At 47.8% G+C, this 117,901-nt stretch overlaps 30 protein-coding genes across 30 annotated transcripts; 15 read left to right on the forward strand and 15 right to left on the reverse strand.

Moving 5' to 3' along the window:
* Positions 1-2,556: 2,556 nt before the first annotated feature.
* Positions 2,557-4,339, forward strand: PEX2_101550 (Carboxylesterase, type B; the record flags this gene model as incomplete). The annotated part of the gene is made up of 3 exons (XM_016747425.1): positions 2,557-2,685; positions 2,853-3,093; positions 3,141-4,339. The coding sequence occupies 3 exons, from the start codon at positions 2,557-2,559 to the stop codon at positions 4,337-4,339; spliced, it is 1,569 nt and encodes a 522-aa protein (XP_016601973.1).
* Positions 4,340-5,247: 908 nt separating this feature from the next.
* PEX2_101560 (NADH:flavin oxidoreductase/NADH oxidase family protein) lies at positions 5,248-6,651 on the forward strand (the record flags this gene model as incomplete). The annotated part of the gene is made up of 2 exons (XM_016747426.1): positions 5,248-6,153; positions 6,223-6,651. 2 exons carry the CDS (start codon positions 5,248-5,250, stop codon positions 6,649-6,651), a joined length of 1,335 nt encoding a protein of 444 aa, XP_016601974.1.
* A 6,368-nt stretch (positions 6,652-13,019) lies between these two features.
* Positions 13,020-14,093, forward strand: PEX2_101570 (Mpv17/PMP22 family protein; the record flags this gene model as incomplete). Its single annotated transcript, XM_016747427.1, has 6 exons — positions 13,020-13,085; positions 13,174-13,264; positions 13,324-13,349; positions 13,408-13,744; positions 13,801-13,967; positions 14,022-14,093. 6 exons carry the CDS (start codon positions 13,020-13,022, stop codon positions 14,091-14,093), a joined length of 759 nt encoding a protein of 252 aa, XP_016601975.1.
* A 764-nt stretch (positions 14,094-14,857) lies between these two features.
* pgkA (phosphoglycerate kinase pgkA) lies at positions 14,858-16,233 on the forward strand (the record flags this gene model as incomplete). Its single annotated transcript, XM_016747428.1, has 3 exons — positions 14,858-14,923; positions 14,983-15,403; positions 15,467-16,233. 3 exons carry the CDS (start codon positions 14,858-14,860, stop codon positions 16,231-16,233), a joined length of 1,254 nt encoding a protein of 417 aa, XP_016601976.1.
* A 906-nt stretch (positions 16,234-17,139) lies between these two features.
* Positions 17,140-17,433, reverse strand: PEX2_101590 (proteasome regulatory particle lid subunit SEM1; the record flags this gene model as incomplete). Its single annotated transcript, XM_016747429.1, has 1 exon — positions 17,140-17,433. One exon carries the CDS (start codon positions 17,431-17,433, stop codon positions 17,140-17,142), a length of 294 nt encoding a protein of 97 aa, XP_016601977.1.
* A 637-nt stretch (positions 17,434-18,070) lies between these two features.
* PEX2_101600 (TTC39/IML2 family protein) lies at positions 18,071-20,500 on the forward strand (the record flags this gene model as incomplete). The annotated part of the gene is made up of 6 exons (XM_016747430.1): positions 18,071-18,146; positions 18,225-18,242; positions 18,302-18,378; positions 18,455-18,521; positions 18,572-19,626; positions 19,676-20,500. The coding sequence occupies 6 exons, from the start codon at positions 18,071-18,073 to the stop codon at positions 20,498-20,500; spliced, it is 2,118 nt and encodes a 705-aa protein (XP_016601978.1).
* A 980-nt stretch (positions 20,501-21,480) lies between these two features.
* Positions 21,481-23,146, forward strand: PEX2_101610 (MFS transporter; the record flags this gene model as incomplete). The annotated part of the gene is made up of 4 exons (XM_016747431.1): positions 21,481-21,667; positions 21,740-21,761; positions 21,821-22,244; positions 22,301-23,146. 4 exons carry the CDS (start codon positions 21,481-21,483, stop codon positions 23,144-23,146), a joined length of 1,479 nt encoding a protein of 492 aa, XP_016601979.1.
* Positions 23,147-23,723: 577 nt separating this feature from the next.
* Positions 23,724-42,282, reverse strand: nrps1 (uncharacterized protein; the record flags this gene model as incomplete). Its single annotated transcript, XM_016747432.1, has 8 exons — positions 23,724-26,405; positions 26,456-28,780; positions 28,832-29,211; positions 29,263-40,870; positions 40,936-41,238; positions 41,302-41,346; positions 41,428-41,718; positions 41,794-42,282. 8 exons carry the CDS (start codon positions 42,280-42,282, stop codon positions 23,724-23,726), a joined length of 18,123 nt encoding a protein of 6,040 aa, XP_016601980.1.
* A 4,331-nt stretch (positions 42,283-46,613) lies between these two features.
* Positions 46,614-51,208, forward strand: abcB (uncharacterized protein; the record flags this gene model as incomplete). Its single annotated transcript, XM_016747433.1, has 5 exons — positions 46,614-46,649; positions 46,701-47,238; positions 47,296-50,338; positions 50,398-50,772; positions 50,974-51,208. 5 exons carry the CDS (start codon positions 46,614-46,616, stop codon positions 51,206-51,208), a joined length of 4,227 nt encoding a protein of 1,408 aa, XP_016601981.1.
* A 1,859-nt stretch (positions 51,209-53,067) lies between these two features.
* Positions 53,068-57,171, reverse strand: PEX2_101640 (nucleoporin Nup120/160; the record flags this gene model as incomplete). The annotated part of the gene is made up of 3 exons (XM_016747434.1): positions 53,068-54,269; positions 54,327-56,468; positions 56,535-57,171. The coding sequence occupies 3 exons, from the start codon at positions 57,169-57,171 to the stop codon at positions 53,068-53,070; spliced, it is 3,981 nt and encodes a 1,326-aa protein (XP_016601982.1).
* A 387-nt stretch (positions 57,172-57,558) lies between these two features.
* Positions 57,559-60,690, reverse strand: PEX2_101650 (recombinase RAD51; the record flags this gene model as incomplete). The annotated part of the gene is made up of 8 exons (XM_016747435.1): positions 57,559-58,370; positions 58,439-58,506; positions 58,619-58,698; positions 58,770-58,845; positions 59,646-59,775; positions 59,837-60,521; positions 60,574-60,591; positions 60,646-60,690. 8 exons carry the CDS (start codon positions 60,688-60,690, stop codon positions 57,559-57,561), a joined length of 1,914 nt encoding a protein of 637 aa, XP_016601983.1.
* A 915-nt stretch (positions 60,691-61,605) lies between these two features.
* PEX2_101660 (LysM peptidoglycan-binding domain-containing protein) lies at positions 61,606-62,820 on the reverse strand (the record flags this gene model as incomplete). Its single annotated transcript, XM_016747436.1, has 2 exons — positions 61,606-62,295; positions 62,356-62,820. 2 exons carry the CDS (start codon positions 62,818-62,820, stop codon positions 61,606-61,608), a joined length of 1,155 nt encoding a protein of 384 aa, XP_016601984.1.
* A 2,168-nt stretch (positions 62,821-64,988) lies between these two features.
* PEX2_101670 (A4/G1 family peptidase) lies at positions 64,989-65,801 on the forward strand (the record flags this gene model as incomplete). The annotated part of the gene is made up of 1 exon (XM_016747437.1): positions 64,989-65,801. One exon carries the CDS (start codon positions 64,989-64,991, stop codon positions 65,799-65,801), a length of 813 nt encoding a protein of 270 aa, XP_016601985.1.
* An 844-nt stretch (positions 65,802-66,645) lies between these two features.
* On the reverse strand, positions 66,646-67,809 carry PEX2_101680 (putative mitochondrial carrier protein (Rim2); the record flags this gene model as incomplete). Its single annotated transcript, XM_016747438.1, has 3 exons — positions 66,646-66,852; positions 66,901-67,630; positions 67,682-67,809. The coding sequence occupies 3 exons, from the start codon at positions 67,807-67,809 to the stop codon at positions 66,646-66,648; spliced, it is 1,065 nt and encodes a 354-aa protein (XP_016601986.1).
* A 732-nt stretch (positions 67,810-68,541) lies between these two features.
* Positions 68,542-70,450, reverse strand: PEX2_101690 (sugar porter family MFS transporter; the record flags this gene model as incomplete). Its single annotated transcript, XM_016747439.1, has 7 exons — positions 68,542-68,658; positions 68,740-68,978; positions 69,047-69,652; positions 69,718-69,862; positions 69,936-70,075; positions 70,146-70,340; positions 70,402-70,450. The coding sequence occupies 7 exons, from the start codon at positions 70,448-70,450 to the stop codon at positions 68,542-68,544; spliced, it is 1,491 nt and encodes a 496-aa protein (XP_016601987.1).
* Positions 70,451-71,795: 1,345 nt separating this feature from the next.
* Positions 71,796-72,322, reverse strand: PEX2_101700 (RidA family protein; the record flags this gene model as incomplete). Its single annotated transcript, XM_016747440.1, has 2 exons — positions 71,796-72,115; positions 72,211-72,322. The coding sequence occupies 2 exons, from the start codon at positions 72,320-72,322 to the stop codon at positions 71,796-71,798; spliced, it is 432 nt and encodes a 143-aa protein (XP_016601988.1).
* Positions 72,323-72,742: 420 nt separating this feature from the next.
* PEX2_101710 (uncharacterized protein) lies at positions 72,743-74,322 on the forward strand (the record flags this gene model as incomplete). The annotated part of the gene is made up of 7 exons (XM_016747441.1): positions 72,743-72,764; positions 72,965-73,273; positions 73,354-73,763; positions 73,827-73,882; positions 74,017-74,036; positions 74,093-74,247; positions 74,311-74,322. 7 exons carry the CDS (start codon positions 72,743-72,745, stop codon positions 74,320-74,322), a joined length of 984 nt encoding a protein of 327 aa, XP_016601989.1.
* Positions 74,323-75,683: 1,361 nt separating this feature from the next.
* PEX2_101720 (Alcohol dehydrogenase superfamily, zinc-type) lies at positions 75,684-76,887 on the reverse strand (the record flags this gene model as incomplete). Its single annotated transcript, XM_016747442.1, has 2 exons — positions 75,684-76,421; positions 76,522-76,887. 2 exons carry the CDS (start codon positions 76,885-76,887, stop codon positions 75,684-75,686), a joined length of 1,104 nt encoding a protein of 367 aa, XP_016601990.1.
* A 1,915-nt stretch (positions 76,888-78,802) lies between these two features.
* PEX2_101730 (protein deglycase HchA) lies at positions 78,803-79,684 on the forward strand (the record flags this gene model as incomplete). Its single annotated transcript, XM_016747443.1, has 1 exon — positions 78,803-79,684. The coding sequence occupies one exon, from the start codon at positions 78,803-78,805 to the stop codon at positions 79,682-79,684; it is 882 nt and encodes a 293-aa protein (XP_016601991.1).
* Positions 79,685-80,036: 352 nt separating this feature from the next.
* PEX2_101740 (uncharacterized protein) lies at positions 80,037-84,119 on the reverse strand (the record flags this gene model as incomplete). The annotated part of the gene is made up of 2 exons (XM_016747444.1): positions 80,037-80,467; positions 81,272-84,119. The coding sequence occupies 2 exons, from the start codon at positions 84,117-84,119 to the stop codon at positions 80,037-80,039; spliced, it is 3,279 nt and encodes a 1,092-aa protein (XP_016601992.1).
* Positions 84,120-84,518: 399 nt separating this feature from the next.
* PEX2_101750 (GMC family oxidoreductase) lies at positions 84,519-86,403 on the reverse strand (the record flags this gene model as incomplete). Its single annotated transcript, XM_016747445.1, has 3 exons — positions 84,519-84,599; positions 84,650-84,813; positions 84,867-86,403. 3 exons carry the CDS (start codon positions 86,401-86,403, stop codon positions 84,519-84,521), a joined length of 1,782 nt encoding a protein of 593 aa, XP_016601993.1.
* A 723-nt stretch (positions 86,404-87,126) lies between these two features.
* On the forward strand, positions 87,127-88,922 carry PEX2_101760 (catalase; the record flags this gene model as incomplete). The annotated part of the gene is made up of 7 exons (XM_016747446.1): positions 87,127-87,157; positions 87,208-87,337; positions 87,390-87,624; positions 87,675-87,767; positions 87,825-88,244; positions 88,296-88,380; positions 88,444-88,922. 7 exons carry the CDS (start codon positions 87,127-87,129, stop codon positions 88,920-88,922), a joined length of 1,473 nt encoding a protein of 490 aa, XP_016601994.1.
* An 807-nt stretch (positions 88,923-89,729) lies between these two features.
* Positions 89,730-91,358, reverse strand: PEX2_101770 (ATP-grasp fold, subdomain 1; the record flags this gene model as incomplete). Its single annotated transcript, XM_016747447.1, has 1 exon — positions 89,730-91,358. One exon carries the CDS (start codon positions 91,356-91,358, stop codon positions 89,730-89,732), a length of 1,629 nt encoding a protein of 542 aa, XP_016601995.1.
* A 406-nt stretch (positions 91,359-91,764) lies between these two features.
* Positions 91,765-92,988, reverse strand: PEX2_101780 (4-diphosphocytidyl-2C-methyl-D-erythritol synthase; the record flags this gene model as incomplete). The annotated part of the gene is made up of 1 exon (XM_016747448.1): positions 91,765-92,988. One exon carries the CDS (start codon positions 92,986-92,988, stop codon positions 91,765-91,767), a length of 1,224 nt encoding a protein of 407 aa, XP_016601996.1.
* A 245-nt stretch (positions 92,989-93,233) lies between these two features.
* Positions 93,234-94,172, forward strand: PEX2_101790 (Ribosomal protein S5 domain 2-type fold, subgroup; the record flags this gene model as incomplete). Its single annotated transcript, XM_016747449.1, has 1 exon — positions 93,234-94,172. One exon carries the CDS (start codon positions 93,234-93,236, stop codon positions 94,170-94,172), a length of 939 nt encoding a protein of 312 aa, XP_016601997.1.
* A 491-nt stretch (positions 94,173-94,663) lies between these two features.
* On the forward strand, positions 94,664-95,013 carry PEX2_101800 (uncharacterized protein; the record flags this gene model as incomplete). The annotated part of the gene is made up of 2 exons (XM_016747450.1): positions 94,664-94,810; positions 94,864-95,013. 2 exons carry the CDS (start codon positions 94,664-94,666, stop codon positions 95,011-95,013), a joined length of 297 nt encoding a protein of 98 aa, XP_016601998.1.
* Positions 95,014-98,254: 3,241 nt separating this feature from the next.
* Positions 98,255-98,428, forward strand: PEX2_101810 (uncharacterized protein; the record flags this gene model as incomplete). Its single annotated transcript, XM_016747451.1, has 1 exon — positions 98,255-98,428. The coding sequence occupies one exon, from the start codon at positions 98,255-98,257 to the stop codon at positions 98,426-98,428; it is 174 nt and encodes a 57-aa protein (XP_016601999.1).
* Positions 98,429-103,040: 4,612 nt separating this feature from the next.
* Positions 103,041-107,143, reverse strand: PEX2_101820 (Glycoside hydrolase, superfamily; the record flags this gene model as incomplete). Its single annotated transcript, XM_016747452.1, has 6 exons — positions 103,041-103,487; positions 103,550-105,728; positions 105,796-105,955; positions 106,005-106,613; positions 106,974-107,025; positions 107,084-107,143. The coding sequence occupies 6 exons, from the start codon at positions 107,141-107,143 to the stop codon at positions 103,041-103,043; spliced, it is 3,507 nt and encodes a 1,168-aa protein (XP_016602000.1).
* Positions 107,144-108,584: 1,441 nt separating this feature from the next.
* On the forward strand, positions 108,585-113,651 carry PEX2_101830 (Peptidoglycan-binding Lysin subgroup; the record flags this gene model as incomplete). The annotated part of the gene is made up of 11 exons (XM_016747453.1): positions 108,585-108,636; positions 108,868-109,616; positions 109,670-109,703; positions 109,762-109,937; positions 109,993-110,084; positions 110,151-110,319; positions 110,378-110,445; positions 110,497-110,644; positions 110,696-111,461; positions 111,541-112,044; positions 112,177-113,651. The coding sequence occupies 11 exons, from the start codon at positions 108,585-108,587 to the stop codon at positions 113,649-113,651; spliced, it is 4,233 nt and encodes a 1,410-aa protein (XP_016602001.1).
* A 319-nt stretch (positions 113,652-113,970) lies between these two features.
* PEX2_101840 (uncharacterized protein) lies at positions 113,971-115,960 on the reverse strand (the record flags this gene model as incomplete). The annotated part of the gene is made up of 2 exons (XM_016747454.1): positions 113,971-115,857; positions 115,916-115,960. 2 exons carry the CDS (start codon positions 115,958-115,960, stop codon positions 113,971-113,973), a joined length of 1,932 nt encoding a protein of 643 aa, XP_016602002.1.
* Between the last annotated feature and the right edge of the window lie 1,941 nt (positions 115,961-117,901).

Raw genomic sequence — 117,901 nt, forward strand, 5'->3', positions numbered from 1 at the left:
ATTCGCCAGGTTTATGTGGAGCTCCCCAAGTTCACTATTCTTATGAACTTTCATCGGGGGCATCACGCTCGATTTCCCCTCAGTGGGCCCATATACCTGCTCAGCAAACACGCGCATCTGGAAAAGGATTCGTTGGCTTTCTCCATACGTTTCAAGGACTTGATGCACTTGAACTGGGATATTGCAGTCCTTCCAACTGCCCTCCCGAGACCAAAGTCAACACACTCCTGTTCCTTCTCGACGGACCACCAAGGTGGCAGCAAACCTTTGCGCTCAGCCTCCTAAAGAAATCGGACGATTAGCATCCTAGCCGCATGGTGTTTGGTATGATAAACAGTGTCGAGTCGGTTCTGGGCAGCTAAGCGCTGGTCATCCCACGATCTGATGTAGAGTGTGTCGATAAGAAGTTTGAACAAATCTATTCCTGTCCGGCTGTGTAACCATCTATGCACGGCAAGCCGAGTGAAGGGAGTGGTAACCCTGACTTCAAGCCCATAGTGGACATTTAATGCTCCGTAATCCGGAGATGAAGGTGAGCTCATTATTGCCAGGATGGGGTCGGGTCGCCTTTTGTTGTAGCACCGGTTGATGATACGAATTCACGGGTGCTAAGACAGCTCTTTTTGTGTTCTTTCCAGTCTGCTTTCTGACAGTCTCTCGAACAGTACGAACCTGTTCTGCAGCGACCACATCGCTGTAGAACATTCTTCGAGGACTCGGGTTTGGCACAATTTCGGCAGTTCTGATGTGTTTTGATCGTGGGGGTATGGTTTAGATCTGCCATTGTTGGCGTGGAACTTGATCGATATGTTCGACGGAGCCAAGTCTTTAGAAGGAACTGCGAGAGGATATTGGTTTTAGAAAACTCCAAGGAAAATGGGGGCTAACAGCGAGCAGCACTTACAAATCTTGATGTTATCCTATCCTGCGGTGCAAGCCTAGTGTATCTGAGGCTGTAGACTCGCCTGATTTGGGTTGTCTCAGAGAGCGTAGAGATGGCAAGATCCGGAAAAGAGACAGATTCTCACGATGCTCAGGTCATAGACGATAGAGGCAAGAAGATGGATGGAGATGAAAAGGGAAATGATGGTTGGAAGGTCAACAAAGTTGGCACGATCAAGCCTTCCGTACTATGCGCCTTCAGTAGCTAACAATCCTTGCAATCCGATAATTTTGTTGACTTCTCCAATTCCTCCATTTCCTCCACCTATTTCAACATACCCTGTCTTCTAAGCCTTCGATAGCCTCCCCAAGTTTTTCATCCTAGAAGTTTTCTGCAACGCACACGTCATCCCGAATTGCCTATACAAACTTGCAGGGACCATAAGTATACTAATCATTATGTTCCATCATAGTGACTATCGGTTTATAATCGGTCGTGTTGTATATATCATGGTGAAAAATACTCCGATTCCATGTTGGATATTGAGAATTACCTGGGATTCTTTCAACAAGCTCTTAATATAAACCCGAAGGAGGAGACATCACCCGTCTAGAAGATGAAATAAAGACAGGGGACTATATCTATAGTTCTCCAAGAAGCGAAGTGAAATAAAAGTGTGAGATATCTGAAAGAAAAGAGAGATATTGTAGAGAACCGCATAGTAGACTAACGATATAGAAGGAGCAATAATTAACTTTTAAATGATAGGGGGTGCACTGAATGATACCAGATACTAACAGAGTGTTTATCAATAGGCAGAATGAGTGTAGTACTTCATAAAATGAGCAAACGTTTAACTACCTCTTTGTCCTCTATGGGCTTATAATTATTATAAGGTGCTCTGGGAAGCAGATAAATGAAGTGGATACAAGGGACCTATTCTACACTACTATAATCCCCTGGAGTATTTCCTTAATATATCGCTTGCATTAGATTTAAGTACTGAGCTCGGCAGTTGGATGGTGTTTGCTTGTTTTTAACCGATGTATAGATACGCAGAGTGGCTTGTTTTTATACCTGTTTATAACTTGCTGTAGAAAACAAATGGAACACAAAATTCAAGAGCGGGCTTGAAGTTAGACCGTTGCCTTCATCGATGGGATGGATGTTCATATGTACTTACTTTCCTGAGATTGGTCGTGTTCCACCCACACCTATAAATCTCCTCCTCATTCCTATTCCTCCACGGAGTACGTACTCCGTGCAATTGAGACATATGTACTGTATATGTTGTACATTGTGATGCTAAAAACAAACCTTATTTAATGAACTCAAAGAACGTAATAAACAGTTCCAAGATCGACAGGGTGAGTTACCCTAAAATCTCAATCACATAGTTAACCTTGGGTGAAGTGGGTTCCGGGATTATATGCAGATCTCCTTTATACGCGTACCCGTATTCGGCTTACATTGCCAAGACTGAGATGGTCTTGATCTTTCTTAACATTGCTCCTCTTTTTATACTCCATACTGGGGAATAAATGAATTCGTCATGATTTCTATACATAGACTTTTTAGCCTACCTATATATATATCCTTGTTTGAAGCCAATACTTACTTCCTATGACTTCTGCAACCACATCGAGGAAACATTCAGACTTGCTCATTCAACAATGGTGGCCCTCAAACAGTTCTTACAACTGGGCTGCATGTTAGTTGCAGTGAACGCCGACTGCAACAAGAAGCAACAGCCTGTGGTGGATCTTGGCTATGAGATCTATCAAGCGACTGGAGCCAACAGTGTAAGATCCCACCTTCAAATTTGCATTTCTGCTGTAGAAGCTAACAACCAATAAAGAACTCCGACAGCTTTTATAGCTTTTCCAACATCTGATATGCCGCGCCCCCGGTTGGCGATCTTCGATGGAAACATCCTGTCCCACCCCTAACCAACCGCTCGGCCATTCAGTCCAACGCGGAATCAATCACCTGCGCCCAAGGAGCAGCTACCTGGCAGATCCGCACCTCGCAGTACCTAAACAACTATATGAAGACTGGAAATGTTCCGAATGTCTCTTACAGTGACCTGTCCGCGATCTCCTCCGGTGGAGTGGAGGACTGTCTGTTTTTAGATGTTCAGGTGCCTCGCAAGATACTTGATAGCCCTGGAAAGGATAGAAAACTCTCACCTGTTTTGGTTTGGATTCATGGTAAGCACCCAAAATTCTACATTGGTGCGAAATGCTAAGAAATGAAGGCGGAGGCTTTACTTCCGGGTCCAAAAACAGTTTTGGATCATCCAAGGGCTTGATTGACCGCAGCCAGGTCGATGGCTCGGATGGTGTTGTATACGTTGCCCTTAACTACCGACTGGGTGCGTTCGGCTTCCTATCTGGATCCTCATTTGAAGCTGAAGACGGTGTGCTCAACGCCGGGCTTTACGACCAGCGACTTGCCCTACAGTGGATCCAGGATAATATCTATCGGTTCGGAGGAGACAAGAACCAAGTTACCGTTTTTGGAGAGTCTGCAGGCGGTGGTTCCATCATGCACCATATCACCGCCTATGGTGGAGCGGCACCGGCCCTCTTCAATCGGGCTGTGCCGCAGTCCCCCGCCTACTTCCCCTACCGGTCGCCGCATAACCAGGAGAAGACTTTCAAGGACTTCCTCACCCAAGCAAACGTTACATCTCTGGCCGAAGCCCGTCAACTCCCTTCCGATGTTCTAGTTTTGGCGAATTCGAACTCAATCGGTGTCTCGCACCCGTACGCTTCGGCCGTCTACGGCCCTACACCTGACGGTAGCCTTGTCAAGGTAGACCCCAAGGTGCTACTCCGCCGTGGAGAGTACGACCAGTCCGTGAATATGCTGATCTCTCACAACAAGGATGAAGGTCTAGTGCTAGTGCCAACGGTGCATACCAACAAGGAATACGAGAAGCTAATGAAGAACATCCTTACTCGTGCAAAGCACTCTACCATCGATCATATCACTAAGACTCTCTACCCTCCCGTCTTCGACGGGTCCAAAGGATACACCAACAACTACCAGAGAGCGGCTCTGACAGCAGGTGATATCTTTATCAACTGCAACGCGGCTGCGTTAAATTCCGCATTCAAGAACGATTCCCATGCCTACTTCTTCAATGTTTCTCCAAGTGTTCACGCACAGGACACCGGATATACCTTCTACACTCCGAACGAGAAGCCTTCATCATACAGTCTGATTGACACTGGTGCCGTTAATCAGACTGTTGCGTTTGCTGTGCAGGACTACATTCTCTCCCTTGCCAAGCATGGCATCGTGAACAGCCCTGTCGATGGTCTGAGCTCGATTCCAGCGTTCGGCTCCCAGGCTAAGACTGTACGTCTGACCGCCGACAATATCACAATCTCCCGTGACCCGGTAATCAACCCACGATGCCAATGGTGGTCGCTTGATTTGTTTGACTGAACAGAAGAAGACAGCAATGTCGCTTTGAAATCTTTGTGTTTGTTTGATATCATGCATAGAAATCTTGCTCTTTCTACATGTACATTGTTCATTCGAGATGTATATCTTATTTTGTATTCTTTGATTGTTCTTCTGGTACTCACTATCTTCCATTCTTTTGATCAATTTCTCAATTCAATATCATATTTATTCTACTGTGCATAAACTCATTTACATAGTTCTGCTGTAGTTTTGAAGAGTCATTTCCTTCTACTAGGGAAAAAGAATACCCATTATTCAATGTCCAGCAGCTATTTAGACTGACAGATGCTGATTCAAGTGTGGAAAGACCGATAATGGATGAAGGTTCTGCGTGACTAAATCTTCCATCTTAGAACTCAATTCCAGGGAACTGATAGATGAACCATACTAAACACGAAAAGAAAGTGACGACAAAGAGATTTAGGCAAATTTTTTATCTCTAATCCGTGTTCTTGCGGTATTCTGAGATTGGGCTCATCATTAGCCCACATCTATAAGAAACTCGCCGAGTTGGACCTAGAGTTTTTAGGGCGTGAACGAGGATCTCGGGAGCCTATGGGATCAAAATCGGTGATTGGTCAGTTTGCCACCACAACCTTGGAACGTATCCACCCTTGTACTTAAACTTTTTAGGGCGTGGCCGGGGTCTCGGAATTTATGAGGTCAGCATAATTTCATAGGTCCGCATCAGGGCATACACTCCACACTTCAGATCTGCACCGGTCTTCGGGGGAACTTGCGAATATGAAGTAGAAGACGTCATTTGGGGGGAAAAATGTATCGAACTATAAAAAGAGATACAAAGATCAAGGAATTGCACATACAAAAACAAGTCTTGCATTGTTACAATAACCTCTCTTATCTCCTTTATCTTTTCAATTCACAGAATGTCTCGTGCTGGTCAAATCACGGATGTCTCTCCCTTGGGTCGCCCTCTAAAGTTTTCATTTTCGGGTCGCACTGCCCCTAATCGATTCTTGAAAGGAGCTATGAGCGAACGACTGGCATCCTGGTCACAGGATGACCTCTCCGCTCGCGGAATCCCTTCTGATGAACTCGTGCAAGCCTACACTGTTTGGGGTCAAGGTCAAATCGGAGTTATCTTAACAGGTAACGTTATGATTGACCCCGAGCAACTGGAAACAGAGGGAAATCTTATCATCCCAACAAACGCCCCGTTCTCTGGAGAGCGCTTCGAACAATATCGCCGATTGGCAGCTGGAGCTACGGCCAATGGGTCACTTATCATGGCCCAAGTCAGCCATCCGGGCCGGCAAACCCCCTACCACTTGCAACCACACCCAATCAGTGCTAGTGATGTCCAGCTTGGCGGCGAGGTTCTCGGTAATACATATGGTGTGCCGAGAGCTGCAACAGAAGAGGATATCGAGGGCGTCATTGACGGCTTCGTCCACGCGGCCGAGTACCTAGATCGAGCTGGCTATGATGGTATCCAGCTCCATGCCGCTCATGGTTATCTGCTTAGCCAATTCCTATCTGAGACGACGAACTTCCGAAAGGATAAATACGGAGGTAGCCTCACCAACCGCATGCGTATCATCCTCGAGATTCGTGAGGCAATTGCGAGGAGAGTGCGCCCGGACTTCAGCATCGGAATCAAGGTCAATAGTGTGGAATTCCAACCTAACGGGTTCCAGCCCGAAGAAGCCCGCGAGTTGTGTCAAACTCTGGAGAAACATGAATTCGACTTTGTTGAACTCTCTGGGGGTACTTATGAAAATTGGAAGATGAATGATGAAGCTAAGCGGGATTCAACAAAAAAGCGCGAGGCAGTAAGTTATCGCTCTATTCACCTCTCCCCTGATTTTTCGAAGCCCGGTTTGGTCTGACAAAGTTTATAGTTTTTCCTTGACTTCGCGCAAATGATTGTTTCATCGCTCACCAAGACCAAGTCATACTTGACTGGAGGTTTCCGTTCAGCCGAGGGAATGGTCAAAGCTCGAGAGTTACTGGATGGTGTAGGCCTTGCCCGTCCGCTATGCCAGGAGCCATTCCTCTGTAGGGATATTTTGAGCGGCAAGGTTCCTGGGGCGCTGGTACCCCTCATCAACCAGTATGACTTTGGACTTGCTGCAGTTGCTGCGTGTATTCAGATACGTCAGATGGGAAACAATTATGCTCCTATTGATCTGAGCAACCAAAATTGGGCAGACGCGGTGACCGCGGCGGTTGCCCAATGGGCGGAGCGAAAGCAGACGGATCGCTCAGAAGCTGCTGTTCAGCCTCCGGTAATTGCTGGGTATAGTGTTCCTTTAACACGGGCAGCATAGAAGGCGGAGAAAGCCCCATGATCATAGTGTCCTTACTGATCTAGCTACTATACTGTTCCTCCCTTTTGTCTAAACGAAGCAAATTTGTGTGAATACAGAAAATATATACATGATGTCCAGTCTTCTTTGCCTGGATTGGAGTCTCCCTACTCATAAATTACAACCGGCGAAATCAAATTATGTTGAATCAGAACATGAAATTCAACCTGATGAATCAAAATCAGAGTTGAGTACAGGGCAGTAAAGGGTAATTAATAGCAGATGAGTTGGTTATTTCCGAGATCTGTATCAGCTTTATCAGTTATGAAGGGGTTTCGTGTCATAGATCACTTTTTTTCCGCCATGCAGTTAGAATGGTCAGTTACCATTGATGAAGTAAAGGGGAGATAATCTTCAACTTATACATCATGCACGGTCATTCTATTTCAATACATGGGTAGGGTCACGAACTAAAAGTGCTGGCAAAGCTGCTCCACCGGTGGGAGCACCCTACATAATATCCATGGATGTCCATAAGTGTACTTCGTACATATGTCTCAGGTACTATTATGATCTATCAAAAAAAAACTCTTGGAGAAACACACTCATTTTCCTACTAGGCCACATCAAAAACCATGGTCTCTAATTATAGTCTAGAGAGGGCTATTTCTCAGGTTGACTGTAGGGCGTGACGCCCCAGGGCCGTGATCCCAGATGACTAATGCGGAGTTTCTGCAGCTCTTTGCACCGGCTGAGAGGAAAAAGCAAAAAAACCAACGTTTTATCTCAGTTACCTTTGATCTATTCTCTCTTCGCCCTAATCATAACTTTTTCGGGGTCTTCTCTGCTTCTCTCATGCGTAAAGAATGGACTATATTGACCCTTTCCCGCGACCGTTTCGGTCTATGATAGCGAAGAACATAAAACGGGCCGACAAACAAAAGTCAAGGTAGACCTCGCTGGCATTGCTTAGTACGTACAAATTGACTAGAGCTAATTTGAATGACAGTGCACTTAGCCAGAGCCCGGTGTCAGCACCTTGGCCTAATATCGAAACCCTTCCCCTTGATGTCCTAGAAACTCAATATACGCCGGGCTGGGCAACCTTGGAGCAGGGCACAACGGCACCACATTTCAATAGCAATGAATTTGCAGGTACATTACCAAATTTGGAGAACCAATCAGTTTCTCTTACGACCTTGGCAAATATGAATGGCTCGACTCTTCCATATGGCTCTACACGATCGTGTCAGGCGGCGGGATTGCCCGAGGTGTATACCAATACCGCTAGCTCTATCCATGCTCCAAACTCCATTGAAAAACACATTAACGGAAAGCAACGGATCTTTCCTTGCACCTTCTGTCGTCAAAGTTTCAAAAACAAGTATGATTGGACGCGTCATGAGAAATCGCTTCATCTCGACCTGGAGGCTTGGACGTGTGCCCCCGAGAGTGGCATTATGAACTGTCCATCTACCGGAAATAAGCATTGTGTATACTGCAATCAATTGGATCCTACGCCAGAACACCTCGATGAACACAATCACAGTGCTTGCGTTGGAATGGAGCGTACGTTCAGTCGCAAGGATCATCTGGTGCAACATCTCCGCCTAGTTCACCGTTTGAAGGAAGTTCCATCCTTGCATTACTGGCGGGGCGAAGCGCCTCCCTTTATCTGTACTTGTGGCTTCTGTGGTCATCAGTTGAGGAGTTGGGGAGAGAGGACTGATCATCTAGCGGCACACTTTCGTGAAGGTGCTACAATGCGGGACTGGCGAGGCGAACATGGGTTCAGCCCCGCTATTGCTACACAAGTCCGAAATGCTAACGTATTTCACTCCCGAGCCGGCCACACCACCGAGCCGGCCACCCTACCCAGCTTATTAATTTAAAATGTATTTATCTCAACCAAACCGCCATTAAATTAAATACAGTAAAATCATCTATCTAGCCAGGCATCTATTAATTTTATGTCCTATTTCTCTATAACCACTACACTTTAGGGGGGCCCGTATACGTGGTTGTAAAGCCGGCGAAGGGCTTCTTTATAGAGGGGGAGGAGGTACTTCAATTGCTTCCACCGGCTCAGTAATCAATTAAGAAGCTTCTTAAACTAAGAGGCCTTCTTCGGCGAGGATCTACCTCCTAGATCTAATACGCTTTTGCTTCTACTTCTCGTTAGCGGCGCGTAATTCCTTATTTTCTTTAGCGAGTAAGATAGTACCTTACATTGTAAGACGGAAGCCTTTTATAAGCTGGTTTAATATACGATCTAATAGGCTAGGCGGGCTTTAAGATCTTATACGAAGTAAAGCTTTGATTGATAAAGCTTGACAACGTAGCTCTTTCTCTATAAAGGGAGTTTTTAGGGTAAAATTCTGGCTTAATTTACTACCCCAGCTAGCTAGGGGGGTTAGGGTTCGAAGCTAAATATTAAGCTTTAAGATCACTCTTTCTAGTTTAAAAGGGATTAAACTAGCTACTCTAAAGCTATTTTTAATAGTCTCTGATTTAAAAGCTTTAATTTATATAAGAGGGTATACTTCAAGGAAGTCAAGTTTATTAATATAATTAATCCTAACCTATATCTTTAATTTAACTATCCGACTATATATATATTTTAACACTATAAAATAACTAATATCTAGAGGTTATAAAAGATAAGATAAATATACTAGTATATAGATTAGTATTACCTTATTTTTTTATAAATTATATTAAATTTAGGTATTAAATAACTTCTATAGCTATTAAGTATTAAAAGCCGGTATACCCCCTTTATATATAAAGTACTAGGAATAAAGAGCTTTTTAAGTTAATAAAGTCTAATTTTATCAGAGGTCTAGCTATTAGGACTAACTTTAAAGCGCTAATCCTCTAGAAGGCTATCGAACTATAATTTAATAAAGACTTTACCTTTAAAAATAATATATAGAGGGAGGGCCTAACCTAAAGCATTTATATATTTAATAGCAGTTACCTATTTATAATTTCTAGGTTATAAAACTAGCCTCCGACCGAAGTATTTACTCCTTATAATAACCTTTATAGTTATAGTTAATCCTATCGTAAAACCGGTCTTATTAAAGTTATAAATATTATCGGGGTTAATCCTAAATTAAAGGATTATCTTTTAAACTAGATCGAACCACTCCCTAATGATTTTAGGGTCTTTATATTTTGTACGCTTATAGTTATACCGTTTCGAGAATCAGGAGGAAAGGAGAGGACGTTATTTTATAAATTTCGTAACCTAATTTTAGCCGACTAAAAGAATTAGGGTAGTTCTACGCTTTTAAAGAAGAAGATCTACTATTTCTTATACTATAGAGGGCCGGGGGGCTAATCCACGAGAATCTATAGAGAGAATCTATTTTTTAAGAGATTCCTCTTTAATTTCAGTTAATTTAGATGAATTAGCGCGAGAATTCGCGCGTTATTAGTAGCCGTTTAGTCGATCTTAAAGTATTAAATGTGGTATATTAAAACTAGACCTGGCAGTGACCCTCCATTTGGACCCGCCAAGACGCTAAGGAGGGTCCAAAGTCCGGATTCTGGACCCGCCAAGGAAATTATGCATGCATAACCTATCCTAATTAGGAAATAATATGCTTATAAACCATGATTTATATATATTTATGTCAAAATTTAGGTCTTGGCGGGTCGCTGGACCCTCGGAGGGTCCAAGGTCATGGACCACCCGGAGGGTCACTGCCAGGTCTAATTAAAACGGCGCGCTACCTTGCGAATTAAAGAGATTTCTGGATTTTTAAAAGCCTAGATAGCTAGTAAGATTCTACCCTCTTATTCCACTAAATTTCTAGAGGATAGAGAGCGAATTAGTGGCATGGTAGGTAGTTGAAGAAGAAGGGATTAAATTAATTGACGCGTTTTGGGTGGGGTGGCCGGCTTGGTAGTGAAATACGTTATTCTACTAATAATATATTTCACTACCGAGCTGGACAAACCCCCGAGCTGGATACCCAACCCAACCTATTAAATTTAAATGTATTTATCTCAACCATAACGCCATTAAATTAAATATACTAAAATCATCTATCTAGCTAGGTATCTATTAATCTTATATCCTATTTCTCTATAACTACTATACTTTAGTAGGGCCCGTATACGTAGTTATAAAGCCGGCGAAGGGCTCCTTTGTGGAGGGGAGGGAGGTACTTAATCTGCTTCTACCGGCTTAGTAATTAACTAAGAAGCTTCTTATACTATTAAGCCTACTTTAGCTGGTATCTACCTCTAGGATCTAGTACGCTTTTGCTTCTACTTCTTATTAGTAGTATATAATTCCTTATTTTCTTTAGCGAGTAAGATAGTACCTTATATTATAAGATAGAAGCCTTTTATAAGCTAGTTTAATATATAATCTGATAGACTAGGTAGGCTTTAAGATCTAATATAAAGTAAAGCTTTAATTAATAAAGCCTATCGATATAGATCTTTCTCTATAAAAGGGGTTTTTAGGATAAAATTCCGGCTTAATTTACTACCCCGGCTAGCAGGGGGGGTTAGGGTTTAAAGCCGGATATTAAGCTTTAAAATCACTCAGTTAGGTCTAAATAGTACTAAACTAGTAGCTAAGAAGCTATTTTTAATTATCTCCGATTTAAAAGCTTTAATTTATACTAAGGGGTATACTTTGAGGAAGTTAAGTTTATTAATATAGTTAATCCCGACCTATATCTTAGTCTTAACCATCCGACCATATAATCGTTTTAACACTGTAAAATAACCTATATTAAGAGGTTATAAAAGATAAGATAAATATACTAGTATATAGATTAGTATTACCTTATTTTACTCGTAAATTTTGTTAAATTTAGGTATTAAATAACTTCTATAACTATTAAATATTAAAAGCTAATACCCCCCCTTTATACGTAAAGAAGTATTAGGAATAAAGAGCTTCTTAAGCTAATAAAGGCTAATTTTATTAGAGGTCTAGCTATTAGGACTAACCTCGAAGCACTAATCCTCTAGGAGGCCCTTAAACCATAATTTAAGAAAGACTTTGCCTTTAAAAATCATATACAGAGGAAGGGCCTAACTAGAAGTATTTGTATACTTAATAATAGTTACCTACTCTCGATTTCTAGGTTATAAAAGTGCTCGCCGGCTGTAGTATTCACTCCTCGTTATAACCTTCGCAGTTACTATTAACCCTATAGCGAAACCGGTCTCGTTAAAGTTATAGATATTATTAGGGTCGATTCTAAATTAAAGGATCGTTTTTTGAACTAGATTAAACCACTCTATAATGATTTTCGGGTCTTCACATTTCGCACGCTTATAGTTATACTATTTCGAGAATCGGGAGGAAAGGAGAGGACGTCGTTTCACAAATTTTGTAACCCAATTTTAGCCGACCGAAAGAACCGGGGTAGTTCTACGCTTTTGAAGGAGAAGATCTGCTATTTCTCGTACCATAGAGGGCCGGGGGGCTGCTCCACGTAGATCTATAGAGAGAATCCATTTTTGAAGAGATTCCTCTTTAATTTCAGTCAATTTAGATAAATTTGCGCGAGAATTCGCGCGGTTTTTAATACTATGGAGGCGTGTAGAGAGTGTTGAATTTGGTACGTTAAACCGGCGGGCTGCTTCACGAATTAAAGAGATTTCCTGATTCTTAAAAGCCTGGATAGCTAGTAAGATCCTACCCTCTTGCTCTATTGAATTTTTAGAGGATCGAGAGCGTATTAGTGGCATGGTGGGTGGTTGAAGAAGAAGGGGTTAAATTAATTGACACGTTTTGGTGGGGCTGTCCAGCTCGGGGGTTTGTCCAGCTCGGTAGTGAAATACGTTATATATTATGTAAAGAATGCTACGTAAACGATACGCACGGCCCGATACAGAGGAAAGTGCTTCTAGAGAGAAACTAATATGGTGTAGTGTCTATAACTTGATACGATGTGACTCTTCAATGTGTTAGCATGTACTTATTTCTAGGTGGGACCAATGAAGGAAAACACTATCCTAGAGATGGCTATCTTTATAAGGGGCGATTGAAATATTGCTGAAATGTAGTAGTTATCCCAACTCAATATATAAGGTAGAGTGTTACCTAGACATAGTAGCAAAATAAAGTTCAATGAATGTGATTGGCGGAAGGAGATCACGGGGTAATCGACTCGACGTCGTAGCTGACTTTAGTCACAGTGGAACTTGGAAGGCTATCTTCTTTCTTTGATATCCTCATCTTATCTAGGATTTTCTTATGAACATTGGGGACTGGGTTTAATATCCAACTTCTCAGCTTTGCTTTTCACCTGCCTCGGTGCTCCTGGGCTTTGCGTCATACTGGCGCACCTGGTTCCTTCCCAGAAATCTTGTGTATCACTCCGCCCCCAGTCCAGTCACCAGAATTCTCTAACATGATCTGCTCTGCGAAACGGAAAGTCCTGGATGGACTGAATAAGAGATACATTTACGGTCGCGTGGTATGTTTGATGCCCCTTGCTGACATCTGGCATGTTGTCACCTCCCAATCTGTTTACAGCCGCTGACCCTGTTGTTAATATGTTCTAGCCTTTATTGCACACGATCATTTTCCTCATCGAAATGGCAGTAGCAGCACGTCTTGCTGCCAAGTTTAATACCTACTATGCCGAAAGACCAGGTATGCCTCTTCCCGCCAGTTCCCGCGGGATCCCAGACTGACATCACTGCTATAAATAGTGCTCACGACGATGGTCACCAACGCTGTAAGCGCCTGTGATATGGATCAAAGTGAACCGTCAGTTGACAATATGGATGTTATAGGTGCTTGGTGGTGTTGCCGATACCGTCGCGCAGCTGATTACGGCATTCCGGACCCGCCGGCCTCAGACAGGCGGCGACGACTTCCTCTCGATAGAGATCCCGGACTTTGACAAGAACAAGCCCCTTGCTGTAGGGGAACTAGGATATATCCGAACAACCTCGCCGCAGTTCGATTTTGAGCGTCTAACGAGATTCATGGCCTATGGCTTCCTCATGGCGCCGCTGCAGTTCCAGTGGTTCGGATTCTTGTCCAGAGCATTCCCGCTCACCAAGAAGAATCCAACGGCTCCAGCTTTCAAGCGTGTCGCTTTTGACCAACTTATCTTTGCGCCATTTGGTACGCTCTGCCCGTAGCTGCCCTGGGATGTTTTTGGACTGGACTGATTTATTTAGGTCTGGCGTGCTTCTTCACCTACATGACGATTGCCGAGGGTGGTGGTAAAAGGGCTTTAACACACAAGTTCCGAGATGTCTACCTGCCGACCCTCAAGGCCAACTTCGTGCTCTGGCCGGCAGTGCAGATCCTAAACTTCCGTGTCATTCCGATCCAGTTTCAGATCGTGAGTCTCGCAGGCTCTCCTTACTGAGATGTGACCCATACTGACTTCCTACAGCCATTTGTCTCAACCGTTGGTATTGCGTGGACCGCATACCTTTCTCTGACTAACTCCTCCGATGAGTCCTAATTGAACGCTATTTAACGCGAACATCATGATAATGATACGGGCTATAAAGGCGATAAATTGCACTCTTTCTGCTGCTAAATTCTTCGGGCGTTCCGGTTGATCAATCTGGCTTTTATGTACAAGGTTATGGTATTTACCCATGGATAGGGGTTGCATTTCGAAAGATCGGATTTTGCACATTTAGGAATACGAACTCAGGGTTTTGCTGTTAACTATATTTTGTGATTTGATTTGGATGCTTCTGGAAAATCCCACTTTTCAGCTGTTTAGCTTTTTTAGCCCCCCTTGGAGCTTCACATGATTTGGACTCGGAAAACATCCAAGCATGTAGCGGCTATGGACATTTCCATCAGTACAACATAGACGCAATCTCCCCAGAATTGCCCGACTCCGAGGCTAAAGAGGACCTTTATGGCCCGGCCTTCCCCGTATCAACAGCAACTCTGACATCAGTCCCGCGTCAGCCCGATCAGCTCTCCGGGGATGGTATGGTACGGGGAACTGGGGTACCTATTTTCTAGAGATACCTGTGAAATAGTGGAGTGTTGCATATTTAATTCAAGTACATCATGAGATCGAGTACATCATCAGAAGGTACCCTGGTTGCTACGGGTTGCTACCTCTTCACCGGCCAGCTTGCCCCACCAAAACTGACCCCTCCACTCTTTACTGATCGCGACTCACCGTGGCCTGATTAGTTCTTTCTCCTACTTCTATCCCCTTTCTTGCTTCTTTTACCATTGTTCTACCATTAACCACCTACAATGTCTCTCTCCAACAAGCTCCCCGTTACTGATGTCGACCTCAAGGGCAAGCGTGTCTTGATCCGGGTAAGCTCCAAGCCCATTGAGCTCAATTAATCCCAGCCTCTAACCGTTGATTGAAATAGGTTGACTTCAATGTCCCCCTCGATGAGAACAAGAACGTTACCAACCCCCAGCGTATCGTCGGTGCCCTGCCCACCATCAAGTATGCCATCGAGAACGGTGCCAAGGCCGTTGTGCTCATGTCCCACCTGGGTCGCCCCGATGGCAAGGTCAACCCCAAGTACAGCTTGAAGCCCGTTGTTCCTGTGCTTGAGAAGCTTCTCGGCAAGAGCGTCACCTTCACTGAGGACTGCGTTGGTCCCCAGACTGAGGAGACCGTGAACAAGGCTTCCGATGGTCAGGTCATTCTGCTTGAGAACCTGCGTTTCCACGCTGAGGAGGAAGGCAGCTCCAAGGATGCTGAGGGCAAGAAGGTCAAGGCCGACAAGGCCGACGTTGAGGCCTTCCGTAAGGGTCTCACTGCCCTCGGTGACGTGTACGTCAGTATGTAACCCCACGATAATGTTCCGATCTCTTATTGTGCTTTTATTTCTAACATCAATCCAGACGATGCTTTCGGTACCGCACACCGCGCTCACAGCTCCATGGTCGGCGTGGATCTCCCCCAGAAGGCCGCCGGTTTCCTCGTGAAGAAGGAGCTGGAGTACTTCGCCAAGGCTCTTGAGAGCCCTGCGCGCCCCTTCCTCGCCATCCTCGGTGGTGCCAAGGTCTCTGACAAGATCCAGCTGATCGACAACCTCCTGCCCAAGGTTAACAGCCTCATCATCACCGGTGGAATGGCCTTCACCTTCAAGAAGACTCTTGAGAACGTCAAGATCGGCAACAGTCTCTTCGACGAGGCCGGCAGCAAGATTGTTGGCGAGATCGTCGAGAAGGCCAAGAAGTACAACGTCGAGATCGTCCTCCCCGTTGACTACGTCACCGCCGATAAGTTCTCCGCTGATGCCACCGTTGGTGCCGCTACCGACGCCACCGGTATCCCCGACGGCTTCATGGGTCTGGATGTTGGCCCCGAGAGTGTCAAGCTCTACCAGAAGACCATTGCTGAGGCCAAGACCATCCTCTGGAACGGTCCCCCTGGTGTCTTCGAGCTCAAGCCCTTCGCCGCCGCCACCGAGGCTACCCTCGATGCCGCTGTCAAGGCTGCCGAGTCTGGCTCCATTGTCATCATCGGCGGTGGTGATACCGCTACCGTGGCCGCCAAGTACAAGGTCGAGGACAAGATCTCCCACGTCTCGACCGGTGGCGGTGCTTCGCTCGAGCTTCTCGAGGGCAAGGAGCTGCCCGGTGTTGCTGCTCTGTCCAGTAAGTAAATGATGAAGATTAGGCGGCAAGGGGAGGGTTTACATCGGCTTTCCTTTTATCCCGCATGTTTATGAACTGTAATGTACACAGCCAATGAATTTCCTTTAATTACAAACACAAAATTTTCCAAAAAAAACCTCCATTGTGCTCTTAGATCGGATAACTAAGTGTTGTGCCTAGGTACGAAACCGAAGCTTTAGGCGCGATATTCAGAGATATACCGTTGTCAATTGTCATGTATATAGAGGAGATGGAATTCATAGGGTGAAGAAATCGGACAGCAACACCTCAGTGGCATGTAGATCGAATTGAAGCATGCCAATCCCATTCACAACTCCAACTGATACTTCCGTCCCTCCTCCTACAGAATACCGTATCTAGGCTTGCACAGAATCAGAAGTTTTGAGATTGATGGAATATCAAAGAAAACATCATGATAATAATCCCGAAAGCAAGATCTGCGCTCCGAGTAATGAATCGTAAAAAAGTCAAAAGGACCGTATCTCATTTCCTCCCCGACAAGCTCCCGACAAATGCATGAGGCAATTATGGTTCTGAATCCTCCCATTGGTTCCAAAGACAGGGGGGTATAGTGTGCGAGATGAAATGGCCAGCCAACTCGATAATGAACCCATCCCGAAACCCGACGCGGGGGTTATCTCTTTTTGGTGCGCTTGTCCGGTTTCGTCTAGATTCAAGCCGATGCTTCGACTTTCTTCAATTCTTCCCTGGATGAGGTGATCGATGTTAGTGGGTGCGGTAAAGAGGGGAAGCTGACAGTTGTGACGGAAAGTGGGATGGGGGGTGCGAGCGTCGGTGGCGGTGTAGATTTGGAGATGAAAGGGAACTTGAACACAAGGAACATAGCGTGAAGTATTTGAAGTGTAGGGAATGAATGATAGGGAAAGGCGAACTCACTGGAGCTGCTTTGAGAAGTCCTCCGCCGCATCATCGTCATCCCAACTCTCTTCCCACAGGTGCTCGCTACCGTCATTTGCTGTCGAGCCATTGGCCTGCTCGGCTTCTTCTTGGGGCCAGTCTGGGTGTCGTAGAGTTAGCTTCGTTGCTCCAGGGAAGCGCTTCAGTGCTTGGTCGATACCTTCAACGGGGAAATCCTCGAACTCGTCATCTTCCTCCAGGACTTGGGGCTTCGCTTGTGGCGGGGCCTGCTCTGTGGCATCGGCCTTCTGGGTAGTTGGGTTTGACATTGTGGTAGGTGTGATAGACCGGGAGAATCAAAGGTAGATAGGTGGGGATGTGGACGTGGATGTGGCAGCTTTGAGGTCGGAGGTCGGAGGTTTGACTTAGTAAGACCGCGATAAGGCGATAACGATGATGTAGTTGGGAGCCAAACTTTGGAAAACAGTACAGCGTTGGGATTTAAATGAAAGGAATGATAAAATGTATAGTGATATTAGAGAAGAGAAAAGAATAGAAGAGATTAGTATGAAATAAAATAATCTTTAATAAGTAGATCAAGGTGAAATTAGCTATCAAAGAGAAAAAGAGTTGCCCACACTCGGAGCTACCGGCGAAAAGAATCCATGGAGAGCCTCAGCCTAGACGTGTTGTTATATTACTTCTTCCCCTCCCCCCTCGACCTTCCTTCCCCTTCTTCTCCACTTCTTTCTTTCTGTTTTCTCTTTTCTCTTTGTGATCATCTCACATGAGTGATGGTCTCGTCCATCGTGTTTCCGTTATCGCACAGTTGACATATCGACATTCTTCCCGATCCGGCGCTCTCTCTCTTTTCGGCTTGATCGGATTGCCCAGGCTTGATACCATCGTGGATTGCGTCCCAATTGAAAAATCCACACTTCATACTCACTAGTAGCGGTCTTCACCATGTTGCGAGTCGGGTCCTGGTTGTACGGCAAGAAGCCGGCGCAGTCTGTAGACTCGCTGGTTGAGTTAAAGGACTGTGAGTGGCGATATATACTCCAGGAAACCCCATAGTGGTCGTTTGATTGCATGCTGACCACGATGTTTTTTGAGCTAGTACACGAGGCGATGACAGGTATGTTCTATGGGAAATATTCTGATCTTTAAGCACCGACTAATCCCATGCCTAACTAGCGGCAACGTTGATTCTCAACGATGATGTTGACGGTGCGGAGAGCGGTCTCTCCACGGGCACTTCGTCTTTTCACAACGTGGGTGATCGGCACTATGAGCTATGACGTAGTACATACCTTGAGGAAAGATGCTAATATACTCTACATCGAGTAGTTGGGTAAAGGCGTGGTCGCATTCGTCCGGGCAACATTAGGTTTCGAGCAGGAGATTATGCGACAAGGTCCATGCTCCTTTTATCTTCTGAATACACTGTTGCTAATAATTTCGCAGCATCCGAGCGCCTTTATGAAGCAGAAACCAGCGCAGCCAACGATCAAACCCGGTCCCAGCAAAACGCCCAAGCACCCAATGCCTTTCACTCCGATATCTATGCTGCAGGTACCGAATATGCGCTGTGCCAAGCAATCGCCCAATTGATGAGTGCGGTTGTCGGGGTACTGAATGAAAGCCTAACAGAAAGCATCAAAGCATTCTATCGGCTAAGAAAGGCTTACATCGCATTGGATGCTATCCTGAAAATGGAAGAGAAGTTTATGGAGCAGAGGGATCTACGCAAAACTCTATTGCCTACTGCGAGTGACCTCTCAATCTCAAGCGCTGCATGCCCAGACACGAAGTCGGAATCGTCTAGTCTTGCATCGAAAAAGGGCGAGAAGGTGGCTACCGTCGAGCAAACCGAGCTCAGTTCGTCAATGAATGGATTGGCGGTCTCTCCCCGAGCGGTGTCCCCTAACGCCGTAACGGGCACTTCCACACCTGTGAAGCATATTCACCACGATCCCGACTCGGATATCTTCAAAAACGAAATCGATGTTTTCATTCACTCTGGCGCCAACTTCTGCTTTGGTATTATTCTTCTACTAATCTCCATGGTCCCACCGGCCTTCAGCAAGCTTCTCTCCATTATTGGCTTCCACGGCGACAAGCAACGAGGACTGAGAATGCTCTGGCAAGCTAGCAAGTTCCACAACTTTATCGGTGCCATGGCTGCTTTGGCACTGCTAGGTTATTACAATGGTTTTGTCCGCTATTGCGATATCATGCCCGACCCAACTCCTGGCGAAACCGACGTCGAGGGATACCCACAGGAGAGGCTGTCTGCGTTGCTGGCGGAGATGCGGTCTCGGTTCCCCAACAGTCAACTTTGGTTGATCGAAGAATCCCGGATGCTAGGCGCGAATAAGGACTTGGGCAAGGCCCTGGACCTGTTGTCCACGGACAAGAAGAGCCCGCTCAAACAGGTCGAGGCGCTGTGCGTGTTCGAAAAGAGCTTGAACGCACTGTTCCTCCACAGATACGATGTCTGCGCTGAGGCATTCATCGAGGTAAGACTTGCTTATACGGACTCTTGAACCATCAAGCTAATTCTTCCAGTGTGTGGACCTTAACTCATGGTCTCGTTCATTATATTACTACATCGCCGGATCTTGCCATGTCGCCCTGTACCGGCAATCACTCAACGACCCAAAGCTTGCAGAGCAACACGCCAAAAAAGCCACCCTCTACATGCGGAAAGCACCCGAATTCGCCGGGAAAAAGAAGTTCATGGCCCGACAACTGCCGTTCGATATCTTTGTGACTCGGAGAATTGCTAAATGGGAGGCGCGCGCCAAAGAATGGAATGTGTCTCTGGTGGATGCGATTGGAGTTGATCCCATCGAAGAAATGATCTTCTTCTGGAATGGACACAGTCGCATGACCAACGAGCAGTTAGAAGAGTCCCTGGCCCGGCTGAAATGGTGCGAAAGCGAAAACAACAAAACGTGGTCTCGCGAGGGGATAGAAGAAAAGGCGATCCTGGAGCTTCTCCGGGCTGCCATTTTGCGATCACTGCACAGACACGACGAGGCGAGGAAGATCCTGCTGACTCGAGTTTTGAATCATGACAAGTCTCTGTTCAAGGGCCACCTAAAGGATGACTGGGTTCACCCAGTCGCGCATTTCGAGATGGCCGCCAACTTCTGGATGGAGCGTCCCACATACCAAGCCCTGCATGGGATTACTGCTTCCCCGAAGGCGTCGGCGGGATCTGGGGAGATGAGCACAGTGACCGAGAGGAAGCAGGTATCTGAGTGCAAGGGATACCTTGATCATGCTGCTCGCTGGGAGAGCTACGAGCTGGACGCTCGTGTTGGAATCAAGGTTACTGCGGGGATGGAAGCTGTCCATAAATGGGAGACCATGCACCCCACAGTCTAATGGCCATTATTGTGTCTCAATCCTTAGGCACGTTTCTGTCCATAGCTGCCCTGGATACCTTGTGTAGCATACACGTATAGTTAAAGTACAAGTACTTGTTAGGGTTAGATATTTTACGGAGTTCTTTTAGGTCTTTCTTTACATTCTTCTTTGTATTTCATATCCATCTTTTTGATCCTTTCACATCCGTACAAATATTTGATGTGATATACAAAGCGAGGATAACTGGACAGCTCAACCTCAACCCTCATTAGTTATATCTACAATCTACAATCTAGTCCCGATCGACAAGGCATTAAACGTCAATTCTCGGACTTGAATTTCATTGGCTCCGACAGACCCAGATGGATCCGTTCTAGTCAATGGCGGTCGGCACTTCGGCGCTATAGCCACGAAGGCCGAGCTCTTACGTCCCTGTACATGGACCAGAATGGTAAGCCTCGGTGCTTCAATGGTGATACCGAGAGAGACATCCATTGAGCTATCGCAAAAGAATTTATTAGGCACCGAGATCGGCAACCTGACAGATTCCGCACGAACCACACGGTCTCGGATAACACGGCTTTTGCCATCGGACGTCCGACAAAAAATCTTGAAAACGAATAAAACGAGTTCAGATTCCCAGATATCTTTCAGCCTTGCTTTGTACAGTTTTAAACATATCTCCGCCTGAGACCTCTTCCGTCATATCCACTTCTTATCTCCGAGATATTTTTTTTTTCTACTTTTCCACCGTAACATAGTCGGATTCATACATTCTGTCCCCCATATTCCACCTCTAGCACCGGTGCTGTGACATTTTAGCCAATGACCCATGCGTGATAATGGTCGAACGGACAGAACATGACTATCCCACTAGCAAATCTAGTGAAGAGATCGAACCATGTCGGAGCGATGACGGAGCGGATGAAATCGCGACGTTAGAAAAGCAAAGCACCGCGGCATCGGGTTATTCAGCCTTCGAACAACGCACGCAGTCAATGGTCTCGCGCATTCGGAGTCGAGAGCCCGGTCAAACTGCGAAATTCAGTCATCCACTCACCCATACCAAAACAAGTCCCGATGTCATCGTCGATTTTGAAGGACCGGATGATCCTTACAGACCGCTGAACTGGAGTTTCAGGAAGAAGGCTATCACGACTGTGTTGTATGGGTTAACTACTATGGGTATGTCCGTGGGCGATATCTGGGAAACCGTGAATTGTGGGGAATAACGCTAATCGCCGTTATCAATTGTAGGTTCGACGTGGGCGAGTTCAATGTAAGTACATTTCTGTTTATTTCACAGTTTATAGATCGTGAAACTAACTACAATGGTAGCTACTCGACGGGTCAGGCAGAGATTAGTAAGGAATTCGGCGTCTCGAGTGAGGTCGCTACACTCGGCACTTCATTACTCTTGTTCGGCTTGGGATTGGGCCCGTTGATCTGGGCGCCTCTCTCTGAGCTGTATGGACGCAAAACGGCGGTTTTACCGCCATACTTTCTCGCGGCTATCTTTTCATTCGCGACAGCCACCGCGAAGGACGTACAGACTATCATGATCACTAGATTCTTTACGGGCTTTTTCGGCTCCGCCCCGGTTACCAACACCGGCGGAGTTCTGAGTGATATCTGGACCCCCGAACAGCGCGGAGCTGCCATTGTCGGCTATGCCATGGCCGTGGTGGGCGGGCCTGTCATTGGGCCTATCGCGGGTGGTGCTATCGTACAGAGCAATCTGGGATGGCGCTGGACTGAATACGTGAGTCTTCTTCCATGCCGGGCAGCTGAAGTTGAAACCAAGCTAATATTTACTAGATCACCGGTATCATGATGCTTTTCTTCCTGGCCATGGACCTCCTCTTCGTCGACGAGAGCTACCCACCAGTTCTGCTAGTTTACAAGGCGCAACGCCTACGCTTCGAAAGCGGAAACTGGGCTCTCCATGCACGCCACGAAGAGTGGGATGTGACGCTTAAAGAAATCGGCAATAAGTACCTCATCCGTCCCTTCCAACTCCTCGCAACCCCAATCTGCTTCCTCGTCGCCCTTTATGCATCATTCGTCTACGGCATCCTCTATCTCAGTCTGGCGGCCTTCCCAATCGTCTTCCAGGAAATACGCGGCTGGAATCAAGTCGTCGGCGCCCTCCCCTTCCTCGCCTACCTAGTCGGCATTTTAATGGGCGGAGGAATAAACCTTGCCAACCAGAAATTCTACATCAAGCGCTTCAAAGCGAACAACAACCGCCCCGTACCAGAAGCCCGTCTCCCACCCATGATGCTCGGCTCTGTACTCTTCGCCGGCGGCATGTTCGTCTTCGGTTGGACAAGTCCGAAGGATATCCACTGGATCTGCCCCAACATCGGTGCGGTCATGATGGGCTTTGGCTTTTTCACGATCTTCCAGGCCGCTCTGAACTACCTCATTGATACATTCCAAAAATACTCCGCCAGCGCTATCGCTGCAAACACTTTCCTGCGCTCGATGTTCGCCGGCTGTTTCCCGCTCTTCACAACCGCCATGTTCCATAATCTTGGTGTTCCTTGGGCTGCTAGCTTGTTGGGCTTCATTTCCGTTGCTCTCATCCCCATTCCATATCTTTTCTACAAGTTCGGGAAGCGGATCCGAGCACGCGGGACGTGGTCACGAGACTCTGTTTAAAAAGTTCTACGAAATAATCGTTCCATATGGTTTTATTGTCCATATTTTGCTGCTTAATGTTGGTTGGGGTGTGTGCGGACAATTGATCGCGACCTGGTTTCTGGCTGTGGCATGTCCATCCCTTGCATTTGATACCCTCCGAGTTTCAGCCATTTCAGATTGATTCCTGTTGTTTTCTACAAGACTATTAATATCAGCATGTGGTCTACTAGTTCTACTTTGCTACTTTTCTACAAAATGGAGAATATTCAATAGATAAGTTTCCGCGTATTAGAATATAACAAAGAAGCAATAAGCACAAAAACAACAGAGTAAATAAGAATGAAAATGTAAAGAGAGAATGTAGTGCGTAGCGACGATTGAATGCCATATGTACTCAATCCAGAAGCCAAAAGACCAAAGCCATAATGAAGACATCCAGAATACAAAACGTGCAACATGAACAAAGAGACGCAAGAAATGAGCATCGAAACAGATTTTTTTGGAATATTTTCTTTTTCTTTTTTCCCACATGAGATTAGCACCTTTTTTTGGTTTTCTTTTTTGCTGGTCTCTGTTTTTCTTCGCGGATTCGATATCAAGCACGAGTAGTGACTGTGTTTCGGCCAGTCAACTTTCGCGCAATAGTCATGGCCTTCGACCACGTCTTCTTCTTTTCAATGCGAGCGACAGGATCAGGCGATGCAGCACCAGTAGCTAGAAGCTCTGTTGGAATATCGTCCTGGTGCTTGGCGTTATGCAGCGCCAGCACGGCCATTTGGCCAAGGAAAGAGGGGTGTTCAATAAGGTCCTCGAGACGGACCTTAAGACCCTCTTGCTCAAGAAGCCAGGTAAGCTGGGCTAGGTTGAAGACATCACCACCGAGATCAAAGAAGGACGAGTCCAACTGGAAGTTGGGTTGGTGGGCTGGCTTGTCATCAGCATCTGGGTCGACAGGGGCCGTGGGGGTACGGCTCGGCAGGACCTGGTGCCATGAACGAGACAAAATGTCCGAGTGTACAAGCAACTCTGCGATGGAGCGCGACTTGAGGTGTGCGCTGAGGAAGTGCTCGTCTGATGGTCGAGAGGGGTCGTCGATTGTCTGGGGAGGTAGAGAGCGCAGCATGCTCGCGGAGGGCAGTGAGGCGGTTGGATTGGCAACGAGTGACTGAGCAATCTCGCAGGCCATGTCTAGAACCTTTGATGCGAAGGATGGCATCACAGGGCCCTTTTCGGAGTAGCCAAGAGTGACATCGAGGCCACGTTCACCGGAGGGGCGCGACACCATGGTGAGATCGGCTAGGTTGTCATTAACGCCGACACCACCCATGCGGTACTTGTTGTTGTCGAGTTCGATGGTTCCTTCGTAGTCCACATTCTGGTGGAAGACCGAGGTAGTAAAGTAGGTCCAGTCAGGCCAGTCGGTACACTGCTTGATAATCTCGCGGAAGCCCAGAGACTCGAAAGGCATGTTGGAGATCTGCTGGTCCTGGAGGTAGCGGAAGAAATCGACAGCGGTCCATTTCTCATCGAGCTTCACGCGCACCGGGATAACATTGACGCAGGGGCCAACAGTGCTCTCAATGCCGGGAACTGTAGCGTTACGACCGCTGATGGTCAGACCAAAGACAACATCGGACTGAGCGGACAGCTTGGCAAGGGTCAGGGCCCAGGCAGCCTGCATGACCGTTGCGATAGTGACATTTCCAAGGGCCGTGGGCGAGATTTCAATTTTTCTGTGAATCTCGGTGAATGCTCCAACATTCTGGAACATGCTGGTACCCTTTCTGTGCACAACTTGGGTCATTTGAGAGCCCTTGAGGAGATCGGACCAATGGCGGTAATGGTCTGGGGTGATTGTTCCGGGCAACTGTCGCAGGTAGCCAGCGAAGGGAGTAACCGGCGGCAGCGGGGTGCCTTCGTATCCGTGCTTAATGGCAGACATGATCCTCGGCAAGCACACTCCATCGTATTGAGTGTGAGAGAGACGGATCAAAATACGGTGCTGGTCGCTGCCCTTTTTCTTGACAACGTAGAACTGCACGTACTGCTCGCCTTCGCGAGGTCCGTATTCGCGATCTCTCTGCTGAAGGGTCATGGTGAATTCATCAAGAGCACGGTCGGTCTCATATACAAAGATGCTGGGACGGATCTTGCGCAGCACGACCTGGAAGAACTGGTCGTGGAAGCACACAAACACTGTGCGCAGAATATCGAAGGCATCGACAACCTTCAAGCAACTCTCGCGGAGGCGTCTGAGGTCCAGGGGACCATTGCCCTCAAGATAGAAGTAGTTGAGCATCCATCGGGACTTGAAGAGAGTTGCCGTCAGAGACATCGCCTGGAAGTCAGTGACAGGGAGAACATCGGCAATGCCACCCTTGAAGACACCAATCTTAGGACAGATACCACTCTGTACAGCGGCATCGTCGACGCACGATGGCCTGAGATACTCGAGGCTCTCAGTTGAGGGGCTGGGCCCCAGTGTTGTCGGCGTGATATTGAGCAAGTCGCTATCAGCCTCCCTGTGACCGCCAGACTTGAGATCGACGTTCAACATCTGCTGAGTGACATTCGCAGCTCGCACTGTTGTCAACATGTCCTCAAAGACAGGATTGTTGAAGACATCTGCAACAGTAAGGACCAGGCCCTCTTCGCGAGCGGCACTGACCATTTTCATGGCGGTGATGCTGTCACCGCCCAACTTGAAGAAGCTGTCCTGGTGTCTCACCACGTTGGGTGAGAGGCCAAGAGCTGTGCTCCAAAGATTCCACAATTTCCTTTCCACATCGGCCGACATCCCATCCTCACTGGAACGGGAGGTCGCCGAACAAACACCTGAATCATCTGCTCCTTGGATACCTAACTGGTACGGTGAGTGTGGTATGGCGTCGATGTGATCACCATAGCTTGACAACCCTTCGGTGCGAATGGGTGGCACCGTCAGTTTTCCTTCTCTTAACATCTGAGCAATAATCTCATGAACACGTTCATCAATAATTTTCTGAATAGCACTGCCATCAATGGCCTCTCCAGTCGACTTTGCCTTGTCAGCCAGTGTGGTTTGGGAGCGATCCCAGTCCAGTGACTCAGGCTCAGCCTCGGAAGTGAATGTGGACTGCGACAGGGTCGCAGCCGGGGATTCAATGAATCCAGTGAACACTTTGGCGATGGTGTCAGCCAGAGCCTGTGCTTCTTCATCAGACACAACATCGTTCCAGTATCTCAAAAGAATACCCTCCTGGCCTCTGGCAATCTCCACGTTCACAGTGACCGCATACTGAATCCGGTTAGTAATTGAAACAAATTATAGAAAGGACTGGAGCTCACCTCGCTCGGGTCATGTGCGTGCTGAAGATCGAAGGACAATCCCTTGTCCTTGGCACCACCCGCAACGGAGTGGTTTTGGATTGACAGCGTAGTATTGAAGAGGGACTGTCCTTGCCAACCGAGCTCATGCTGGATGCTCGCCAGAGAGCAGCTTTGGTGGGGAATGCATCGAACATAATCATCTTGAACATTTTTGGACACATCGGTCAGGGTCTGCTGGTCAGTGAACTGGACTCGGCAGCAAAGCATGTTAATAAAGATTCCAACCATGTCCTGAATGCCATCGACAGGGGCGTCGCGACCTGCAGAAAGATATCCGAAGCAAACGTCATCGGAGGCAGTGAACTGCCGCAGGACGATGGCCCAGGCAGACAAAGTCAAGTTGGCAAGAGTGACAGAGCTGCGCTCGCAGAACTTGAGCAGCTCAGGGAATCGTTGGAAGTTCATCATGACGCCCTTGAGTTCTCTTTTGGCTTCGAAAACAGCCGATGGAGCGAGGTGACATGGGTGAACTCCACCGAGGTATTGGTTCCAGTGACTGAGAGCGTCACTCTGGCTCTGAGTTCTGATGAACTTGATGTAATCGCTGAAGCGAGGTCCTGAGCCCTCAGAAATCTTTCGCTCGTAGGCGAGAGTCAGGTCACGGAGGAGTACATCCACCGAGCCACCGTCAATAATGGCATGATTAATCTCCAGCTTCAGTATCACGCGTCCGGTGTTTGTTTTGCAAACAGTTAGTTGGTGAGAAAGCTTTGATTGGCGCATCGCGTTCCTGTCACGAAGAGAGATGGCAGCCAACTTCTCCTCGACTTGTGAGTCTTGACATTCCACGCGGAGGATATTATCAGAAAGGTTCTTGAGTACCAGTTGATCGAAGGATCCACCAGTATAGTTGCTGTCGATGAAAATAGTTCGGAGCACTGGGTGACGGTCGACGAGGGCTTGCCAGGCACGAGCAACTCCTTCGGCATTGACTTTGCCAGATTTGGCATCCTTGATCTCAAACACAGTATGGAACATGTAGGCATTGGGGTCGCGTAGCTGGCTGAGCAAGAGGCCCTCTTGCATGGGAGAGCAGGGATATATGTCCTCGACGTCATCCTTGTTCCGAATGCCTGCCTTGCGGAAGGTGCTAGCGGTGAGCATCTGGAGGCCGTGGTAGTTGATTGGCAGGAGGGGGTAGTCGCTGAGAGTTGGCTCAGGAGTAGCCGTTTTGAGAGCGAGGATATCCTTCTCAAGAGTCTGCTTGCACTGGAGAATCCAGCGGCGAATTGAGCTTTCATGTTGCATTTTGTTGTTGTAAGTGAAAGCAACATTGAGGCGGTCTTTGATGACAATGGCAGATACTTCGAAGAGGGCGAATCGAGCAGTCTGAGGGCCCATGTCACCTGCAACAGCAAAGTCCGAGCTGTCGAAGACGCTACCATGGTGATGGAACAACGAATCGGCTCGCTCAAGTTGCTGCATTTTACCCAGGTAGTTGAAAAGGATTTCTAACGGGACAGGGAAATCTGCAGCCTGATCGTGAAGCAGGCTTTTGGCGAAGTAAGGACGCCCATTGTCTGCGATCTTGCGTCTAGTGTCCTTGACACGCTTGATAATGTCGTTGAGGGCACCTTTCTGTGTCAGCTTTCTATCGGCAACATGTGGTATGGTAAACTTACGAGCGTCCGAATCCACCGACAAAGGCGCCATAGTGGTAAACCAGCCCACTGTTCTTGAAAGATCAATGTCGGCTTCCCAAGGCTCTCTGCCATGTCCTTCGTTGTAGATAGTTGGCACCTTGCGATCAGTGAAAGTGCGGCCGAAGGAATGGATAATGGCAGACAGCAAAATGTCGACGGTGTCAGTCCGGAAGACATTGTGGCAGCCGTCCAAGATAAACTGGGTTGTATCCTCACTCAACGTGAATGATTCCATCTTGATGTCTCCATACACATTGGGCGAGTCTTGCATGCCCCAGTATAGCAAGTTCGGCTTCTCCGGGGTGAAAGGCAGAGCAATAGTCGAATCGTTTGTGTTTGTTCTCTCGGTTTGCATGGCACACCAGCTTTGGAAGGACAATGCTTTTTCAAGTGAAAGAGATCCAGAGACAACGAGCTCTTCGAGTTCCTGGAGCACGATGCGCCATGATACCATATCAATGCAGAGATGGTGAGCGACGAGGAACAAGACCTGGCCACCAGTGCGAAGGTTAAAGAGATCGGCTGCCAGAATAGGTCCATTGAGAGGATCCAGGCAAGTTTGACTGTCAGCGATCTTCGGAACCATCGCCCGGGTATCGCCCACAGAGTGAACGCGGAATCGGAAAGATTCATCGACCTCCTGTGAGATTGAGTTAGAACATGTGTGATAGGATTTTTGTAAGGAGCTTACCGATCCAGTTTTCTGTTGCCAAGTGCCGTCACTGGATTTACTGAAGCGTGTGCGGAACATGGCATGCTGGCTAATGACGGCCTTGAGAGCGCGCTTGAGGACTTCGCCCTCACAACGGCGAGCGATCCGAACAGTTATGCTCTGGTTGAAACGGGCAGCGCCCTTGAAAGAGTCCGAGCTCTGGAAATAGAGTCTCTGAACAGGCGAAAGTGCAAAGCCCTCACCGGACTTCTCTTCCCGCCTAGCGACAGGTGCCTTGGAGCTGGCAGTTTGAGCAAGTTCCTTAACCGATCTGCTTTGCAAAATGTCGTGCAGTGTCAGAACAAGTCCCTGCTTGCGAGCACGAGAAATGACAGCCATTCCAGTAATGCTGTCGCCGCCTGTGAGAACTGGTTAGTATGTTCAAGAATGCTAGATGATAGGATACTTACCCAAGCTGACGAAGGAGCGGTCGACATTGACCTTCTGTAGGGAGATATTCAACACCTGTGCAAAGATGTCGCGGACGATTTCGAGCGATGCATTCTTTTCTTCCTTTTCCTGCGGCTTCTCTTCGGTCTTTCCACGCTTGATCCGATCGTAATCCGCCATGATACGGTCATAGGACACATCATCAATATCCTCGACCCAAGCGGTGATCTTTTTGCGGTCGAGCTTTCCAGAAACAAGCATGGGAAGTTTCTTGATTAGAGCCCAAGTCTGCGGGACCATATAAATGGGCAGCTGATTCTCAAGGCTCCTCTGGACTTCGACCAGCTCATTGTAAGCATGACGCTCAAGCTCATCCTCATCAACAAGCTCGCAAGGCTTGTCGGAAATTAGTTTGGTATCGGCTGCGACACTGTTCAAAGACATGACGGTGACCAGGCGCTGCTTGAGCGGGCCATTCTTAGGGAGAACAACGACAGCGTGGCGAGTAAGGGTATCCTCAGAAAGGCGATGCTCAATCTCACCAAGCTCCATCCGCTGACCATGCAATTTGACCTGGTGATCCTTCCGGCTGATGTACTGTACAGAGCCGTCAGGGTTGTAGTAACAGAGATCTCCAGTCTTATAGATTCGGCGAGGACCTGGAACCGCGGGGGTGAAGTCCTTGATCCAGGCAGGGTCCGTGGTGAATGCTTCTGCGTTTTTCTCGGGGTTTTTGAGGTACTCTCTGGCCAGAGGAGCGCCTTCAAGTGCAAGCTCGCCGACTGCACCCAGGGGAGTAAGTCGATCATGGTTGTCTGGATCAACAATCCAGGTGAGCGTGCTGGGAATACCGTAACCGATACGACCAGGATCACGATTGGTAGCCACTGCATTATCAATCACAGCGAAGACACAGGTCTCAGTCGGTCCGTACCCGTTCATGAGATGAACAGAATTGGCCCACTTCGTGATGACTTCATTCGACATCTTCTCACCGCCGCAAACGAGGTGCTTCAAGGAAGGCACTGAAGTTGGCTCAATTATGCTGGCAATTGAGGGAGTGAGGAAAGTCCAAGTGACATTAAGGCGACGGATTGCGCCGGCAACGTCGTTTAGACGGTCATCCTCGCTGGGCACACAGATGGTACCTCCGAGCATGAGGATTGCAAGAGTCTCCATAACAGCAGCATCAAAAGTGAGTGATGCAAATTGGAACACTCTCGAGGTCTCATCCATGCGCACCCACGGTGCGAATGCCATGATACTGCTGACCACGTTGCGGTGCTCGACAATAATACCCTTGGCGCGACCAGTGCTGCCAGAGGTGAATAGAGCATAGGCCATGTTGGAGGGTTTGACTTGAGTGTTACGACGGATAGATGACTTGAGGGAGCCATAGGCCTTGATGGTCTCCTTGCTGATGGGGATAACAGTCTTCACAACTCGGCTGTAGCGGTTTGTATAGTTGGGGGTGCACAATATCATGTTGGCACCGACATCGGCAAGAATTTCCTCGTGTCGCGAGGTAGGATGAGAGGGGTCCAATGGCACGTAACCACCACCAGCGATGAGAACACTGATGAGAGTGACCATTGCCCAAGCTGACTTGTCCAAACAGACTGGTACGAATACCTCTGGGCCAACACCGCGGGAGACCAGGTAGTTGGCGAAACCAGATGCGAGGTCCCAGAATTCTCGGTAGGTAAGGTCACCATCCCAGGCACAGACAGCCTGAGCGTTCGGAGTCTCGTCACACTTCTCACGAATGAAATCTTGAACGGTCCGTTCCACTGTGAGTGGGATACGTTGGTTCCATGTGCCTATTTCTGCCTTGTCTTCAGGGCTGATGACCTCCAAGTCTCCGAGGTTGCTCGTGCTGTTCTTGGGCAAAGCAATCAATTGCTGCAGAACATGGGCAAATTGTTCGGTGATGCGCTTAGTCTGCCATCCGTTGATGACAAGCTCATCGTGGTGAACAGTGAATGAGATGCTGGTCTTAGTAACACCACATTCCACAACAAGGGGGTGGGTGAAGAAGTCTTCGCTGGTTTCGCGTTTCTCGTCGATCCAGATCTTGTTGTCTAACTCGCCATCGCCTGGCTGGATAACAAGCAGGTTCTTAAACTCGCAGCCGGTGGCTGTATCCTTGTTCAGCTGACGGATACGTTGAAGACCATGGTGCAAGTGGGGGATCATCTCGGTGGTCGACTGGTGGATCTTCTGCAGGTACTCCATAGTTAACATGGCATTGTCAACCTGGACACGCGTGGGGACGGTGGTGAGAACTGGGCCAGCGATATCTGCAACACCAGGAAGATTGATATTTCTGCCTGACAAAGTCTCGCCGAAGCAGACATCACCAGACGCAGTGTGGGTCGCAATGACAATCGCCCATGCGGCGCGCATAAGGACAGGGATCGTAAAGTCGACACTGTTGGCGCTGCGGGAGATCGTGATGCTGTGGTGCTGGGTGTTGCCAGCGCGCATGGCATCAGCCACTGCATTCTTGTTATGAGGGAAAGGAGTGCTCGACAGGTCCGTCAGATAGGACTTCCAGAAAGCATCAGACTCCTCCATATCCTTCTTCATCAGGTAATCAATGAAGAGACTGTAAGGCGTTCCCCCTCGCGTAGTCTGCGAGGCAAAGTAGTTCTGTTCAACCTTGCGGAATACCAAAGGAATACTCCAGCCGTCGTAAAGAGCGTGGTGAACAGACCACACAAAGTAGCTATCAGAGGAGCCGCGGGGCTGCACCATGGCATAACCAGTGAGAGGTGCACCATTTTGCTTGGGTAGGTGAAGGATGTCGTTGGGCAGAGCATCGAACGACTCGGCTTCGACCCAGGAGATAGGGCCATCCTTCAGGACAACTTGGGCAAAGTTCATGGCCTCGGTGTGGACAATGCGAGTGCGAAGGATTTCTAAGTCCGCCACAGTTTGTTGCCAGGCCTGTTTGAATTTACCGACGTCAATGCCAGGAGCAAGACGGAATGAGGGTTGAGCAACATAAGCACCGTGGTGCTTGATAGAGAGCGTCAAAAGACCCTCCTGCACAGCGCTGCATGGGTAGATATCGGAAATGAGGTCCTTAGACACTTCACAATTATCGGTAACTTCATCAATCAGGCTTTCAAGGGAGACTCCAGATGGTAACAAGGAGAACGTCTTGATATTTTCTTTCTTAACCTCAGCAGCCCCATCAGACATGACGCAGGTCTTGGCCATGTCGATCAAGATTGGGGAGTTGAAGATGCTTGAGACGGTAAGTGCAATACCCTCTGCTTGAGCAGCGCCAACGAGGTTCATGGCAGACAAAGAATCACCGCCCAGACCGAAGAAGCTGTCATCGGCGGTCACAGAGCCAGCTTCAAGTTCGAGGGTCTTTTCCACAAGGGCCACAAGCTTAGTCTCAAGGGCGGTGGCTGAGGAGACATCCCTTTTGTCGGAGTTGTCGAAGGTAATGTAAGACTTGAGGGTCTCCTTGGACAAGCTTTGGACCATCGCCCGCAGTCTTCGGCGATCAATCTTCCCAGAGGAAGTGAAGGGCAAGTTATGGATGGGGAAGAACAGCCGGGGCATCATGCTCTGAGGCAGAAGACCGGGTAAAGAGCTTTTCAACTTCTGAATGGCATCCATGTTAGAAACAGAGATCGGCAATAGCAATGGATCGGCTCCAGGAATCGTGGGGGCGAATTGATCGCTGCTGCCTCCGTTGGATTCGGGGTCATGCACGGTGAAGAATGCAGCGAGGCCCTTGGCAATGGTTCGTTCCTCGGGAACAACGACATCAACAGCGACCTGAGAGTCCTCGGGTAGGCAGCTTAGACATTGTTGCTCGATCTCCTCGAGTTCAATGCGCTGGCCATTGAACTTAATCTGAGTATCTTTACGGGAGATGAAGGCCAGGCTGCCGTCGCTGTTGTAGCGAACTAGATCACCAGTGCGGTACATGCGATCATTGCGTTTGAACACGCCCTGAAAACCAGCGTGACGGTTCCAAGCAGGCTTCTCGAAGAAAGCCGCCTTAGTCTTTTCCTCGTTCGCAAGGTATCCTCGAGCAATGTTGCTTCCTTCGAGGATCAGTTCACCGACAGCGCCAACGGGAAGCAAACGATTGAAGTTATTCGGATCCACGATCCAGGCTCTGCAGTTGGAAGATGTGCCAATAGACGTGGGATCATCGTTGACACGATTCCCATCCCAATCAACCTTGACACCGACTGTGGCAACGACAGTCGCCTCGGAGGGGCCATAGGCATTGATGACGCACCGGTCGGCCCAGCGGTCGATATGGTTGGCAGGCATCTTCTCGCCTCCTGTGATAATTATCTTCAGGCTGGGTACGTTTTTCGGCTCAAGAGTATTCACAATCGCGGGAGTTGCTGAGATGTAGGTGACTTCCATACGGCGGATAGCACCACCCAAGTTGTTCATACGTTCCTCCTCGCTGGGGATACAGACACAGCCACCAGTCATGAGAATCATCATAATCTCCATAATGCTTACATCGAAAGTGTAGTTAGAGAACTGTAACGCACGGGTCGTGGAGTTCATGTGCAGAAGATCGATCATGGCAATCGCGGTGGTGCTAAGGGCAGTATGCTCGACAACAGTCGCCTTCGGCTTTCCGGTAGTACCGGAGGTAAAGATAGCATATGCAGCATTTTCCGGGGTAGAACGGACACCAGGCAAAGCCAAGGGCGAGTCAGAAAGTTGGGAGATTGAAGTTTGGCAGACCGCGAACGATTTCTCGCAGAGTTTCGAAACTTTGGTGTGGAGTGAAGATGAGCACAATACAAGGTCAGTGCCAATTTCATCGATGAGCATCTTCAGGCGAGAATCGGGGTGGGATGGGTCAATCGAGACAAAAGCTCCGCCCGCCTTGAGAACAGCCAGCTGGGCAACTACAGCCCAAGCTGACTTCTCGAAGCACAACACCACGAAGGTTTCAGGCTTGATTCCAAGGCTGGACAGATGGCGGGCCAACCGACTGGAGACAATCTCGAGCTGCCCATAAGTGAAGTTCTTGTCCCAAGAACAAACGGCTTCGGCACGAGGGTGAAGGAGTGCTTGCTGCTGGATGAGCTCATCGGCGCACTTCTCCACTCTGGGAGGGGATGCGGCATTCCAATCGCGGATTTGGCGAACTGAGCGCTCTGGGAATACATTGATGTCTCCGACCGTGCGGTTTTGGAGGTTGTGGGCAATCAGGTCGTCCAAAACTTGGTCAAACATGTCCATAACATGATTGACCTGGAAGGAGGAAAGAGTTTCTGGGGTGTAGTTAAAGTGAATCTGGGCATGTGAATGGGAGACTTCGGCTTCAACCAAGATCTGGTAAGGACTAGAGCTGGTTGGTTCGCGGGAACTTCCTTTAGGAAGATTGGAAGCCGTGCGATAAATCAGGGAAGTGTTAAAGAGTCTTATATCATCAAGTCCAAGCTGGTGTTTGACTGCATCCAAGGATGCGACATTCAACGCGCTGGTCTCGGAGTCCTTCTTTGCTTTTTCGAGAGTTTCTTGCAGCTTTTGCTCGTTCTGCACGACGAAGCGGCAGGTGGTAATACCTTCGGTCGCCAGTTTTGTCTCCGACGATGGGGCAGAATAACCAAAGCACACATCGTCTGAGCCAGTGTACCACCGGAGGACAACGGCCCAGGCGAACTGGAAGAGAGTTTCCACAGGAAGGCCAGACAATTTGCTGAAGGCGTGGATTTTGGCTGTCTGCTTATTTAGGGTACGGGTGGAGCGCCCATTGTCGCTTGCCTCGTGGGAGAGCGCCGGGAAAACGCAGGGCTCAACATCCGCGAGGTACTCCTTCCAGAAAGCGATGTTGGCCTCTGAGAGACTAGCATGTCGTGAAACGCGGTGTCCAGCCTTAGATCCGTTCCAACGCTTGATGTCAAACGCGTCGAGAGCACTGCTAGAAAGCGCTTGTGTTTCAATTTTAAGGGCCTGGCGGTTTAGTTTTCCAGATGCGGTCAATGGGAGGGAGGAAACGGGGATGTAGAAACTCGGAACCTTGCTACCAGGAAGACTGCTACTCAGATTGCCGTGTAGGCTACAGATGGCCTCTTTCAGTTGAGGAGTCGAGGACTGGATAACGCGATCACCAAACGTGACCTGGTTGGTGTCTGAAGAAACCACGAAAGCAACGAGAGCGTTGGTCTTCACACCAGCACTTTGCAGCTGGATTTTCTCCACAACGCACATCCTCTTGTGGTCCAGGAATGAATCGACGCGTGCCTGGGTCTGGATAAGCTCACTAGCCAAGGCGGATTCGTTCTTGTCGTTCTTTCGGCCGACGAAAACAAGTGAGCCATCGGAATTGTACCGAACAAGATCTCCAGACTTGAACAGGCGGTGCTTAGCACCTTCACTTTGTCCAGAAATCCAAGAAGCGTTGTTGAAGAATTTGTCACTCTCTGCGGACTGGTTGTCGAGGTAGCCGCGGGCAAGAATAGGCCCTTCGAGCACCAGTTCTCCAACACTGCCGATCGGGACTAGACAATTGTGGTTGGAAGGGTCAACAACCCACGAAACACAAGATGTGCTCTTTCCAATGAGGGCAGCCTCGTTTTCGTCCTGAGAGCAGAACACGTGGAAGGAGGTAGCCGAGCTCTCACATGTTCCATACAAAACCTGCAATTGGAGATCATCGGTCTGCCAATGGTCGAGAACGCTCTGAGAAACAACTTCACCACCCAGGGCAATCGATCGCAGTCCCGGTACATCCTTGGGGGAGAAAAAGCTTGCGGCTGTGGGTGTGATGCTAGCAACATTGACATGGAATACATTAATAGAGGTGGCCAAGTTAACGGGGTCGATATCAGCGGGGATGCAAATGCAACCGCCCCACATGAATGTACCGAAAGCCTCGACGATAAATGCATCGGATGTGTGAGGAGCAAACTGCAGAGTCCTAGAGACATCTGCAATTGCCATGGTAGTAGCGAACGCCTCAGCTCGGGTCATTACGGTTGTGTGGTCAAGAACAACGCTCTTGGCGGGGCCAGAGGTGCCAGCAGTCAGAGCAATGTATGCGATGTCGGATGGTTGTGCCACGGGTTTGAGAACTTCGTCGGCGAGGTACTCGAGGAGAGACTCACTTACAGGAATGACGTACGGTACGGCATCCTCGAGGATCTGGGCCTTCTCCGGGGAAGCCAGGGCGACTTGCACGACGTTGTCGGCAATCCACTTCTCAACAAGAGCCAGGCTCTCAGGTGTGTCAACTGGAATACAGCCACCACCGGCTTTCATGATTGCCAATGTGGAGACGATGTTCCACACAGACTTCTCGAAACAGACGGGGATTAGGGTGCCAGGACCAACACCGAAGGTGATGAGATAGCTTGCCAAGCGAGAGGAGAATTGATCCAACTTGGAGTAAGTTAAGTTCCCATCCCAAGCAGTGACAGCCAACGCATCGGGGCGCTTTTTGGCCATCTCCTGAACAACGTGATGAGCGCACTTCTCAAAGGGCTTGGGAGTCTTGCTGTTCCACGCGAGGATCTGAGCTCGATTTTCCTCGCTCAAGGTGTCTAGCTGGCGAATTTCACCGTCAATGTTCGAGACAATGTTTTCGAGACAACGAAGATAGGTATTGGCAACATTGGTAGCTTGTGCATCGGAGAGGTTGGTAGTCCAGTAGTTGAGGTCAATACGGGCGGTAGTGTCCATGGCCTCAATGTTGATGAAAACTGGGAATTCAGCGGGATCGTGGATTGTGCCAACCTCAACACATTCGATGTCACTGCTGACAGCATCCTTAGCACTGGGAAGCCGGCGGTAAGAGACACCAGAATTGAACAAATTGGTGTCGGACAGCTTCAAAGCATGCTGGATGTCAATGAGTGATGTGTGACGGTAAGGAAGGCTCTCCAAGTAGTCGTTCTGGATTTGATGCAGCACATCACTGAGCTTTGCGTCATCAGCGACCTTCATTCGGCAGACCAGGAGGTTAATGACTGGTCCAATAACCCATTGGACGCCCTCAGCAGCCACATCACGCAGGGATGCCATGTAGCTGAAGGAAACGTCGTCGGATCCACAAAAGGCGCGCAGAGTGAGGCCCCACGCGGCATTGAAGACATTTGCGAGAGTAATACCGCGCTTCTCGCAGACATTTTGGAGTTCATTGAGGGCTCCAAAGTTGACCGGAATGGATCGAAGTGCCTTGGCCGATTGTTGGCCGTCAGTGAGAGCGGGGAAGTGGCACGGCTTAGCCTGATCCAAGTACGAGCGCCAGTAGTTGATGCTAGCTTCCTTTGGTGCATCCTGAAGGTACTCCATATAATCCTTAAACAAAGGCTGGGGGCTTTCCTCGAGTCTACCAGCGTATGCGAGCTGCAAGTCACGGAGGATGATTGAGATCGAGTTGCCATCCATCGCAGCATGACTCATTTCAATGCGAGCAAACAGTCTGCCACTTGGTGTCTGGCAAATAGTGAAGCGATACGCCGGTGCAGACTCGCTGTAATCCTTGGGGTCTTCCTTATCAAATGTGGCCAGCACATCGCTTTCCCCTGGGGACTGCAAGAAGACTGGAGTGGCGTCATAACTCTTCAGCACGACTTGGCAGAAGGGGTCACGAGGAGTGAGGTTCTCAACAAAGATGGTTCGGAACATCGCATGACGAGAAACAACCTGCTGCCATGCGTTGACAAGGCGATCAAGGTTTGGCTCGCTAGATCCGGTGGCCTTAATCTCAAAGGTGTCGTGCACAGCATAGTAGGAGCTATCACGCTTGCGACCAAGGAGGATACCCTGCTGCATTCGAGAACAAGGGTAGATATCCTCAACAAGGTCCGGGGACTCAATGCCGATAGCAGGCAACTTGTCATTGAGCAATTTGTCCAAGATGGGGTAGGTCAACGACAGCATGGGGAAAGAGCTGAGAGTCAACCGCGGTGCGAGGGTAGGAAGCTGCTCAGCGAGAGTTACAAGCAGCTCCTGGCATTCGGAAACCCATCGGTGAATGCGATTTTGGTGCTGCATGAACTTGTTAAAGGAGAAGTTGAATCGAACTTTTCCAGCCACGACCATCGCAGAGATCTCAAACAGACCGAACCGGGGAGTATCGGTTCCAAAGTCAGCTGCACCCCCTCCTTGGCCAGCTTCTCCGGCCATCTGATCAACAAGCTGGAAGAGACCATCCTGCCTCTGCAGATCTCGATGTTGACCGACGTAGTTGAACGACATCTCGAAGGGGTGGGGGTGCTCAGACTCTTGATTGTCCTGACCTGGCAGAACGCGGCTGGTGAAATCTGCACGGCCATTGTCCGAGACACGACGGCGGAGATCCTTCACCTGGATGAGGGTATCAATGGGGTTGTCTGACTTGTATGCAGAAACGAAAACTGGGTGCAAAATGGTAAACCAGCCGACGGTGTGCGAGATATCGATGGACGGGTCCCAGACTTCTCGTCCGTGGCCTTCATTGTAAATGGTTGGAAGAGAACGATCGGGGAAAGCGCGGCCAAATGAGTGTAGCATTGCTGCCAAGAATAGGTCAATTGGCTCGGTACCAAGAGCTTTGTGACATTCAAGCAGAATGGCATTAGTGTGGCCTTGGTCGATCTCAAACGAGGCACAATCCACATCACCATATGTGGTTTGAGTGTCCTTGAGCCCCCAGTAACCAAAGTCCGTTGCAGCGAGAGCGTCAGTTGCAACTTTGTGCTCAACCCTGAGGGTCTTGCAGTGCTCATTCTGCAGGCGGCACCAGGTCTGGAAAGGCAAGGATCCATCACTAGTTCCAGTCTTCTCTGGGTTCAAGATGATATCTTCCAAATCTTCCAGAATAATTCTCCATGACACAATGTCGACAACCAAGTGGTGAGCTGTCATTGACAGTACGTTAGGCTGGCCCTTCACCAGGAAATAGTCGACGGCAAGCAACGGCCCAGAGAAGCAATTGATAGAAGATTGGCTATCGGCGACATGAGACTTGACCTCGTCCATGCTACCAAGAGTGTGCATCCGCCATCTGTAAGACCCTTTGATATCACGGGTGATGTGTTGGCTCGATGCTGTTGCAAATCCTGTGTCGGTGAATCGTGCACGGAGCATTGAGTGCCGAGATACCAGAGTTTCGACGGCCTTGCGGAGGGTTCGTTCATCGACAGGTTTGTTCAAGCGAGTGAGAATTCCTTGGTTGAAGTGGCCTTGGCCCTCCTTTCGTACACCGAAGTGAAGGATCTGAATGGGTGACAGGTTAAATGTTTCATCAACAGCTTCTTCATAAGTCGTAAGGTGATCGATTGTCTTTGCGCGGGTTGCGAGGTCGCGGATTGATTTGCTGCGAAGCAGCTCCTGTACAGAGAGGGAGAATCCTCGCTTCTTGCAGAGACCGATACATGTCATAGCTGCGATTGAATCACCACCGAGGGCAAGGAAACCCTCGTTCAAATCGAGCTGGTTTAGGGGAATGTTGAGGACACGGCTATATACAGCAGCTAATGCTTCCTCTCTGTCGTTGGCGGGCTGGGAGGCTTCTGTGCTGACGATTGCAACAGAGGCATTGTTCTGAAGATCTGGATCGTTCTCCATTCCTGCGACCCAAGTGGAAATGCCCTTGCGGTCTAGTTTCCCTGATGGCAGAAGTGGCAGAGCTTCAACACACAACCAAACTGCGGGGACCATATAAGTGGGGAGACGAGCTGATAGACGCTCTCGGATGCCTGGGACCAGCTCAGCCTTTTTCGAGGCAGAGACGAGTCGCAGAGGCTCCAAGTCCGAATCGGACTGTTCGGCGAGCAAGCCAGTGGAAGAGACAACTGCCGCCAGCCGCCCCTTGGAGAAACCTGTCTTGGGGAAAAATACTGAGCAATGAGTGACGTTCAAATCTTTGCTAAGCTGATTCTCAATTTCACCGAGCTCGATGCGTTGTCCGTGAACCTTGACCTGCGTATCCTTGCGACCGATGTAATTCAGGGCACCAGTGTCAGAGTTGTACCTGACAAGATCACCTGTCTTGTAGAATCTACGGTTAGAGCCACTTTCAGGGTCCCATGTAGTCCAAGCAGGGTCGAAGATAAACGATTCGTTTGTCTTTTGTGGGTTATTCACGTAGCACCGGGCCAGGGGTGGGCCTTCCAAAAGTAATTCTCCAGGGCAGCCCACGGGGACCAGTTCATCGTGGTTATCAGGGTTCACAAGCCAGGTCCTCACACCAATGGGCAGGCCGATATCTTTACAATCGGTGTCAGGTGTAACATTGGAATTCAGCACGGATGCCACACTGGCCTCGGTAGGCCCATAACCATTGACCAATTTGATTTTGGACCAAGTGGCCAGCTGTGACTGCGACATTGCCTCCCCGGCCAGGACTAAACTCTCCAGTCCTGGGACGCTCTCGATTTCAATAAAGCCGATGAATGAAGGTGTGAAGCAGGCCTGAGTGACTCGCATCTCGTTGATGGTGGTCACAATATCGTTAAGCCGAGCTTCTTCACTCGGAATGCACACACATGCACCGTGAATGAGCGGCGTCAACGACTCGGCCAAACTGGCATCGAATGTGTGGGCGGCGAATTGAAGGCATCGTGACTCGCGATAAATGCGCAGACCGGGCCCATGCACCATTGCCCCGGACAGGAACGCGCGGTGCTCCAACAGTGTTCCCTGCGAAACCTGAGTCAGCTATTCCTGCAGCAAATTTTGTTTTAAAATATTCAAAAAAGACTAACCTTGGGTTCTCCTGTAGATCCAGAGGTAAACAGAACGTAAGCCGCATTTTGACTTGTGACACCCGATGCAAGATTCACACTCTCCGTGGGGTCAGACAGAGGATCTAGAGTATCGTCACAGATGGGTATTGAAGTCTTCGCGATCGGGCGAAGTTTATCGGAAAGATGCTGAGAGCACAACACAACCGGTGCCTGAACCGATTGGATGAGAGCTTGCAGTCGGGAAGTTGGGTGAGTCGGGTCCAATGGGACGAAGGCTCCGCCGGCTTTCATGACGCCAAGCATTGCGACAATGTTCCATTTCTGTAGAGTCAGTATACACAACTTAGTTCTGGAAGATTTTATTTCATGAAACATTCCACTCACCGATTTATCGAAACACAAAGCCACGCGGACTTCCGGCCCGACTCCCTGCAAGCGAAGATAGCATGCAAGCTTTGACGCTTGGTGGTCCAACTCTGCGAATGTCAAACTTCCATCCCACGCACATACAGCCTCACGATCAGGTCCACTCAACATTTGATCGTGGATCGCTTCGTGAATGCAGCGATCGTGAAGCTCTGGAGGAGTGGAGTTCCACTTGTGAATGCGTTGCCAGTCGTTCTCCGAGAACAAATTAAGCTGGCTAATAGCGGTGTTCTCAGCAGAAAGGACTTTGGCAAGCAACTGCTCAAAAATGTTTGCGATACTCTTCATCTGTTCCCCAGACATGTCACCCTTGCACCATTCGAGGAAGATACTGATGTCTCCACGCAGCACCTTAACATGAAGACGGACTTGGCACTGCGCGGCGTTAGCAAACTCGGTTCAGTTCTTCTCTCAAGGAAATCTCATCCCGAATTCTCGTTGAAAACTAACCTCGTCTGGAAGGGCTGTTGCCAAAATAGGTTTTGAGGAAGAAGCAGGCGGATCGTATGTGCGCAGCATGAAGATAGTGTTGAAAGGGAGGTATCCCTCGGAAGCGGCCTCTGAGCTTCCATTGACCTGATGATTCGCACTGTCTGCGCGCACCTTATCTACAATTGCTGTGGGAGAGTCGTTTTCGTTGATGGATATGCGGATCGTCGAAATGTTGACGCCGGTAGAACGCTGTACAGATGATTTGGGAGAGCGCGAGTCGCCCTCGAGATGTTGGTACCCGAAGCAAATATCCTCGGAGCGGATATAGTAATGCAGCAAGAGGGCCCAAGTGGCTCGTAACATTGGGTCCAAACGGCCTTCGTTCCATGCGGTTAATAACTGCGCATGTTGAGCAGCCGTGGGCCTCGTCTTCATCGAGACTGGGCGTTTAGGCCCGTCAACCGTCGAAGCGAACCGGGGAAGATAGCACTTGGTGGATTGAGCCATGACGTCGAATGGCTGGGTGCTACCAAGCTGTCCTCTGTATTTCGTTTCGTGTCTTCCGGTCGATGGAGATAGTATAGGTGGGCCTAAGGTATGGAGGATGAACGACAATATTATTTCGACAGTGATTAAGGAGCGCCCGCGAACTTGGACGGTCTCGTCTTATTTTAAAAGAACTTAGCACAAGAATTTTTTTTTTTTTTAATTAAAATTTTGAATTATTTGCTTTAACACATCGAAAATAGCTACCGGCCGGAGACTGCATAGGCCGCACTCACCAAAATCCAGTAATAGACGCTATATTCCTTGCATGGGATCTAGATGAAAGGGAGAGAGAGAGAGAGAGACAATACGTGGATCAGGTGTACTTGGCCCCCCTGTGGAACCAGCTCAGACACTCTGCTTTTCCATTTCTTTTTAATTTCCTGTTTTTCTTTTTTTTTCCGATAGAGTTGCTGTGTCGAATTTCTTATTTTCTATTTTAGACTATCAAGGTAACCCCTGCAAAGGGACTAGCTTACTCGAACTAGTACTAAAAGGTCATCATGCAGGGGAAAGATGCGTACTCCGGCTCACTCTGTGTACTCCGGAGTACTACTCCTCCAAGCGAGATGCAATTCCCCCGATCAGGAACCCTTGCGGTCTGGAACGTGGGCATGGCGGTTCAGAGCAAGCCATCAGGGGCGTAAGGCGTTTTGCCCCGAATCATCTTCAGATGGGATGGCGTTATTTCCTACGGGAAGTTGCCCCCCCCCCCCCCCCCCCCCCCCCCCCCCCCCCCCCNCTCCCTCGAGCTTAGGTTTCAATGCTGACGTTGCTGGCTTTGCTGGCTTTGCTGGCCATGTCAAGCCCGCTTAGTGCAAGCTGGGGAACAGGTACATGTGCCCAGAGGAGATAACTACCCCATACTCTCACTTCGTACTGCGGATATAGGATCTTACATCTCAGGTGCATCGGGCATCGCCACAAGTATACCAGCCTCGTGAGGCTTTTATAGTTTACGATGTACACCGACTGATGCACACATGGCACTGACCCCAGATTACTTCTTCCACGCTCACCTGTGTAACCTCTGATGATGAGTACGCATGGCACGCGAATCCGAGAGTTGGGGTCTGCATCAGTAAGGTGTGGCGAACTAAGACGGGTCAAACGAGGACTTCCCGCGCAGTTCAGGCACTTTCGCAGCGAGGGTGTAGTGGAGGTGGCGATCCCGTCCGTCCGGTGATCGCGATAGGAAAGTTAATTTGCCAGGATCTGACACGATCGTGTCTTAGATGCCTTCCAGCGGTTTGGCGGGATGTCATTCAGAAGTCAAGAAAAAAAAATCAAAAGAAAGCCCGATTATGAGGGCAATCCCCGAGCTGAGATTATCACGCCCTTCATACTTCGGATCTCCCGGTCTATAAATCCGAATATACAAGGGTACTCCGTAGATATGACTAGCATCGGAGGAATGCTCGGTTAGGAATGAAATACTATTGGATCTTGTATGGCAGGCTTTTGGATGTCAGAATGAAATTTGAGCTAGTTTATAGAAATTTTCACGTACAAAGTAAAAAGTACGATGTACTTCGTAATCTACTCCGTACTCCGTAATGATGTATGAGACAGTACGTACGCCACCTGGGGGACTAATGATCGCTCCTGCAAGGGCCACCAAGGGATGCGGGCGCATCCGAACCCGGCGACCTGTCCACTTGGCGTGTATTTATATATTAGTAACATCCACAATCGTGTCTGTTCAATAGCTCACTAGATGAGTAGACAAAAATATGAGTTGGATTCAAAGAAAAAGGGGTGAACAAATCATCTTACTCCGTTTTCTATACAGTTCCCCCGATAATATCCAGTTGCATCAAAACCATAGGTTCATGTGGTGCAGTATGTGCATTGCTTTTTTTTCTGCTGCTTCTTCACGTTTTCTTTTCTTTTCTTTTTTTTATTTTAGTCACACTTCTTGAATTTATCGCTCTCGCATAAGCACGAATCTGGAGGGTACATTGGTATATGTCCACTTTTCCCACTAGTCAAGACGTGAGGCTAGGTGCATACACGATGTACCTATAGGGAGAAAGAATCTTGAGAGATCCACATGGGAATGACCAAGATTACATTTGGGCTTAGCCATCCAAAGAGCTACACAGACTAGTTGACACTTATGACGGGCTAACTTAGCGTCCGCCGTTCGGGGTCGATTGTGAACTAATGACAATGGAGGCATTTAACAGGTTGATCCTATTGCAGATCACCCGATAGATCACTTTTTGAATTTCGGCACACTAGAGCACCCAAAGTCAAAGTAGGAAAGTTAATCACCATTTTTAAAGTATCTATAGATATATGGGAGCACAAAATATAGAACATACAACATATACTCCGTACTCCATACAAAATACGAAGATGTCTCTCCGCCGTAGGATAATTTGGAATCAACTTCACATGTGAGCACAAATGTACATCAGTGGAGATCATTATGCACAGGATTCGCCACATATCAACCACGCTCATAATTCTAAGACAAGAAAAAGAAAAGAGAAAGAGAAAGAAAAAAAAAACCGGCTTAACCTGGTCATTTCGGCTCCATCGGGGAGGGTTGTTCATCAGGCACTAAAGCTGTAGGTACAGATCCCGACTCATGCACATTGGCCCAGCGCCCGCCACGCGAACCACACCTCGTCTTGGAAAATGCAGAATTTCAAGTTTGGCGGCCTCAATTAAAATCAGGAATGCCGAGGACAACCGAAAACTCCGAAAGGATTCAATGTGGGCCATGTCCAACAGTTTAGTCAAAAGGAACGATTGGCCCGGATGAATCAAATTGGGGAATCCCTACCGCCACTACCGAGTCAATAGAAGCGAAAAAAAAAGAACTGCCATGACAGGTGGGGTTGGAGATTTGGAGTATCAATTTTGAGCAATTGTAATCATGACGAGAACTCGCAGAAACCAGTTGTAATCTCCATCTTATTCGCTACGTCTTTTCTCCGAATGTGGAAGATCCAAGCGATTTGCTTCACCGCGTCTGACTTCAAGTTTTACGGTCAAGCAGAGTTTGAGAAATATATATATATCACGTAAGTGTAAGTGTAAGTATAAATGTAAATGTAAATGTAAATGTCAGAGTAAAAATAAGAATAGAAATAAATTGCATTAAATTAAATTAAATTAACAGCATACACTGTTTCAAGCCCAAAGCGGCAGATCTCCCATACAGATCAAAGCTTTCACCCTCACATGAGCGGAAAGTCATTTCTTTGCCCTAAGTCGACATGAGACTTGGGTCATAATGCACTCAACATTCGCCATTGCAACTCATTGGTGGTCATTGGACTCATTGAACTCATTGGTCTCTAAATTATTTCATTCCTGCAAGGTAGCACGACTGCCTCGTGTTGCTCGGGATTTACTCGAGGTTTCTTTGACTCCAGGGGCGAATGGATCTATTGATGCCACTTTGTATCCCCCACATCCCCAAGGGGGAAAAGGAACCTATCCGCAATTTGCCTCGAGAATCAAAACCAATATTGATGACTGGAGTGGAGTCATGAAATCACAGTGCAATCTCCAAGGTCTTATAGCGACATAAAATAAAATAAATAAAACATTAAAAAAAAACTAAAATAGATGCAGCTGAATGGATCCCATACACACCTAGTCCGAGTCTAGATGAGCTTACAGGGCATTGCCAGTAATAGCATTGTAAGAAGGTTGCATCAAGTGTTGTATTCATGCCCACTTTGATGCAGCCAACCAGTAACAGGGGCATAAGAGAGACCTCAGGGTTATAGTTCCCCTAGATGTAATGAGCTCCTGCCTAGAGGGATACGGACCTCGCTTAGCCCTATGTACCTCTTATTGTGATGATCTGGTAGTAAAGCCGACTGTTATTAGGTCACTTTCTGATGCATCTGATCTAGACCAAAAAGCCGCAAGTTCCCCGAGCTAATGCAAGTTCTTTAAACCATACACTCTTTTGAATTCTAATTGCCCGTGTCGCTCGTTTGCCGTCTTTCTTTTCTTCAACCATCCTTCTATCGCTAGGTGGTTCAAGGAATAGACATGACATCCTCTCGCTATTCAGGGCCTTCGTGTCACGATCTTGATAATACTCTGCGTATTGATGCTGGATCATGTCGCGGAGGATTCGATTTCTCCCTTTTGTTTGAGGAGACTATCCTCGAGATTTTACCTATTTTATTAATACTAATGACCATTCCTATTCGTCTGTGGCAACTATCACAAAAACGAAACAAAGTCGTGCAATCGTGGTTGGTCTTCTTCAAGCTTGTAAGTTGACCTTGTGTTGCTATGCTCTGCTTTCTGCAGTTCACATGCAACCCCCCGATGCCGCCCAGTCTTTGCAATGGGTGGGTTATCCAATTTGGGAATAACATTATCTAACAAACATCTCTGAACAGGCAGCTTGGTTGGCACTACTAGGTCTCCAAATTGCACAAACAGCATTATGGGCCCTTCCGGCAGCCGACAGCACCAAGGCATCGGTTCCAGCCAATGTGATCTTGACAATCGGCATACTTGCTCTCGTTCTGCTTTCATATGCAGAGCACATGCGCTCTGCGCGACCCTCCTTCATTTTGAATACCTATCTCTTCTGCAGCTTGCTTTTCGATATCGCACGATCTAGAACTCTGTGGCTGCGCAGTGTGGACACATTCAATAATATCCTGGCAATTATTGCTACAGTAGCAGTGGGTGTCAAAGTGCTTCTTTTTGTGCTTGAGGCTGTGGAGAAGAGACACATTCTCAAATCGGAATACACCGGGTATCCTCCAGAAGCCACTGCAGGTTTCTATAACCGTGCTGTGTTCTGGTGGTTGAACCCACTGTTCAAGATCGGTTTCACCGGCGTCCTGCGTGTCGAGGACCTATTTTCATTGGACAAAGAACTGAGCTCTGAGCGCCTGCTCGCTCTGTTTGATGAGAAATGGAGCAAATGTAATTATCCCTCCTGGCAATATGCGGTTTGTTGTCTCTTTACTAACATTTATCTAGTGACAACTAAATCCCCGAACACCCTGCAATGGGAGTCATTAAAGGCTGTCAAATGGCCTCTGCTTGCAGGTGTCCCCGCCAGAGCTTGCGTTGTGGCCTTCAACTTCTGTCAACCTTTGCTTCTAGAAAGATCGCTCTCTTTCTTCAACTCGCCCGTCAACAAGAGTACCGAGAGCATCGGGTACGGACTTATTGGCGCCTATATCATGGTTTACGGTGGACTGGCAGTTTCAATGGGCCAGTACCAGCACCTCACGTACCGCGGGATTACCATGGTCCGTGGTGTCCTCGTCACAATGCTATACAAGAAAGCCAGCTGTCTGAGCCTCGGGGAGACTGACCCGGCCAACTCTCTGACTTTGATGAGCGCAGATGTCGAACGCATTACTCAGGGATGGGCGACCATCCATGAGATCTGGGCGAACTCGGTTGAGATCGCTTTGGCTATCTACCTTCTCAAGATTCAGCTTGGAGTTTCCTGTGTTGTTCCTGTCTGCGTCGCTCTGTTTGCTTTGGTTGGATCCCTGGTCGGCATGTCCTTTGTGGTCGCACGACAAGCCAAGTGGCTCGAAGCTATCGAGAAGCGCATTTCCTCTACTTCCGGGATGCTTGGGTCGATCAAAGGAGTCAAGATGCTTGGCTTGCAGAATTCCTTTATGAAGTTCATTCATGGTCTCCGGATCAGCGAGCTGGATATCTCCAAGAAGTTCCGTACCCTTCTGGTTTACAACATGGCTTTTGGCTGGTTGACTCGCATTTTTGCCCCGATCTTCACCTTCGGTGTTTATGTCGGTATCTCAAGTGATCCTTTGAGCGTCTCTCGCGCTTTCACTTCTCTGTCTCTGTTCTCGCTTCTTGCCGATCCTCTTTTGACCTTGGTGATGGCACTCATGTCTTTCGCTGGTGCTGTCGGATCTTTCCAGCGTATTCAACAGTTCTTGGACAAAGAGGACCATGTCGATAGCAGGAATAGCTCCTCACAGACTACTTTCCTCCATGACCTTGCTGAGAAGCGTGCTCTGTCGGAGGCTAAGGACCTTGACCTGTCTTCCATCGGCTCAGACTCTGTTGAGTCGCTCAAGCGCTCCAGTGCTCCTCCTTCTTCAAATGCTGTCGTTGTCCAAAGTGGAAACTTTGGGTGGGAAGCTGACAAGGATCCAATTCTCACGGATATTAACATAACCATCCCTCTAGGCAGCTTTACCGTCCTCATTGGACCGTCTGGCTGTGGCAAGTCTACTTTACTCAAGGCTCTCCTCGGAGAAATCCCCTGTTCCGATGGCAAGGTTGCACTCGCATCTTCCAGCGTCGCATACTGTGATCAAACCCCATGGCACATGAATGGCACTATCAAAGACAGCATTGTCGCGATGTCTGACTATGATCCTCAATGGTATGCCTCTGTGATTTGGGCTTGCGCTCTGGAAGAAGACCTCACCCAGTTCCCTCGTGGGGATGCTGCTGTCATCGGAAGCAAAGGTATTGCTCTTAGCGGTGGTCAAAGCCAACGTATTGCACTTGCGCGAGCAGTCTATGCCCGGAGAAAGATCATGATCCTCGATGATGCCCTCAGCGGTCTGGATGCTACCACCGAAAACCACATCTTCCACAGCCTTTTCGGGCCTAGAGGACTCCTAAAAGAGATTGAAGCTTCCGTTATCGTCGCTTCATCTTCTGTCAAGCGCCTTCCCTACTCTGATCACATCGTTGTCTTGGAGGCAGGTGGTCGGATTTGTGAACAGGGAAGCTTTGCTTCTCTGAGCAAGACTGGTGGATATGTGGCAAGCTTTGGACTCGGGTTGCCCGATTGGGAGCAGAACCCTAAACGATTCTCCGACTCTCACAGTTACAGCAGCAGTATGGACAGTATCCAGAAAGAAAAGGAGACATTGATCGAGGAGCCAGAGAATCACGATAGTGGTGGCGACCTCGGAATCTATACATACTACATCAATGCCATCGGATGGGTTCCTGCGATTGTCTTCATGGTCGCAATGGCCGGTTTCGTGTTCTGCATCTCATTCCCCAGCATCTGGGTAAAATGGTGGGCTCAGTCCGACACTGCACACCCCAAGCAGGAGATCGGCTACTATCTTGGTATCTACGTGATGCTTGGTTGTATTGCTATGCTCGCGCTGATCCTCGGCTGCTGGCAAATGATTATCACCATGGTCCCAAAGTCTGGTGAGAGCTTCCACCGCAGCCTGCTGACTACTGTCCTCGCCGCTCCGATGCTGTTCTTTTCCACTACCGACAGCGGTTCAATCCTCAACAGGTTCAGTCAAGACTTGCAACTCATCGACATGGAGCTTCCTATCGCCGCGATCAACACTGTTGCTACTTTCTTCCTCTGTCTGGCACAAATGGCTCTCATTGGAGTCTCCTCTAAATACGCAGCTATATCCTTCCCGATTGTCCTCGGTATCTTGTTCCTGATTCAGAAGATGTACCTGCGCACCTCCCGCCAGCTCCGTTACTTGGATATCGAGGCGAAGGCCCCCCTATACTCGCACTTCACCGACTGTCTTCAAGGGCTTGTGACCCTGCGCGCCTTCGGATGGCAACATGCTATGGAAAAGAAGAACATCGCTCTCCTGGACCACTCACAACGACCATTCTATTTCATGTTCGCCATCCAGCGCTGGCTCACCCTGTCGCTGGACATGGTTGTGGCAGGAATCGCCGTTCTTCTGATTGTGCTAGTCGTGGCCCTACGTGGATCAACCCTCAGTGCAGGCTACGTGGGTGTCGCCCTGCTGAACGTCATCCAGTTCAGTCAGAGCATCAAGCTTCTGGTTACCTTCTGGACCAACTTGGAGACGCACATTGGTTCTATTCAGCGCATTAAGGACTTTACGTCAACTGTTGAGTCGGAAGACAAGCCTGGTGAAGACCAAGATGTGCCCCCTAACTGGCCCTCAAAGGGTGCGGTCGCCTTCCACTCCGTCTCCGCGGCTTACAGACCCTCCGAGCCAGTTCTCAACGATGTCTCTCTCACTGTTCAGGCAGGCGAGAAAGTCGGCATCTGCGGACGCACCGGAAGGTAAGATAACGATCTCCAATCTAGATTTCTATGGATTCTATTCTAACAAAAAACAACAGTGGAAAAACGTCCATGATCATGAGCATCTTCCGAATGATGGAACTAACCAGCGGCATCATCACGGTGGACGGAGTGGACATCAGTCGACTCCCGCGCCGAGAGATCCGCTCGCGCATCAATGGCGTATCTCAAGACTCCCTCCTTTTCAAAGGCAGCGTCCGATTGAACGCCGATCCAACAGGCAACCACACTGATCGAGACATCTTGGCAGCACTCAAAAGCGTCCAGCTCCTCCCTGCAATCCAAGAAAAGGGGAATCTAGACACCGATGTGGACGAGATCCACCTGTCTCACGGCCAAAAACAACTCTTCTGCCTTGCTCGCGCCCTTCTTCGCCCCGGCAACATCCTCATTTTGGATGAAGCAACTAGCAAGTAAGTCAACTCCCTGTTCGCCCCTCACTTCGACCCACATCTCTCCACTTGCACAATTATTGTTACCAATCCCCCTGCATCTGCATGAGCGTTCATCCGAGCGCGGGTAATCTCCTGTGCGTTTTGCGATCTGTACAATTCACAGCCACACCGTTTTCACCCCTTGCTGCTTGGACCAAGACTAACCACCTTTGTAAACAGCATCGATACCAAAACAGATGAAATCATGCAGCGCGTTATTAGGGAGAAATTCTGTAATCACACCATCATCGCCGTCGCCCACAAACTTGACACCATTCTCGACTTCGACCGTATCGTCGTCTTGGACGCTGGTCGCATTGTTGAGAATGGGGAACCCTATGCGCTTCTCACTGAGCCCAAGTCTCACTTTAGCAAACTTTATGCGAGTGCCATGGCGACGGAGGAATCAGATTGATCTCTCTGTTCTTTGTTTTTTTGTCTTTTTCTTGGGGGTTTTTGGGCCGGTTGTTTGATTGATTTTGGCACCTGTACAGATTGAATCGTCTGGCTATCTCTTTTCTTTTGGCGTGACAATCTTCCACATTCCCTTTTTCGAGGTACATATCGACAACAACATACTCTTTTTGGGCCTGTCTGGTGGAGTTACATATTGGTGTTTTTGTTCTGGTTCATATTCATGTTCATGTTACATTTTTGTTCTGCTTTCATGATTATTATGCTCTTCTTGACTCTCTTTCAATACTTTTATAACCTCTACAGTTACACTTTGCATAAATCCTTTATTTGACTCTTGACTCTTGATCCGTACGCTTTGTTTTGATAATCTAGAACAATAATTCAATGTCAATTATGAATTCCATTAAAATCCTGCTTGCCATTTCTTTAGTGAATTGAAGGGATGGTTGCATGAGTTTTCTTCTCTATACCATTCTCTGCCCATAGTCGAGGAGCAATGCTTTACAGTTCGCGATACTTCAGTATGATCAAACAATAATAGATAAAATATATGGTGAACTCGAATAAACTGCTCTATATCCATATGTTGTAGGGATATGATGCCTGGACGACTATATAGTTGCTAGATATATATATGACCGAACCTACATCCATTTCGAAAATTGACCGCAATTGCTCGACAAAATCATATCATTGAATTAACCATTACCTAGTTATACCTAAGTATGTTTGAAACGAACCACTCACAAACATCTCTTAACTAATACTGGAACAAACTTCCAAGGTTGGGGACTCCCTCAGATCAGCCCATCTACAATATAGCAGTTCAAGAACGGTAGCATTTTTCGCTCCCCTTGCAAAACCTCCGCTACAAAACCTTTGAATTAGCTCTCAACGATCTAACTCTCACACAAATTTATTTTTATTACATAACTGCACCAATTCTGTATAATGAACTGTATGTAAAGTAAATGAATATGGCGTAGTAACAAAGAGTTATAGCACATTCAGCCAATCAGATCTTGTCATCTGACGGTCTTACTAGAGAACAGAGATATCGCCGGGAACATTTTATTGGTAGAGCCGATGGAAAGGTTCAGTATCACTGCTGGCCAATTCGTCTTATTAGAAATCATATCTTTTTGCAGGTGAGGTGCTTGTATCGTACAGCTATGGATCTACTACTCCTGTTGTGGGGATCCTTTTAAAGGGAGAATAGTGTCCTCATGTATAGATATTTCATTATAACACCACAATCCAGATCATTCTAGGATACCATACTACTTTACACACTATGGGCAACTCTAATAGTCCCAGGACGCAACAGGAAATGACCGAGGTGGATTTAGAAGAAAGAATAGAAGAGATTGAATGGGCGGAGGACCCAAACAGCCCAGAAAACTTCGTGCATTGTTTCGTTCAGCTCGCTTTGCATATGTGGCATCAATCTACGAATGAGAACTATAGCAGCTGACCGTCAGTTTCTAAAACATGTACATCTGCATTATTCAAAGGCAAGTCTTTGCTCCATGGAAAATGTGTGTTACTACATTCCTTCTCTCGTGGAACTTCTATTTTGCACTCAAAATATACTGGTAGTCCTGGTAGTATGGCGAAACCAAACATGTTCTAAGCTCAAGTCGCCAAAAATAAGCCCACAGTATCTTAGAAAGAAGTAAAAAAAGCAAATCCTGTTTGCACCCCATCCGATTATGGACTACCCTAACAATAAATAAATGAAAACACCCATGTCAAGTACCATACATTGGAACAAAAGAAGATCGAATTCGACGGAGGCCGTGGCAATTCCCAGGGCCAAAATGCAAAGTCATAGATAAGTCCCCCGCGGAGTACCAACTACAGAACCATCGTTTCATCATTATCCACATCCTTCTCTTCATCAAGACCAAATTCCCAGTCTCCACGCTCAATCCGACTGACGCGGTCGAGCTCAGACTGGAATTCACGACGCAAATGCTCGAGCGTGACGATAATACGACGCTTAAGCAAGTGGTTGGTCGCAGGGACTTCGAAGGACACAATGCTGTTACGCCGTTCGATGGCGGAAGATTTGCTGCTTCCTCTGCCGTGGGTGGGTGCGAAAGCCACGGCATTGGATGGTCGGCGCTTGCCTCCGAGTGGTGTGGGGGAGGCGGCGTCGACGTCCTCCATGGAGACATTTCCGTCTTCATCGGCTTGTGTGCTTGGGCGTCTTTCATGGGGAGAAACGGGAGCGGCGCTGATTGGAGGTCCGTTCTCAACGAGGATGTATGCTTCACTTTTGTCGACACAAGCGAGAAGGTTGATTAGTGACAACAACTCGTGGCGAATTTCCTTGCTTTCAGCATCGTCTTCCTCAACTGGCGAGCGGGCTGCATCGTCAGCTTCCCTGCCCTTGAGAGTGAGGGCCGATGACGGGGCATCTCGTGCTTTGCGGAGGCGCTGGACATTGCGGTAGGCGATTTCCGCGGCGCCACGGTAGTCACTGCGGGCAATGCGATAGGCCTGGAGAATGCGGGTGTAGTCGGGGGTGGCGGGGAAAATTTTGTTGTCTGCATCTAACCAGGATACATTGGTGGTCTGTTTGCGGGTCAGGTGAACGAGGATCTCGTCGATGAAAGATGCGATGTTGGGCACGAGTGAGGTGGGGAAACGGAGAATCTGCTTAAGTCCAGCAGTGCCGGGCCCGGATACTGCCAGGATGGTGGAGATGAGTTCGGAAAGCTCGGTTCTTTGTAATTTAAGATCCTGCAACCTAGCCAGAGCGGAGTATGCCTGGTCAAACTGGCAAGTCTTGAGGGCTCCAGTAAACAAACGAGACAACAGATCGTCGCGTACGGTCGGGTATTCGGAGTCTTGCTCAGCCCAAACTTCGGAGTCAAGGGCTTGCAGCGCCAGGCTGGCAAAGTCCGCGACATGGGAGTATGAGCGCACTTTTTCGAAAATTGAAAGGATGTGCTGGTAGTATTTCGCGAGACCGTTGTGGAAGCAGTCAACATCAAGGAGGTCTAAAAGCTCTGCCGACATGTCGGAAAGATTGCCCATTGGCTTGCCGCAAGCTGCATTTAGGGTTAGCTGAGTTACATCAACACGAGAAATCGCTAGGAGATACGTACAGAGCAGGTAAGCTGCCTTCCGGAAGTAGATTGCTGCAGTATCAAATTCCGACATAGCCACATGCAAGCGACCCTTGACATACGTTGACCAGGAAGTGCTTGCCTGGAAACGAAGGAAGTCCCATGCAAGATCAATGTTGTTCTTGGCGATCAGGTCACACTGGATGTGGGCCACTGCGTTTTGATAGTTCACCTCACCTTCGCGGGTAATCCAGGCCACAACATCTCGGATCCCCAGTGTCAAGGTATAGCTTTGTGGGGAGTCAATCGCTTGCTGGGGCTTGATGTCGGTAACGAACAGATCCTCCAGAATGCTTGCAGTTCGTTGGCTGCTGGTCTTCGAGCTGTCTTTCAGTGGATATCTCTGCATTGGGTCGACACGGGATTTGCTTGCGCTATCGGGGCATTTGCGGACATTCGAGCTGAGCCAGGCCATCATCTCATATTCCCGCAGGAGATCAACAAGCATCGAGAAAAGGTCGGACGCATCGAAGTCAGACTTGCTTGTTTGTTCCCATTCACCATCCACGAATGTAACCAGGATGAGGAGATCGAAAAAGATTTGACGAGAGATAGAAATAGTTTCCTGTGCACCACTGACAAGAACTCGGGCACCAAAACAAGTTGAAGCAAGTTCCGAGTCTTCTCCGCAGAAGTGAAGGGAGGCGGTCTGGATAATGGCAAGGAAAGCATCCATGGACAGGCAATCGGTTCTCATGTGTTCACTCAAGGCCGCGTCTAGGGTGTCAAAGGATTTGTTGGAAATTTGATTGGCAAAATCAGAGCGCTCTCGGAAGTTCTCCATGCGGTCCAGGATCGACGAAGAAGGCTCAGAAAATATTTCGGCCTGGAGGGCGGCTCGGCACGCTCCCTCAAGCTCTGGGGAGAATCTTTTCCGGAAATCGGATGCGACTTTCAACAATCCAGAGGCTGTTTCGAAATTCGGGCCCAGCTCTCTTGAAACATTGCGATGTCTCCAGCGGTCCACCATCTTTGGCACTCCATCGCTAAGTTCGGAGCTTGAGTTGTGCAAGAACAATTCAGTAATACTGCATTCCCGCACCACAGCGCAGGAGTCTGACAGAAGGAGCCACGGCATATCGGTGAATGAGTCGTAGGCGAGAGAAATTGGTTCGAACCGGCGTTTGTTAAGGTCTTCCGCAACTTGCCAGAACTGACGCCACTTTGAATCTGTATCTGAAGTATACCGGGAGTAGTCCATCTCCTCATCAGCAAATTTGCGGAGAGAGACTGCCGCTGCTATTGTAGAGCAAAGTTGTTCCGCCAAAGGCAAACTCTTTTTCAGCCCTCCAGACGAAGTCGACGAGAGTGGCTTGATGGCCTCCTGGTAAACGGCCAGAGCAGTCTCAAGAACTTCTGGCAGATATCTATTCGGCTGCAGGAGATACTGTAGCCACTTTTCAGTGGGGTCCACCACATCATCCACGACCAAAGGTGGAGGCAGTTCTTGTCGATGGGTTTCGAATGTTGTCGAGACCCAGTTGGAGGCCCAATCCGTGACTAGAGTTTGGAGATTGAAATGGAGGGTGTAGAGCTGGTAAAGACCGTGGTTTCTCCAGAGCACCCACAACTCCATTCCCTTGCCTTCTTCCCGGGATTTGACCTGGAAATCAGCGATGTTCCAGAACATGTTACCCGTAGCATCCGGGTCCACAGGTCGGAAGACATCGTCTGCGAAGAGTTCCTCAATAATGAGTTCCGATGTCAGGCCACCCTTGACAGCCCAAAACTTGAACTTGCCGTCCTCAAATGGCGAATATGTGACGACATAGAAGCGATGCCCACCATCCATAGCTCGCTCAGCGTTGAAGACGCGCATGAACGATGTCTCGGCGGGGTTGAGCGTGTAAGGTACAAGATCCGGATCCTGAAGCGAGCGTCCCAGGAGATCCTTTGTGGCCGCCAGCTTGTTCGTCGCGAGATTCCAAATCTTAAGAGTGTGGTTCAAACAAATGGCGAAAACGTACGTCTCATCGGAGGTAGTGGCAATGGCATTTGCGACATTCAAATCGAGGTTGCGTCCGTCGTGCTTGATCGAGGAGGGTGCGTTCCATTTGACGAGGCCTCGAATCGAAGAGCCCCATGTTCGTTCGTCGAAAGTGAGAGGAGACCAGTGGGAACCTATTTTCAGAAAAAAATTAATAAGAGAGTGTCGCAGAAGTAGCAGGTCCGAGAAAAATCACTCACCATCGTCACCCGCTCTCCGGGTCAGCCGCAGGAGCGCGCCATTGTCGAGAGAGATGAACAACTCCAGGGGACTGCTCGCGTGTAGTCGGTGGGGGTTCGAAAAAGCCAAAGGAGCCGGGAGGCAGGTCTTGCACCAATCCCTCACATTTTCATCGATTGAGGAGGTCCTGCGGAAGAATTCAGGGCGTAGAGACAGGGTGTGAAGGTGCTTGGAGGCGGTGATCACAAAGACATTGATGAGTTCGTGATCCTCGGAGTCGGACAATTCAACTCCAAACGGGAGAATCTGCTCCTGGAAATCCAGTCGCAAGGTCACATTGTATTCGTAAACTTCCATCCCACCCTTCGTCAGGTCCGCGCACTGGATCTCTAGCACTTTGTTGTCGTTGATGACCCTCCATAAGAATGTCCTCGGATAGACCCTGCGCTTCCGAAAGTAGATCTCACCCTGTGTCGCAAGGTGACGTCTGGCGAATTCATCTTCATCTTTGGCGATTGGGAGTTCCTGGTCGGAGGATGAGATCGAAAAGCGTGGACGACGGATCGCGGTCTCTTGAGTCGGAATCTGGATGTTGGCGACCGTAGTCGGCGAGTAGGGCCGAAGGTCGACCCTTGAGTCTTTGTAAATTTTCGCCATGATCGATTGACGTGTGTCAACTTAACACTCCATGGCCGGGGAAGTAGAAAGGTTGGAAGATCGAAGGGCGGGAAGCTGGAGCTCTCAAAAAACATGGGAAGTCTTGGCGCGATAAAAGGCCTGAGATTGATGGCTTCCGCCCTCGACGTTTACTCTTAGACTTAGACCACTCATGTTTTACTCTATTACAGGGTTATAATATAAAAAGAACTTAAGAATAAAGAGAAATTAGTCTTTCTAAATTCGCTACTATCAAAAAAAGATCCCCTCAACGCTGAGATGTCACGGGGCGCTCTAACCACATAAACAGCTATTGAATGTAGTGTTCATCAAGTCAATAACATCATGTCACAAAACAAAATAAGAGCAACCTTAGGAAAGGTCGGCTCATTTATCTTCCAAATCCTTCTCACTAGGATCGCCGATACCATTATCATTGATAGCGAACAGGCAATCACTTTCCGGAAGACAAGGACTATCATAAATCTTGCAAATTCGAGTCTCACCACGGCCCTTCTTCAGACTGAGTCGAGTGGTACTGGCATGAGCGATGATATTACCACCAATGGGTTTCTTAGGATCTGGGTTAAACATGGCACTAGGACCACCATCGACTTGGGCAACAACCTGGTTCGTGATCACGACTGCAATGCCAAATTCATCTGCGAGGCGTTGCAAGGTACGCATGAACTTAGCCAAATGAGTCTGCCGTGAGGCGAGCTCACCACGACCGTTGAAATCCGTTCGGTACAGAGATGTCGCCGAATCAACAACCAGGAGCGAGAACCGCGTCTCACACATCATCTGGGAGGCCTGGTTAAGCAATTGGAGCTGGTGGTCCGAGTTGTATGCTCGTGCGTATGCCACATTATCAAGGACTTCCTCGCCAACAAGACCGTATCGCTGCGCGACCGCAAGCAGCCGCACTGGACGGAAAGTGCCCTCAGTATCGATGTAAAGACACTTGCCCTCGCCGCCACCCATATCAAAAGGCAGCTGGCAGGTCACTGCGAGAGTGTGACAAATCTGACTCTTTCCCGTTCTGAACTCTCCGAAAATCTCCGTGATAGAACCTGTTTCAACACCACCTCCGAGTAATGTGTCAAGTCGCTTGGATCCCGTTGTAATCGAGATGAGCTCGCTTCTTCGGGCATGCATTTCGGTTGCCGTTGTGAAGCCCATGGGCACCAGTTTTGAGGCTAATCAGCACATTCCCATTAGCAAACCAATCTCCAATGTAGAGCTTATTGTATCACAGAAGACGTACCTTCTACTAGGATCTTGGTAGCCTTTTGTTCCGATATACCCTTGATCTGTTCCAGCAACCGCTTGGGCCTAAAGTCACAGCGGGTGTTAGCCAGATTGAGATGCACATGACAATGGATATAGCAGAGCTGCCGTCGGAGAAAAAAACGCTGCAGTGAACGTGAAGATCATGGATACGTACGTGTAGGCGACAGACTCGACAGTGTTATACCCTGCATCCACGAACAACTTAATATCCCTAGCAGTCAAGCCAGAAACACCCTATAATAATAAGGTTAGTATAAATCTCCAACATTCTGCAGCAAAAGCATATCGTCGTGGCATTCACTCACGTCAAGCGCAGAAAGCGGGGTCGGAGCACCTGGGCCAGGAAGCCCATTGTCCTCGAATTGCTCTTCTCCCTCCATACTAGCAGTATTATCCTTTATTTCTCAATGTTATCAGGATCTTGATGCCTCTTTGGCAGGGTCTCTTGACTCGAAAGCACGGATGATGGATCCACTCAAAAAGACGCGTTTAGGGTGAGATGAATACTCGCTCTCCTCGGTTTGAATACGAAACAAAGCCAGGGATCTCAATCAATCAGTTAAAAAGCAGGCAGTCTCTGATTGTGCAAAAGTCCGAAAGGTCTGAAGCGTCTGTTTGTGGCAAAAAGCTCAGGATGACTCCGAGTCAACAAATCGGACGCGTCGAATGGATCGCGAGGTCACGTGGGGCGGTGCTGCCTTGGGCGTTTCCGGTTCTGGAGAAGTAGAACTGTCTACGGAGTACTCTGTTCTTTGTTTTTTACATATGCTATCTTATGATTAATTGGCCAGCAAGATCTCCATTGGGGTGGATCAATTACTGTATACCCGGTGGATCGGATGCCATTGGTTCAATATGCGATAATAAAAGGTGTAAGAATACAAATCCTGCAATGAACTGCTGAGACCCCACCTGTCCATTAAAACATAATCCCTCGAGGTTCTTTTGAGTCATGGAAAACCAAGCGCTAGAAAACTGCCCATGAGCTGCCGCAACGCCATATCAAAATCAATGCTAAATGTCCGAGCAAAAGCAGGTGTCGAAAGTCTTACAAGGTAAACGTTCTGATGAACTCGATTTCCTTGCGAGACAATGACCTTTTGTGAACTGCACCTCCCTACTGTTGATTTCCAGGAGAATTGAGCCAAGGACGAAAAGGACGAAGCAACGACCTCCGGAACCGTCTCTGGTACTGGCGCAGAGCCGGGTTGAACTCCAGCTGGTCGGCTGGCAGCCCCACCTCGACATTGTCGTTGAAGATTTGGCTCATCCTACGTCGGAACTCTTCCGATGATCGCCGGCGAAGACGTTCTATAAAGGAGTCACATTAGTTTCTCTGTTCAATCCCTACATCACAGCAAATTTGACTTACTCATGGATCGTGAGCTCCGCTTGTTCTCTGATGAAAAACCAGAAGATGACTCACTGATGGCCGAGACATAGTCCATGTCTTCATCGGCGCCATCCAATCCTCCTCGGTAGTCCTTAGTGTCGGGACTAGAGGCTGCACCGAATAGCCGCGTGTGGAAGCTAACACGCTTTCCGCTGCCTGCTGTGTCCTTCAAGCCGATCATTAATTCCTCCCGTGCAGGTGACATGCGCATGGCATTTGGGTTGATGGGTAGACTGGATCGACTATGAAGTCCGGCGGGTCTGTGGTCCTCGTAGATGAAGCCTGCGGAGGCTAGGTCGAGCTCGGAAACGACTTCACGTCGGGCAGCTGGTGGCATAGGCTTTGGGCTGATCAGGGAACTTGGGGATTCCACCGAGGAGCTGGGGGTGTCAGCGATTCTATATAGCGACCCTGGCGCTGGACTGGCCGGTTCACTTGCAACTGGAGTTGCAGGCTGACACGGACTTTGCGTGGGTGAAACCCAGATCCCTTGAACTTCTACTCCTCTTTCCAGAGCTCTGGCACCGAAAGGGATGTCATCCTTGTGCAGCATTGGGTAGACCTCAGCTTCCCGCTCTCGTTCTTTTGCCTCTGTCTCGGCGTATTTGATCATCATCCAGCGATTCCAGCCGAGGACGCAACCGGCGTAAAAGAGCACCAGGACCTACAAAACTTGTTAGTTTGTGCCTTTGTAGCGTTACCATGGAGCCACGTACGATCAGCAAGGCTAGAACCTGTCAACGACAATGTTCAGTAGAGGATCTCCGTGATCATAAGTGGGTACTTACCACGCTCAGCTTCTCCCAAAGCTCCCAGCCGACCCAAAACGCCATATTAGCTGGGTATTTTGAGATATACCCGTGCGTTACCTACGGGAAGATCATCCGAGTAAGAGTGTTCAGAGTTTATTTTGGGGCATGGGTGAAGGATAATCGCAGATAAAAAAGACACTGAGATGGAAAGGATTCTTAGGTTTCGAGATGAGAGAGGCAATTTGTTTGGAAACAGGGAAAGGGCCCAAATGTAGGTCACGGTAGGGCAGTGAGGGCAGGAACGCCTGCTTAATTGTATGACCGTATATTTCCATCTTTACATGAGCCTTTCTTTCTTCTCTTTTCTTACCCATGGTATCTATCTAAGTATGTAGCATGTAAACAGGTGAACATACAATATGATTTCGATACTCCATGACTGATATAAAATGTCCTGTTCAGTAGACGTCATATGAATCGCAACTATGAAGGCTATCAAAAAGAAGAAGGGACATCAGAAAATGAAAAAGTCCCAATAATATTCATTAATATTCCCGTACAGAAAAGAAAAGTGCAAAAAAAAGAAATCTCTCCCTCGGGGAATCGAACCCCGGTCTCCCGCGCTTATCGGTATTAATGACAAGCGGAAATCATCACCACTAGACCAAGGAAGATGCAATGATCGAGTTACTGCTCGACCACTTGGCTGGTTGATGGAAGATCCTGGCCATCTGGACATTATGAGCAGCTTCACACAGAAAGTCATAATTGGTTATTCCGAGGCGAACATCGTGAAAGCAGTTTTTTTTTACCAAGATTTTACAAAATTTTCAAAATCTATGGGAAACTTGTCTCTTTCCAATTATTACAGCATTACATTATGGCCTGGGTGTGCTGATGGGGGTGAAAGTGAATTAACTTGGCTGCACTTGATTATATATCGTCTCATAGATCTCCGAGTCCAATAACCACGACTGACCACCCAACATAAAATCACTAAGTAGTATATGATTTGTACTCAAAACACTGCAATGAACCCCACTTCGCGTCTTTCCGAGGAGACAAGTATCCAGTATTGCCATCCTGACAGCCCTTGAAAGCCCCATAGGTCTCTCCTACCCAGTCCTCATTCTGACATTTCTTACCCGAATATATAACGCACTTCCCAGATTTGATGAAAAATGACCTCGCATTTACGAGTTTACTGGAGGCACAGGTGCCCCAGTTGAGGCCACCATCAGACCACCATCGACAGGACGTGGTCGTATCCGAGATTTTGGTGTCGGTATTATCCGCGAGGACAATGCAACCCCCAACAATTTGGTCCTCATGTCCTTGAGCAGAGTAGTAATCACCCTTACAACCACCTTTCTCATATATGGTTATTTGCCACGTTGCAGTTGGGGCCACACTGGCCGTGGTTTTGTCTGGTGGTGGGACCATTTGAATGCTGGTCAAGGTAACCATAACTGCTTTTGTAGTCTTTGAAATTGTAGTCGGTTTTGATGTAGTCGTCGGTTTTGAAGTAATCGTTGTTTTCGAAGTAGTAGTGGGGTTCGAAGTAGTAGTAGTCTTTGAAGCAGCACTTTTGGTTGTGCTCTTCGGTCCACAATTGAAGATACAACTGCCAAGCGGGCTCACATCACAAAAGTTCGAGAGAGTGCCACATTGACCAGATATAGCACACTGTAAATATAGTTAGTAGAGGTCAACTATATGGGAAACTTGGACATCTATAACACTCACGCATTGAGTTGAAGGGCATGGGTTTAGAGAGGCGAGATCGGAATATTTGATAGGGCGTCTTGTACCGGGAACCTGGGGACCGCAGACAGCATTCGGGAGAGCAACGGGCATAGGAAGGGCACCAGAGCTGAGACAGACGAAATCGCCTTGCTTGATTTTGGCACAACCTGGCCAGCCCCAGGATCCGACATTCCAAGTCTCGATATTGCTGGTAGTGACCTGGTAACGCTGAGCAAGTTTTGCGCAGGTATCGCCCTCCTGAATGGTGTAGGTGTAGCAGATACCATCACCATCTGGCGCAAGTGGAGCGCGCTTGTTGAGTGAATGACCATGAGAGTCCCCAAAGCTACGCCCAGACTGGGCTGTGGCTATGTGGGCAAACAACAGAGAGAGAAGGATATGAATGGAAATCATTGCATTGAAGATACCCCTGAGCATGACTTTCCATCGAGGAGACCAGCCCATTCTTTATAAGTAGTTGAATACCAGAAAAAGGAAATCTTTCGAGATTATAAGACGAGCACTGCCGGAGCGTACACATGAAACATGCCCATCGAGTCCAGTTCATTGTTCAACTGCAGACCCTAGGAACCCTACAAGATTGTATCCTATCACATTGGTTGATGGGCGAGTATAAACAATTCGTTTTCAACAAAGAACGATATCACGCTCCACCTATTAACATCTTTGATTTGCCCTTTGTTTCCTTAACTACAACGCCTAAGATTGAGCGGGTTTGGAAGAAACAGAATCAATATGTGATGCACAAGCAAGTAAATTGTGGGAAAAGTTGTGCATACAACGGAAAACGCTCAAATGCATCAAAATATAGATCAGGCAAGGGCCAATGTTAGAACAATAACCCAATACTTGGTTAAAGAATGCGGGGATGGAGATTTAAATAAAAAAAAGCAAAAGATCTCAGACTCCGGATAAAGCTAAAAGAAAGCCCAAGGTAAAATCGAGAGAGAGTTGAGGACAAAGAGCGTATTCGGCAATGGCGCTCGCGCGTCTGGCGGTACTATTGAGACTATATCCCCAAACAGTACTCAATAGTGTTGATGGAGTCACATAGGTCCTATTCTAACATCAGAGGCAAGAAACCTCTTTCAACTCCAGAGTCATGCGAGAGTCCAGGGGGCGATTTCCTTTGGTGCCATATTTATCTCGGGGAGGCTTGAATATCGGGGATATAGGCTTCCTTGTACCGAAAACCTGTTCAATAGCTACATGTCTGATACAGAGTAGTTATCAGGGCAAAGCAAGAGAAGTTGAAAGGAAAGCAGAGGAAGAGGAATAAAAAAGAATACCAACGACAATTGCCAAAACAGGCACGGGAACAAGGCTGACTTAGAAGAACCGAGATATATCTGCGAATAGGCTAGCAATAGCCCAAAGTGGGCCGATGATCTGCACGGGGCAGGTTGCAGCAAATCGCATCTTTCCGATAAGAGTCGGAAATTCATGCCATCAACTCCCTGTGAGCTGGTTGGAATAATACAATAAAGTTCAAGCGCCGTGGCTTGAAGACCCGGGACCTGACGGAATTGTGGCAGACTCTTCATGGCCATAACAAGTCTCACGTCTTATGATTTGTTAGGTTGAAGGGATTGCGACATCACTATCCAATGACCTCACACTTAGATTCGGACATCATTATCGAATGAAGTTAGCATGGACTAGTTTGTCTGCACGCGAAGTCTGCACGAATCTGCACGCGGAACTCCGATGCAGGGGTAACCGTTTCTCCTCACCCGAGGTGGGGGAAATATGGCTACCTGGTCTTGTTCCTGAAGCCCTGTCTTCCGTTGATTGCCTGCTCGTCAGCCACACGATCTATAACTGTGTTGTCATGAATTTACATACCATCTATTTATTTAGATAGTTATATACAAATTATGTAAATTATGTATTTACAACTCCACATTTATTCACCTCTCCCGCCTTTTCTCCTGGGCACCATTGCTTGTTGAAAGCTTGGCACTCTTATCTTTCACAGGCTAATGGCTAGACGACAAGGCTATATTAGCTTCCAAGCCACAGTCACATCAAGTTGCTACTGCTTACTTTGTACTAATAATTATCGCCGATGCGCCGTGAAGAGAGCGATCACTTCCCCATTAGATCCGGTTTATCATTCCACGATCCATGTTAATCTATATCAACATCTCTAGGCTCCGTCGGAAATCCGGAGGGTTAGAGCTTGTACCTTTTTAGTGTACATGAGAAACAGACAATGTCATTGGACTAATACCTTAGTCTTTAATAGTATACGTGGATATCATGCACGGAACAGGCCCGAGCAATATAGGCATCTGGGTACTTGCGACTTGAACTTGCAAGCAGCTGCGCGGATAAAGTGAAATTCTTCATGCCATGCCCCATCCTAGGTTTATCCATCGGTCTCCGACGGCATCAGAAGATATGAGGTGATGTTACATTGAGAGAGACGCATTGAATGTGCATTAGTTCGAGTACAACATACTTCGGGGTTATTGTATGTTACTTTTGAATGAAGCTACAACTGGACATGACAGCTATATAAACAGCCATTTCCCTGCGAGTATTCTGTTATTCACACAGCCAAACCTCCAGTTCCTTCAATCGAACAGTCCAATCTTCCAATCTGCACCATGAAGTTCTCCGCTACCATCCTCAGCGCCGCGTTGCTCACAACGTCGGCTATCGCAGCTCCTCTCACCGAGCAGCGCGCAGCACGCAAAGCTGCCCGCGCTGCGAGCCGAGCCGAGCGTATCAGCCGTCCGGCTTACAAGCCCGACACCAAGGAGCTTCTCAAGGTGAACGGAACCACCCAGGAGGAGTACAGCTCCAACTGGGCCGGTGCTGTGCTTATTGGCAGCAAGTACACCTCGGTCACCGGTGAATTCACCGTTCCCAAGCCGAAGCTTCCCTCCGGTGCTTCGTCTGGCGAGCAGTACTGCGCCTCCGCCTGGGTCGGTATCGACGGTGACACTTGCGACACCGCCATCCTCCAGACTGGAATTGATTTCTGCATCCAAGGAAGCGAGGTTTCCTACGATTCCTGGTACGAGTGGTACCCGGATTATGCCTACGATTTCTCCGGCATCTCCATCTCCACTGGAGATGTGATCAAGCTCACTGTGACTGCTAAGTCCAAGAACTCCGGCTCTGCTGTCATCGAAAACCTCACTTCTGGCACATCTGTCACCCACAAGTTCTCCGGTGTCGATGATGGAGATCTCTGCGAGACCAACGCTGAGTGGATTGTTGAGGACTTCGAGAGCGGCGGCTCCTTGGTTCCCTTCGCCAACTTCGGAACTGTGACGTTCTCCAATGCCGAGGCTGTCTCTGGCAGCTCTACTGTTGGCCCATCTGGCTCTACTATCATGGATATCAAGCAGAGCGGTAAGGTCTTGACCGAGTCTTCTGCTAGCAGCGGCAGTGTTACTGTCAGCTATGCCTAAGCTTAGACACAATGGTTCAATCAACCCCTGCCGCAGCATTGGAAGATTGGAAACGCAACACTGGACTGCACTGATGTGAAGGAGGACTGTGAGATTGCAAAGGGAGCAGATTTTGGCAAACAGCAGAAGATCATATATGTTATCCTTCTTTATGGTAGATAAATTGGAAGCAAATCGAAACCTATTTTGCCTTGATTGAATATCGTGGCCTTGTTCTAGATAGAGTAGAGAACTATTTAGCTTAGTCGCGTAGTGGCATCACATTGTGTGCAGTCCTCGGAAATGGACATTGTAGGTAATGTTTAGCTAGACTAACTTTCTCCGAACTAATATGAATCAAATAAAGATTGATGGTGAGCATTCAAAACTGTCCCAATCAAATCAGTGCAACCAGCGGATCTTATGTTCTACGCGAGTAATCTCAGCGATCCGAGCACAATTTATCACGTTGCGATGTATATCGGGGAGGGAGAAATGTTAGAGGCATATGATTCCAGGACTCCAGTGAGAATCACGCCCGCTCGCTTGGACGAAGAATACTGGGCAGCGGAGCGGTTCTTAACACAATGAATGATGGATTCGAACGTAATTGTAGATACTGATAAGCTAATGGTACTTACAAGGCGAGAAGAATGTCAGAAGATTTTCTTTGCAAAGTTATATACAAGATGGAATATTCTAAGTAGCGCAAACCCCGGGTCCACGGGTGAAAGATGAGATTATGTAATTGAGATGAACCACGCCAAATATGATACAGGAATGTTGATACAAGAATGTCTAATGATCTCCCTCCAAAAAGAAAAATAACCAGATCTATAGATAGTGTACAGAGTTGTGCTTTAACCTAAGCACCAGTAACCCTCAGCACAAATTCATATACGCCAAGCGTAATGATAGCCGAGGGTAAAGAACGGAGCATGTGAGGAGCGAGGCCTCCGTACAAGCCCGCCATACCTTCTTCTTTAGCGATGGTACGGAAGCATTGTACCAGGCCTGTGTATTTAGGCTGACCATGCTCAACGGGTGCTTGGCGCAATCGTGTTCGGATAACCTAATAATGTAAGTGTGAGACCAAAACAATTGCCTTGGAGTGACGTACCTCATGAGGATATGTGATTAAACCTGCCACTAGCTTAGCGGAAGATGCGGCACCACTAGTGCTAACCCAATGGAAAACTTCGTTCCAGAAGGGAGTCCTTGGCCCCTCGGTAGCTTCTAATGACCGATTGAGCCTGGTTTTCAACTGCTCATAAAGCACCAAGTGTAAAGCTGTTTCAATCGAACCCAGATAGCTTGCGCTTAGTCCTCTGTAAAAGCCACCTAGCCCCTCAGTTCGCATGACCTGCCTGATGCAATCAATGCTATTGCGATATCGACGAGTTGAAGCACCACCGGCGTGTGTTTGTGTTTTGTCAAGTTGAAGCCGTGTTTTGACAAGCCATATTGGATTCGTTGCTGTAGAAGTTGCGAGACCTGCGCAGATTGCAGCTTGAGCATGGATGAGGGCCGAGTCTTCCGTGTGTCCCATGAGTTGAGCTCCGACACGTTTGCAATTCCCGTATACGTAAAACTTGATCGCGGTCGCCGGGACTACACCCGCCATGCTAGGACCGAGGCCTCGAAAGAAAGCTCGCCAGCCCTCAGCACGATAGATGGAGCTGATAATCCGGAGTGTTTTATGATTTGATCGTTGAAGAGGTCGTGATGTTTGGTTTGATTGTTGAGAGGCGTCGGAGCCCCTATTTTGTGGTTGGTAGAAATCGGACTGGAGGCGTGTTCGTAAGACATCAAGAGGCGAAGTCACTATCGCAGTAGCCATTCCGCCGCTCCTAGATAGATGTCAGAATGGTCAAGGATGATAGTAGCTGGGAAAAACATACGCGCCCGCAAGAAGGTGCACCCAAGAACTAACAGCCTTCTTTGTCGCGAGAACAGGGATAACCTGTTCCCCTCCTTTTGTAGGATCAAACCGATCCTGAGTATTCCCCTCCATATTTGCGTCGTACATTGATGAAGATTGAGATCGCGAAGGGCGAGTCTGGACACTTTTTTTCGGCGATATGCTTTTCCGCCATTCACGATCACGTGTATGGCTTATCATCACGTGTATGGCCCTCTTATCGCATTCATTGTCATCCCAACAATTCCAACCCCGGAGACCTCGGAATATGTACCCACTAGGTTGGTCAAAAGATCATAACAAAAATCAAGACGTCCGATCGTCGCTGCAGCTATATAAAATATATAGGGTTGGTACATACATACACACTTTTTGGGTAATTGTGGCCTTGGTGCCTGAAGCGCGGTCATCGGACTGCCCTAACTAGTCAGTGATATTGTCAATTTCGCGCTCTCTCTGTTCAGAATGTCCTCCTGTCTTTCTCTTTCATTGAATCAATTAAGTTCTTAATGATCTCTCCGTATTGTATTATTAAAATTGGGAGAGGAAGATCATTAAATTTGACAAAGACGGGCACAGTTTGTCTATCCCATCAAGATCTACAATGCCTCTCGTATAAATCTCATCACACCGATGCCAATTTACATGAACCAAAGACAAAATAGAATGTCACTGGGTTAGTTCTAATTTTGTAATTATATAGGAAGAAACTAAAACTTTTGAGTCTCATGACCGACTAGCGTGTTGTCCCCCACTACAATACGGAATTCATTCTTCTTTTTTAGATATTGATTTGATATTCATTAGAGACCCTTAGACCTGATTTGAAAATCTCAAATCTCAACATTTCGTAACGTTGGATTCCATCTCTGGGACGATCTCTGTCCCGCATCCATTCAAGGTGCTCCATTTCTTGGATTTCCATGCTGGGATACCAGCCTCGAAAAGAAGATCCATCTGTTAAATCAGTAAGTATGTGTTGCGATAACTGCGATGGCAATATGCCGAGAATGAAGCTTTAAATATGATCAAACTTACATCGGCACCCGAGAGTCCAGAGAGTTCTGGTACGTAAAAGTACGCCCATACAATTGAAATGACAACCATGGCAAGCCATATAAAGCATACCTTAATTCCAAGATCTGCCGCAGTGGCATCGACCAGGTATGGTGTTACAAACCCAATCGCCCAAGTCGATAGCCAATATACTAGCATGGTGATAGTGGATTGATGAAGTCTGAGGCGCTGAGAGTAGGGTTCAGTCATAATAATCCAGCCTGGAGATTGTCAGTAAAGATCAGTGGGAAGAGCCACAGCCAGGGATATTGCAAGATTGCTTTCATACCTATACTACCCCAAGTCGCAGCGTAAGCTGCAATAAAAATCACCGTGCCCGCAATCAGAGAGTTATGACCGCTGGTGGTGCCTGGAGAGACCATATTGATGACCGCCGGAACCAACATTGCCACTCCCATGATCATACCTCCCCACAGCAGACATGAACGTCGGCCGACTTTTTCCACCAAGAAGGTAGATAAGACCGTGAATATAGCGTTCACAAGTGCCAGAATCAGTGAAATCAAGTATGAGTTACTGACTCCAGCCTGCTGGAAAAATGTTGTGCCGTAGCCAAACCAAAATGTGATCCCAGTAGAGATGGTCAAAATCGCCATACACACCCCAAGTAACTGGCGGCGCAGGTTTGATCCCTGGAAGCATTCAATGAGTTGAACACTGCTATGAGTGCTTTGTTCTGCGACCCAGCTAGTGATTTCCTCGTACTCTTGCGACATTTCTTCAGAGTTCATGCGAATATTTCGAAGGACCGCAAGGGAAATGCGAGCCTCTTCGGGCTTACCCTTCTTCAATAACAAGACGGGTGATTCAGGGGCAACGATAGCTCCCATAAAGACCACCAAAGCGAGGAAAAGTTGAAAAGCGATAGTTATCCCTAGTGCAAGAAAAGTTAGTGGCCGACGATGTATCACTTCTTCTGTTGGTAAAATTTATACTTACGCCATGTGTTGGCACCAGATAGCTTACTTGACCCCATGCTGATGCCACATGCCAATACATTACCACAGGTGAGAAAAAGAGTGTAGAATGACACTAGTCGACCTCTTGTGTTTCCGTTGGAGGATTCAACTAAGTACATAGGAGACTGTCAAAGAATTGGCCTAATTTTAGTAACTTCTCTTCGCCACTTTGGAATCTTCCCAATGAGTTAGACTTACCACAACAGAAATGATTCCAAGCGCTGCACCTAGGAATATACGGCCGATGGAAAACGCTGCTGGCGGTGGGGCAACAGTCTGCATTATGACTCCAATTGCATAAACTATTGCTGCCAGGATCAAACTGCCCTTGCGGCCAACTATAGGACATTTGTTAACAGAGCACTATGGAAAACCGAAAGCAGCGATTTGGTTCGGGGAAAGACTTACTTCGATTACCGGTGATGAAAGCTAGAACCGACCCTAGCATTGTCCCCACTGCCAAAATGGAAGTAAAAAGTGATCGGGTCTCAGGTTTTAGATACCTTGCTCCAGTTGAATCGTCTGTTATCCCGTATCTGTCGATAAAATCCTCTGAGCCTAAGACACCATTCAAATAGCCTGAGTCATATCCGATCAACGTCCCTGTAAGAATTCGTCAGAAATTGATTGCCAGGATACGGAACTTCTACCATTGAAGACAAACCTGACGCAAATATCATTCCAAAAACGACGCATTGTCGAAAAGACCACATGTTCGATATTATTATGAAGGTTTGTTGGCGGATCAAAAATTATGTTTGTAGCAATCTCAAATTTCCTCGTCAAAGCCAGGATATAGGAAATGTAAATCAATTCAAGAGCTGCCCTTAGACAAATAGTTATAATATCACAAACGAAGCAACGGATAAAAGACGTTTTCTATACGAAGATTATTTAAAGTTTTTTTTGAGTAGAGCTCATTGTGATAAGTATCTATGAAAGTATCTATGTCATATGGCATATGTATGTACGGAGTACGTAGATAACATCTACGTAGTTCCTCCATAGGCGTGGAAGCAACGATATCTATCGCGGACAATGAATTCCGTCCGGTTCTGTGAGCTACTCGGCGACAGTTTCTTAATTATCGTTGCCTTAGGCTGTTTCTTCTAATACCTCGCTGTCCCTCAGAAACCATATCGTAAGTCAATCTGTGGATTGTTATGGATCTTACGGCGGATTTGATCGAAATTAGCCAATAATTTAGCTACGGCAAGTTATCTAGCGCAAAATCTAGATAAACATGGAAGCCCCAGAGGCTATTGAGCCAAGGTTTCTCCACTCAACTTGAATTGTCATTCCTTATCTACGTCTGGGCATATACATTGACGGAACGTGAATTCCTATCGAAAATCCCCCTTCGCTCACGGATAAACTTGGAATTTTATTCTTACTTTACTAAAATTCATCAAGGAAATTCTGTACTTTTACTAAGCAATTATATGACGCTAGCCTAGATGTCAGAGCTGATTATTATCAGGAGTTGTCAAGGGCTAGTTATATTATTTGTGACTAAGGCCCTCTGTTCTATGGCGAGTCTGTCATATCCTCAGTGCATGTTTTGAATTTGGCCCATTGTATATCGCCCACAAGAATATCACTTTCTAACCATCCGACGCGGCGGAACACGAAGAGCTAAAGTAATACTCTTGCTTGGGAGAATTTTGCTGCAATGCAAACCTTTTCCATTTGGGAGAAGTATCTCTCAATTATTTAAAAACAGACCAATTGCACCGGATTATTCCATAATTGACGTCGACATCCCGCAATAAGCCCTACATCGAGTGTGAGGGGGGTCTGCACACGCATGTCACAGAAATGTACCTTGGTCGCAACCTTAATTGCTTACAAGACCAGTATATTTGGAGCAGTGGAATGCTCAAAATTGTATTGTTCTTCCGCGGCAAACTAACTAGATCGGCAATATCTTAAATTATTCTATATCCCTCGAGAAGAGGGTTTCAAACTTCTCTAGTGGCACTGAACGGAAAATGGTGATGCAAGGGTTTCACATCCTGAGTGATTGAGATCTTTCAAAATTTATAGATAGTCAAATCTTCACGAGGAATCAGCCACTTTACTACCATTGGGGTCGTGAGCGACCACCTCAATTTCAATACGCATATCGTCTTCCCCTAACCGGGGAACACCAACACAAGTCCAGATAGGCTGATGATCAGGCATGTACTTTTTGAAGTTTCGGACCATAGCTGCTAAAGCCTCGTTGTTGATTGGGACGTGGTAAGAGTTGAAGCGGTAAACTTGGGACCAGCCTTCGCCACCGGCATCTTTCAAGCAGCGCTCCACGTTGGCAAATGCGAGATCAATTTGAGCATTAATTTCCAACTCAAATTCCCCAGTTTTAGGGTCCCAGCCACCTGCAAGTCATATTGCGTTCTAAGTTAGCGGATATTCTTATAACCAACAGTTGGCCAATGTAAAGCCAATTAGACCTAGGTCTGTATCTACTAACCCTGACCGGCACATTCAATACGATCACCAACTCGGACTGCTTGACTGTACCAGAAATCCCGTTGCTTTTGTTGGCCGGCACCTTCATAAGCGTAAAATTTGAGGTGAGACATTTTTGGGTAGGCGCGTCGGTAATTGGAAAGGAGAAAGAGATGATAGAAATGGGGGATTGTCAATTGCGATGTTCAAGAAATATTTGAATGAGAATAAAAGTGCCATACAGAGACCGGTTGAATAATCTTGATAATATTGATGTATGATGATACTGTCATAAGCTCCGCATTGGGTTGGCTCCACATGCGGAATTTGAATCCCGCTCTCTTTATCTTTAGTCACGTATGAGGCGACAATTAAATGTCAATGAACTAACTCTTCTACATTTGAAAGTGACAAGGAACATATTCCTCAGAATTTGGCCCGAGTGTTAATTTGTCAATGGAGATCCAGTCAGCTATTTCGAAACGGAATACATCCCCCGGAAGTGGAAAGCGGGTATCGACCCGATCAAAGTACGCTTCGCGGGCATGTCAGGAATGCCGTCGACGCAGAGCAAAGGTAGGGTCATTCTTGTCACATGCATCGTCTGATCTACCTAGTCCCCGGGAGAATCCCGAGGGCTGAAAAGCTATGCATGGCGTGGAGATTTTAGTGATTTTGATGACTCCGTTTCTGACCCATGAACCAATAGTGTGATGGCCAAAAGCCCTCCTGTGCAAGATGCCTGCACCGTGGAATTGAATGCGTTTACAATACAGGGGACGAGAACCGGGGCACGGCACCCAGGTCCCTTGTCCACCTCCTCCAGGCTCGCATCAAGGAGCTGGAGGATATTCTCTGGCTACATTCTATCGATGCCAACACCCCCGTCAGTGATCACACAGGCCGGAGTAATATCGCAGTGAACGGCCCGCCAGCAAATTTGGCGGCCCCCGCGGTCTCCCATCAAGTACAGGCCAAATTTGATGCTCCTTTGCGTACAAACGGGCATCTTAATTTCGACGACTATGGAGAGGCATTCTATTTTGGCTCCAGCAGCGGACGGGCTGAGCTTTTGCAGCCAACAGGTGAGGATCCATTGTCAGGCAAAAATTGCTTGCAAATCTGCACTATGCGATGTATTAGAAGCTAACATACTATCATCTAGAGGGCGGAGATGAGGAGCCCAGCTTGTCCTTGGATACGTGCCCTCGATTCCCGCACAATATGTATTCTCAGGCAGTTGATTCCACGCTTGAAATATCTAAGGAGCTTCAAGACCACCTAGTTTCTCTTTACTTTGAATGGGAACAACCATGGTTTCAGCTGGTCGACGAAACTTTGTTTCGGGAGAGCTGGCAGGAAAATGGGAGATGGTGCAATCCCCTACTTCTGAACTGCATATTCGCCATGGGATCTCGCTACTCGGACAGAACGGAAGTACGTTCCAACCCAGAAGATCTTAACACAGCAGGTCAGCTTTTTCTGGAACTCGCCGAAGTGCTGTTACATTTTGATCTGAAGTCACCAAGTATCATTACCATTCAGTCGCTTGCCATGATGGCTATTCTTTATGTTGTATGTTCCGTCATGATATTTGAACTTGATCTCATTTGTTTTCTGTTCTAATCATAATTATAGGCGACAGGCTCTGATGCTAAAGGTTGGTTACGCCATGGCATGGCTATTCGGCTTGGGTTAGACATGGGATTTAATTTGGACTCTTCAACACTTGTTTCTTCAAATCGACTTCCAGCTACAGAGATCAGGCTTCGAGAGCAATTATATTGGGCTCTCTATTGCACCGATAAGCTTTGGGCAACCTATACAGGTCGGGTCTGCACCATGCTGGTAGGTAGATACTTTTGGATTGATTTGACATGAATCTAACGAATCTCAACTTGCAGGACTTTCAATCAACGGTGAGCCTTCCGCCACCAGCTTCTATACCCGCTGGTCTTTTACCTACTTCATTGAGCTCTGCGAGTGGACGTATACGAGAATCGCTCCATCACGCGCTCTGCACCCAGTGCCAAATACTAGAAAAGATATTGATCAAGCTGTGAGTTTCTGATCTGATTGCGTATCCCGCGATAGAACTAAGTCATTTTAATTTCCTGCATAGTTATGCGCCTAGGAGTTTGCCCCAAGGGGCTCAAAGACGAAGTTTCTTTGATTCTTGTCTTCTTGAACTCAAAAGCTGGAAGTATACCCTCCCAACCGAGTTGCACACGAGGTTTGCAGGAGAAAGCAGCAACTATCCTCACTCATACGTCCTCAACATGGTTTATCACACGTCCATCATCCTGCTAGCAAAACCTTTTCTGCCTAGAAGGCTCGACCCGGCCATGGCCCAGACAGATCCTGGCTCGAGGATAGAGGAAGAGGTGGCAAGTAAAGCGACGTCACTATGCATGGAAGCCGCAAGAAATATTTGTCTGCTTGGTGAACAGTACCGTGAAACTTTTGGCAGCTTTCGGAGGACCCCAATCACAGTCACTCATTGCACACTTTCCGCGGCGCTCATGTTATTATACGGTCCTGCGCAGGCAACTGGTCAGCATTCAAATACAGAGCTTATCCAATCCTGTCTGGTGACATTAAGAGAACTTTCGGATTCGTGGATGCCCGCACGAAATTATTGGCGCAGTGTCTTGTGCATCTTCAGAGATCGCCAACGTTCCACTTCTGGTAATTCGAGAGGGACCCCATCTACACAAACTGTCGCTAGATCTATCCACAAAGAAGAAGAATCCTTAGATTCGCAAGGTTTATCGGGGGCTTCACAAGATGTTTTTCAATCACCAATGTCAGAATCGTGGGCAGATGACTCAAGCTTTCCGGAGGTAGCTGTTGAGGATTTGAATCTTGCTAGCATGTTTCCATTAGGATCCATTTTTGCATATGAAGATTTCGAGGCGCTCAATATACCGTCTGGTCTTGATACATTGGAAAATAACAATGATTGATATATATCGAATATAACTGCCTTGAGCTTTTGTGGAACTACAATACGATAGAGATATGTATAGAGAAACAATATATGCAAATTCCTATCAGATGGGATAGACTGGGATGATAAAGGAGAGAGAAAAAGTAGGAGCAAATATCTAATAGCTGGAAAACAGACAAACAACATTAATCAAGACATCTAGCGAGATACTCGAATATCATGTTTGCTTCTGATGGTAACCAGCTGACATACATACCACAACCTTGCCCGCAGTCTTGCAGTCCACAAGATTTTGCATCTGCTCCGGAATTTCCTCGAGTGCCACCTTGGTGATGCGAGGCTTTATCTGACGTGTTGCAATATATCCCATAACCTCGAGTGCTTCCCGATGCCCTCCCATTAGATTGCCTGACACGTGCAAATTACGTTCCACAATAGAATGAAGTGGAAGGCAAAAGGTATTATTGCCTTTGGGTACCCTGTAGTAAAGTATGCAAGAGATTAGCCATGATAGATTGAGGAGAGCGAAATAAGGAAGAAATTCCTCACCCTACACAGACGATCCTTCCGCCATCGTAGACATACTCGTCCAATCGCTGGAAAGCGGAGAAAGAGCTACTAGCAACTATGACTGCTTCAGCCGCGCGCCGCAGGCCGTAGTTGCGCCGTAGTTTCTCACAGCTCTGCATCAACATAGAATGAAAGTCTGACCAGGCATCCCCAGCGTTGGTCTCGGGCGCACTGAGGAGGATATCACTGTAGTCGCCATAATCCTGAGACTGAATCACGTCGATCTTGGATTTAAGATCGATGCCGATCACCCGTGCTCCGAAAATTTGCTTTGCGATTGCCCCAGTGAGGTGGCCAATAGCTCCAGCAACCCCGACCACTATAACCACATCTCCTAGACTCGGCTTCGCTGCTCGCACAGATACCAACGCGGTTGACCCAGAGCATAGTGCGGCGGTGTAGAGCGCTAGGTCAACATCTCCCCGAAGGAAGGCATCAGGCAACGGTACAAGACAGCTAGTTGGGACCGTTGCATATTCCTGGAAAGTGCCCGTAATATGCTTGGGCACATTGAGCTGTGACGGACATGATGTAAACAGGCCACGGAGACAATATGTGCAAGAGCCGCAGGACTTTCCTAGGTAGCGAATTCCAAAAGTACGACCGATGATGAACGGGTCGTGGGACTTGATGACACGACCGATGCCTTCGTGGCCAGCGATGTGGTTTTGTTTAGGATAGCCAGCACCGGGCCCGATCGAGAAAGATGCGTCCTGAGGAAATCAGGTGTTAGCGATACTTTCATTCATTAGATATAGCCAAGGTAGAAGCGAAGAGCGAAGAGCCTATCAATGATGCAAAATCCAAACTTACACTGCGGCAGATGCCTGAATAGAGAATCTGGATGACAGCCTCTCCATTATCTGGTTCTCGTACAGCAATTTTCCTTAGGACTAAGTTCAAATTCTCACCCATCTCGGGGGTGAGAACGGCTCTTTGTATCAAAGGGAACGGCAGACCAGGCATCTCCGGCGACTCTGCGATAGTTGATGTGGACAAATTGTCATCATACTGTAAAGATTCTTTGTCAAGGTTGCTATCTGGTTCCAGTGTGTCGTGAATCCGTAATGCAGCGGTAGCATTTCTCTTCAAATCTCCATTGGAAGTCACCGTACTGTTGAATGGGTCACCGGAAATTTTCCCACCCAGGGACACACAAGGTGTCAAAGTCGCTAGCATAGCTGTTCTTGAAAATGTGTTGTAGACGTGATTCTATGATGTATGGCTGCCAAAGGGCTGTTGATGGCGCTTTTGAGAACAGGTATATCAATGCAAACGATAGCAGTCCGGCAGATACATCCACAGCCATTACTACATCAAGTACTTTCTCCAATTACATGACTGGTAAATGGTAATTTTGAAACTAGGAATGGGAATTCCGTTAGCATCCCGTGGGGCGGAATAAATGTTCCTTGGGGGATGTTTCGTATCTGGCGATGATAGGAAGGTAAATTCCGCTTCCCCCTTTGCACTTCGATCCGATCTAGCCATACAACATAGTCCCCGCAAAATGAGATACAATGCTTTCTGTCTAGCTTTTCGCCTTAAAAATTGTGATGTGCTGCGTGTTCAAAAATCGTCATTGCAGTTTTGCAGTTTTGTGCTTTCATGACGTTTAACGTTCTTTAAAAGCTACTACTCCCTGCCTAACGAGCCTACGACTATGAGAGCACCCAACTCCTTATTTCTTTCACTCTACTTTTACTTTTGAGCAAGTCTAATTCTAGAATATAGGCCCTTGTTCATATGGCTCTTCTTCGAAAAGAAAGTCAATACGCTAAAAGCAAGGTCGTCGCAAATCCAATTTGATGACAAAGGCACGCAAATATACTTAAGTAGTACCTCAGTTATGTAAAGCAGACGTCTGCGTCGGGATTCGCCTTCAGGAAATGGGCCAAGTGTTTATATATTTTGCTTCTCTTCTTTCTGATCAGTTCTACAACTGGGCTATCCGACGAATTCGCTATTTAGAAGTTCATTAGTAATTGCGCAGGGCAAACGCGAATCGAGCAAAGTTTTGCCAGGTTTTATGTGGGTGGTGGTATAAGGCGATATTTTCTTGTTTCCAAAATTCATAGTGTGGGAAATAATACAGCCAATTTACCACTAGACCATAAAAAAAAAACCAAAGTTCCTATTTAAAGCCTAGCGGGCCATTTCCCAGTCTGACACATAGTAGCTAGTGCGTTATTTCCAAGCGAAAGAGCGAGTTTAACATTTCCCGAGGGGGACAGCTGTGTACCTGGTCCGGTGATCTGCTGGTCGGAGGTCTTATCCCCAGATTACCCCGGCAAGTGGAAGCCACAGACTGACTCGTGGGCACATGTACGGAGTAGTGTCAGTAGGCTGAGCGTGCAGCCCTGGAGGGGAACAAACTACAGACAAACCCCACCCGAGAAGCTACATAAAATGTTAGGAAGGATCTATGGAAGTAAAAAAGACTTCTTTTATGGAGGCCAGTACGTCAACGATTGTAAGAAGAGGAGCAAAATAATTATTACTATGGAGAATGGTGAATTGAGGGAGATTGATGAAATGAGAGAGAGGGGCGAATTGAAATTATTGTTAAGTGAAACTAAGGGTGGTTTTTGTTGAAGACAATCGGGAAAATGGTGGTGAATTTGGAGACGGTGGTGTGTAAGTAACCTTGAGAAGGAATATTCAGTCCCGTAGCAGTTTCTTGGATATCAAACGATGAGTTCAATCGGTCTAAAGCCGTTCTCGAAATCGCTTTGATGGCCCCACTGCTATATTGGGCAGAGGTACCATTGGTAGTCGAGGAATGTTGAGTGTGAGAACCCCGCATAACACCTGGCAGGGTCAATGGAGTCCAACACCGCAAATATCACAATATGAGAGTTACGATCAACAATGCATACATCATTGAATTGACATCGGAGTATGGTAGGTCATATTGAGTTTTACAATTTTACAAGTTGTGCAGGTCATGATCCATGATGTTGATGTCATCCAAACCGTCACCGCATTGGGGGCGGCATTCAAGTATTTGAAATATTCTTTTCCCTAGCCAGATCCTCTTTGCTTTAATCATTTCATTATCCTCAATTCCATTTTGAAGTAATTCGCACTCGACATGTCTAGCTCTTCAGACCGCGCTCCCGTACGAGACCAAGCTGAAGACGACGCTTGGTTCCCATCCCCTTACTCCCTCTCCCAATATACATCACCCAAGACGGACTTCGATGGAGCAAACTACCCTCATCCTTACAAAGGCGACAAATGGAAAGTCCTCCTGATAGGCTCGCAGGAGCGCTACCTCGAGATGGCTGGCGGTAAATTCTTCTCGACTGGTAATCATCCAGTAGAGATGCTGCTGCCCATGTATCACCTCGACGCCGCAGGGTTTGATATCGACATTGCGACGCTTTCTGGTGATCCAGTCAAGTTTGAGATGTGGGCCTTCCCACAGGAGGACAAAGCTGTTAAAGAGATATACGAAAAGTACAAGACCAAGATTCGGAAGCCACTCAATCTCGAGGATGTATGGGGCAAAGGCTTCACACAGGAGACACCCTACCTCGCCGTCTTCGTTCCTGGTGGTCATGGGGCCCTGAATGGCATTCCGTTCTCAGCAACGGTCGGCAAAGTTCTTCGTTGGGCACATGAGAACCAGCGCTTCCTTGTCACCCTGTGCCATGGTCCGGTCTGCATGCTTGCCGCGGACATTGACAAACCCGAGGGCAGCAAGTTCATTTACGACGGATACAAAATTGATGTCTTCCCGGACTCGTTGGATCAGGGAGCTAATGTTGATATTGGTTATATTCCTGGAAAGATGAACTGGTACGTTGGTGAACGGCTCAGCCAGCTCGGTGTCACTCCTCTCAACAGGGGCATCACTGGTGAGACCCACCAGGATCGTCTCGTCCTTACCGGCGATTCTCCACTGGCATCCAACAATCTTGGCAAGCTAGCTGCGGAGACGCTGCTCAAGGAAGTTTCTAGATTATCATGATGGTTTCTAGGTAGTTCGTCATGTTATGTATCTAATCTGATTTTGGGATACGTGTCAATGGAATATCTGATATTAACATAGCCCTGGAAGCAGAGACTTAGTATGGCAAGAATAGCTTTGCGACCGTAAATCAACTCAAAAATCTGGTGATTTTTAGTGTTGTACTATATAAAAAAAGCTTCATCTTCGCAGCTTATTCTCCAAGAGGTTCCTGAGAACTGAGATACTTCACTTATCAAACTGTCTGTCATAGCAATGCATTCAGGTATTTTAATTTTGTGCCGGCTTAGAAGTAGGCTAACTATGCCGCTTCACAATCGGCCCCGTTCACACAAATTAGTTGAGTGACAGTTCATTCCTCATACAACGGTGGTACTGAGGTCCACTCCTGACGTCCAAATCCCAATTGCTCTTTTTGGTAACCCACAAACCACCGCTCGAATGCTTGTCGGGTGAACAAATGCTTAGGTGCTCCTTCTCCTTCCCCAAAGTAATCGAGGATGTGATCACAGTACATCCAGATTGCCTCGTAGTGCTCTGGAGAGAGATCTTTCTTGTCTTTACGTGCGACGATTACAGTACCGATCCCACTCTGCCACTCGGGGGGCGCAAGGCCGGTCTCCGTGGTTATGTGGATGTATGTGATTGCCTGGTTATCAAGATGATCAAATGCCCCATTGTCGGGAGTTCCGACCCGGTGGACGACGATAGGGAAGTCGAGCAAAGCCGGCACTGGCGGGACGCGATTGTTGAAGATAGGGTGGTTCGAGGGGATGGTAGTTGCTGACCATGGAAGACCCTAGTCGCCAGTGCATCGGACTGTCACCGCTTTGATTGTATCTCTCGGGGAGAGTGCCGGAGAGGAGGGAATTTGGTTGGACGCTGTGGCCCCGGTAGCTGTAGGTGGGGCTGTAGGACGCGCAGTGGGCTTGGACACTTGAGGACGCGGCATTGGAATTGTTTCTGGCCCCGAGTCCGAATCTGTGTCAATATTGTCCCATTTTGAGTAGTCAATTGGAGCCATCTTGGTGACTTTGGCTTGTCTGAGAATCCGTTCAACTCGGTGATTGATTGTTGGCAAAAGCAGAAGGGTAGCTGTTGCAGGATGCAGAGCTCAATTCCAAAAAGCAGTACATCACGTGCTAGTCTCTTATCTTATCTCTACCAGCCCCGCCCGCCCCTTTCTGCTTGAGGCGGAGAGCACCCCTACTCCTCACGTACTCCTCACCTACTTTCCCCTCTCTCTCGGGGTCAGCTAGCGCAATACAACCTAAGATTTTTTAAAACATGAAGTCCCCATCAGTAGCAAGCAAATGCAGACTGAGAATGGAAGAAAGAAAAAGAGAGTACGTAAATATGGAGAGAGAAGCTACGGAGGCTGCTATATTTCAATAAACAGCTTGACAAATTTAGAGAGATGAGGTTCTTAGGTTAATCATAAGATTAGAGGTGTCTCTTCTTAGATTCTAGATTCTCTCCGTAACTGATATGGTAGTCAGGACTCCGGTAAAACTCCCCCACTGTTGTTCCATCAGCCTCCCCATCGATTCACTCTTCACTTTGAGACACATTTTCACATAATCATACAAGAATCTGGGCCGAATGGGACTTGATCGCCAGATTTGAAAGTCTCCAAAGTCTCGTGGATATCCATGAAGTCATCCCAGTAGATATTGTTTAGGAAGCCGTCCCTCATTTCTTCGAACACGTCTGCCATGATTCTGAGATACTCGGGATCTGCTTCCGCCAACGCAAACAGTGTAAGCGATAGCCGTTTCTGATCCGTCAATTTGAAATTCCTTTCATGAACCTGCACCCATGTTGGATTCCTGCACTTCTTCAGATTGTCTTCAATCCGCATGAACAACGCATAGCAGCGTACGAGGATCATTATGTAATTCAAACTTGATATTGGCCTCAGCTCACCACAAATGTCGCTTATGAAATCAAGCCTGAGTAAATCCAAGTATGTTGTAAGGTCCATATCGGCTTTGGAGTGACTGTTTCCCGCATTTCCAACTGTCCAGCCCTCTGGTACAGTTGATTGAAGAGTCTTCATGATTTGAGCGGTATGAGGATCTTTTGACGGAGATGGCAGAGTAGATAGGATTTTGACGATGTCTTCATTACTCGCTCCACAGGATCTAACACGTTTAGCGAGGTCGCTTTCGGCTAAAGTAACCTTGCCAGTTACAGGGTCTCGGGTTTGCTTGGTCTGAGCGAGCCGCATCAATGCTAGACCTGTGGGGAGGGGGATCTCTTCATCGGGGATTCGAGCCGGAATCCAGTTTGCACGGTCAAAGATTTGCAATAATGTCCTTTCCTTATAAAACCGATTTTCACTCGGATCCAACAGGTCATGCACATCCTTCGCGTTTCGGGCAAACCGTCTTCTTTGTGCTCGGCTCCGGAGGTTCTCGCGACGAAAGCGCCGCCCACCAAGCAAAGCCTGGAAAGCCTTTGCAAAATGAGACCTTGGTACCTTTCCATCCTTAAAGAAGGCGCTCTGGAACAATTGTGCAACTGAGCTCCACAGCCCTACGGGTCGTGAAAGAAGGCCTTTCTGGACTAGCATGTTGTGCAGGTGAGAAACGCAAATGGGCTCAGGGACAGAACCCCAAATACGCATGGCCATGCTGTGTGTCAGTTCTAGTGCCTCTGAAAGACCCGCGCCACAGAGAAATGGACAATATTCCCACAACCCGTTGCTGTTGGTGTTTGAAAAACGCGATGGAGGAATAGCCGTCAAGCCGTGCATGTACTTGCTCTCTCCAAGCCAGTCGACGAAGTCCATTAGAAATTCACTCATCAATTCCTTAATTGATCTGTTCCGATTGGGCTCCCCTTGAATCATAGCATCCTCGTCGAACAATTGAGAAAGAATCTCCACCGAGCTGCAGAATCCCTTCGCGAATCTTTTGTTATCGCGATCCATGAAAAGATCTACATCTCTTCGAGGCCGAAACCCTTTCGCGGCGGGTTTCAAGACATGGCCAGTTAAAACACTGATTGACCAGCCACGAGAGACTGTGAGAGATTCTACGATGCACTGTAGCTGAAAAACATGATGTGGAAGGATCTTTGACTTGATGTCAGTCCCAGGCTTCTGTACTGCGAGGTGAGTGATGTCGCCAGCGAATTCATTGATGCCAAACAATCTTCGATGTTCATTCCAGGGGCCGGCTCTGGACCAGTCGACCGTCTCAAGGGGAATGTTCTGCCCCCTCATCGTGCGACGCTGAACAGCAACCGATGAAAAAACATTGACCAAGTCGTATAGCCAATTGATGGTAAAGGCTCGGCGCCATTTTAAGCGTTGTTCTTTGGTGGCTCGTAACAGGTTGAGATAAGGGTCCCAATCTTGGATACACTTAAGCATGGCCTTGGTGGGTTTACCGCTGCGCGTCTTTTGATAGTCGGTGATGAAATCAAAGAGATCCTGATACGTGTACATCAAAAATTCTTCTCTCACGTCGATATCGGATTGCGGAGTTTGTTCAAGTGTTCCATCTGGGTTGAGTCGAGTAACTGCCAGACCGAACATACCTTTGGCCTTGTCAGGATCTCTACGTGTCATGGTTTGCATGACGGTATCGAAAGAGTCATGCCCAGGGAACTCAACGAAGATCTGCAACTGAGCATCCTTGATCATTCCGATGGCAACTTTGCATAGACTGGAAGCAACGGCAGTATTCATGCCTTGGTAGGCGACGCTATACCAGGCGCCCTGCAATTCATGACGAAGCCGTATCAACTGCTCGGTGATTGAATAGACAGCCATCAAATAATCAGTAATCATTCCAGTTTCGCCTTCAATGATGCGATAGCTCTCCAAGGGAATTTCCTGTAGATCAGAGACAGAGGCGCTCTCTGCTGTCTTTCCCTTTGTCTTCGGCTTTCTTCCCCGTTTGCTTTGATTGCCTTTCTTTTTGGGCTTTTGCGTCGAACGCCTGGCTTTCTGGTGCATGGCAGCCTCAGGGATCCCGGTATCTTCTTCAGCCCCATCCTCAGCATCCTCATCTTCATCAAATGTGTCAGGTGCGTCTTTCTTTCCCTCCTGCCATGTCTCCCCTCCAAGAAGATTGAAAGCCTCCGACAGGCCTTCTATCCAATGTTGGTGTGACACATTGCTCTTCTGGATTTCAGGATCTGGGTCGGAGGTGGTGGTTTGGATATAAAGACGCTGTGTTCTTTTTCTAGCATCAATGACGGAAGCAAATAGGCGAAAGATGGTTGTCGGAATCGGGTCAATATGCTTTGCAATGAGCTGCGAGAGCGACTTCAGCGTTGACAGGGAGATCGCCCCGGTAAGGTTTATGTCCTGAGTGTTGTGAGACGGAAACTTTTTGATGATATGAGCAGATGCATGGATGATCCAGTAGACAAGGTGTCTCTCATCCCGTTTGTACTGCAGGTAAGTATTGTGGTCAGCCATGATTGGATAGTATCATGTTTAAATTGGCTTAATGAGGCCTTGGGTGACAGCACGTGGAAAAGGTATAAAAGGTGGGAAAGGTGGGACACGAAGGGAGAAGAGTGAGAAGAGTGAGGAGGGTGTTGGTATATTCACTGCAACTGTTTGCCCAGGTGATCAACTGCATGGGCCTAATCTAATCCGGAGTTTTCACTCAATCTGTAAATTCATTAGATATTGATGGGCTAGGGTAATATAATTATATCAAACACCTCATACCATTGACGCAGCTACAATCCGATTGATTAACCTCAACAAGAACCAATGCAAAGAGGAAAACAATTTATATTTCAATAAAACAAGTTACATGTACGCAAATACTAAAAACATCACACATAGCCTGAGACAATCTCTAACATATCAAAGTTTGCTGGAGACAAGGTAGGGAATGTTCTTGGCCTCATATAGATCCTTGTGCTCGGATTTGATGATATCCGCACCCTAGCTTAAGTGTTAGTTTTGTTCTAAGAGACCGCGTATTTGGTACTAACCTTCTCGCCAATCATATAGACAGAGTTTTGAATACGGCAATCAGGGATCACAGGAATGACCGAAGCATCTGCGATTCTGAGATTGCGGACTCCATGGACTCGCAGCTTTGAGTCAACAACACCCTGGTGAATGCTCTTCGAGAGACGTGCGGTACCGCATGGATCTGTAAAGTAAATCATTAGACTTGTTTCGAGATATTTGAAGGGATCATCTTACGGAATCCAGTCTGGCTACGATCCAGAACAGCCCGGTTCATATCATCATCGGAATCAAGGGGCATCTTCCAGGGGTACTCCGAGAGAACAATGTCCTTGAATCCAGCACCCTTGGTCAAAAGATCATATGTCCAGCGCACACCCTCCCGCATGGCCAGAATGTCCAAGTCATTGCCAAAGAAGTTGAGGTTGATATTGGGCTGAACCTGTGCATTCGAGTTGTTCAGAGTAACTTCACCCTCGGAAAGGGGCCGCAGCAGATCGACAATGACAGTCATGTGGCTGCCCTTCTCGGGCATAGGGTAATGCCACTGGAATGCGGAGCTGAATAAGCCGACGAAGTCCAGCTCAAAGTGAGGTTGTCCTGCTGGGCCGAAAGGATCCAGCCCCCCGTTAGCAGCCTTAGCCTCGCGGTAGGCGGGATACTTCTCCAGGCGTTCGTCAATTCGGGGGAAACCCACAAGTTCCAAGAATCCGGAGCTTGCAGGGCCAGTCTTATCCTTCTGGTAGGTAGACAGTGCCTTGTCATTCAGGGGACCAGGGCGGAAGATATGGTTATCCAAGCTGTACCCCTCCTTGACCTCAAGGACGAAAGGCACAATTGGGTGATCCAAAAGATGCTGACCGACGTGAGGGGATTCCACAATGGGAGTAATTCCGTGCTTGGCCAGTTCCGCTGCTGGGCCAACTCCGCTAAGCATGAGAAGCTTAGGAGTCTCAAAGACACCCTGGGAGAGGATGACTTCCCGGCTAGCATAGACACTGATCTCTTGATCGAGAGTATCGCTTATCACAGTGACACCAGAGCAGATGCGCGTGGCGGGATCGATGAGCAGCTTCTTTGAGTGAACGCCGTAAAGGATGGTCACGTTGGGCTTGTTCTTGAGGTAAAGGAAGCTACCTTGGCGCTCGCCATGGTGGATGGTATCAACACAGTGGGTGAGGCCCTTCATCTCGCCGGAGTAGATGTCCTCGGTCAGAGGTTGACCCTTAGAAACCCAGGCCTCAGTGAGGGCATCACGGAATGGCTTCATCTCAGGGACCAAGTCAGCATGGGAGATCTGCACAGGGCCTCCGGTTCCAATCTTGCTCAGTTCAGACGGATACAGCTTCTCGTCATCATGGTAGGTGGCGCATTTGCGGAGGTACTCCACACAGGAGTCCCAGTTCCAGTCGCGGCCACCGAAAGCCTCCCAGTCGTCAAAGGTAGGCTTCGACCCAGGAATCCAGGTGAAGTAGTTGGCACATGAACTGCCACCAAGGGCCTTTCCGCGGGTATTGGGCTTTTCAACACGCTCGTAATCATCGCGCTTGATCATAGTTGTCTTGTAAGACCAGTCGTACTTGCTTCCGCGAAGGGTAAAAGCCTTCGACGGGGTGGTGATTTGCTCGATCTGATCAGGGTTGGGGATGCCTGCTTCGACAACCAGAATGCGGACGGCGGGGTTCTCAGCAAGACGACCGGCGATTGCATTGCCAGCGGTACCACCGCCGACAATGATGAAGTCGTACTCAGAGCCGTTGGAAACGAAAGCCATGGTTTGAGACTTGTTGTTTTTGAGAATAGAATGATAAAATAGTTCGTAGTGAGGTTCTTTCGATGTCTGTGAGACTGTGAGACTGTGAGACTGTGTGTTTGTATAACTGGAATGGACGAGGCATCGCCTCGATTTTATATTCTGATCTTCATCACAAGAATATTTTCAAACCGAAAAAAAGCCGTCTTGCCGTTCTTGCCGGGTTACTAGAGACATCATTACGAGAGCAGATCATTGAACCCTGAATTGGTAGGGCTGATAGAAAGGTGGCTTGCATGTAACCCTGCATAAAGTTGAAGGAAGGTGTTCTAGAAGGAATGTAAGTTACAAGAGTAATGTTTCTGACGGGGAATTTCCCCTCATGAGGGGGAAACCCCATCCCCGCACCAGGCTGTCAGATTGGTTGGCCAATCAGAGCTGCGGCATTTGTTGCACGGGACGGCCATAACTCGGCCACGGCTCGGTGACCGCCTTTTGCGCCCGATCTGCATAAACCTTTTCAAAGCCTCTTTTCAAATCAGTTACTTTTTATCTCAAGCCCCTCACGTCAACATGTAACGGATCTATTTCGGGCCTCGAATTGGGGTTTCCCTCATGGGGGGTAGTGTCAATGTCTCAACTCACCCCTCTCAGACCAGCCCAATAAAAGGAAGCCTGTTTCCCAGAAGATGGACCATCCATAGTATACCAATTGAAGTTGAATTCTCTGAACAAACAATCCCAATGACGAACCATACATTTACGTTCGCAGAAGGTATAGTGCCAAATACTTTAAAACAACCTTTCCCTTCTGACATCAGACAGGCCAGCCAATTGCAGACCCATCCGTCAGCACAACGTTGCCTACTTTCGGCGGCGGTGGTCTCACGACACTAGGTGACACGCTCCTCATTGAGACCCTTTCGCATTTCAACCGCGAACGTATTCCCGAAAGGTTTGAGACCATTCTGATTTTTGGAAGGAAAATATATCCTAACGGTAAACAGAGTTGTCCATGCGAAAGCTGCGGGCGCGTGGGGAGAATTCGAGGTTACAAATGACATCTCTGCTCTCACATCAGCCAAGTTCCTCAACGGTGTTGGAAAGAAAACCCCTGTTCTATTCCGTCTAAGCACTACCGGCGGTGAAAAAGGAAGTGCAGACACTGTCCGCGATGTGCGCGGCTTCTCTGTTAAGTTCTTCACGGAGGAAGGTAATCATGATATTGTAGGAAACCACATTGTAAGTGCCTCCCCTCCACTCTTACGTTTCCTATTCTAATTTCCCTGAAGCCTGTGTTCTTTGTTCGTGATCCTATGAGGTTTCCTTCTCTTAACAGAAGCCATAAGAGACATCCTGCCACCAACCGGCCGGATTGGACTATGGTAAGTCCTTATCAAAGGGGGTCCTTTTTTGTATTTCTGATAAAGCTAACCATTTAGTTCTGGGATTTCCACGCGAACCAACCGGAAAGTGTTCATGCTTTGATGCATCTTTTTGGCAACCGGGGTATTCCTGATTCCATCCGCAGAGTGACAGGCTTTGGTGTACATACCTTCAAGATGGTATCAGCTGATGGTGGCTTCCGTTACTGCAAGTTCCACTTCCGACCGACCCAGAATATCACACACTTCTCTGGCCAGGAAGGTACTCGTATGGCTGGTGCAAACGCCGACTTCCACAATCAGGATTTGTGGGATGCTATTGCTCGGGGAGAGTTGCCGGCCTGGAAACTTTACGTGCAGGTCATGGAGCCCGAGCAGGCTGAAACCTACGGCCGTGCTCTGTTTGATATCACCAAAGTGTGGCCTCACAAGGACTTCCCATTGATCGAAGTTGGTCAAATGACTCTCAACAAGAATGTGGGTGGCTCTTTATCCTAGACATGAAGCAGGTGCTAACAATAGGCCCAGCCCGAGAACTATTTCGCCGAAATCGAGCAAGCCGCATTTTCACCTTCTAATATGGTGCCTGGGATTGCAATGACTCCTGATCCTAGTGAGTTCACACTAAGATTATCCTTCGAGTAGGACCGGATACTAATTACTTTTGTGTCTACAGTGTTGCAGGCGCGTATGTTCGCTTACCCCGACGCTCAACGGTACCGTCTGGGAGTGAACTACACACAGCTTCCTCCAAACCGTGCAATCTGCCCTGTATACGCGCCATTCGAGCGCGACGGCATGGGAACTATAACCAGAAACTATGGTGGCGACCCGAACTATGTACGGAGCTCATTGGGCCCTGGCGTCCCCAGCCAGACTGTTTCCAACGTACGACACACTGAGCGCATTTTGCGCAACGCTGTCCTTGGCCAGAATGAGATTCCAGTTGATGATGAGGATTTCCTTCAGCCACGAGAGCTGTGGAACAGGGTATTTGATGAAGCCGAGAGAAGGCAGTGGGTGTCAAATGTGTCGGAGACTTTGGAAGACTTGCCTGATCAGCTCAAGGATGCTGTCACTGCCATGTTCAGCAAGGTCGATCCCCGTATCGGTCAATTGTTAGAAGCTAAGGCGAAGAACAGTTCACGTCTTTAGATCTTTAATTCTTTAAGTTTGAGCGACCTAGTCTTTTCATTATATAGATCGATTACGCTAACGTATACCGCTAACGTATACCACAAGCGAGTGTTCCATCTCAAAATACATGATAAATGCGATGAATGACAACTTTATATCTTGGCAATGGTAGTCTATATGAAATTTCCTTGGTACAACAATGCTTTTTTTTAAATGATGTCTAGCTTCCCTGTGGAGTTTAGAAAGATCCATGGCTGTGTGATTGCGATAGATATATGTCTCTAGCGCTAAGGAACATGATTTTGATTACCATGAAAACGCAGCTGTTATATTTCCTTGAAATCCATACATCATGTTTAAAAGCCTTCTCATTAAATAATGAATGACAATTATCTAAGAAATTACCAAGGTTGTTGAGATATAAAAATGTCTTATTCACTACATGTTACCAGGCGCTTGTACATGGTTACTCTTCTTAGCATCTCACCACTAATGTGTATTATTCTATGATCCTCTCCCATGGGTAAGATTATACATACGACCATAGGGTGTGGAAAACAGGGCTTCCCGTCCGCTCAGCCGTACTTAAGCCACACGCCGGTGAGTTAGTAGTTGGGTGGGTGACCACCAGCGAATCCTCACTGTTGTATGTTTTTTTTATTTGTTAAAATAACACACTGTCTCTGCGCTGCAAGTATTAATACGCCCCGAACACCTAAGCAGCACTTCAGGGTGAAGGTGGGCGTGGTAATACAGGTGAGAAGTCGGAGACTAGGGCGAGAAAGATGAGAATAGGGCGATACTTTGAAGATCATTCATATCTTATTACGCTTTTCGCTGGAAATGGAAGTGAACATCTTGACTATCCCGACAACACACTGACAAGGCAGACCACCCATGCGGAATTTCGAAAGTTCTCAGACTTTCGGAATGATCTGTCGAGAATCCTTTGAGCTTTTCCATCAAATCAAAGGGGATACTGGGGCCCACCCCAATTGCATCGATTACCAAAGTAATAGACTGCTTGGCAAGTTGGAAACATCGGGCGAGTACAAAGTCAAGCTCCTCCATGGAAAGATGCTGTAGTGCCGACATACAGAATATGTGGTCTATCATTTGTGTCCTTTCCGCCATGTATACTTCCATCCTTTCTTGAACAAGTTCGGTATACAAATTGGTTTGGTGGCAGATATCCAACGATATCTTGGATATGTCGACTCCCACCATTTCCGTAATTTGATTCTTCGGATCCGATTTCAAATGGTGGCCGACATTCCCAGTTCCACACCCAAGATCGATGGCGGTACCTTGATAAGACCTCATTGTAATACAACTGGCAGCGTCGGTTGCTGAAACCCGGCCAGCATAAGATTGAGCCAGAGAGTCATAGAAGTTTGCCACTTTAACAAAATCATCACCACGCTTGCCAGGATACTTGAGAAAGTAATTGGTGATATAAGTGTTGACAACAGCTCGATAACTCCCAGGAAACCCCCGCTGGATATCTGTATCCTCAAGCTGGGATCCAATAGGATAAAAGAAAACAGGAAGCGGATCAACTTCAATGACATAAGCCCTCCCATCCCGACCAATGCGCATGTCAACATCACAGCCCATGTAGTTCGTATACGCTTTATTCGTCGTGAAAGCCTCAACGGCTGTAGCTTGCAAGTGCCTCCAGAGCCGCGGGTCGTCGTTCTCGTTCAGCAGCTCATATCCAGACGCCTCATCAAACTTCAGATCTAAGGTCAAGAATCGGCCCTCGCCGGATATTTGTTTGTATTTCGCACGTTGCGGAATAAGAGGAAAAGGACTCTCCCCCATAGCAATGACCACAACAGAGTATTCCTCTCCGTCGATGAATTCTTGCACGACAAGATCCGAACTGTCCCTCCCTTCAGCCTCCAGAGCATTGGCATATTGGTCCGGATCCGGGTATCCAAGCGCTCGCGCACGCAAAACGCGAACAGAACGCATCAACCTATTCAATCTCTGTATACAGCGATTCAACTCATCTTCATTCTGACACAAAGAATGCTCATCAATGAACATACTCCCATAGCTTGACGCAGGCTTAACGAATAAAGGAAATTTCGTCGTCCCCGGAATGAGGGGACTCCCGGCGCGTTTTGCCTCTGCAAAGTAGTCCCATTTGGACTGTTCGCGCTCGGAGCTTTGTATACCAGCGCTAGGCAGGTTGAGAGACTCAAAGTATTGAATTGCCTCGATGCCAGCTAGTGAGTCATCGTGTGTTCCCCACATGAAATTTAAATAGAAGTCATGGCCTTCGCGAACAGCGGCATCTATTTGGGCTTTTGCTGTGGCCTTGTGGATGGTGTAGTGGGATATTTCGTGCTGGGTGATATGTTGACCGGGGTTCATGCATAGCTTTTGTGACTCGCCGACTGAAGCTTGGAGTTCTTCGAAACATGATTGAAAGACACAGATCTTCATTCTGAGAGAGACTGGAGGTATGATGGTTTTTTGGTGCTTTTTCCTGATAGCGACTGGAGTGATTGCCGATTCCCCCACCTATATTGACCCCTCGTTGGTGCAAGATCGGCGATACGTAATCGGTACTGCTCTTCGGAAGCCCCAATTAATATAATTAGCCTTTATTTCTCGTCCACTGGTAGCTGTTTATACATCCCTAGTTAGTCAAATATGGAAACGATCTGAAGATAGAAGGATACCGCACCACCGGTATGCAGATCTCAGCTGCTGTGGCCCACTCCACGATTCTTCAGCTTATGGCGTGTTTTTACCTGGTAAATGATATATGGATACATGTATGACTCATTATTTTTGTAAAAAGAATATATTATAGGTCAAAATACGAAAAAAATACTCGAAACATGCTTCACAATATTTGAACACTGGGAAAAACAGCCGTAGCCGTAGCGAAAGCAACTATCCCTTCCTCACGCCCCACAAACCCATTGCGTTCATTCGTCCCCGCCTTAACCGAAACGCGACTCGTATCCAACCCCACAATACCAGCAACAGATTCCCGCATAGCATCACGGTGATCACTAATCCGCGGCTTCTCGCACACAAAGCTCACATCACAATGCGTGATAACACCACCGCCCTGCTTGACAAGCTCAGCCGCATGTCTAAGGAACTGATCAGACGAAGCTCCCTTCCACCTGGCATCCTTCGGCGAGAAGTGGCTTCCAATATCCGCGGCGGAAATCGTGCCGAGGAATGCATTTGTTAAAGCGTGTAGTCCGACATCTGCGTCGGAGTGACCGAGAAGTGTGGAAGTGTGAGGGATTTTTACACCACAGAGTGTGATCTCCTCTCCGGGGACAAGACGATGTGTGTCATACCCATGACCAACTCGGACGTCGGGCACCGAGGCGAGTGTCAGCCTGTTGGTTCGTAGTAGTCTTTCACCTTCTTCGAAATCAGAAGAGTAGGTCAATTTGATATTTTGTGAGTCGCCTTGTACGATGTGAACAGGCAGTCCTGCTTCCTCCAAGATTGAGGCGTCATCCGTGTACAATGAGCCAGAGGTAGCTGCCATTTCATGGAAATACAAGATTGTCTGTAATTTGAATGCCTGCGGGGTTTGGGCGCGGAAAAGCCCATCGCGTGGAACTGTTGCCTTAATCAGGCCGTTTGAGTCGGTCCTTTTGAGCGTATCGGACACTGCAATGGCGGGGATCACACCTGTTAAGGGCTCCTTAATGAGGGATTCCAGGACTTCATTGAGTAGAGTGTGGGATGCGAATGGACGCGCTGCGTCATGGATGAAGACGTGTGAAGGGGTCTTCGGGAGAGAAGACAGGAAGCGTAATCCCTGTAGGACGGATGCTTGTCGTTCTACGCCTCCTGTGGTAGTATGGATGTTAGAGTCACGGTCTATGGAAGCTTCAAGCAAAGACGTATCATCTCCATGATGAACGATGACAATCGGACAATGAGTATTCCATGATCGGAACAGCTTCAGAACACGGTTGAGCACCGTATCGCCCCCAATTCGACGATAGGCCTTTTGGCAGCCTTGACCTGCACGTGTGCCACGACCAGCAGCGGGTATAACAATACCGACCGTGGGCTTTTCTACCGAAGTGTCCATTATGTAAAATTTCAAATGGTGTTTTCACAGGCAGAAGAAGCAGAAATAGCTATCGACATGCCCCTCCAAGATCTGCGGCCTGAGCGATCTGCACTCCCCCCGAAATCTGATTTGATTCCTTCGTCACATGGCGCGTGACCACCTTCCCTTTATGACACTCTATGACTTCTTTTGCTAGGCTATCCTACATATCCTACTTATCCTATATACAAAATTGAACCCTGAGAAGAAAAAAGAAACACCAAATGACCTTGGCCACACGATCAATTTCCCTCCAAGTCCCCGCCAAGCTGAACCCACAGCTCCGAGTCGGCCCTCTCCGAGAGGATCAATATCACGATATTACACTAGTATACCAGGCGATATCGCTCTATGACACTTTGCACATCTCACACAACCCCGAAGGTCCTACAATTACCGTAACAGGGAAGGAGAGTGAGCGAATCCCAACAGACGGTCGCAACCTGGTCCTCAGAGCAGCCCAAGCTCTCGGTGACCATGTAGGCTTTGAACCGCATGTCCATTTCGACTTAATCAAGGCGATACCTACACAAGCTGGGTTGGGTGGTGGAAGCGCGGATGCTGCAGCCGCCCTTGTCGGTTGCAATATGCTTTGGGGATTGAATGCCTGTGACGACGATCTTATGGCGTTGGGCGCAAATCTAGGAGAAGATATACCGTTTTTCATCAAAGGCATGATGGCCCTGGGCTTGGGACATAAGAAGCCACTCATAAGCTTGCAGACGAGTAAGCATGTATGGAACTGGGTTCTAGGTGTGCCTGATGCGGGTCTGTCAACAAAATCGGTGTTTGAGAAATTCGATCACATATTGGCTAGATCTCCGTCTGCTGAGAAAGTTTATTTAGAAAACCGGCAAAATTGCATTGAAGTTCCCTGGGGAACACGTCATCCGGAGGATCTGCTATCTGCGCTTGTTAATGACCTTGAAGGCCCATCTACACAGCTGCTGCCAGATATTGAAATTGCCTTACGCGCTGGAAAGACTGCTGGTGCGGTTGCGAGTCTCATGAGTGGCTCGGGATCAACGTGTGCGTTCCTAGCGAGAGACGAAACTCATGCGAGAAGTTTGATGATAGAATTGCAAAAGGAGACAGTATTTAAGGAGGTGCTGATGGCATCCGGCCCAGTGGAGGGTGTTCGAGTTCTCCAAGAGATGAAGTAATTTTCATACTTGAGCAATCTACTTGATGTATGTTTGGATTCCAATTGAGGTGGTGATGTAGATATGGAAAATAGTGGCTAGTAGAGCAGCGCTTATGGGGTGTTATACTAGCCAATCAACCAGTTTATTGATGTTTTGTCGTTTTTCGTGTTTTGTTCTTTGTTGAGCTCGTAGTGATCCATCCGCTTAGATAGAACTTGGTTTCCGATGGATATTGCTCATTGTAACGAGACGATATAATCTGCCCCGCTATTAGGATTTAGTTTCTGCAAGTCTTTGTTTCAAGGCTTCATCTGTTGCTCTTTTCCGCATAAAATTGAGTAATTTGGAGTGAGCAGCAGGCGAGTTCGAGCGTCAATAATTGATGTCACCGTTCACTGATTTTTTAAATCACGGTCGAGCTCAGTGGCAATTACAGCAGCCTCAGGGTGGCTTTTGCCGGTCTATAAAAGACCCTCGAGCACTATGACTGGTTCATTTTACTCATTATAATGACCCAAATAGACCAACCCACTTCACCTTCCTCGCGTGACCGGCCAGCCAAGAGACAGTGCCGGGTTTCCCACGACGCAGAAGATAAGAACAAGGCCCAAAGCCACCAACAGCAATCTTCAGATGGTATATCCATCGAAGCTGAGGTTAGTCAGGCCCTCTTCGATTGCAAACGAACGAGATCACTAATACTGCATAGGTTCTAGTACGTATACGCGGTTCCCTTGCGGCGGAGTTTATGAAACCTTTAAACTACAACGACGCCCTGGCTACACCAGCCCTCAAAATGCTCGACCTGTACTTTTGCCTATGGGAATGCTACGTTGTTAAATCTGCCGAGAAGATATGACTCGAGGAAGAGCAGCGACAGCTTCAAGAGTCAAATGATTGGCTAGTGAGCGACAGCGATATCCTTCTATAGCTCTGCGATGAGCAGGCATTGATACTACGGGATCAAAAGCGAGCAGTTCGAGCACTTTGTAACGGCATCGTCACAGCCCTGCAAGCGAGCGATACTTAAGCCTATTATATTGATGGGTATTGATAGAGTCTTAGCGCTGTCGGGCGCTCGTGAGGTCTATGACTACTAAATAGTTCTGTTATCTATTTACCTTCTGTCCTAAGTATTATCCCTCTTTTATAGGCCCATACAACCGCCGGTGGAGTTCCGCTGAGTTTGGTAACGGGGTGTCAACGATTCACGGCTGTTGATACACCAATCATTTCGGTTTCGAGAACTTAGTATCTAACCATAAAGCTTCCCTAGTCTGCGATGAAATAGCGTTAGAAGAAAAATAAAATTCCTACTCAGCCTACAGCATTCTGTCCCTCCCAAACCTCGTCGGATTGCTACTTTATACACTTTGTATTTCACCACCAGCCTTTGACGGCGAGCCTTGGCCAAGATACACGAATCAGACAGTAAAGGTCTGTTTCCGTCGTTCCAATAATTATTGCATACTAATATTAGTAGACTCTGATTATGATCTCAACCTTCACACCATCTAGCAAGAGTCCTCTAGCATACTAACACCACCTCCCTGTCTCACCACCGACTCTAGATATCCTCAGCAGATTCTCTCAGATACTAATAAGCTTACAAAGTATAAGACTTCAGGATCATCCTTGATCGAATATCTTTTCCATCCCACTTACAACAAGCTGTCAGTCAGCCTTTAAGCGGACTGGTCCAGACCCTCTATCCATATCTAATCAGGCTAGCAACTTGTTCCTCTACATTTCAGCTTTCGCTTTCCCTAACGAAGTGCACTAGGTAGAGTTCTGACTATTACGATTTAACCGGAAATCTAGCGAGAGTACAGAAGAGTATCTGTTCTTTTTACCCCGAGTTAAGACAGCCACATGGAACCTCCGTCAGGTATACGAACAGTTGCTAGGCTGCTGATCTGCTTCTTTTTCCTAGCCTGTCGAGCAGTTTCGGGAGTCCATTTCGTCCGCAAGAGAAAGTCACAAGTCTTAAAAATACCAGTTCTATCGGTCCTTCGTGTTTTATAGACTGCGCATGCGCAGACACAGGCAAGTAAGTATGTAGTGGATTTTACGATCACTACAACTATTAATTGATACAGTGAGATTTTGACTGGAATTATTTTAGTTTTAGTTTTCAGCGGGCTGTTAACAGTGTGTTCAACAATAGTGTAAAAGGTCGAGTAAATTAATCAAGCTTCACAAGGTTGAGGGCCAGAGATAAATGCCTAGTGAGGATACATATTTCAACCAAATACTTCTTTCAATATTGTTGAATGCCTCAGAAATCCGACAAATGGAATATCGTAGAACCTATAGTCATCAAAAAAAGAAGTTCGAAAGGGAAGCAAAACAAAAAATGAAAATAAAAATTGGTATCTTCATGGTCGCAAGTTCAGAAATTGAGTGTTGACGTGTGGCCAGACACATAGCTCTACACAACCAACACCACACAAAAGCGAGGGCAAAAAAAACCATACTTCACAGGATGAAATCGTAGGCGCTTTTCGGTGATTCAACGTTGATTCACCCACAGGTGAGGTATCAGAACAAGAAACATGAGCCTGCCATTGCGGATTGAGTATACTCAGTGCCTCACTTTAGGAGGGCCCTGAAGGATTCAACAGTCAACCAACACTTTTTGACAAACTCAGCATGATATTGCTCAGCACGGCATTTGCTCGTCTCTCTCGCTGGGCATCTAAAGCATTAAAAATGTCGCTGCAAATAGTTGCGGCTAAAAGAAAACATGGGTTTCAATAGGCCCCAATTAGGACAGGTGTCCTTTAATGCTGCCTGCACAGCTTGTAACTGACAGACACCGAGAAGCCTATAAATACGTCCTCTACCCCGGCAATTTTCTCTACGACTTATCCTCCTGACTCTGCAAATTCGAGCAGGCTTGTGTCTGAGTCACTTGGTAATTTCTCCCCCTTTGGCCCGGTACTGAAAATTCCACTGTCCTAACATTTATAGAATATATCGTGGACCAGCTAGTTAGACAGTGCCCGTGAGAGATATGATTCCCACCAGATACACTGCCATTTACCCCAGCCGATCAAAGATACGAGTTTTGAGTCAGCTGGTCCAATTATCCGTGCGAAGACGTCTCCGCCACGGTAACCGACTGAGCTCATCTACTGTACAGCCCGTGTGTGCATTCCCAAGAGAAAGCTCGAATATCTAAGTCGCAGGTATGTGAATCTTAGTTTGACCTGTTTGAATTCTACTGATCCTGAAGACGATGCAATTTCAATAGAACCGAGGACATTCGACCATAATGCGAGGGCAAGGACCACAGCTCTTTGCCGTCTCTTTGCCGTCTTGGTCACCAGAACATATGGGTCGTGGATTATGTCGCGAATCTACAAGCTAATGAATGATAGTAAACCATTTACATCGCACTAAAGGGCGCCGAGGACATAGCATCCCCATTAGCGATCTGCACGAAGCCAAAGCCTTGACCTACACACTGACCCCGGCCCCGTCGCTTCAAACCACGCAGCATACACTAAGCAAAGAAGGAACAGGCTAGTAACAGGTGCGGACATCCGATTGCGAGCTTCGCTGCATAGAAGCTTGAGACATACATTCTTCCTGATACTGTGAGTGATTTATCGCTGTTGTTGTTCAGAGGCATGAATTAATGTGTTATTTCACAGATATCGATGAGCCTATATATACAAGAACAAGCGATTTCCAATCCACTTGGTCGTCCGTATAGACGTCTCGGAGTTATTTCCGACGGTGTGACTTGGTTCCTGATCTGCACCAGCTTCATATCACAACAATCGCGTCCTCTGCTGCGCAATATCATTTATCTGTGAAAAATTTTGTGCTCCAAAACACAAACAACATTACTGATTTTCATGCCATTGTACATAGGAGCAGTCCACTGCCACTGTGAAACATCCATGTTGGGAGTCCTATCACCGGATAAGACCATGGTGGCACTAGGACGTGTGCCCATCGCGTCTTCCGCCCTCGACCTCACCGCCTTCAGACTTCACACTGAACGGCGGAGTGTATGAATCTCTCGCCGTCCGCATCGCGCGGTCTTATGCCATTACGACTATACAACTCCCCGCCACACGTGGTTTGTCATGCACCTTTGGCTCTCAGAAGTTGCTTGGTGCACCCAACGCGGCTTATTCGAAGCGACAGCCGGAGAGTGTGACGAGCTGGATACAACGTCATGTGAAATGGCACAAATGGTGACTGCATTGATGAAGACAATTGTAAGTGATCTCGCCGGTAAGCTATGGACACGAAGCTAATTGATCGTTTCGTCTCAAGCGAACGTTCTGCGAACTTAACGAACAGGTACAACCTCGTCCAAGTAGTTCAATCCTTGCTGACTTGGATCGCACAACAGCGCCCCTCATATCCCCATCACTCGAGTCGAATGCGAAGCGAGCAATATTGTCTGCTCGAGCTCCTCTATACCGATGCGATCGCAAGCTATCTGTCCCTTCCTCATAACCACTGGTGGCATGGACGAGGAATGACTGGACTTTCCAATCGTCTCGGCCCTTCTCTCAGTCGACACTACGCACCAGTCATGTGCTGATGTGTCTACCAATACAAAGCTCAAGCCACAATGGGCTTATACCACCGTGTCTCGGCATTCGAACACCGCGAAGGAATAGCCTCCTTGCGGATCAAATTCCTGACGTCCAATTGGTGATCCTCATTATCCTCGATTCGCATCTCACGTCTTTTGATGCCTGGCAGCTCGACAGGCACCGGGATGAGCTCATGTTTCAAACTGACTCACGGGGGTCGGGTTCTACCTTCGCCGACGAGCAGGCTGTGAGTCTTAACTCTGCGTGCAAGGGCAGTGTGGGGTGGGACCCATTATTTCGAGCCTACAGGTGAACATTGGCCATATCAGATCCTACTCCGCGTTGCTGGGCCGGACGACGTATTCTAGCGGGTAGAACCAACAAATGGAAACGAGCGAGCGGGAAAGACCACCCGGACATACACGGCGCTGTATCGAAGGCACTGTCAGGCATCCTGTAGTGTCTTTGGACAGATCTTGGTATTCTTGATGCCCAGGCACACTTTTTTTCCTATCCAAGTCAGAGCAACATGTGCAAAGGTGATTTACCCTCGAGGTCACTGCAGTTGCAGGTCAGCAGTGCGTCCTCTACGTCGAATTTCTTTGAGCATGGATTATTTGCCAGGCACTGCGCTTTGACGACATTTGGCTATTCACTGTTCGAGCTGATCCTTTGTTAAGGTGAGTTGGATATCTGCCTAACTTTACTCAGAGGCATTCTCTGTGCGACCTCTCTGACTATCTATGATAGCCTATGCCAACATTTCTATCACTAATCAGCATTCATTTGATTGTTTTCGGAGGGGATCAGGGGCATTTCTGCTGCGGCTTCAAGCCAAGTAGAACGTATCAGAAACATCCGTCGTAAATGCTGGCGGAATCGTCTTTGCCAGATCTAGTCAAGATGGCGCTTGCCAGACCCGATCGGGCTGCGACCATGTTTTCTACGCAGCAGAGTATACTTGATCGCATGAGCTCCGACACCACGCCTAAAAAGCAGTGGTCGCCAATTTGAGTCCGGTGTGATTGTTACATGGGAGATGGGCTCGCAATATGAATCGTAATTGCTGTAACTGACAAAGGTGCGATGGCTCCCATGTGGAAGCAGCCAATCGAAAATCTTCGAGCCAAAGCCCTCAATCACTTGGTTGTCTTTGTTGCGAATCCACTCGACTCTCACGACCGTCGTGGATATAGGCATTCTATAGCAGAGTAGGAGTGAGTGACTTGCAAGCCCCCTGAAGCGGCAAATTCGACTACGCAAGGAACAGTCTATCGCATCACCGTGATTATCTGAGCAACAGATTATATTTCGAGCGCTCATTCAATGCTTCATCTACACCTGGTAGGTCTGATCGTGGGTTTTTGCCTAATTATAGCTTCGCCGAGGGATATTGGTGTTTGCATTGGACCAGCTCAATCAGATTAGAGGCTGTGTGCGAACTTTACTGAGTAAACACCGGGGAACCATCGTAGCAAGTGATGCCAAATGGTGCAGAATGAAACAATGAAACTGTTATCTCTGTCATATGTAGACTTCCGGACCGGCCCAACCCGACCCCAACCCGCAGATGGGCTATGTGCCTAAGGTAGAAGCCCCCGGGGCTTTCTTGGGGGCCCAATGGGCCGAAAACAATACAGACATGCCAATTTTGGCATTTGCATAAAAATGCAGATTTTCCCGGTATGATATGCCCATGTTAGCCTTTCGCCTCGTAGTCCAATAATTCCACGGAGTAAATCCGAGTCCGACTGAAAATGGGGTTATGAGAGCAATAAACATCTGCTCAAAGGACAAAAAATCAAAACAGAATAGAGAAATCCTTTGTGGTCGAAATGGTAAAAGAGCCTCGAAAATAGGTATGAAAGATACAAAAAAGGAAGAGATGTGCGCATTGGAGTAGAGAACATTGGGTCTTCTTGGTCTGAAAAGCCTGAAAGGCAGTCAAGGAAGTGATAATGCTGTTTCTGGAAATCCCAGTCCGTGTTCTCGGGTATGGCTATTGGCATGGTAATTGAGAAAGCGACTTACCCTTCTTTGCGGCGGGGTTTTCTGATTTACCTGATAACATTCTGTCAGTAGATGTCTTCGCTTGTAACTATAAAATAAGTGCCCTGGGGGATGTTTCTGTTCAGTGGGGTTGGCTAGGGAATTGAGAACGAAGAGCGTATATATCGATTTTGATAGTCACATACCCTTCTTTAAGGCGGGGTTCTCCGATTTGCCTGGTAAATTGGTGTCAGTAAATATGTTTGCCTGGGTATGAGTCGGATATCCATCAGATAATCTCAGTATAGATGTAAAAGCAGTGGCCTGGGGGAGGATCGTATGTGGTGGGTCTGGCTCCGCATTTTGAAAGGAGGCAATTGAGAAAGAAAGATGGACGGTTTGATTTGGATAGCTGCTTACCCTTCTTTATGGCGGGACCTTCCGCTTAATTTCAATAGAGTATGTCAGTAAATATTTCTGTTCGCTCATGGAGTGCAAGTAGGGAGTATTGTTTCGTGGAATGTAAACGGTCATCAAATTCATCATGCCACCCGGATATACCGGTCCCAATGGGGTGCGAGCCTGACTCGAATAGTGAAATTTTGGCACCGCATGCCCACCATGGGAGATGCAGTTAGAGTCCGATGATAGGAAGCAATCCACGTACCCTTCTTGGCGAACCAGCATTGATTCATGGCCACCCTTGTGGCAGTGGTTGCACCACTTCTGTATTTGAAAAGTCAGATCAGCCTCTTTTCTTCACGGCAGTCGGACAGACATGGGGGTGCGCCAGTTCGATGTGACCGTGCCGCAACACGGCAACTCTTACGCACATGACGTGGGCCCTGGATGCACAAGCCGTTGGATATTGAAAAGATACACTTACTTTCGCGAGGCGGAGATTCTTCGCCTCCGTAGGCGCCATGGCTATTTTCGTGTGAGATGTAGAACAGATATGTCCAAAAATTCAATCTGCCTTCGGCCCATTCTTCGCGGCGCGCTCAGGAAGCGCGTCTGTCCATCAAGCAAGAGGAAGTCAAAGAAGGGGCAGGCCGTCTTTACTCTGTCAGTATGGGCTTACCAGGTATTAGATATTGAACATCTGGATTACCTATCATGTTCTCTTTTGGTCCCATTCAAGCCCAGTGTGACTATCACAAAAAGGAGGCGAGCCGAGGCAATAACCCAGAGACTGATCGCAGGCTTGGGGTGCTCCCCCGCTTGTTTGACGGATTCTGCTGCCCATTCCTCCCTATGCGGGAGTGACAACGCCTTCATCCATAAAGTTAGCACAACGGAATCACGACTTTGAAGACATGAGAGTAAGAATTGAAAAGGGCAGTATGAGGAGGCCAAAGTAAAACTTTCAGAAGAAAGTGAAGGAGACCGCAGCTCAAAGTGAAAAGGTCAGATGTTGTAAAAAACACGAGGGGATCTCAAAGCGCAAAGACCTTACGCGAGCCCTAGTGGTCCATTGTGAGGATGAAGAGAAAGAAGGTAACTTATCCCATGATCTATTGTTGATTGGCTCCGAGACAGTCAGTCTGCCAGTTGCTTCACGTTGTGAAATCGGCTTGAGATGTGATCTGAGAATGAAAGTTAGGCAAAGAATACCCTCTGGGGCGGGGGCAGAGGAAGAGATGGTGGGAGAGAGAGAGAGAGCGAGCGAGAGGAAGGAAGTTACGAATTCCACAACACAGGAAGAGCGCTAGAATTGGAAAGTGCCAGAGACTTCACAGTTAAAGTGAGCTTCCGAATGACATTGGCAGAGCATTAGGTTCCTCATAGGTTCTTTCTTCAATATCATGTTGCTTTTGTACTCCGTATTCCGTTGTCGTATCACAATCCCAAGCAAGATGCCAATCCTGCATATTCCAATCCCCGGCACCTCCCGTGTGCTGTAGACGAAAAGGGGAACATGAAAAGGAACAAAATGGGGATGTGCAAAGAAATGAAACGCCTAGCCTACCGAGAAGACCCTGAGGTCCGGGCCTGACCTACCCTACTGTGAAAGTTTACAAATAGCCAAGGTCATCTCCAATGATTTTGATAAAGCAATCTTCCAATGTTCCCGTTGTATATGCGGATAATTATAGCCTCTCATTTTTCGTCTCAATAAGCACTGAGCGTGGAACCAAAGATCAGACCTTTGCTGAAAACTTTCTCATCTTTCCAAGCCCATGATCTCTGTATATCCATATGGCCATCTTCAAGACCAAGCTGAAATTCTTGGAAGGCTTGCCACCCACACGGGCACCTTGAGAGCTTGTTCTCAAGTACCTTGTGTTTGTGAAATTCCAATATCTGCCCAACTGCTGTCCCATTCGGTGGACTCTCAGGTACAGGCCTTTTTGAAGGTCTTCGAGTTATCGAACTGCACCACTGCACTAGCATATCCCTCCAATTGAAGAAGAGTGTTGAGAATCATGATTCGTGCAGGATCAGTGTCAGGCTCATCAGTCCAAACCGCCCTTAGGTCCTTGATGGCCTTGAAGATCCAGGTCCGTGATCGCTCGAATTGGTACTCGGTCCAGTCGCACCACCATTCCTTCCAAGCAGGGACAAGAATATCTTCTCTCCAATAATCATCATCAATTCCTTGGAGGACCGCTCTCAAATTAGCCTCAATCGTGCCGAAGGACTTATCAACCTCGGCATCAGCGAGATAATGCCAAACAGCAATCGCAGATTTGATCGCTTTAAGTGGTCGGCCAGGCTCAGTCACATCTTTGGTGAGTTTAGTCCACTTTGTTGGCTCAACCAGGTTCTTGTTTCCGAATATCTGTTAGGAAGAAAAAGGGAAGTTAGCACAGCCACTTGGCAGCCAGCGCCCTCAGCACTTACCCGAGCTTTCATGCCATTAACCACAGCCTCTAAGATGTAGAAGTTGGCGTTGTTGGTCTTGCTCCCAAGAGCTCCCATTATTCGGAATGATGGTTTCCGGCTCACACTTTCTCCTGGGTCGCCAGTGTAAAAAGCCCTATCTATATTCAAAACATCTGCATTGAAGGCCGATATTCCTTGGGCGTCCTCGTCAAGAAAGAAATCGGAATCGAGGAGACGAAATTGGGGGGTTTTCTTCGAGCCCAGAGTACCTTTTGTGGCTGCTTCGAAAAACAGCCCAACGCACTGAATCTCCAAAATGTGCTCCGTGGCAAATGTATGTCCACTTTTGATTTGAGGGAAAACAAATGGGTTTCCGCAATCAACACGGCTTTCGTAGCTGCGTGTAGTCTTGTAGACATTGGAAGTTATGTCCCAGTCACCAGCGCTTGGGTAGCCAAGATGATAATATGTCAGGCCTTCTTGCCATTGGTCGTCGTTCGCCGACCAGACCTTGAACTTGTGGGGCTCTTTCGCAAGCAGGGTCTTTTCCTTGTTGTTGAAATCATCGAGGCTAAACCGGCGCTGTAGTAGCCAGTCGTCATCATCACCGTAGCAGAGCGCAGGGTCAGCATCGGTATCGCAGATATCTCCAGAGCAGATGCTATCCTCCTTGTTGTCTACCATCTGATCCCAGTCACCGGGTCTGCACAAAATACTCTGGGTCACAAACTCAGTTCCCATCTCAAATGTCTCACTCAAAGATTGGACAAATGGTCCCAGTGTGTCCATGACAAGGTTACTCCACTTATGAGCAGTCACCCAGGTGTTCCAGGCTGCGGCATTCGCCGCTTGAACCGGGCTGTAGTCCGTCGCCTCCACAAAGAAGAGAATGGCAAGAATAGGCTTGAGGTAGAATAGGGCACTTTGTGCGTCAGTCTTGGAACGTGCGACCAGACCTTTGCTATCCGGGCCAAACAGATCCCAGTCAGTCACCAGAACATCTCGAGTGGTCAGTGAAGCCTCGGAAGGGCAAGAGCCATCCACGAGATAGGAGTCCAATGCATCTTTGAATATATGGGGTTGTGGATTCGTGTACTTCTTCTCGACGGTGTATTGGTCGTCGCAGCAAAAGGCCTTGAAGCTTGCAGGGTCGCACTCATCATCCGGCTGTGCCATTCCCATTGCGACTCGCACTGTTCCTGCAGGGCAAGCGGACCTGCACCAAGGACCACTGACACCATCGGGTATGGAACCAATATCCTTGTGCCATTTACAGTTTTGCCACTTCTTCCCACTCTGAGTGTCGTCGTAGCAGAGCTTTCGTTCCTGCCATACGATTTCCTGTAAACTCGCATAAATATCGCGATACTCACAGAAAGCGTTTCCACTGCCGGTAGAAGAGGAGGTGAGTGTCTTAGTTTTTTTGTCATCGTACACAGGGCACTCTCCATCGTCACAACCCGGGAAAGAAGACCACGTTGTGGTGCCATAGAGCAGTGTCGCATCTTTGCCAGAAGTACAGCAAGCGGCTTGGTAATCATCGTTGTAGCAAAGATCGGGCTTGGCGACAGATCCGATCTCAAAGGTTCCGGAAGGACAGGTACTGTCACACTTGCCATTGTTGTGGGTGTACCATCCGCATTTGACGCCGTGGTCTTCGGGGCAGCAGAGAGTATGTGTCTGGCCTGTTGGACAAGTCACACTATCCATCATCAGGGAATGACCATCCCCAGCTCCGGGACCGACACCACGGAAAACTGCCACGTAGGGCGACTTGCAGACTTCACCACATCCGACCCATGTGCATTGTCTCTTTCGATCCTGTTTCGTCAAAGTGAGACTCCCGTCGGTATTTTCAACTGAGAGAAGTATATGTGGAGCAGACATAGGAGGTGTGTGGTCTGATAACGCCTCAGTGTAGGTTCCGTTCGAAGTATCCTGGCTGACAGCCCAGACCATAACACCACCCAGGCAGTGGTCCTTCACGTAGTCAACCTTCAGCTTGAAAGTGCTTGAATCATCATATGTAAGCCACTGGTCCTCCCAGGAGAGAATTTGGACAGCTGCATCTTTATCGAGCGTGGGCTGAACGTTGTACTGCGTGCGGATGTCGTCAATCTCGCTATTCAGGAGAATACCAGTCTGACCACTGCAGGGGCCTTCATCTGAGCCGGATGCAAACATACAGCCTGGGGTTCTAAGATTCGTTCATTATTACCATGGCCAAGCAGCCAGGTTGGGGATTTCATAGATGTTTTACTTACGTGCAGCTTGTGTCTGCGACGGTAAAGGCGCGAGCGTAAAATGCCAAACCCATGACAACTTTGCTAGGGCTGATGTTATTTCTCCAGAGCAGATCCATGGCGACTTCGATCTCAGTCAAGTTTGTGTGACTATCGAGGTATGCACCAGACCACTGGTTTTCTGTTTTGGCTTATTAGTACAGTTCATAACAGCTGGCTTTCCAACTCACTTCCATCCCATGTTCCATGCAGATCATACGACATATAATTGAAATAATCGACAGATTTCTCAAGGCCCTTGATGTCAAAGTGTTGTAGGTACCAATAGGACGTCGGCAAAGTAAGACTCAGCTCACGAGTTGCCCCGCCCTGATTCAGTGCCTCTTTCAGATTTGCCATGAAGGAGGGGAAATTCTTCAAGTCTGCAAAGCGACCGCCGCGGTCACTATCGACGGGATATTCCCAATCAATATCGACACCATCGAAGCCGTACAGTGACATGAAGTGTAGAAGAGAGGCAAAGAACTTGTTCTGATTGTCTTTTGAAGCAGCAAGGTCTGAGAAAACAGTTGCTGTGGAGCCGGGGTCATTGAAAGCCCAGCCGCCAATAGCGATATTGACCTTCATTTGAGGATTTGTCGTCTTCAAAGCCACTAGACGTTTCATAATACCCGCCTCTCTCTCGTTGTTGGCCATGACGGCGAAGGTTTTGGGGTCAATAGTAGCGAATGCATAGTTGAGATGAGTGTATACTGACGAGGGAATCTGTTCAGGCCAAAAGGCCTTGCAGGGGCGGTTTGGAGCCCATCCTTCATAGTATCCGACTACACGCCGGATATCTGCGGTATCAAAATCACAGGAAGGCCTTTTCACTTTTTTTGTGCCACAAAATTCCTCTGTTGTTCCACAGAAGCCATATTTGCTGCAGCAGACGTTCAGGGGGCAAGAAGTCGAGTTCACATAGTCGGTTCCCCAGTCTTCGGGGTCACATTCTGCCTTTGCATCGCAAGATGAAACACAGTTTTTGGAGCTGCAGTCTTCATTGATCTTGAGTTAGACGTATTCAAAAAAGGTCTGAGATACTTTGAGTGGGCTCAAATCAAAATTACTCTCAGTGAGAAGGGTGTGCTCACAGTCGGGCCCCATTCCACAAACTCCAGCTTTGGAGCAACAACCAAGTGCACATGGTGTGTTCTCACCGCACTCGCCTACTGGTCCTACATAGTCGCAGTTTGCAACGCAGGATGATCCCTATATCCACCACAGCAGTGAGTATTGTATCAATTTGTGCATATTTTCAATCACTCACGCAGTACTCGTCGCCCGTTCCACAGTATCCCGCGCTTTGGTGAAACTCATCAGCATCCATGATCACAAGGATAGAATATTAGTGATCACCATGTGGACGTACCTGGAACAGCACCCAGTGGCACAGGGATTGGAGGCACTGCAATCTTGTCCAGCAGCCTGGGCAATGAAGCCCAAGAGCACCAAACCTAGGAAGACGAAACGCAACATACTCCTGGAAGGATGAAGCATCATCAACGGGAAAGGTTTCGACAGTCTATTGCGAGACAGACAAAACGAGGAATGTAGTTGGGCTTTTCAAGGTTCCTCCATTTTAGGGCGGACTGACTCCTATTCCCATTTTAGACCACTTCTCTGTATGAATTGTGGGTAGCATGGAGTTTTTTCTGTACGCTAGTTATTACCGAATAGATACTTGTACAGCCAGAGGCAAAACGTAAAACCTTGCAACGAAGCTAAAGCAGAGCGTTGAGGTAACGGCGGATACCAAAAGGAAATGAGAGTACCCACTTCTCATAGGCCATGGCCAAATAGTGTCGTTGAATTTGCAGTAGTCCGGTCTAAATATCAGACTGCTCCGATCTTGGCATGGAGTAAAAGTACAATGTCGCCCTCCAGCCGAGCTTGCCATTGATGGATCCAATCTAACAAGATAACGCCGGTCCCTGAATCTACGACAATAGAAGGGTCTTTTCCGATTCTTAGCGTTCACAAGGGCGAAAAAGGATCCACACGCCCCACGAGAGCGTTCCCCACTCAAGTTCACAAAATATCGCCCAAGTAGACACGAAAGAAGAAATCCAGAATAATCCTGCCCTACTATGCCTAGGTGCATATGTCTATCACACACAACAGCTGCTGAATCCAACTTTTCTGAAGTGCCAAAAAAACGTGTTTTCCTTTCTCATTCCAAATGAAACAAGACGTGCACTCCCCTCTCAGGTAATTACAACCGACATCTTCAACCCATGTCCATATTCATCAAACGGCTACTTTCGCTAGTGGCTTGAGGAAGCTAGTGGCTTGAGGAAATTCATAGCGTTAGTCGGAATTTTGCACGTTGGTTGCACCTCTGAATGATAATTACGCGAGGCTAGCCCAGGAACCCCGTGGTGCTCCGGGCAAATTAGCTAGAGTCTAGCGCTATTTAGAGTGTCCACCGGGTGTTTGGGGGCCGGAAGTCCGAGATCCGGCGAAGCAGCGTAAATTGTCTCTCAAGCGCTTAAGAAACATCACGGATTGAAGATGAATGATGACACCACGGCCCTGGAGCGATGTATATGGATGTGTTGACATGCCAATCTTCCTGTAGTGTAGATCGTTCCAAGATTTGCCAAGTGAACGTCCGGGTTGTGGGGCCGAACGGTGATCGACCAATCAGATAATTGGTCATTTACGGTTTCGTATCTTTAAATACAGACTATAATATTTCATCGATGATACACCATGATACGGGGTCTTTAAAGAGTTCACTTCTCATCCGAGAGCAACCACAACCACAAATGCCGCCCCACCCGAATACGACAAAGGAGAACATTCCAAGTCTGGTCAAGGGTCACCAGAAGTGGAGAGTGCAGAAAAAAAATAGCGCAAATAGCTTCTCGGTTACTCCTAGTTAAGAAGTTTTGTGGCAGGGAACTGATCCTGGAAGCAGACTGAAAAGTAAACTTGAAGTAAAGGCCCCTTGCCATTTCCTTCCTATATATCAGAGTTGAATTGTATCCTTCATGGTCATCCAGTTCCAAGGTTCCAGCCTCGATCACTATGAGATGGCTCGGCCTATAGCCACTCCAGGGGCTCAGTCCCTACGATGGATGCTATTGTTCGCTTTCCTCTGTTCTCTCGTCGGAAATGCGTATGGAACGCATCACCAACACCATGGTCACCAGCACCTTCACCATCAAGTCCGTGATGTGAAAGCATCGGCTACCCCCACCGTGACTTCTTCTTCTTCTTCCTCCCTTCCCTCCACTCTCGAGGAAGCCAAAGAGATAATAAAAAATGCACAAGCGTCTTTGGCAGTCATGAACAAAGGCCGGCTAGCGTATCCGCAATGGAATCAATACATAGCCCAGCCTAAGTCGAAGAATGGAACCTCCCCCGTGGCACCTGCACTTGGCACGGAGCATCTGGCCACGAATCATGCGATGATTGCCAAAATTGCCCTGAATGAGTCAAAGACTGAAGATCAAAGCAGCCAAAAATTTAGCTACACAATTCCATCCGGGGTTGCTCATGCTGCCAAACTTGTTGCTGAAGCTTCTCCTCAATCACCCGGCTCTCATGGTGTGGATATTGCAGCAATCCGGCGCAAATATCGGCCCCAGCGGAACGATACCAACAGGCCAGCTCAGAAGTATGCGCAGTCCAATGGACTAGACGGATATGTGCATGCTCAGGCTCCCATGAACTCTGCTCTGGATTCGGACTCGGGGGACGACGAGTCCCAACTGACCAAGCGATCGTCCGCGGACTTCTGGCTCACAACAATGACCCAGAGAGGCTCCAGTCCATACGCACCAGAGGGATATAAGGTACAGACCCCTCGTCTGAAAGTCTAGTGCCTAATATTAACAAATTCTCGAAGGTCTGGAGAAATGTTAAAGAATACGGTGCCAAAGGTAATTCTTGACCTCTGAAACACCCGTGTCGAAATGGATGCTGATAGTGAGATTTCAGGTGACGGTGTCACCGATGACACTGCCGCGATCAATCTTGCCGTCTCTGATGGCGGGCGATGCGGAGCTGATTGTGGCTCCAGTACTATCTACCCGGCCCAAGTGTATTTCCCCCCTGGCACATACCTAGTGAGCTCGCCGATTATCCAGTACTTCAACACAGAGTTCTTGGGAAATGTAAGCAGTTCACGATCGTCACAACGGTTACTTTGTTGGAACTGACAAATTATAGCCCCTTGATTACCCCACAATCTTGGCTGCGTCCAGCTTTGTTGGACTTGGCGTTATCACCTCCGACGTCTATACCGGGGACACTACTGAGTGGTGAGTTAACATGAACATTTCCTCAATAAAGACTCATGGTGGGTTTGAGGCTAATCGATGCACAAGGTACATCAATACCAACAACTTCCTTCGATCAGTTCGAAACTTCAACGTTGATGTCACGAGAACACCACAGGACGCCTATGTATGCGGAATTCACTGGCAAGTGGCGCAAGGAACATCGCTCGAGAATATGGTCTTCTATATGTCGCAAGATGCCGCAACTACCCAACAGGTGAGCATTAGCAGTCTCAAGTTGAAGCTCAAGAATCTGTATCCTAATATTTGCTCAGGGAGTCTACATGGAAAACGGCAGTGGTGGTTTTATTACCAACCTGACATTCGTTGGTGGCAATTTTGGGTAATCCCCCTCCCCGGAACCCAAAGCTTGCTTGCGACTAAGATTTCACAGAGCATATTTTGGCAATCAACAATTCACCACGTCCGAACTTACATTCATTAACGCAAAAAACGCCCTTCAAGTTCATTGGGACTGGGCCTGGACTATGCAGGACGTGATCATCGAGAACTGTGTCAATGGCCTGGTAATTGTTGGCGGAGTAAGTTTTGCACTCATAATCGCACGGCATATACTGACCATCTCCGAACAGGCCGGCGGTAGCATGAGCACTGGACAATCCGTTGGATCACTGATCTTGATGGATGCTCTGATCGTTAACGCTACAAACGGAATTGTGACGTCCTTATTCGCGGAAAACTCGACCTCTTTCCTCTTGCAAAACTCTGTTTTCAGAGACGTGACCACTGCCGTGCTCGACAGTGCCCAGGGTACAGAGATTCTAGCGGGCGGGGCTGCTTTCGGTGTTGAATCGTGGGGCTTTGGTCGTGTCGCTACCTCTAGTACTAACAGCACATTCTACAACGGTCAGGATATCCCCGTTATGGAGAGACCTGTGTCGTTGACGTACATGGGATACGACAAGCCCAATTTCTTCCAGCGTCGTCGACCCGCTTACACCAACATTGGAAACACTCAGATTATCGACGTGAAAGAATGGGGTGCTGCTGGAGATGGCACAACAAATGATGGGCCAATTCTGAACAGCATCCTGGACCGCGCTGCTAACCTTTCCGCCATTGTTTTTATTCCGCATGGTATTTACATTGTTGAAGATACACTGCATATCCCTGTTGGCTCTCGTATCATCGGTCAGGCGTGGTCCCAGATCATGATGAAAGGGTCGAAGTTCGAAAACCAATTAAAACCCCGTGTCGGAGTTCAAGTTGGCCAAGTTGGCGATGTGGGAATCATCGAGATTCAGAGTCTGCTTTTCACAGTCTCTGGTCCTACTGCTGGTGCTGTGTTAGTGGAGTGGAATGTCCACCAATCTACCCAAGGCTCCGCTGCCATGTGGGGTAAGTTGATCATTGTTCTCCCCGTGCCTGCTCTGGTGGGGAATCATGTCTCAGAATCTTTTACTGACATGATCCAAAGACTCTCATTTCCGAGTTGGCGGCGCAAAAGGATCATCTCTGCAAACCTCCCAGTGCGACAAGAGCGATACCGCAGTCAATACAGCCTGCGTTGCAGCATCTTTGCTTCTACATATAACTTCTCAGTCTTCGGCCTATCTTGAGAATATCTGGGCGTGGACCGCCGATCATGACCTTGACACAACAGCGCAAGAACAAATCAACATTTACTCTGGACGGGGCATTTTGGTGGAGAGCCAAGGCCCGACGTGGTTGTACGGCACCTCCTCTGAGCACAATGTTCTCTACCAATATCAAGTGTCCAACGCCAAGGATCTCTACATGGGCATGATCCAGACCGAATCTCCATACTTCCAACCCACTCCTCACGCTCCCCAACCGTTCAAAGCGGGTCTATTTTCCAACGACCCAGTCTTCGCAGACTGTGATTCCTCCTCGGCCAACTGCTTTGCCTCCTGGGCTCTTCGAATCATCGACTCTTCCTCTGTTTATATAATGGGCACAGGTCAGTACCCCAACTACACCACGATGTATTCCAAGGTTTTTGTTTTGTCATCGAGGACCAAAGGCTAACTTGTATTTTCTAAAGGTATCTACAGTTGGTTCTCTGACTATAGCCAAACTTGTCTGGATACAGAGGACTGCCAACAACGCGCGTTTGAGATCTCCCAGAGTACTGATACCTGGATCTACAACCTTGTCACGAAAGGCATCGTAGAAATGATTTCTCCTGTCAACGAAGACCCAACTCTCGCTGCCAATAACGTCAATGGATTCATGTCGTCGATTCTGGCTTGGGTTCGCGGAAGCAATAGCACCATTGGGGAGAGAACCTTCCCTGGTTTCCAAATATACACTGCCGATAGCCTTGAAGGACAGGGTCTTACCGAGTCGTGCACCCCGGCGTTGACACAGAAAGTCCTCTGCAGTCCATTTTTGAAGACCTGGACATCCCCGGGCATTGGTCAATATTATAAGAATACTACTTTCACTGACATGCTTTGCGACGCTGGATGTGGCGAAAGTCTTGGCAGCTATGTGGACAATGTGGAAACATACTGCGCCAACCAGACCATCGGCAGCTCGATCCCAACCCGTAATGGAGGCACGATTTACCACAACTACAATTTGACTTGTCTCGAAGATAAAGACACAAAAGAATACTGTCTTGATACTATTATGGACTTCACTACCGTGGAGAGCGCGAAGGACATGCCAACTAATGAGTTGTGCTCATACTGCTACACCACCATGCTCGAAATGAGACAGGCCAGTATCTACAGCAGCTACACCGAATCCGACAAGGAGACACTCGAGCTGATTCAATCAACATGCGGTCTGACTGGACCCACCGAGCTTCATGATCCGCCTTATACTGTGACGCCCACCCCGGACCCCGTTTGTGTCTCAAACACCACCTACACAACCCAGCCCGGAGATACCTGCGACAAGCTAGCAAAGCAGTACTCCGTCGCTTCAGCCGCAATCCTCTATGCCAACCCAACTATAATCGGAAACTGTTCCGATCTGCCAGCCAGCCGCGATATCTGCATGCCCCTCGGCTGTGACACGCAATACACGCTCCAAGATGACGACAACTGCTGGCAACTCCAGCGCGACTATGGGCTCGGCCCGGATTCCATTCGCCAATACAACCCCTGGCTTGATTCGGACTGTCTGAACATGCAAGGCGCCCGCGAAATCCTTGGCAGCGTCCTTTGCCTGTCTCCCCAGGGCGCTACCCATAATACAACTGGTGACGGCATCACAACAACTCCTGGAAATGGAGAGTATGCACAAGGCGTGGTGTCACCACCTGAAAACTCCACAGTTGCACCTGGAACTACGACTAAGTGCGGTCGGTGGTACTCCGCGACGGCTGATGATTTATGCGTCCAGATCTGCTTGAAGTCGGGAGTTTCGGCGAAGCTTTTCAAGGCCGCGAACCCTTCTTTGGCAGCTGACTGTGACAATAGTTTGATTGCTGGTGATGCCTATTGCGTTGGGCCGGTTCCTCGCTGGAATGACACTGCGTACTGGATTGAGACTGCTACCAGCAGTAAGGCTGTCTCCACTCCGTTGGCATCGGCCAAAGCGACAGGCAGCGTTTGATTATGGATACCTAAGGCCAAGGTTGCAAGTGTAGGTTTGAACATGCATATAGAACTTGATGTATCGAAGCTGCCACAGAGGCAAAATCAGCTTTCACCTGTGCTCAAGTGCTACTCTTTTGATCTCCGAGGCTGAAACACACTAGTCCGTGTTAGGTTTAGACAATTTCATAATTTCGAGGTGGATTGTAATGTCACGGTATGTCTCATTGAAACATTTTCAGGTTGTATTTTGAACAAATTTCGAAACCAGTGGTAAAACTACTCCATATATATTCAAAGTCATACGATGTCCTATATATGACTATTTTCTCAAACATTCACCAAGACTGGGTGTTGGGTTGTAAAGGTAGGCTGGTCCAACAATCCCACCACTCGCTTCTGAAAGTCTGCTCGGACACCTGGGGCCAGATACCTTGAAGGACGGACGCCACTCTACCAGAGAGACGAATCTCGTTATCAGGAGGAGATTCAAGCCCACTGTTATGCCTTGCTCGTTGGATCTCCCATGCTCTTTTCCCAATCTGCTCTATGACGGGTACTCCGGGGTTCTCAACGTTATAACCTGTAAGCCGATATGATCGCGCAAAGCAGTTGAGCAAGTAACGCTCCTCGTGGGCAAAACACCTGTTTCCGTATGGGAAAATGCGAAGGTCTTTCAAACGTGGGCTCATGTCTTTGATCATGCTCCAAATCTGGAGAGCGAGGTTCTCGTCCATGGCTGCATTGATGAAAGTTCGTCGGAGATCAAGATCGTCTGTTTCGAGACTGCTTCCCGTTCTCAGTGCCTTTGGTCGAGCATCGAAATCCAAATCTAGAAATAGTCTTTGGAGATTGGGGAATGTACCTAGCGCTTTGTACATCTCACACTCTGCTTTGTTGCCTACTGACCTCTTCATTTGAAGGCGTAACTCTTCCAGGTTCGGACAAAGATTCACCATTTCGAGTAGCTTGGAATTATTGAGTCTGGGATACAGGTGGACCTTGTTGGGAACTAGAGCAAGTCCCTTCAATGATGATCCATGACACTGGATGATTCTGTCCAAGGCTTCAACCTCGCGAAGGCCCCTGATATAGAGATATTCCAAGGGGCAAAAGGCAAGTATCCCAGCCATTGATTTAGCGGTGTCAGTCTCGAGGGCCGCAGGATTCCGACCCCTTTGATCGAGATCAAGGAAAAGCCTCTTTAGATTTGGCAATAAGTCGGCAACGTTGACAAGTTTCTCCGGTTCACAGACGCAACCAATGTCGAGTGAGCGAAGTTGAGAAAGATCTCCTGCGGCAGCTAATTTGGAAAGCATAATTCCTTCGGGCCGGTTGCTGGGGATTGTGATTGATTCTAACTGGGATACTGCCTTGGGCTTGACTTTGTCAATCAAGCTTCGCCATGTCGCTTTCAGCAGATCCACTCCAGCTTGATGAACACCATCGCTGGGATTCAGACAAAGGTGCTTTAGCCCCGGGCTAGTGAACAGGAAAGGCATCATCTCCCAAAGTTGTTGGTGTTCAACCGACCGCCTGTAGTAAATGGAAATCGCCGTCGTCAGGGTGTGAAGACCCGGTAGCTGAAGAGTGTCCATCTTGAATTCGCTGAATTCGTTTACATATTTAGACACCGATGCAGCATCTGGATAGAGTGGACTAGGTCCCACCTTTTGGTTGCTGAGAAGATTCAGCCTGCAATTGGGGTGGTAGCGCCAAAAAGCTTCCGTCAAATCGGCTGAGAAGTCGTCTTCCGTGATAAAGTCGAATTGATCAAGACGGTTCAAGCTCGCGATGAGCGACACGACCGGTGCCCAGTTTGGAGTTTTCCCAATGCTTCTTAGGCAATTTGAAAGTAAGTCTCCGCCAGATGTTGAGTAGCAAGAGGTCATATCATGCTCCAAGAACCCTTTTCTCGTCGCCGGATGTGGGTCAGTTACCATGTTGAGTGCCCATGGCTCTAGCGTCCATGGCCGGGCTTGTCCGGGTTCAGACTCTGGCGCCAAATCAATACACACAAGGGATAACCTCCTAGCAAATCTCGTGAAGTTACTCGCCCGGGGGGCTTCTGTCACTTTCGACAAGGCAGCCTCCAGGCCTTGGGATGCATCGCATATCAGTGTAATCTTCCGGTACAGTATAGGGACTGCCGCCTGGTTGCAGAGACGGTTGATCTGACTGAAAGATGACAGGTCTTTGGGTGGACAGTATGCAGGACCCTCGAGCTACTTCTCATCAGCATGAGAAATGGCGTGAACTGGGGAGGTCCCGTTAGCGACGTACATTGAGGCATATTTGCTGTAGAATTTCAACCGGAAGGTGATCCATCACGAACTGTGTCGAGGTTGCAAAAGGAAGAGGGAAATTGAGTTGAAATCGTGAAAACTAGTGAACTCTTAGCGCGTATGACTTCCAAGGTCGAACCCCCCACATGCACCATTTTAAGGGAATTCCCATCAAGAACCCACCCTCGTACTCATAAAGCGCCACTCTTTACCGAGGGGCCATACGATTGCACATTGTCAACAAGCCTGTCGTCCCCAAAAGTTTGTGCTGTTTGTTTCCAACATTTTGGCATGTTTTTTACACTGTCACGTGGTTTCAATCGCAAAATCGCCCATTTCGAGTGCCATGAAACGTAGCCCAGGAAAGTTTTTAAATTCATTTGATCAGACCCCTTGTTGGCTAGAAGCCACTAGATTGACATATATTACTAGCACTGGTTTGGATTTACGGGCTATAGATACTAGTATTAAAACAGGCTGTGATGGAAACAAACAGTGCAAACGTTATGGTCCTTTGAGGTAGGGGCCCAAGCGTATCCAGGCCTCAGGCACTAACATGTTGTCGGCGCATGAAGACCGGCATACCGGAGGATTTATTAATCCCACTTGTTTTATAATTTATGTTATATAATCGAGGCTCTATATAACGTATTTCACCACCGAGTGGTCCACACCCCCAAGTGGTCCACCCCACCGGAAACGCGTCAATTAATTTAATCCCTTCTTCTTCAACCACCTACCATGCCACCAATTCGTACTTAAAGCTCTAGAAATTCAATAGAGTAAGAGGGTAGGATCTTACTAGCAATCTAGGCTTTTAAGAGTCAAGAAATCTCTTCAATTTATGAAGTAGCGCGCCGTTTCAAAGTCCTAAGGTCGACTCTCCTCCGCTAACTAGGGAATTAGACTTCTCCAGAACCCAATTAGACCTAGACCCAACCCAACCCAACCTAACTTTGGGTTGGGTTTTAGGGCCAAACCTAGTTTTCCGCACGACCCAGTAAAACCCAGACCCAACCCAGACCTAACCCAGTCTGGGTTGGGTTTTAGGTCGAACCCTTCGACCTAGTAATGTGTCTGGGTCGGAGGGTTCGACCTAGTACTAGGTCTGGGGCCCCAAACTGGGTTATAAACTAAACAAATATACTAAGGATTCTAAATGTATAACTTATATATTTGTTTGCGGTAATTTTAAGTATTTGCTTTACTTAATTATATCTAATTTTATTTATAAAAATAGTAAAAGAGATATATATAATTAAGGATTCTTTGTTAAGTAAGCTAATGGTATTTAAATAAATTATCTTCCCTGCTTTTACGCTTTCTCCCTAATACTTATATCTATATATAGGTTAGTAGTAATAATAGCGAGTAAGGATAACTATATTTACTTATAGGTAAGGGCCTCTCCTCCGGTATATCTTCTGGTCTATCCTTAATTATAACCTTAATTATATCCTTTAGTTTATCTTTTAGTTTATCCTCCTACTCCTCTATATCACTAATTAGATTAACCTTAATCTTATTAAGCTTTTCTTCCCTCTCTTCTTTTACTACCTTAAGCTTATCTTAGGAGAAGAATTTCTTAAGAAGTATTATTTCCTATTTCTCTATATTAAATTTTATTATATAAAGAAATATTATTAATACCTTAATAGTCTTACTCTTTATTCTATTATAATAATAGTAATAAATATCTTAAGTGGTATTAAAGAGGTATTTAACTCCTACGCTAGTTACTAGAAATAAGAGTATATCTTATATAAGGATAGTAATAGCTAGAAAGTAGACCTGGCAGTGACCCTCCGGGTGGTCCATGATCTTAGACCCTCCACCCGACCCTCCAAGGGTTAGGGTCGCTCATAAGCGACCCTGACCCTGACCCTAACCCTCCAAGGGTCGCTCGCAGGTGACCCTCCACGACCCGCAGCGACCCTTAGATACATAAATTTCGAGCGCTAAGCCTAATTAAGGTGGATAAAAC

Source organism: Penicillium expansum (genome assembly GCF_000769745.1).
Source record: "Penicillium expansum strain MD-8 chromosome Unknown contig358, whole genome shotgun sequence".
NCBI lineage: Eukaryota > Fungi > Ascomycota > Eurotiomycetes > Eurotiales > Aspergillaceae > Penicillium > Penicillium expansum.